Consider the following 144,179-nt stretch of genomic DNA (forward strand, 5'->3'; position numbering starts at 1 on the left):
TTTGTTTTGGGAAGGAGCCATATGAGCCGAACTATTGACAAATATGATTTCTATAGAAAATGACGAGTTTTGATCCCGGAAGCTCAGAGTTACAGATCCGTGGCATAAGTTTCCGACATCAGGACTCACCAGCAGGACTCTAAGGACGAATCCTGTATGATGGTCATGTCCTGAATTTGTTTTGGGAAGGAGCCATATGAGCCGAAATTACAACAAATATGATTTCTATAGAAAATGACGAGTTTTGATCCCGGAAGCTCAGGGTTACAGATCCGTGGCATAAGTTTCCGACATCAGGACTCACCAGCAGGACTCTAAGGACGAATCCTGTATGATGGTCATGTCCTGAATTCGTTTTGGGAAGGAGCTATATGAGCCGAAATTACGGCAAATATGATTTCTATAGAAAATGTCGAGTTTTGATCCCGGAAGCTCAGAGTTACAGATCCGTGGCATAAGTTTCCGACATCAGGACTCACCAGCAGGACTCTAAGGACGAATCCTGTATGATGGTCATGTCCTGAATTTGTTTTGGGAAGGAGCCATATGAGCCGAACTATTGACAAATATGATTTCTATAGAAAATGACGAGTTTTGATCCCGGAAGCTCAGAGTTACAGATCCGTGGCATAAGTTTCCGACATCAAGACTCACCAGCAGGACTCTAAGGACGAATCCTGTATGATGGTCATGTCCTGAATTTGTTTTGGGAAGGAGCCATATGAGCCGAAATTACAACAAATATGATTTCTGTAGAAAATGACGAGTTTTGATCCCGGAAGCTCAGGGTTACAGATCCGTGGCATAAGTTTCCGACATCAGGACTCACCAGCAGGACTCTAAGGACGAATCCTGTATGATGGTCATGTCCTGAATTTGTTTTGGGAAGGAGCCATATGAGCCGAAATTACAACAAATATGATTTCTGTAGAAAATGACGAGTTTTGATCCCGGAAGCTCAGGGTTACAGATCCGTGGCATAAGTTTCCGACATCAGGACTCACCAGCAGGACTCTAAGGACGAATCCTGTATGATGGTCATGTCCTGAATTTGTTTTGGGAAGGAGCCATATGAGCCGAAATTACAACAAATATGATTTCTGTAGAAAATGACGAGTTTTGATCCCGGAAGCTCAGGGTTACAGATCCGTGGCATAAGTTTCCGACATCAGGACTCACCAGCAGGACTCTAAGGACGAATCCTGTATGATGGTCATGTCCTGAATTTGTTTTGGGAAGGAGCCATATGAGCCGAAATTACAACAAATATGATTTCTATAGAAAATGACGAGTTTTGATCCCGGAAGCTCAGGGTTACAGATCCGTGGCATAAGTTTCCGACATCAGGACTCACCAGCAGGACTCTAAGGACGAATCCTGTATGATGGTCATGTCCTGAATTCGTTTTGGGAAGGAGCTATATGAGCCGAAATTACGGCAAATATGATTTCTATAGAAAATGTCGAGTTTTGATCCCGGAAGCTCAGAGTTACAGATCCGTGGCATAAGTTTCCGACATCAGGACTCACCAGCAGGACTCTAAGGACGAATCCTGTATGATGGTCATGTCCTGAATTTGTTTTGGGAAGGAGCCATATGAGCCGAACTATTGACAAATATGATTTCTATAGAAAATGACGAGTTTTGATCCCGGAAGCTCAGAGTTACAGATCCGTGGCATAAGTTTCCGACATCAAGACTCACCAGCAGGACTCTAAGGACGAATCCTGTATGATGGTCATGTCCTGAATTTGTTTTGGGAAGGAGCCATATGAGCCGAAATTACAACAAATATGATTTCTGTAGAAAATGACGAGTTTTGATCCCGGAAGCTCAGGGTTACAGATCCGTGGCATAAGTTTCCGACATCAGGACTCACCAGCAGGACTCTAAGGACGAATCCTGTATGATGGTCATGTCCTGAATTTGTTTTTGGAAGGAGCCTTATGGCGCGAAATTACGACAAATATTTTTTAAATACAGAATGTTGATTTTTAATGCTGAAAGCTTAGAGTTACAGATCCGTTGTATGAGTTTTTGCTTTCAGGAAACGGGCTTATTGTTTGAATTTTGTATTTAGTATGTCTGTAGGGGAGACTGGGAAGACTTGATCCCTTTTTCTTAATTTGCCTGTAACTTTAAGAAAAAATACAAAACTAGATCCATTTTTCGTACATAACGGCAGGTAACCATCTATTGTAAGTTTATACGCAACAGAAGGACTTTAAATTATTGTTAAAGTTTTCAAAACTGTGTTTTTATGGAGGCATGTCTTCTGATGTATTTTTGAAAAATGGGTCAAAATTGATCCCCTTTTGAGCACATGGTTAATTCAAGGGGAAAATAACTTCAGAAGCTGCCTATTCATTTTCTTTTCAAGTTTTCTTGCATTTTTGATGCATAAGGTGTATTTGAAATTATAAGATTTCCTTAAATTGTTAAGGATATGCCGTATTTCGAAAATGGGGAGACTTGATCCCCCTTTTCATGATTTGTACTAAAATACTAATTATCTGACACGTTTTATCATTGAACATACTAGAATTCCGAGTAAATAGAGGCTTCCAAATAGAATTTTATTTTTCACATGTATAATGTGTGTGTAATCCTCGAGGGATCAAGTCTCCCCATAACACTGTTGTATACACTAAGCTACATTAATTGAAATATTTATATAACAGCCTTTTTTGGATAAATACGTTTGATAGTACTTTATTTATACTATGTGCTGTGAAATTTTGACACGATTTGGTTCAATTTTCACAAAGTTATTGAGATTTTTCGGAATCGCCTAAAAGATTTCTGAAGGACTGAAAACAAACCATCAGCCATTAAAAAATAATGCAATACACAATTAAAATCAATTGTAGCCAAAACATTGTCGTCTGTCCAGATGTCGTTTTGAAAAAAATATACTAGAAGAAAACTGTTTTTGATTCCGAGAAAATATGGGGGGAACAAGTCTCCCCAGGGATCAAGTCTCCTCAGTCTCCCCTACATATCATAAAGTAATCTGCATTGAAATTGCAGTATTGCAAAACAATGCATTGATTGATCTGCCGGATCGTTCAAATCCACGTAATACCCCTAAATGTATACCTACCTGATACATTGCTTGGAGGATAACTAATCGTACTAAAAAATAATTCACTGTTTTCTGCTTATACTCCTGAATATATGCAATCTGAGTATATTCCTGGAGGATGGCTTGGGAAGATAACTAATCGTACTAAAAAAATAGCACAATATTCGTGGAGGATGGAACTTGGAGGATAACAAAACCTCGCTCATCGTTCCTATACTGCATCGAATCCCAGTAGGTAGAATGTTATCCGCGTGAGCCAGGCGTTTGGTGGTCGTCACACTGGACTTCGTTGGGAATAGAGGCGCGTTCGCATATAGCGGAACAATATTATTTTGAAATTCATCCGTTTACTGGTCTAAGTTAAGATGAGAATGCGACGGAACCTATTTTGTGATCATTTGTAATTGTTTATTCAACGCACTGTCACCGTGTTATTTGTGGTTTCTAAAAATACTGATCTCAACTATCTATAAGAGAGTATATGGTTGGAATATAAGTATAGAAATATTAGAGGATTTCGTGAAGTATATAAACGTGTAAGGCAGAAATCGCTTAGAGAAAACCTTCAGCTGCTCTATGTGGAAATTTATAGTTATATAGGATGGATTGTTTGATGGAAACTTGTCTTATACACAGCTTATCGTAAGGTTGGAGGTTTACCACTAAACGATGTTCATAATCATTATTACTTAATGTTTCCCTTATTATTTATTATTATTTTAAGCCCTAGGTTAATTCACCTCGGAGGATGTTTCCCTTAAAAGAGAGAGGAAAAGAAAGGAAAGATTTCGCAAACCGAATTGTGTTATTCATTATTTATTGATATGGTCTGTAAATGAAAATATGTACATTTTAAAACTGTCAAAATGGGTACAAACAGCTGTAAGAACAACAGAGAAAGCATAAAAAAAAAACAAGCCGCAGAATAGCCAGACGACATTTCACAAATGTGAAGAATCTGAAAAAAAATAATATTCAGCGAATACATCAGGAACGTTTAGTCTTCTGCTGTAAACGAACGTGGAAAATAGAGAACCAAATCAAACTTACACTGAAGTCTACACGTGAATGGAATTCGCATAAAATAAGCGTTATTAAAATATTAAAGACATTATCAGCGACTCGACGATGTGCTGCTTAGAACAATAACTCTGGCATAATAAATACTGATGTCAAAATCTATAAGAATCAAAGGTTTATAATAAAAAGAAGGGAGAGAATGTAGTATCTAGTTAGCATAGACTTTAAGCTACAGGAAATAAATGTCATTCCATAATCAACTGTTGTCCTAGTCACTACAATGATGGCATATAGAGGCTCACACCTCCACCGGGCGTCAATAGAGGAAGTGCAGGTGATAGCAGCACACGCGATATGCTTTAGTGAAAGACTGGATAAGGTCGAGGCAGTTGGTACTCGCTCACCACAGAACGGAGGTGGTAGTGGTGAACATCCGCAAGTCTGAACAGTAGGCAGTGGTCACCAGGGGCGGCTGCACGATTAACTCCAAGCGCTCGCTGAAGCAACTGGGGGCTATGATCGATGACAAGCTGAAATCCGGTAGCCAGGTGGTTGCAGAATGGCAAGGTTAGCGATTATGGCATTGTCGAAGATGATGTCAAATAGCCTGTAATAGTGTCGAGCAAGCTTAAGCTGTTCGCGACAGTAGCGGTCTCCATACTACGGTACGGCGCCGCTGCGTGGTCGAGGGTGCTAGTGGTTAACTGAAACGGGAAGCGACTCGAGAGGACCCACAAATTGCGTGCTAGCGGGCATGATGTCCATGGCGCTAGTGGTGGTAGAGTTCTTCGAGCGACGCGGCATAAGAGACATGAGACGGATCACCAGAACATCATCTAGGTATGTTGTAATGGCAGAGAGCACCCTCCAACAAGGGTAGATGTACACAGGCTTGTTGAAAGAAAGGATGTGTACGGGGGTGAACAAGTGGGTTAACAAGGGTTTTCCACAAGAGCTTGAATCCAACGTACTCTTAGTACTAGCCAGGACCCAAGCTTTCAGGGGAGATAGGACAACTTAAGGCGGTAGTTGGTGGAACGCTAACCAATAGAGAGTACTCTTGTACGCCCCCCCCTTTTCGATGACTTAACGGGCGTAACGTGGAAAGAGAGAAAGAGTTTTTAGTGGGTCGATCCCCACATAACCCGAGGACCCACCTCTTGGGTATCTCATCAGCACATTTTATAATTCTATATATAAAAAAAAACATGATATAAACATGCAAAATGGTCATTGGTAGAGGAAGCTCTCAGTTAATAATTGTGGAAGTGCTGAAAGAAAACTAATCTTAGAAACTAGGCTTTGTCCCTGTAGTGGGGACGTCATGCCAAGAATAAGAGGAAAAACTTCGCCTAATATCAGAAACTAACTAATTTAAAACGAAAACTAACTGAAGCGATTTGGAACGTATCACTATGAAACTATTATTAATTCGATCTTCATATGAATACATAGAAGCATAGAGTCGGGATGCATTCTCAAAATCCGCTATGGCGACGGTCCAACTCAACAATTTTTAGTTTATCTAGTTTTATGACCCGGGCAATAAACCGAAGAAGTTTCTACTTTTTATATCGTTTCATTTCTCATTCATCTGCCGTTCATGCTTGGCTGCCTGCCTGTCCTCTCGACGAATCGTAATTCGCTTAGGAGCCCATCCTACCTACAGTCAGGTTTTTTTTACGCGGTTTTTTTTACGCGGTTTTCATTTACGAGGTTTTTTTTACGCGGATTTTTGAATTAACGCGGTTTTTTTTTACGCGGATTTTTGAATTAACGCGGTTTATTTTTACGCGGATTTTTGAATTAACGCGGTTTATTTTTACGCGGTTTTTTGAATTAACGCGGTTTTCATTTACGTGGATTTTTAATTTTAAAACGGAATTTTTCCAAGCATTATTATAGAGTTTTTTCTACATATTTCTGTAGTTTTGGTGCTTAACAGCATTAAAAAGGCAGAATATGATGCAGAGTAATTTTCTGGATATCCAAGGACATCCAAACTGTTCTGAGATTAGATCATAAAGTCTACGTCTGTAACGGTAACTTCTTGCATTATACGTCAACGATTTGTAATCTATTATGCCCAGTAAGTCTTTTAAAAGTTCAATAGACAGTTTCAGATCAGTCGGGATATCCTAGGTCATCCAAACTGTTCTGGAGTTTAGATCCCATATTCTACGGGTGCAGCGGTAACTTCTTGCATTACACAAAGCAACGATTTGTAATCTATTTAGCCCAGTAAGTCTTTTGAAAGTTCAATAGACAGTTTCAGATCAGTCGGGATATCCTAGGTCATCCAAACTATTCTGGAGTTTAGATCCTAAAGTCTACGGGTGCAGCGGTAGCTTCTTGCATCATACAAATCAACGATTTGTAATCTATTATGTTCAGTTAGTCTTTTGAAAGTTCAATAGACAGTTTCAGATCAGTCGGGATATCCTAAGTCATCCAAACTATTCTGGAGTTTAGATCCTAAAGTCTACGGGTGCAGCGGTAGCTTCTTGCATCATACAAATCAACGATTTGTAATCTATTATGCTCAGTAAGTCTTTTGAAAGTTCAATAGACAGCTTCAGATCAGTCGGGATATCCTAGGTCATCCAAACTGTTCTGGAGTTTAGATCCCATATTCTACGGGTGCAGCGGTAACTTCTTGCATTATACAAAACAACGATTTGTAATCTATTAAGCCCAGTAGGTCTTTTGAAAGTTAAATAGCCAGTTTCAGATCAGTCGGGATATCCTAGGTCATCCAAAATATTCTGGAATTTAGATCCTAAAGTGTACGGGTGTACCGGTAACTTCATTCATAATACAAAGCTACGACTTGTAATCTTTCATGACTTACTGAGCATCTCAAAGTTTAATAGACAGCATCAGATCTGTTGAGATGTCTAAGAACATCCAAACCGTTCTTGAGATTACATGAACTTTTTTCATTGTACAAATCTACGATTTGTAATCTATTATGTCCAGAGATTATTATTATATCTATTATTGTATCTATCTATCAAATAATTATGTCTATTATGTCCATTTCTGGCTGTTAAATTGGCTGATTTGGAATATTTTAAAACTATTTTGGAATAATTATTGATTTAAACCCTGTCTAATTATGTATAGTTACTATTTTTAGCTTGAGAAACTACTGTCATAGCCATAGACTTTCGTGTTCAGTAATTAGCGTGGTGCTGACGGTGGTGGGCAACCGCGCGAGTTACGGAACGTTAAGTGAACATTATTTACTGCCTGTACTTCGACGCTTATGCGACAACTGTGAGATGGAGTCTTAACAACCAGTGTTGCAAAACTTCATCTCATTCATTTGAACATTAACCAACAAATCTTTTCAAACATTTTTCCTACTATTCATGTTCAAAACGATTTCATTCAATCAGGACACCTATCAAATGAGAAGCGAACTTGGAAGCGAATCCTTGTCAATTGAATACATTGTCACTCGAATGAGTAGCTGGGCACGAAACACGAGAAAACCCTGCAAAATTCCGCCAGACTGAAAAAATATCGAATGTCGGGTCAAAGTTGGGTCAATTTTTATCAAATGTTGAGCCACTGTTGGACCAACATCGACCAAGTATTGAGTCCATGTTGGGTTTGGTGGCCAAAATAAAAATAGGTGAATGATAGGTTGATGTCGGGTTTGACGTCATCAATGATGGTAAAAGCTTTAAACCTTTAAACAATAGCTTGGCAGTTTGTGTAACTTGTAGAAATTTTGAGTGACAGGCAAAAATCTTAAAATGTTTTCTTAAAATAATTCGTTGAGTTCATTTTTTAATATAAAATTAAGAAGGAAATTATTGAGTTAAAGATATAAAACATGGTTTTCATTTACGCGGATTTTTGAATTAACGCGGTTTTTTTTTACGCGGATTTTTGAATTAACGCGGTTTATTTTTACGCGGATTTTTGAATTAACGCGGTTTATTTTTACGCGGATTTTTGAATTAACGCGGTTTATTTTTACGCGGTTTTTTTTACGCGGTATGTATCCCCCGCGTAAAAAAAAACCTGACTGTATATATTTTATCCACTTAATCGGATTTCTTCCTTTTAATTGGAACGGCAAGCCAGCAGCAGCGCCAAGATGCACACGGACATTGGAACCTGTTTTTTTTTCTCCTTCAAGCAGCAGTTTAATTTTTCTTCTATCCGGCTCAATGTGAATGGGTCGCCTAAGGTCTAGCAGCAAAGATGATAGCTGTTGAATCCACCTGGATTGAATGTTGCTTTTTCGCTCCTTATTAATGTTCGTCACTTTTTCCTATTCCACCAAGATCAACAATGTATGGTGATTGAATAAAATGGTTCACTTTATTTTATTAGACAAGCTGCATCCTGGTCTGAAATAATCAGCTATCAGTTTTTCTCTGTTAACCGGTCGGTAATGGATATGATTTCCGCTGAAGAAATCCTTGTGTTGATTTCACATTCGACCATAAAAAAACATCTAGAACCTAGTGTACATGCACAATCAATATTATTCCAAAGGATACAAGTGCGTTGTCTATCTGGATGTGGGAAAACGAAATCGAAAAATAACTCAAAAATTGGAGAGAGAGATCTTTGTAATTCTTCTTTTGTGCTCTTGATCTTCATAGTTACGCTGCGCTGGTATTCAGTGGGCGTTGCTAAGGCAACCATCGTTTCTTAATCTGATCGACAATGATTGGTGTTCAGGTATTCACTACTCTGTTCATTTTGAATCAATCGTATAACAATGTAGATACTTGGAAGGATAGGGAATGATCAATCGCAAATACTATCCTAGAAGAAAAACATCGTGGATCCTGCCAGAATTTTACATTATAGGGATCTATGACAAAGGATAGGTAATGAGTAGAATTTGTACTTTTTTTCATTGTCTTCATAGTCAGAGCCAGGGCATGTTTTTATGAAACTCGGTATCGATTTTTTGTTTGTTTTATCATTGAATCAAATTTATTTGTACGCTCACCTAAAAAAGTATATTTCGATGTGAATCCAGCTTTTGACTGCCACAATTTAACAAAAGAATATACGAATCAGAATCAGTTCCTTTTATCTCTTTAACCAGACTGCCAAGCCACTCGGGTAGGATCCAGGTCAATCGTAAAACTAGTCTTCCCATCGAGCTTTAATAAATCATCGTGTCTACGAAAGGGATCCGTTTTTATTTATCCGCTACAGCAGGCATCGGGGTTGCCATGCTAGCCAAAAGCAGTCGGTTTTCTGGTCTTCTGGTTTCTAAATATCGTACATCAAACAAACTAAACTTCTTCCAGTTGAATCGCATTCTGAGCCGCAGCAACACCAAGCAACGAACGAATAGCTTCGCTTTAGTTGAGTAGGGGACATACCTACTTTGTTGGTCGATTCTCGCATGGGACACTCTCACGAGAGGGTTGGCAATTTTATGGTACTTCTGGGACATGACATCGGCTCGAAACTTTCCGAATGTTAATGCTCTGGATTCCCTCAAGTGAGTTGATAACTATCGGGAAAGGAATACATATACGGAATATTAAAGTCTGTCAATATAGACTCCGAGTTACGGAATTTGTCTAATTCGTACGCATCTTGAGCAAAATCACCTCTTTAAAAAATAAATACCGTGTTTGAAAAGCTTATCAATACAGGTAATCTTCGTTGTTATGTATCCTCGATATAACGTACCATCAATATCGAATTCGCTCTAACGTACATCCCAACCTACATGTTTGCTGTACAACAGTGGAACAAACCACTTTTAAGTAAACTCTTGCTTAAGAAACTGTTATTCAGCCAGTTCTTTTTGTTGGTATTTTGCTTCGATATACCGTCGTTGGGGGTGAGAATGGGTCAAAAAAGGATACGTACTTAAAGATTGTTTGTTAAATAACAAATGCTATTGAAGTCGGAATAACTTTTTATTTGGTATGTATACTTTTCTATGTGGTAATGATAGTTTAGCAAGAAAGTATCACATTATATGAATTGTTTACTAAACTACAAATTATTGAAAATTGACCCAATCTCACCATTTAGAGGGGGTGAGAATGGGTCAAAGTATTCGAAGTAGCCTATCTAAGAATATAAGTTAATTCTATTGAACATATCTAGTAAATCCACTTAAAATACAATGCAACCATGACGAATAAAAACTTAAGCACGTTTATATGTTGTATCACCATTTTTAGCCACCATAATTATCCTCATTTAAAGTTTCAACCTCCATGAGAGGAGGGGAGGAATTACAATGAGGGAGAGGCGCATTAAAAGATTGATTAAAAAAAACATGATATTTTTAGTATACTGTATAAGAAATGTTTAACCAAACCCTCCGTTATAAATTCTTATGTACATGATCATTGGTCTCTATATAGCCAAAGAAAATAACTCCACCTGAAGATAAATGAGTCGTTCAAATATTATGTTACACAACATTTCACATTGTTAGACCCTCTCCCGCAATAACATTTAAACGGATTTTTCAATATATTTTGTATGAGTCCTAGCACAACGGTAAACTTATTCTTCTTTCTTTAGTATTTTTATGTATTTTATGAATAATCCTTATATGTCACTCTTAATTCATAAAGTTCAAGTTAAACACTCGCTTTCCGACATTGTGCTATGTTACTGTTTTTATAGTCCCAGTATTTCCTTGTTCCTACTACCGTCTGTTAGTTTCACGATATTTCCATAAAATTTCAAGAATGAGTGGAGAAGAAGAACGCTATTAAATCTATTTTGTGTTACTTACGATATTGCAACACTAAAGATTAGCTGATGATTGGAGGAGCTGTCCAAACGCATGGATTTATTCGTTTAAATGATTTTAAGCACTACACATACACTCCCGATCAAAAGTTTGGGGTCACCCTCTCGAAAACATGTCATTTTTTTATGCCCATACCTTCGCCAATTTCCGTCTGATTTTAAAACCCAAGGTCTCATTCAAAAGATAATAAGTGAAAGAAACTTTGAACATGATTTAAATAAAACTTTTCCAAAAATGTTTGTATGTAAACTTAAGCTAAAGTTGCCAAATTTTCTAAAAAATGAATATAAACTTACGGCAGTGTCGCTGGAAGTTGGGTCGACGAAATTTTAAGATGAGAGCGGTAATATAACCCATTTTCTATTGGCTTTCAACTGCTTTTTACAGAACTTAGCCAAAAAATCTAAAAAAAAGGTAATTAATTAAATTAATCCTTGATGTCATCGGCCAAAAGTTTAGGGTCACTATCATAGAACATGGAAAAGTTATTTATTGATATCTTTGTCATCTTTCATTTAATGCTTCTTGGCCTATTTGAAACATAATGAATGATACTGCATAGACATTGAACCACACATATTTGATGAAATTTACATACTAAAACTACACGTAAATTTGCCTCATTTTTTGAAATGTGGTGAAATGTGTTAACTTGACATAAAAATTTTATATACAAAAATCGTTAAATACGTTAAGTTAAAGACATCAAACGTAAATTTAATTAATTATCTTTGATATGAGCCAAAAAGAATTAAAATTGAACTATAGATGACGAAGATATCATCAAATCACTTTTCCATGCTTTACGAAAGTGACCCCAAACTTTTGGTTGATACATCATATTGAAGGGTGACCCCAAACTTTTGGTCGATGACATGAAGAGTTAATTTACCTAATAACTTTTTTTTTAAATTCTGTAAAAATCAGTTGAAAGCTAATAGAAAATGGGTTATATTACCACTGTTGCTGCCAGCATTGCCACTTAACCGACCGGGTTTGACACTTCAGTTGAGAGGTATTGTCAAATGCGATAGAGTAATGTTAAGGGAGAAGCGAAAGATGATACGAAGAAAGAATCATCACAGTTATCCATGAGTTACATTACATGCAGTTTTCCCTAGTTCAAGAATGTAATAGAATCGAAATAATTGATATTTAACAGTTAAACTTAGAGCTTAAAGAATGTTTGAACTTAAACTAGCTTAATCTAAACATAACTATTATCACAGATTTCTATCGCAGATCAGATCGTAAGTAATTAATTATTATCGATATTCTTAGTTCTAACCTAAATTATTATCACAGGAGCAAAAACGAACACTAAACGAATATGGAATTAGCTAAAAAGTAGCTCAACACCGAAAAAAGTAAGTGAATTCAATCATATGTAAACCTAAATCTAAACAATAATAAATTACAGTTTATAGCTTTCTCGCACCACAACATCGAGTTTGCGATCTGCTCAGAAAATTCGGACAGAGCTGCTTGTTCCCGTAACAATCACTCTCATCTTAAAATTTGGTCGACCCAATTTCCAGCGACACTGCCGTAAGTTTATATTCATTTTTTAGAAACTTTGGCAACTTTGGGTAAAGTTTACACACAATTTTTTTTTGAAAAAGTTTCTTTTAAATCATGTTCAAAGTTTCTTTGACTTATTATCTTTTGAATGAAACCTAGGGTTTTGAAATCGGACGCAAATTAGCGGGCCTAAAAAATGACATGTTTTTGAGGGGGTGACCCCAAACTTTTGATCGGGAGTTTATGAACACACTCGCTTGACACTTCTTCGACATATTTTCGAAAATAAGCGTGCTTTTATGAAGATACGGTAAACATGGCACCACGTCACATGGGGACTGGATAAGAAGTTGAATTTTTAGTTAAGGTTATGTGCACTCGATAACCTGCTTGACTCAATCTTACCCAATTCTTAATATACAGTGGCGTTTCGGTTTTATCACTAGTCGTTTTAATCACTACTCGCCCGAGTTCACGCTTTTCTATTCGATTTTATCACGATTTCCGTTTCGTTTTTATCACAATTGTTCTAAAACATTCCGAAATCAAAATAAAATCAATACTGCATTGCCCAGTCCACCAAAACTGTTAAAAAATGTGAACTACGACTCATATATATTACAGCTGAACGATTTTGAATGAAAAAATTACATTTTTTTCTCGTTTCACCAAATTCACGGTTTCGTTTATATCACGGTAAAATTTTTTTTGATCGTGATAAAACCGAAAAACCACTGTATAGACAAAGGATCGAAAATATTGAATTTTTCAAAAAGAAGTGCATTGACAGCCCGCTTTTTTCGTTGCATCAACCAGGTAATACCTACAGCCGCCGGGGCCCGTGGCGTAGTGGCTACACGTTTGCTTCATAAGCAGATGGTCATGGGTTCAATCTCGTTATAACCTTCGGTATAAAATTCGGTAAAGCTTGAAACTTTTACCGAACTTTGTTAGATTTTGAAAGATAAACGATATGATTTTACCGAAATTTGGTATTTCTTCCAGCATCCCCACCCCCTATGGATGCGCCACTCATTCTAGTCATTCTTGGGCTTGATCAGCTCGTAATATTGAGTCTAGTTTGCTTTTATCTGAAGAATTTCAATTATATAATGAAATAACGTGAGGGCGTTTTGCCCCGGGAGTATTACCCCAGGTAACCCTAAATAAGGGAGCTTACGTATTTTCGGCCGTTTTGTTCTCTTCGTCACGGGGGCTTTCTGAAACTCAAAGGTGGCCTCAAATCTTTCCCAACCAATTTGGCTGACAAAATCCTCTCATGGCGAAGAGAACAAACCTGTCGATAATACCCATTGTCACCCTATTACAGATTTTTTGTATGAAAAATTCACATCAGAGTTTGTAATAAAAGTCGTGGTCAAGCATAAAGAGGACAATTGATTGGAATGACTCTATTGAAGTACCTTCAACACTTTTTGGATTTTTTCGTCTTTATTATCGAGACTTTCAGCCCGAGTCTGGTTCGTCTCTATTTATTTTATTTAACTAGTTATACAATACTTATAGACCGTTCCAAATTTTGAAAATGCACAAAAAGCCCCATGAAGATGAAGTTAGTATTAAATACCGTAATCCGGGGTAATATTGATCTAAATTTTCGATATTTCTTGATTATTTCCCTTGTTTAAGCAAATGATACATGCTGGGTAAGTACGACTGGAGTATACAGGGTGGCCACAGACTCGGGAAATTCGGGAAATGCGGGAAAAAGTCGGGAATCAAAATTCATCGGGAAATATGCGGGAATAAGTCGGGAATTTGGTTTATGATCGGGAATTTTTAAAATGATGTGTAACGCCTCCAGAATGTGAACTCAAACCTAGATTTAGCACTTGACCTGACTTGACTCACTTCAAATCCAGATTCTTACACAGTTTCGGAAACCTCACGCAGGAATTTCAAAATCCAAATGGTGTAGATGAGCAATGGTTTCTGAATTACGAGTGATTTCTCGTTTGATAGAGATTATCCGGGTGAATGGTTTTTATTGTTCGAATGCTCAAGTCAACGATTAGACCTTAAATTTAGGAACAAACATATTTTAAATCACAATTTCTAAAAGTAAAGTTTTAAAACCTAATCCAAGAATCGCAAAAAATATCGCAAAACAAAATTTTGGTTGCCAAATTTTGAATGATTTTATAAGATAATTCTACAACATTTTCTTAAAATTTTTTTGGCTTGTTACATGGTACAAATTTCCTGAATGGAGGAGAACGTGCCTCTGAAGCAGACCTACTGATACATCATAGCTTAATAATGAAGTTAACCAGAAATCATCAAAATAATTCGCAAAAAAAAACTATTTTTTTAATTAGAATAGTATGAACTCCGTAGGACATTCTTTCAATGATTTTCCACAGAATATCTCCCAACGCTATTTGTCGAGAAATCCAGTTCGAGTATATTTAATCGAGGAATCAGATAGTTTGCAGAGTTTCTACCGAGGTTTCGACTGTCTACTGCCAGGAAAAACTAAGGACATTGATTTTAGCTGAAAATCCATGGCATTCTGGTGGTAATCCGAGTATTGTTGTCCATGAGATTTTGTATGTTGACGAGCTTTGAAAAGGATTTTCTGACTGAGACCATGGAGAAATTAGTGTCATAATTTTAGAGATTCTACCCAGATTGTTTCTGCAGTACATAGTTCCTTGTAGTAGTTAGGATTTTTTGCCAAAATATCTGGTTGGGCTTTGGGTCAAGTTTAAATTCAGGCGTTCGATTTGAACAGGTCGTAAGCTTACTGTGATTCCTATTCAAATCGAACGCCAGAATTAAAGTTTTAATTGAAACTTTTTGAAATAATTTCTTAATTCGCTAGTTAAGGACTTCCAGAAATTTTTGCTTTGTGGGAGTTTTTAACGGTATTTCTAGAAATTTCAGGATGAGTTCATAGAAAAGCTCTCTGCAATCACCAAAGCCATCATACTAACAATTTCGTATAGTGACTTCAAGAATTAATTATTGAAAGCATCAATAATTCAGTCATCTCGGAAGAGTTTCTGGTAGATTTTTTATGGAATTATGTTGAAGTGTTTTCTGTGTACCTAAAATTTTGTAGAATTACTGGATAAATTCACTAATAAATACCTAGAATCCTTTACATTAAAACGGAAGCAAAATTGCAAATTGAAAAACAGAAGACAGGATTCTCTAGATTTTTTTTTTATTAAATCTTTCAATGTATGGCTTGCCTCCTGAAGGTATTCCTGATGTAACCAATGGAAAACATGTACAGCTTCTGAATTCCTTAGTACAGACATATGAACATTGTCTTTCATTGTCATGTAAAGGATTTTTTAACCCTAATTTCTAATGCAAATCTGAAGAATTTCTGTATGTCTTTCTGGGGGTTCTCCAAGTTTTGCTTACGACACATTGACCTGAAATGGTGAAAGTCAAAAGAAAGAAGAACACCTCTTATACGGAAATACAGGGGATACTCAAAATAACTGGGACAGGCAAAATTTTCACTTTTCAATAAATGATCAACTCGCTATAACTTTTCGAAAAGGGCATCAAATATTCTCAAATTTTTACTGTAAGCTCATCAACTAGTTGTGTATCAGTGGTCAAAATTTGGGAAGGAACGGGCCATTCTACACAAAGTTATAAAGGTTCTAGAAAAAGGTATAATTATCCGATAGCCAAGTTTGAGCTGCTATATCTCCGGATTCAATGAACCGAATGCAATGAAATTTTGATCATTTGAATTCACCAAGAATTCAGTTAGCCGACTACATTTTTATAGGAAATTCATCAAGCACATCAAGCATTTCTTAAGGAGTTCACAAAGATCTTTTGAGAATTCCGACACAAATATATTCAAGTATAGTTTTACGTTACACGACATCCAGAATAAGAAGGAAATTCTAAGCATATGTTATATGTAAATTTCTTTTGATGTTAGCAGCTCCAAAATATTGTAAAATTGTCACAGTATCACAATGACACTGTATATATTTCAGTAAGTTTTACAAATCCACTTAAAAGTTTGGATTCTTGGATGTTTTACATGCTCTACACTGCCATGAATCGCAAGTCAGTCCCATCTGCATTTTGGGCAAAAATGAGGTAATGGCCGTTTTCGAGCTTTCTTCGGATGATCTTTCAGATGCGTGCAAAAAAATATATTGTTTGTTCAGTAAAATTGAAAAACAACACCAAGTCAGATTGTCCCATAACGAAATGTAATCGCAAGTCAGTCCCATTACGAACTTCTGCACCCTCCAGTACAAAACCTAACACTATTTTAGCCAGTTTTAAATTTTCCCTCTTACGTTTTCACGTTTGAAACACAATGTGAAAGTTTCATGATGATCGCAGAAGTTTTCAATACACGACGATTTTTTAGAGTTTCGCATAGAAATCGAGTTTTAAAACTTCAGAGGCCATTTTCTCAATGCCTCCTTTTTACATATGGGACTGACTTGCGATTCACAGCAGTACAGGTGTATAAAAAAGTCGGGAAAATTTTAAATCTATGCGGGAGAAAGTTGGGAAAAAATGCGGGAATTTCAATTTTGATTTTGTGTGCCACCCTGAATATATTGATTCCGGAATGCTGGCTTTCTCAGTCTTGGGTAAATCAAAACGGCAAGTTTTGCTTTTCCCGACGTTTCGGCTTTTTTTTGTTATTAAGCCTTAATAAGGCTTAATAAAAAGCCGAAACGTCGGGAAAAGCAAAACTTGCCGTTTTGATTTACCCAAGACTGAGAAAGCCAGCATTCCGGAAGCAAATGATACATGTTTTATATTTTTAACCCTCTGAGTATGTGTTAACCCAGGTAACAATTTGACGCTGTACAAACGTTTCTCCAACTATTTCAAATCAGCCTTCATTTGAACAAAAGTTGAGCACAAGAGGTACAATGCTTTATTCAGCTCCTAAACATCTAATTTTGGTGATTTTATTCAACCTTCAGTTGATTTGGGCGCTTAATCAGTAATCAATTAATTTTTTTAATTGTTTAATAAGAGCTGAAAGTCTCTTAAACAAAGACAAATCAATAAATTGTTTAATAATATAATAAAAATACTTTCGTGAGCCTATGTTTACCATTAGCTGCGTCTTTTTTCCAGAACAGATGTTTAGGAATGTATAAATAATTCTGTGGGAAAACTGGGAATTGAACTCGGACCTCCTGATTTATAGTCACTCACCTTAGCACCAATTGTATAAATATCCTCGAAAACAAGAGCATTACGTGTTGTGTATGAATAGTCAAGAACATATGTTAATCTAAGTCTGTATTGAGGCTGAAGAAGCGTTGTGGACTTCACGAAAATCATCCTTGAGTCAGCTGTTAAAAATTATTTGATTAAAGGTTGAACTACAGATGATTAATTCTGCATGCCAGAGTATGTTTTAAAGCTGGTTACCCAGATGAATAATATTTCATTCAGCTTGATATTCAGCAATCTATCAACCTCTTTGAATAATCCATACTTCAGACCAATACTCAGCTGTCATTGTGTTCTGCCATTGACACCATTAACCAGCTATTGTTAAGCTAATACTCTCACTGTTCAGCATTTATTGTTACTTGGGAAGCTACTTTAAAAAGTGTTATGATTCATTAAAACATTTTTTTTTGTTTGTATTAACGAGATTTTTAACCCTAGGCTAGTTCATCTCGGAACCCACGTTGTACTTCCCTTCCGAAGGAAGAACCCACATTTTGTAGGGAGTGGGATTCGATCCCAGGTCCTCGGCGTGATAGTCAGGTGTTCTAACCACCACACCAGGTCCGCTCCACATTCATTAAAACATGTTTAAATAGGCTTTTTACTCTCATTTTTTATTTGGTTGATTTACTTACTTATTTTCAGTCCTGGTCAGAAGAGCAATGTCATCAGTCAGTTCGAAGTCATTTAGGTGCTCCATGGTAATGGGTTGCCACAGCAATACACGATTTGGCTTACGGCCAATCGCACCTACCAGGATCTCGTCGATTACGATGAGGAACAGTATCGGTGATAGTATAAATCCTAGCCTCACTTTAGCAACGACCCGGATGGGATCAGACAAAACACCATTGTGCAGTACTCTGCCCGAAAATGTCCTGTACTGTGCTTCAATGAGGCCGATGATTTTCTCAGGGAGACCCTTGCGCCTGAGGGCTTCCCGCATGTTTCCGTGATTGAGACTGTCGAAAGCTTTTTCGTAATCAATAAACACCAGGTAGAGAGACTCTTGGAATTTTGCTGATTTGGGATAACATTAATCACCTCAGTGAACAATGTTCGTTTGTATTGAAAATACTTACTAAATTTGGGGGCCCTGATTTCGAATATGTTGTCCAAATTTTTACATGTTGTGTACTTTTTGGAGTTATTTAAAGATTAAATTTTTTTAGACCTCGAATAACGCCTAAGGCGGTTTGCAATGCTGTTTTATTTTGTACGGCGAGTTTTAAAAATTTTTAAACTCGCCATACAAAATAAAACAGCATTGCGAACGGTCTTTAAGGGTAGGCAATGGCTTAAGGAAATGTAAGCTTACTTTCAATAAATCGTATATTTTATCGAAAAGGAACACTTCCATAAAAGTTTTGTTTATGAAATTCAACACTGGGATATATTATATTCCCAATTAACCATGCTCTTGAAGCTGTACGTATTGCATATTTAAAGCGCATATATTGGCATGCATTGCCCTACATTAACCTTTAAAGTTGAATTAACCTTCTTCGTGCGTTAGCTTGCGCTCACCTCGCTGACCTAGTGCACGTTTAGGGGTCATAATGACCAAAATGCACGACGAGGGTTAAAGTGGCAAGTGGCGCCACTATTGCTGATTTACGATTATACTGGTATTAGGGATGTAGTACCGGTACCGAAAGACCGGTACATATTACCGACCAATTTTTGGTACCGAAATACCGGTACTGACTGAACCTTGGTACCGGTATACTTTCGGTACCGTGAAATCTCTCTCGAAGTGCTGAAATCCGGTCATGAGTATAGCCAATATGCAATAGAAATAAACGAAAACATTTAAAAGCAAGTACTTTGAAAAACAAACATTTCATAAATGCAACCTTTCTGCAAATCCAGGATATTATAGTAATGATTGGTTTTATGAACCTTGAATTTCGGAAATGGATTAACTAACTTAGACAGGGGTTTTCAGACCTTTCGGCTCGAGATGCACTTTTTAGGAAAGGAATCCTTCGCGGTGCACCTGTTCATCATTGTCAAAGAATGTAATTTGAAGTTTGTCAAAACCTCGGTTATATCTTCTACAGCGACTTTTCTGGTGCATACACAGAGGTTTGCTCAGTTGTTCGACCTGTATTTGCAGCTGGGGGTATTCTTGGAAATATTCGGACAAGAACTTCCGGAGCGCTGAGTGAGGTCTTGAGCAGATTCACTGTGAAAAACCTGCGAAAATAATGGTAAATTATGGGTGGATTCCAAACGGTGAAATCATGCGTTTATCCCTAATTATTTTCTAGTATGTCTCTTTTTGTTGATTTTTTAACAAAGTTTTTTTGGTAGATTACTTCTGAGTTTTCCGGGTTTCCCGGTCAACTTATTAAGAGTACTGAACAAGATTCTTGTGAAAATCGGTGCACTTGTCACAGTTTTGCGGTGCACCAAGTGCACCCCGGTGCACGATCTGAAAACCCCTGGCTTAGAATAAAACTTGTTAGATTAGGGATTTTTGTGATTTCTTTAGTTTTTAGAACCCGTTGGTAGCATCAATTAGTCTATGGTAGCATCATCAAGGAAAAAATAGTTAAATCTTCTTATGTCTTCCTTGCAGCTGTTGTATGTTGCTTTCATAACAAAATGCGCTACCAACTTCCAGTCGGCATTTCTGAATCATCGCAACGAATCAAGCACCACCTGCTGTTTGTGTTAGTGAGATCGGAGAAATGTCAGACTCCCGCCTGCTGATTGGCTGCGACGACTCTGGCGGCGGTTTCATCCGCGACGGATTCAAATCGTCGCGTTCGATAAGAGGGGAAACCGTCAATATCTATCTGATTTGAGTAAATGTAAAGAGGTTCCTGTTTTATTTTGGACTGACCAATATACTGCCTGTGAAACTGCACAGAAGCTAAAGAGTAGCTGCAAAAACAGTTTCATACAGCTAATATATCTTTCTATCCTTTTTGTCTATCTATATATATTTTTTGGTATTTTCTTATTATTATATGACATTCCTGGATAAAATCCCATTACCGGAATTTTCCGGTACTACCGGTACTGTAAGTTCCAGTACCGAAATACCGGTACTCACCAAAAGTGGTCGGTACTGCGACCCGTAACTGGTAAATCGTAATTCAACAATAGTGGCCCACTTCCCACTTTAATTCAGCTTGAATGGTTTATATAGAGTAATGCATGTCAATATATGTGCGTTATTTATGCAATACTTACAGCGTGGATACTTGGGTTGAGCTTATACAGTGATTTTGAAATATTTAGGAGATTCACTAGGCAGCGTGAACTGATTAAACTGATCACAATCACCAAGGCAATTTTTGATTATTTCATTCGCAATTTCATGAAACATTTCAATAATCAGATAATCATGGCTTTACACAATTATTTAATCTGTTTAGTGAATACCTCTAATGTATCTAGTTATCATGCCAAGCATGAATGTTTGAGAATGTATCTCATTGCGTTACGAACCACAGTTAAGGAAAAATCGATTTATTTATATGATTACGAAACTTATTTTTCAGTGGAGCGGACCTGTTGTGATAGTTAAAACACTTGACTATCACGCCGAGGACCTGGGATCGAATCCCACTCTCGACAAACTCGCAAAATGTGAGCTCTTCCTTCGGAAAGGAAGTCCCGAGATAAACTAGCCTAGGCACATTGGTCGGGCTCCATACAAAGGGGCGGCCAAAACTCTCAAAAAACGAAATTGATAATTTTAAACTTTATTTCACCTTATAACAAAGTTAATGTACTGTACTTTTATGATTCTTAATTAAAAGAATACCAGCTTTTGTATTTCAATGACATTTTCACTGCCAAAGTGGCCTAAGTCATAAAATTGAAAAATGAATTTTTCGAAAAATGTAAAATAATAATATTTTGAGAATGGAATATATGTTTTAAGTTATCCAGCATATGAAAGCTTGTTATTGGACTGTTTGAATGCACGTATGGTGCAAAATTAATGTGTCACAAAACTTTTTAAATTTTCATATATTGTACCTTAGAAATTTTGGGAATTTTTAAGTTAAAAAACGGTTCGTGTCGTCACGTGTCGCCGCAATTTCGAATAGTACATCTTAAACATCATGCTTAGAGCTGCCTAAAAACGTTTAAATATTTTGCAGAAATTTGCAGTTTTTCAAATTAGAGCTATTTAAAAAAGTCATGTTTTTTTCATATATTTTACGTTATTTTTCCATTTTTTACTGAAATAAAATTTATCTTTCCACATTTTTCACACGTTTTGAACAAACTTGAATGGATTTGATCGAAAGATGATCATTTATTTAAATCTGAATTGATTTTCTAACGAAAAACGCAAAAAATATGGGGTTTACTGATTTTCACTGTTTTTGAAATTATTGAAATTACGTAATTTTTGAATACCCCTTTTTAAACACTAAAAACACTATATACCATATCTAGGCAACCTATAACTTCGATTAAACACATAAAAAGAGTTTTGGCCGAACTTTATCTTTTTCCGACCATTGTGCTAGGGCTAAAAATCTCGTTAATACGTATAAAAAAATAATTTTCATGAACTTGATGTCATTTAGTAGTTAAACAGTAAGAGCTTACGAAAAACTATTTGTTAGCAGAAACTGATGCAATGACAATTGTTTGTTAGAACATTTCATGAGGTGGCACTTGTTGTCTTCGTCCCAGTGAGGACAAGAAGAAGAAAAAGACAAACAATATTTGAGAAAAAGACTGAGTTTTCGAAATAAGTTACAGTCAGTTATGGAATTACTTACTCTCCTCATGAAGCAATTCGCGAGTGTAAACCCAACACAAGGCTTACTCACGAGTCCGAGAGTAAGCAGTGTGTGAGTTTATTCGCATCCGCCTGTTTCGTGAGTAAGAAGCAAAACAAAAACAGAAACACTCATGAGCTTCTATTCGTGAAGAACTAGTGGAGGTGCGGGAAGTGCATTTTGTTCTGGTTATAATAGCAAATCCAGTGATTATCCAACATAAAATAATACTTTATACACGGAGCAAAATCAATGTAGTTTGAATCAACAAACACGTTTGTTGATTATTCAACTGGGAAAGTAGTTGATTCAAACGATCAATTCGTTGTTTTGAATCCGTTTTTTTTCAGTTTGAAAACAACAAATTAATTGGTTGTTTCTACAAACGCAAGTTGCAGCAAAATAACTGCCAAATTGATTGATTCAAATCAAAAAGTTTGTAATTTCTACCAAAACATTGGTTTGCATTTACTAAAGTTGGAGTTGTTTCCGTTAGCCTACACAAACTAAAACATTAGGTTGTTTTTACCAATGAGGCAGTTAAATTAAACTGATATGTTGGTAGGAGAAATAACAACCAAAATTTTAGTTTGAAAATGATTCGAGCAAACCAAACTTGCAGTTTGTTTCATTTTGCTGCTTCCATTCCATCGCTTGTAGAGATTACCTCGGCATATCTGAGCGAAAAGTTGATAAACCTGCCAAGTGCAAAATGGAGTTTGATAAAAAGTTCCGTTCCAATGGTAAGATTAATATAATTTCGTAGTTTATGTGTACAATTGCATTAATTGCATATTTTTAAAATTATGTATTTTTTCTAGACTAGAGAGGCTAGTGGCACAAACTTCAAACAATAGGTTTAACACTGCCAACGACGGCAAAAAGTGCATCTTGGGTTCTCCCATATGCCCAGAACCAGACACAACGCCCGCAGCAGTCATTCAGGAGGAAATTTGATCTGCGTTGCCAAGTCTACTTCGATCTCCTGATATCCACATCATTCATGTGATTCTATAAGGTAAGGATGGCCTATCAGTTGGAAGGACAAGATCACCGTTTCATCTTAGGCTGGGTGTCGCCAAAAAAATCAACATCCCATAAACCAAAAAGGATATTTCGCTTGAACAACGAAACGACAAAAGTGAAGGTATACTTTTTAATGCTTACATCAAATTAAACCATGTATTAATAAATCAAACTGACTTTGTAAATCGGCAAAATAAAACATCTTCCATCAAGTTAAAAGTTGTAGCACAGACAAACAGACGTAACACTCTGATAGTTCCCATCGTACATTGATTTAACGGTCTTTTTCAAAATTGAATAGGTGGTCAACTGCCCACCCGTGGCGCTCGCATCGTTTTTGTTCGAGTTTGACGTTTGCTCACTACCGCCACCTAGTTGATGGTCGGCCAAACTTAGTCCTTTTAGCATTGGGCGAATATGTTTCCGTGACTATGATTTGAATCGTAAATTGTTCGAAGTGTTACGTCTGTTTGTCTGTGGTTGTAGTAAATTAATAAAATAAAAACAGTAAATTATCCATTCCTGAAAAAAAACACGAAAACAATGCCGGTAATTTCAAACGGAAAGATTTGTTATTTCAACCAATTATTTAGTAAATTTCAAACGGCAAATTGGTTGAAAGAAACCACGACGATTAGTAAAAACAACTAACGAGAACGTTTGTTACCACAGCTGTCAAAATAAAACAACCACCATAATGGTAATTATAAACGGATGTTTGTAGTATTTAACGACCATATGACCGACGGAATAACCACCGATATTAGTTGTTTTCAACTACCATCGGTAGTAAAATCAAACTAATCTTTCGTTTGTGCTAAAATCAACATGAAATTCCGGTTGAATTAAACCAAATTTTGTTTGTATTAACTTATTATTTTTCTCCGTGATGCTTCATTGTTCCTGAAAAGCAGCTCTTTCAGTCGTTAAAATGCGTATTTCGTCAAAATGCAAAAAACTCACGAAGCTTCGCGAATCACATGCGAGTGTTTGCCAGTTTCGTTTACTCACGAATAAAGAAGTGCGAGTATTCTCGGGCCCCTGTTGTTCACGAGTATGTTTGTTTTGGTTTGTGTCTGCTCAGCTGCAATCTTCATCATTTTCCATCCCTGGTTACAGTGAATCAGTGTAGAGATTTCAAAAGAAAATATTGAAAAATCAGTCGAAAATGTTGATCAATAGCGTTAGGGTGGCCCGAGGAATTTGTGGATTTTGTTAGTTAGGTATATAGTAGAGTGGTTCAAAAAATCGTTTTTGGTAAGTGTATATGACACATTTCAGGCGTTACGATTTGCAAGAGAATCAAACGTTTGTAATCAAAAATGGTTATATTGTTGAATACATGCAAACGATCAGATTTGATTAGAACATTCAATTCATGCTCTATAAATGAAAATCCAAAAAAAATCAAGAAAAAAGCATAACGGACACAATTGCACAAAATATAAATTTTGATTTTGACGCCAAGAAATTTGCTACTTTCTCGAATTATCTTCATTTTGGTGCAAAGAATCGAAATCGACTGCAGGAGCACTGAAATATAGTTCAATGAAATACACAAACTAAAACATTAGGTTGTTTTTACCAATGAGGCAGTTAAATTAAACTGATATGTTGGTAGGAGAAATAACAACCAAAATTTTAGTTTGAAAATGATTCGAGCAAACCAAACTTGCAGTTTGTTTCATTTTGCTGCTTCCATTCCATCGCTTGTAGAGATTACCTCGGCATATCTGAGCGAAAAGTTGATAAACCTGCCAAGTGCAAAATGGAGTTTGATAAAAAGTTCCGTTCCAATGGTAAGATTAATATAATTTCGTAGTTTATGTGTACAATTGCATTAATTGCATATTTTTAAAATTATGTATTTTTTCTAGACTGGAGAGGCTAGTGGCACAAACTTCAAACAATAGGTTTAACACTGCCAACGACGGCAAAAAGTGCATCTTGGGTTCTCCCATATGCCCAGAACCAGACACAACGCCCGCAGCAGTCATTCAGGAGGAAATTTGATCTGCGTTGCCAAGTCTACTTCGATCTCCTGATATCCACATCATTCATGTGATTCTATAAGGTAAGGATGGCCTATCAGTTGGAAGGACAAGATCACCGTTTCATCTTAGGCTGGGTGTCGCCAAAAAAATCAACATCCCATAAACCAAAAAGGATATTTCGCTTGAACAACGAAACGACAAAAGTGAAGGTATACTTTTTAATGCTTACATCAAATTAAACCATGTATTATTAAATCAAACTGACTTTGTAAATCGGCAAAATAAAACATCTTCCATCAAGTTAAAAGTTGTAGCGTTGTAGTAAATTAATAAAATAAAAACAGTAAATTATCCATTCCTGAAAAAAAAAACACGAAAACAATGCCGGTAATTTCAAACGGAAAGATTTGTTATTTCAACCAATTATTTAGTAAATTTCAAACGGCAAATTGGTTGAAAGAAACCACGACGATTGGTAAAAACAACTAACGAGAACGTTTGTTACCACAGCTGTCAAAATAAAACAACCACCATAATGGTAATTTCAAACGGATGTTTGTAGTATTTAACGACCATATGACCGACGGAATAACCACCGATATTAGTTGTTTTCAACTACCATCGGTAGTAAAATCAAACTAATCTTTCGTTTGTGCTAAAATCAACATGAAATTCCGGTTGAATTAAACCAAATTTTGTTTGTATTAACTTATTATTTTTCTCCGTGATGCTTCATTGTTCCTGAAAAGCAGCTCTTTCAGTCGTTAAAATGCGTATTTCGTCAAAATGCAAAAAACTCACGAAGCTTCGCGAATCACATGCGAGTGTTTGCCAGTTTCGTTTACTCACGAATAAAGAAGTGCGAGTATTCTCGGGCCCCTGTTGTTCACGAGTATGTTTGTTTTGGTTTGTGTCTGCTCAGCTGCAATCTTCATCATTTTCCATCCCTGGTTACAGTGAATCAGTGTAGAGATTTCAAAAGAAAATATTGAAAAATCAGTCGAAAATGTTGATCAATAGCGTTAGGGTGGCCCGAGGAATTTGTGGATTTTGTTAGTTAGGTATATAGTAGAGTGGTTCAAAAAATCGTTTTTGGTAAGTGTATATGACACATTTCACGCGTTACGATTTGCAAGAGAATCAAACGTTTGTAATCAAAAATGGTTATATTGTTGAATACATGCAAACGATCAGATTTGATTAGAACATTCAATTCATGCTCTATAAATGAAAATCCAAAAAAAAATCAAGAAAAAAGCATAACGGACACAATTGCACAAAATATAAATTTTGATTTTGACGCCAAGAAATTTGCTACTTTCTCGAATTATCTTCATTTTGGTGCAAAGAATCGAAATCGACTGCAGGAGCACTGAAATATAGTTCAATGAAATTCAAAAATCGCGGTGTAGAAGTGCGTGTGGAAGGAACCTAAAACGCGTCCTTCGTGTCATGGAATTTGTCGTTTGTCGGCGCATTGATGTTGAAGCTGTAGCCAAACGGGTTTCCACCTTATTATAAGATCACTTTCACCATTGTTTCCATATCTGCCTTACCACCGCGCATCTACAGTAGATGTTCCAAAAATGAGGAAAAAGTGAATATTTTCAGGATTTCGGAAAAGATAATTCATTACATCTATAAAAATTAAACATCATCATCTGTTAAGCATTATTCCTTTATTTCAGTGTCACTTACAATAATTAAGTGTTCTTTTTTTCTGCTAGATAAACAAAACTTCGAATACAATCTAAATAATATGCTAAGAATTAAATTACCGACAAGTTCGACTGCATGGGTTTCTGAGCACATTTCAAATGATAAAAAAAAAAACATTTCTTATTGTAGCGTAATCTCGATTTAGCACTTTATTGTTTGTTCAAACATATCCTGCACCTGCTAATAATCGTGGGAACCTCCCCGCAGATTGTTACCCAAAATGAAAGCAAAACAACAACAGAAGCACAAAGACGGGTCTGTGTGTAGTAAGGCGTCCTTTCGATCTCGACCTCGCCAGATCCGAGATCAAGCAAAATAATTAGCACCATCTTCTCGGAGGCGCGCACCGCGAAGCATGGGTAACTCCTTTAATGCACTCTCCTCAGGCACGCAGATTCAGCGAAATCGAAAAGTTCAAGGAAAAATAAGATAATACTGATTCAAGGGGGGTGGTGGAACAAGCGAACATTATTTACAGAATAGCTCTGGGTAGAGGTCTTGCGTATGTGATGTCTTTGTTTTCAGTTTATTTTTTTGTCCTTTTTATTAAATCTGTGTTGCTGGTTCTTATAGTTATCATTTGTTGTTCAATGCTTTGCAGGCATTAAATCTAGTTAAGTAGCGCAGTGTAAAGCTAGCATTAGCTGTAGTATTTTTACATAAATTTTACTCTCGTTTCTATGCAAAGATACACACTATCTTCTCATCGTACTTATTAGCTAAACTCGTTGTATTTGTGGGAAAATTAACAATTCTTATTTGCTACAATTAGGTTTATTAAAAGTATATATCATTTTTACATTGCACTTAGTTGATTTCATATTTTGCCCACTCGCATGAGGGCTACCAAAATATTAATACACTGTCCGGTTGCTACAATTTGGTTCGGATTCAATCTCGAAGTTTGACTGACCCTAAAATTCACTACAACGAATGCACGCGGTTTGTTGGTGAGGAGGGGAGGTGTTTAAGGAATTCGAGGCACAGAAACGCAATTTGGAACGGGGCGTGTTTTTGCTCATAAATTATTCATAAAAAGCATTCGGTGCCTCCTTTTCTGTGGGGGTTTGAAATAAAATATTCAGTCTGTTTCGTGACTGGAATTTTCCTACTGTTCAGTGTGACATGACGGTTGTGTGTTTTTGACTCTAATAAGGCATTTTCATCCACTTGCGTGACCCATCAAATTCTGCGACTTTAAAAATGAAAAGTATTTGCATGGTGATACTGTATTTCTGCGCCTTTATTGAATCCATCCGTTGCAAAGAAAATCGTTTTACCCGTCGGTTCTAGCTACAATTTGGCGACCCATTTTATTTCCCACCAAATAACTAATGGTAAAGCCCATGCTACATGATCGATAATTTACGAGACGTTCTAATCGCTAGAATCTACATCATAAACCGTAAAGAAATAAGTTACTCCAAAGAACCACATCACATTATGCTTAACGAACCCGGTGGAACCTGCGGGCCGGGGCCCTGATTCAGATGCTGAGACGAGGGCACCCCGAGATGTGGGTGCAGCGAGTGGTGTGCATGGTGCAGCCCCATCGAGCTCATTCCCATGCTCATGGCGCTCATCTGGTGCAGGTGCGACAGATGCAGCGACGGTTCGAGTTTCGGCTTGGTGTCCACCAGCAGGCTGGACATGGACTGGGCACCGTTGTGTTGCGAGTGGGCCACCACCAGCGATTGGCCGTTCAGCGACACCGGTCCGTTTTCGGCCTTCTTCTTCTGTTTGCGGTCCTTGGCGCGACGGTTTTGGAACCAGATCTTGACCTGCCGCTCGGACAGCTGTAACGATTGGGCCAGTTCGGACTTTCGCCGGATGGTGATGTATCGCGTGTAGTGGAATTCTTTCTCCAGCTCGAGTCGCTGCTGGTCCGTGTACACGACCCGGTACTTGTCCTTGGTGCGGGTTTTCCCTGTTAAAGAAGAGGAGATGGAGTGGACGTTGAGTTATAGGCTTGACTTGTATATGGAAGAAAACGTATTTGATGTTAAATAGGGTATTGGTTCCCTTATTAAGCATGTGGCTCCCATTTTCATCCTACGAAAAACAAAGGATTGAAGCACTGTTTGTTTTGTTTCTTATTTTTGTATTTTTTGTTAGAAGTGAGCACCCATGAAAACACAAAGAACGGAATCAATCGGTGCCGTAATCGCTTGTTTTCGAATAGGATGAATATGGGAGCGTGAGATTACTGATGGCACTTATACATAAGCATTGATACTTAGAAAGCAGGAAATTCAACAAACCACAAGCTTTGTATGTAAATGGAGTTTTTTCAGGGAGAAGCAGTGCTAACATTTGATCGCACAAACGCCGATTCTCATACAAATTTACCAACTTCAACACGATCAACACGATAAGATGCAGCCATGCTTCTTTAACACAACAAGTCTCATTAAAACAGGTGAATGGACATTTTTGTTTAATTTACGTTTTATTTTGTACAAAATAAAACGGCTTCGTAGTTCACAAATACAGAGTCCCATATTTTTTCTCTTATGGTCATAGTTGCTACTAGCAATGGTGAGGACAGGAACCTTATTTGTTTCAATTTAAAACCATTACTAGTTAAAATAAGACGATATGCCCATGGAATGACGTGCGTGCCAGCTGAAGTGTACTTACGAAACATAAGCGATCAGCAGAGAAGGATAAAGGACAGTTAATTCCAAAACATATGCTGTATTTGATCAGTGTTAGTTGGCCTTTCAATAAATAAATTTACTTTGAAAATCCATATTACAGATGTGAAATGAATTCAATTTGATTTTGTATGAGAACTTATTGGACACGGTGTAGTTGCCACTGCCCGTTTAGGCCACCAGCGCTGGTGGCGATATTCTTGCCACTGCCCGTTTATTATTTTTTTCTATTTATTTATTTATTTATTTATTTATTATATAATTAACTCGCACCGTAAGATTTTCATCTTTTAATTGCTACAAAGTATAGAATACTGGAACGCGTCATAGCAAGAATCAGATTAACAATTATTAACTCAAATTTAGGGTTTAGGGTACTTTTTTTTCTTTTGACTTCGACAAAAAGCCGGAAAAGAGATTTTAGAGTGGATTGGGAGTAAACTGTGAATATAAAACTGTGTAGCTCAGCTCATGTCAACCCAGAATTTGATTATTTCTTAAAATCACAGATAAAGAGACGAAATTCTTCAAATATTTTTCAATTCAAATCATAGTAATTGAAATATGTTCCCCCAATGCCAACGGCACTGAGTTTGGTCAACTATGAACTAGATGGCGTTAGGGAACAAGCGTCTAGCTCGAACAAAAACGATTTTTTAATCTGTATTAACGAGATTTTAAGCCCTAGGCTAGTTCATCTCGGGACCCACACTTTACTTCCCTTCCGAAGGAAGAACTCGCATTTTGCGAGTTTATCGAGAGTGGGATTCGATCCTAGGTCCTCGGCGTGATAGTCAAGTGTTCTAACCATCACACCAGGTCCGCTCCACACAAAAACGATGCGAGCGCCACGGAGAGGCAGTTATATAACAATCATTTTATTAAGTGAGCGTTTGGTGAACGGCTACGCGGTCTTATATGCTTTAAAAACGAGTTTTATTGTTCACCCGACGTTTCGACACGGGGATAGTGTCTTCCTCAGGGAGAAATCAATATTAACGTTTGTGATCAGTATTTTGTCTACCTCTAACTGTCACTTTTTGTGTCATTTATTCGGTGTAATCGAAACAGTTCAACAGTTCTGCCAAAAACCGACGGGTGACAATAAAACCTTTTGAAAGCCTATTAGAATTGTCGATTCCGGGTGTCTACTACCTGGTAAACCGGGAATCCTCAGGAAATTTCATGCAACAGGTAAAAAACCTAGAATGCTCAGCGAATAGCTTGAATATTCAGAGAAATTTTTCACCGACAAAAACATATGTCGTATGAATAAAAAGTAGCGAACATTACTTATTGTAGATCAAAACCAAATATTTTTCCCGTAATGCCTGGGGTTATTATGGTCCCGTGAAGACGCTGAAGATTGCACCATGATAATACAAAAAGTAAGTCGAATCAAGAAGGAATATGGATAGCTGAGCTGGAGGCACAAGACGAGGGTTTCTAGATCTAGCAGATGTTTCCGGCAAGCAGACGATTCGTAGAAGATGCAGTAAATTCCATGTGGACACGGATTAAACTGGAAGTAATAGTCCATCTAGACAATCTTTTAAAAGGATTTTTCCAAAAATTCTTTCACAGTTTCTTTCTGCAACTTCTTTAAAAAAATCTCTTGCTATGACTTTCAGAATTTCGCACAAGATTCTTTCCGTATTTTTTCATAACATTCTTCTTGGTATTTCTTTATTTAGATACTCCTGGAATTCTTCCGGATTCCTACCGGCATCTTTAGTTAATTAACTCCGGAATTCTTTCTTGAGAATCTCCCAGGATTCTTTAATTCCGACGGATTTCTCTTAGATTTTTAAGAGAATCCTACAGAATTTCTTTCCAAAATTTCTTCCTTAGTTTTTCCGGTGTTGTTTCCAGAGACCCTCGTAGAATTTACTTTAGGATTTATCCCAAAAACTCCACTCTGTCAGAATTCTCTCAGAAGCTGTTGCGGAAGTTCTCCTAGAGATTCTCTCGAGATTTATCTTGAAAACTTTTCGCGATTCCTTCTGGTGTGCTGCCATTCTACGCCCAATTGTCCCATGTTATATGGGAATCCCAATAGTTCATTACAATATAATACAACATGGGACAATTGGGCGTAGAACGGCGGATTTCTCCCAGAATTTCTGCAGGAGTTATTCCTGAGATTTGCCCTAGAGCCTCTCTAGGGATTTCTCAATGTTTTTTGAGTTTTTTTTGCAGAAATATGTGCTTGGATTTGTTCCAAAATTTCTCCTGTAATTTCTTAAAAAAAAAATAATCTGGAATTTCCGTGAGCGTTTTTCAGAAATTCTTCCCAGCATTTTCAGTCGGTATTTTCCTTATGGTTCTCGCAGGATTTATTTTGAAGTTTCACTTAAGATTTCTCGTGCAGTTTTCCCTGTTCTCTTAGAAGATTGCTGGAGTTTTTGTGGATTTTCTCCTAATATTCTCTCCGAATTGCCTTTTTAGATATTGCTGCTATTTCTCATGGAACTCTTCTCGTGGTTTCTTTCAGAGCTTTTTCCAGGTTTTTCCTCGTAGTTGTATACAGGATTTTTGTAATGATCTTCCTGTGATTAGTTTTTTTAGATTTCTTCGGGATTATATCCAGAACCCTTCCCGGAATCCCTATTGGAAATTGTCCTAAGGTTCTGGGTACTCCTTCTAGGATTTCTTGAAAAGTTGCTCTGAAGTTCTTTTTCTTGGATTTTATTTTTCAAATTATCTCCTGGGATAATTTACGATATATCCTGTAAGAGAAATCGGAGAAATATCGGAAGGAATTCAGGAGAAATCATGCGAGAAACCCCGCAAAACCTGTTGGAGAAACCTAGAAAGGAACTTCGGCAGAAATTCTTGGAAAAGCTGGGATATCTTCGAATAAGTGTAATCAGTTTTGTACCCTTTAATTCCGCCCCGTATTTCGACTACAACAGTGTCAGTTATCCACTGGGATATCTTATGAAAAAGTTTTTTTTTTTTTTTTAAATATTATGGAAATTCAAGAAGGAACTCTGAAAACTGCTGAGTGCAATCTCGGGAGGAACTACGAGTGAAATTCTGTGAGGAACATTGAAAACCTCTCTGGAAGGCCTACAAGAACTTCGGTTACAATCTCTCAAACATCCCGAGAGAAACTGTTGGTAAGCTATTCCAGAAAACCAGTAAGCGAAGCAGCTAAAATAACTTTGAATAAATTTAGGAAGGATCTCTATGAGGAATCCAGCGAAGAAATCCCGGGAGCAACTCTCAGAAAGGTGCCGGGGCCCGTGGCGCAGTGGCTACACGTTCGCTTCATAAGCGGATGGTCATGGGTTCGATCCCAGCCCCGGCACTTCGTCAGTTGCTCTTCCCCCCCGAGAGCGGCTGGCACATGACCCTCTTCTGATAATTGGATATCGGCGAACGGCAACCCATAATGGACGACCCCCAATCGGACTGGAAAAGGAACAACAGCCACTCATCATTTCATCATCGTGCTCATCATTCTACCAAGGACAAGGTAGAAAAGTGAAAGCAGCACAAAGGCAAACCAGTTCGATATAGTAGAATAAGAATATAATAGACTACATTTAGGCGCTGTACAAAGTGTAAGTGCAGCCGCCAATTGGAATCGCTCACGTAGTGCCCTAGTGGACAAAAGAGCTGTAAAATAGGTTAAGTGGCTAGGAAAAAAAACCTAACATCCCTAACCCTGTTAAACCCTAATTAAACCCTAACCAAACCGACCTAACCTAACATCTGTATGCATTCCAGAAGAAACCTTTGGAGTCTCAGAAGAAAGAAACCACTAGGCGAATAATAAAAACGTTTCTCAACGTATTGCAACAGATAACCTAGCAGAATTGGTCAGAATTACCTAAAGAATTCGCAGAAATATTATTGGAGAAATCCCAAAAAGTACTTAATGAGATATCCTTAAAATAGTTCAGGAGAAATTTCAATAGATTACATAGAAGAATCCTATAGAAATACGTTAAAAACTCTAAAAGAAACTGCTTGAGGATACCCCACAACAACACTTTTTAATGAACTCTGAGAAATAATTAAACGGAATCCTACGAAATGTTACTCCCGAAACATACTTGGAGGAATTTCAGAAGGAACTTCTTGAGTAATCCCGAAAGAACTTCTGGAGCAGTCCCTAAAGATTTCCATAAAAGAATCCCACTAGATTGCATGATGGTGTCTCAGAAAAACTCTTACAGGAATTTCAATAGCAATTACCGAATATACTCCTGATGGACTTCCGAGAAGATTCTCTGTGATGAACTGCTGCAGAACCTTTGGAATGAATTTCTGGAGGAATTTCCGAGCAAATGTGGAGCCGTCAGGATTCATTCCCAGTTCAGTCGGGAAATTTACTTGACTTTTTGAACATACAGCGTCTCATTGTGCTTGTCAGACTATGTGTAAATTCATAGCATGTCAAGCAAACAAAGCCCTTCCATCAAAAGCTGTGCAGTAAGTTGAAGAGTTGCAGGTCAAATTTTAAATACCTGGAAGCAAAAAATTAAGAAGTTACTTTGACTGGCGCATGATCGTTTGTCATAGAACTTGTTGAAAAGTACGGTAATGATGTCTCTGTTCTTTATCCAGCAGACACTAACTTATATTTATCGTCAAAGTTCTCGCAGTACCAAAGGAGTGTGATTTCAGCTACTTTGATCGGCTATGCAGTATTGGGGAATCAAAATGACTGTTTTAGATTTCAACCGACGTTTCGACTCTGTTTCAAGTCTTTTTCAAAGTGAAAATTCTGATTATTCGTTTTTTTTTAAGATTGGACAGTCGTTTTGATTCTCCAAGACTGCAGCGTCGATAAAAGTAGCTTATCGACAAATATTTATCAATAAGTGAGTATCCATTTAATGACAATTTGACAGAGAATACTTGAAAATGCTTTATCAGTGTTGTACGACTGAATTCTTATTCAAATAAGAGATCTTCATATTGGTTCTACCGTAATGGTATTTTTATGTGTCAAAAAAGACTCCAACAAAAAACAAAACCAACTTTTTGACGAGTAATACACCGTATCAAAGTTTTTCCAACACCCTTCAAACATCCTTGTGGAATCCGATACCCGAAAAAAAAAACACCGTCGCCCAATCAGCCAAAACGACCCGACCACCTTCCATCGCAAAAGTCATAAATCTTTCGCAACCGCAGATTTCTGGTTATTGTTGTTGTTGTTATGTGGCTACCATGCTGTCCAACAACAATTCACCTTCCTTCACCAGTAGTGACGGGCTGGTTGCGGTATGTTACGTAACTTTTAATAAAGTTTGCAACGTTTATTTGCTCATGGCTTTTGCCCGCACAAGGATGTCGGGTCACGCCTGATCAAATGTCCTTGTAGGATAATCGGTTTAAAGCAACAGGCGTACTTTGTCCACGGACTTTACTTTGTCGGTCGGTGTTAAGCCAGATGGGAATAAGTAACAACATACAATAGGATGAATTGTTGATTTCCATAACACTTAATATCCTCAGAAATTCATATTATTAGAATATATTTTCTGAAGCTAGGGCAATAACACATAGTTCGATCTGATTTAACACCGATCTTATAATCTCAGCAAAGTCAAAGGAAGTCACCCAATTTTGTCTGTTTTGCTGGATTTACCTACCAGAAAGATAACAAGGTCACCGCCACAGGAGCCCGAGGAATGGTTAGCATCGGTTCAATAGAGAAGAGAAAAAGCTCTTCTCAGGACATGCTCAGAGGAGTGGAAAGCCAAATCTCAGAACAATCAACGATGAATATTTATTAAGTGACAAAAAGGAACGCTCCGAGGGGAAGATTGCTCTCTTCCTGCTGTCACCACGGCGGAGCGGCGCGGCGGTGCCATATGATAAACGGACCCTAGGGACACACTGCTGTGTCACCAGTCATCACACCGGAGAGCAACTACGGTGTGGAACGAAATTTGAACTTCATTATGACATGTGGTTGCTACTTACATCAGCAACACGGGAGGTTGTGGTGGTGGCGGTGGTGATAACAAGGGTTGTTGTTAGGTGAAATGGGATAAGATGGATACAAATTGCTACAACCTGTCGAGTTGGTTTGAATAAATGTGACAGTTATTCTTCGGGTTGATGTTTCTATTAAGGTGAAAGTGAAAAAAATGAATGAATGAATGAATGGAGTCGGGTCGTCTGCCGCACATTTGTGTGTTTGTTGAACCTCGCTTGCTCTCTCTTGACAGAAGGTAGAGTAATATGGTCAAAATAAAAATCAATACCTTTATTATATTGATATTATCATAAAAGTATTAATCCCTTTATTGCGGGTAGATTACGGCAAATTATTTATGATGCGCACTTTCGCACGAACAGTCGCGTCATGAATAATGCTTTGGAGGTGGTAGGGTGAAATGCGTCCTGCCATTCCAAAACCAGTTATAGTAAGGTTATTTCAGAACAACATGCCGCATACCTATGAAACCTTATCTGAAGGCTGTATTGCTAGCAACTATTTCCAGGATGGCACTGATGTTTTTAATACATCTCTACGAAGCATTTTAATTACTCTGCCAAGTTTTATTCAAAGATACATTTGTATAAAAATGCCACTTGTTTGGGTGGTATCCGAGCCCACGACTCCGTATCGGTAGTACGGCGCTTTGCCCAACTAATCTACTAAGAACATGATCGGTGACAAACTCTGTGCCAGTCTAGCTTCAATATCAACATTTTGAACAATAATAAAAAATAATTGTGTTTTAACGCTTCTAGCGCCACCTTACGGCGCAAAACTGAAACTATGTAATTTCTACATATATTTCCCCCGTGTTTTTTGTAGATAACAAGCCTTTTCAGTCCTCCATCTATACTAAAAAAATCAATGTTTTGATGTTTAATGCTCTAGTAATGTTGTCTGCATAGAAATGCATTTTCCAAATTTGTGAAATATTTTTCGATTGGCGTTTATGACAATGATGTCGCTGGAGCTCCTTATACAAAACATATTCCAGTTTTATCTAAAATATCACAGTTGTTGGCCAAAACATAAATAGTGACACAAAAACGGACTTGCAGCGGTTCTCAGGATCGTTCAAAAAAGGTTGTCGACATTAGGACAATTTTTCTTCCTAAACCATTTGAGTATTCACAGTTGTTTATGAAAAATACATTAATTACATGTCAATTGTCGCATTACTTTTAAAACACGTTTGATGTGGACCGCATCATTTAGTGCAAAAATATCGCACTCATCCTCTAGATGTCTCATTAAAAAAGTTCAAATTCACACATGAAATGTGAAAACATCGGATATTGCATTTATACTCGCAGATACGGCTGCTCGTTTTCAAAACGCTGCATCTGAATGTTCTGAGTTTTTGCTTAGTCACCATGAATGCATGAGGAGCATCCGAAATGGGGAGGGGGTCATTTGGCATAACGATCATTTGGCGTAATGGACATCTGACGAAATAGAAATGCACCCTTTTTTTTTATGCCAAGTGTCAATTATGCCAGATGACCGTTATGCCAAACGACCTTATGCCAAATGACTCGATGCCAGATGACACAGACTTTCCGGAATGAACTCCAGTGGTCCACTGGCAGTGGACAACTGTCGTCAAATGAACGAGGTCTTCGTTCGAAATATTGCAGTCTTTACTCAATATGGGTTCAATAGTAAATTCGAAAATAAAAACAAAAACGAAAACAGAGTTTTTGAATTACAATACGCAAAGCTGATGTGCAGGGTGATCAATGTGCTGAGTTTTGACATTTCCATGTTAAAAACCCTTTTTACCCCTTAAGGCGAAACTGGAAGCATTTCCTCACTTTTTGGTTTTGGATTTTTAATTAAATAACGAAGCAGTATTTTCAAAATCGGTTTTCGTGCACATGTAGAGTATGGATCAAGGTATCTTCTGATTTTTTATGTAGTGGAAAATGTTTTTCGTTTTTGCAGAAACCATTTTTGAACGAAATTTTACAAAAAAATGGTTTTTGCAAAAATGGAAAACATTTTCCACCTCAAAAAAATTCAGAAGATACCTTGATCCATACTCTACATGTGCACGAAAACCGATTTTGAAAATATTGCTTCGTTATTTAATAAAAAATCAAAAACCGAAAAAATGAGAAAATGCTTCCAGTTTCGCCTTAAGAAGAGTTATAGTTTTTTTCAGTAAATAGACCATTGATTTGATATTCCAAGTGTTTGCAGAATATTTTCCCAAAATGATGTAAACTTCCATTTTATGTGATGCAATTTTCCATGACTTTGAGTGTTTACATGACATATAACACAAATTTACATGATCAATCATGTAAACCATCATAACACTAAATTTACATGGCTAAAATGTAGTTTGCATGACGTGTAAATCTCATTATTTTTATCTGTGTACCATGAGGGCCTTATAAGTTATTTCAAAACTATGTTTTATGGAGGCATCCTGCATGATGCATTTCACAAAAATGGGTGACACTTGATCCCTTTTGGAACCCAAGGTTCATTTTAAGGGGGAAAGATTTCAGATGTTTTCAAGCCACTATCATGCCAAGTTTATTTTTATGAATATAATTTTAAAATTGTAATATTTTTCCTTTTTTTAAGTATAACATATTTTGTAAATGGGGAGACTTGATCTAATGTCTGACTTTTTGGTCATAAGGACGAATGGACATTAGGTCGAATTAGCGTTAGGTTAACTGATCACTGAATTTCTGTTTTTGTTTCTTTTTTTTATTTCAATTTCATTGCTGCTGTTATGTATGGCATCTACATTCTGTCTAATAGAAGGATAATTCTTCATTATACTGTTATATCAATAGTTCAAGTTATATATACTGATATTTTACTGATGATTTATCCTGTTTTCAACATTCTCTCTAGACTCATTGTTGAAATAGTTTTTGGCGCTGAAACTGCTAATACTCAAATGATGAGTTTCTCTTATTTTAAACATAGGCTACTTTTCCTATTTTCACTGTTTCGCTAATTGTTGAAAATGGTAAAAACCATTAAACAATATTAGTATTGTAAAAGTTGAAGCTAATTATTGGCATGTCTAACCGTTCCGTTTTCACCCAAGAAACATTTTTTTGGCCGGGGAGCGGACCTGGTGTAATCACCTGACTATCAGGCCGAGGACCTGGGCTCGAACCAAGGATCGGTGTATTCGCCTCACTCCATTCATATTCACTCCTCTTTGCTGAAGCGAATCGAGAAAGATGCAGCAAACGGATAATCATGATCAAACATGCAATCCCATCACCAGCACAGTAAAACCGCTCAGCACTAAAATGTGTAAGCCCTACTCATAAGTGCATAATTTCCAGACCACACAAAAATGTGTTACAGTTACACATTCTCAAAAACAGCACTCGTCAAGATGCGAAATGTCGATATTTTTTTGTTTTTCAAGGTCACTAGTTATCCTCATGGTGAATATCATTTGGCACTTTTCAAAGGTAGTCCGTGACATTTACCTTAAATATTCAAAAAATGGCGGTTTCTCTGTGACTTTCTTGCACAGCTGATCTAGCCGCACAAGTTTTTCATATACCATATCCTCAGGTTCAGCTTCTGAAATGAGCTGTAGGTGGTTGAATTTAGGTATGACGAAATGAAATTTTCAGCACTGCCCACGACTCCGTATCGCTAGTCCGGCGCTTTAACCAACTGAGCCACAGAACAAGTTATGATTCTGCGGTTAAGGCGAAACTGGAAGCATTTCCTCACTCTTTAGGGTTTTGATTTTTTATTAAATAACGAAGCAATATTTTCAAAATCGGGTTTCGTACACATGTAGAGAATGGATCAAGGTATCTTTTGATTTTTTTGTGGTGGAAAATGTTTTCCATTTTTGCAGAAACCATTTTTTTGTGAAATTTTGTTCAAAAATGGTTTTTGAAAAAACGAAAAACATTTTCCACCACAAAAAAAAAATCAGAAGATAGGTACCTTGATCTATACTCTACATGTGTACGAAAACCGATTTTGAAAATATTGCATTGTTATTTAATAAAAAATCAAAAACCAAAAAGTGAGGAAATGCTTCCAGTTTCGCCTTAAAGCACCGGACTAGCGATATGGAGTCATGGGTTCGAATCCCACCAAAAAAAGTGGGAATTTTTCCACAAATTTATCTCTCTATTTGCCCATTAAACGTACTTTGCCTAAATAAAGTTTCAGAAGGGCGAACGACTAGGAGATTTAAAAGGGAGCCATGCGAAATTTCAGAGGGTTTTAGGGGGCTTCACAGGCTCTTAGATGAGCTTCACGAAGGTTTCAAGTGGCTTTCAGAGGCGTTTCAATGCGTTTCAGAACGTTTTAGAGCATTTCTGGAGGTGCGAAGTTCCAGAGACGTTTCAAGGCGTTTCAGGGTATTTCAGGAAGTTTCAGTTTGTGGGGCGGATTTGTTGTGATGGTTAAAGCACGTGACTATAACGCCGATGACCTGGGATTGAATTCCGCTCCCGTGAAACTCATACAATGTGAGTTGTTCGTTCGGAAGAGAAGTGTGAGTCCTAAGATGAGCTAGTCTCGGGTTAAGAAACTGATGACTAAAAAAATGAGGTTTCAATAGCTTTTTGAAACGTTGCAGAAGGTTTAAGAGCATTTCACAAGCCCTCAGGTGGGCCAGATGCGCTTCAAAGCGTTGTAGATCCGATGGCCTATACTCGAGGGAGTTCTTGGAAGTTTTCAAATCGACATTGAACTCACGAATTCACAGCACAAAGTTGCATGAGGTTGTGCAAACATCAATTTCATTCAAACACACAACAACAAACAAAGTTATGCTTATGCGTCCGATGATCCGATGAATTATGCTCAAGAAAGTTCTTAGGGAACCTTAAATAGTCCATATGGAACAGTTTGTCATACATTGAGAGGTTCTAAGTAGGTGTTCCAAACTGTCCTGACATTCAATCCTTTGGATCTGCAGAAGTATTTTTGTTCGTTTTAGCAACAAATGTGAACATTGCATAAACTGTATGAATACGTGAATTTCTTGAACCCTCGACGGTGATTCAGAGACATTATTAAATTTTGGCATGCTTCTAGGTCATCCCAGCTAATTTGGAAGTCAGACCTTTAGGTCCGTACTCGTGACAGTAGTCAGACTCGCTATTCAGAGTAACATTGCATAATCAACCTTGTTTACTGGACCTACTTGAAGGCTAATAAGGCTAATATTATGATATCACCTGAATTGTGTGGGGAGCGCAGACATGGAGGACCAAGGCAGTGGGTGAGATGACTACGTCAGTACAGCAGGGAGCAAAAACAAGCCAACAATGTTGAGGGATGTTAAGGATGCTATCCAGCAGCTCAAGAACAATAAGTCTGCTGGTAAGGATGGTATCGGAGCGGAACTCATCAAGATAGGGCCGCAAAAATTGGTACCGTAATCCGGGGTCAAATTGATCACTTCAAAACAACTTTTACGGATAACATCAGTGCCAATTCAAATATTGCCAAAAGAATTTCTGTAAAACCAGTACCCAGTGGATCTCCATGGCAACATGTTACAGAATTTTGTTCAACAAATTTAAACTTTAAGGTAAATAACTCCAAATATCAAAAAATTGGAAATGCCACTTTGGGACGAAATTGATCAGTGTACAATTAAGCATCGGTTGGAAAGGCAAATATCCTTCTCCGCTTAATTTTGCTCTTCTAAAAACGAATAACGCGTTTAAAATCTCACAACTAGTTAATTTCTGCATTAACATGTCTAAAGGGTGTAACTCGTTTTGTAAACAAACATTGTTGCTGTCGCTGTAGGGCTCATCTCGATCCACCCACGCATCTGGGGGCCGTTATCAGAAAGAGCGAAGATTGATCTTTCTGATAACGGCCCCCAGATGTGTGGGTGGATCGAGATAGACCCTACAGCGACAATAACAATGTTTGTTTACAAAACGAGTTAGACCCTTTAGACAAGTTAATGCAGATTTAATGCTTTAAATGCAAAATTAAATGTTGAAATTTCATCTTAAACGCCTAAAGGTAGGCAATTTCATTTGTAATAAGTGATTTCTATCACAATAATTGACTATTTCATCATAGAAAGAACTTATTTTTAATTTTCGTGCTCTGATTAGCTACAAAACTTCTCAACCAAGGCTCCACAAAAATGTTAAAACATAGAATTTACGGGAAGTCCTAGTAGGAATCGATTGTTTAGTAGCAATGATTTCAGCTAAATGAGAAGTACTTTGCAAATTCCTAAAAAAATAAAGCAAAACTGTTTTTTTTTTTTCTAAAAATCAAAAGTCTACACTCATCTCTAGGCTTCTACGAACCAGATGACGTAAAAAGTTGAAGATCATTACGGCGCTTAAGAGTTCCTAATATGGAATTACAATGCAGTACCCGAATGATCAATTTCACCCCGGTGATCAATTAGACCCCGGTTTACGGTACCTGCCTGCACCAGCTAATAGACCGAGTCTGGGATACCGAACAGCTACCGGAGAAGTGCAAGGGAGAGGTCGTATGCCCTATCTACAAGAAAGGTGTCAAGTTGGAGTGTGGGAACTTCCGAACGATCACTATTCTGAATGCTATGTGCTGAATGCACAGTGCTCTCCCAGATAATCTTCCGTTCGACACTGACATTATCGATTTCGTTTCATCGATCCTCTCTTTATGTTAGTACAGTATGTGTATCGAATTTCTCGAAGATTTTTTGGATGATAAACAAAGGAGACGACTACATCTTCCTAGAAAAACAAGAATAATAATATTTTTGCTTGTTTTGATCATGTTATTAGCGAAAGAAAGCGTTGACGAAGAGGAATCGATCAAGTCAGGTAGGCCCCAATGAAAAATCAGTATCTTCACCGTGCAACAAAACCTGTTCATTGACTTCAAGGCGACGTACGACAGTGTCGACCACACAGAACTATGGACCAGAACGGCTTCTCCGGGAAGCGCACTAGACTGATCAAAGTGGTGGATGGACGGTTAAAAAAACTACGTAAGGACGGCCTGAAAGGTGTTATGTGATAAGTCGGGAAGGTCGCAAAATCTGAAAGAATACGATGGGCAGGGCATGTTGCGAGAATATCGGACAACTACCCGACAAAGTTGGTGTTCGCAAGAGATCCGGATTGTACAAGAAGTTCTGGAGGACAGCGTGCAAAGTCAGCGGACCAGGTACAGAGCGAACTGGCGAATGTGGGACACGGTCGAAGATGGAGGACTGCAGCCACAAACCGAGTGCTGTGGCGAGGGATTGTTGATTCAGTTTAATTGTTATTGTAATGTAACTCTAAATAAATTAAATGCACTAGAGCATTGTATTTAATAATTCCGAGTGAATTTAGATTATTTTACTAAATATCATTGACAATCTAAGTTCTTATTATTGCATTATTTTATCAAAGTATTTTCATCAATACTTCGGCTGATAAATAATTTACAACTAGTACCTACCTATTGTTCTCGCAAGGATTAGTTATAATAAATTGTTTCTTCCAATCGGCGCCTTTAGTACCGAATCTCCCCTACCATAAGTGAATTTGAATGCATTCATCGCATACCACCGGACCCACACGAGGAAGCAAGCTGATACGAAACCCCCGGAGCCCAAGCCAGGTCCGACCATGCAACCAACCACCGCAACGGTATAGATAACGTATGCTCCATAATTAAGCCTATTGGTCTTATTCCGTTGTCAGTCGTGATCTGTCGACCGTCGGCGGTCTTTTTGAACGGCTTCAGCTGTGCGTCGCGTCGTCGTCCGGTAAAAGTAGGTAAACAAATTTTTCGGCTTTTAGGGACCGGCTAATACAGAGCCCCGCGCGCGGATCGTCGATATCTGGGAGAGTTTTGGGAGTTCGTTTGATGTTGGATTTCGATAAGTCGGCGGCTGGATGGAGGATGAAACGACACGTTCGTTGTCGTAGTCGTCGGTGCTTGCTAGCGGAATCTGGCTTGGGGTGGTATTACGTGGATCAGGCCGTTCGTTTGTCGGAAGGTATTTGCAGCGGTAATCCATTTGTCAATTGATACACTCAATCAGCGCAGTTGAAAAACGTTTGGCGGCACCTTTGGGGTGAATATCCCACAAGCATTTGTATCGGTAGCCAAGCCATGCTCAGTTGCACTCGCAGACCGGGTTAATCTTGGGGTAGATTTGTGTGATTCCGCATTCTGTCGGTAACCCGGATGTTTGTGCGTTTTCTGTATATAATGCTTCGTCACATATTTGTTTCCGCTGTGCACTTTTCAAGGAACAAATATTTTCGAATGCACAACCTATTTCAGATACAAATTGAAGAATGCCACCCAACGACCAAATCAGTACAACTTAAGTATGAGTTATGAAGTCATAATCAATATCAAAATTACACCGCAATTAGTAGGTACCAATTAGGATAATCCCTATGGTGCTCAGATTTTAATAACCCCACGAAATATCCACTTCCACACGTAGAAGCAAACGCGCGGTCCCACCCGTTCGCTGACTGACATCGCAAAGATCGTCCGCAGCATGATAATCCGTTATCACTGCGCGTTTCGAGCAAATAGAGGCCCTAATGTCGAAAGATAATGGCCCTGATATTCATGTCTTATCGCCAAGATGTCCGTTGAGCAAGAAAACCACCTCCGAGCCACGTCCCTCGACAATGATAAGATGATGATCATCACCATCATCATCATGAGACGGAACGTAATGGTGTGTTGTTTAGTCGTAAATTTTCGATGAACAATAAAAATCGGTTTCGATTTTATTGGATAATTAGAGGGCAATATTGTTTGTCTGAATGGCCACACAGCGCAATGGCGTAATTCAGTGGTTCCAATATATAGGAGAGGTTATGGGCCTATTGCACCTCATAAAGCGCGCGCGCATCCTCGTTAATTGATTGGCGTCGTAATTTTTCCTTGTCAGTGTCCGTCCACCAACCGACCCGACACAAGCAAGCACAACGCACCGGTTGATTTCGATGGGTGATTGGATATCGGATTTTGGAACGAAATTAATAACACATGAAACCCCCGAAGCTGAACCATGATAGGTGTTATCACGCGTTGTTCGGCGATACAATCGTCACCCAATGTACGTAAGCACATGCAGGGGAGATTGAGGAAAAACGCATCACCATTGGAGAAGGCACGGTTTTCATAATTTTTGTAGTAGTTTCCAGTACATTACTAAAACCAATGTTGAGTCACAGTACAAGCTTGTACATGATTAACCGCCCGTAGTTCCAGTCTCGTCAGATCAGCTACACTCACACAATGATTAGAATTTCAGGCAGGGTTTGAGAGGATTCAGGGCAGAATCCTGAGAGGATTCTGGGAAGAATCCTGAGAGGATTCTGGGAAGAATCCCGGGAGGATTCTGGGAAGAATCCTGGGAGGATTCTGGGAAGAATCCTGGGAGGATTCTGGGAAGAATCCTGAGAGGATTCTGGGAAGAATCCTGAGAGCATTCTGGGAAGAATCCTGAGAGCATTCTGGGAAGAATCCTGAGAGGATTCTGGGAAGAATCCTGAGAGGATACTGAGAAGAATCCTGAGAGAATTCTGAGAAGAATCTTGAGAGGATTCTGAGAAGAATCCTGAGAGGATTCTGAGAAGAATCCTGAGAGGATTCTGAGAAGAATCCTGAGAGGATTCTCAGAATAATCCTGAGAGGATTCTAAGAAAAACCCTGAGAGGATTCTGAGAAGAATCTTGAGAGGATTCTAAGAAGCATCCTGAGAGGATTCTGGGAAGCATCCTAAGAGGGTTCTGTGAAGAATCCTGAGAGGATTCTAAGAAGAATTCTGAGAGGATTCTGGGAAGAATCCTGAGAGGATTCTGGGAAGAATCCTGAGAGGATTCTGGGAAGAATCCTGAGAGGATTCTGGGAAGAATCCTGAGAGGATTCTGGGAAGAATCCTGAGCGGATTCTGGGAAGAATCCTGAGCGGATTCTGGGAAGAATCCTGAGCGGATTCTGGGAAGAATCCTGAGCGGATTCTGGGAAGAATCCTGAGCGGATTCTGGGAAGAATCCTGAGCGGATTCTGGGAAGAATCCTGAGAGGATTCTGGGAAGAATCCTGAGAGGATTCTGGGAAGAATCCTGAGAGGATTCTGGGAAGAATCCTGAGAGGATTCTGGGAAGAATCCTGAGAGGATTCTGGGAAGAATCCTGAGAGGATTCTGGGAAGAATCCTGAGAGGATTCTGGGAAGAATCCTGAGAGGATTCTGGGAAGAATCCTGAGAGGATTCTGGGAAGAATCCTGAGAGGATTCTGGGAAGAATCCTGAGAGGATTCTGGGAAGAATCCTGAGAGGATTCTGGGAAGAATTCTGAGAGGATTCTGGGAAGAATCCTGAGAGGATTCTGGGAAGAATCCTGAGAGGATTCTGGGAAGAATCCTGAGAGGATTCTGGGAAGAATCCTGAGAAGATTCTGGGAAGAATCCTGAGAGGATTCTGGGAAGAATCCTGAGAGGATTCTGGAACGAATCCTGAGAGGATTCTGGGAAGAGTCCTGAGAGAATTCTGGGAAGAATCCTGAGAGAATTCTGGGAAGAATCCTAAGAGAATTCTGGGAAGAATCCTGAGAGAATTCTGGGAAGAATCCTGAGAGGATTCTGGGAAGAATCCTGAGAGGATTTTGGGAAGAATCCTGAGAGGATTCTGGGAAGAATCCTGAGAGGATTCTGGGAAGAATCCTGAGAGGATTCTGGGAAGAATCCTGAGAGGATTCTGGGAAGAATCCTGAGAGGATTCTGGGAAGAATCCTGAGAGGATTCTGGGAAGAATCCTGAGAGGATTCTGGGAAGAATCCTGAGAGGATTCTGGGAAGAATCCTGAGAGGATTCTGGGAAGAATCCTGAGAGGATTCTGGGAAGAATCCTGAGAGGATTCTGGGAAGAATCCTGAGAGGATTCTGGGAAGAATCCTGAGAGGATTCTGGGAAGAATCCTGAGAGGATTCTGGGAAGAATCCTGAGAGGATTCTGGGAAGAATCCTGAGAGGATTCTGGGAAGAATCCTGAGAGGATTCTGGGAAGAATCCTGAGAGGATTCTGGGAAGAATCCTGAGAGAATTCTGGGAAGAATCCTGAGAGGATTCTGGGAAGAATCCTGAGAGGATTCTGGGAAGAATCCTGAGAGGATTCTGGGAAGAATCCTGAGAGGATTCTGGGAAGAATCCTGAGAGGATTCTGGGAAGAATCCTGAGAGGATTCTGGGAAGAATCCTGAGAGGATTCTGGGAAGAATCCTGAGAGGATTCTGGGAAGAATCCTGAGAGGATTCTGGGAAGAATCCTGAGAGGATTCTGGGAAGAATCCTGAGCGGATTCTGGGAAGAATCCTGAGCGGATTCTGGGAAGAATCCTGAGCGGATTCTGGGAAGAATCCTGAGCGGATTCTGGGAAGAATCCTGAGCGGATTCTGGGAAGAATCCTGAGCGGATTCTGGGAAGAATCCTGAGCGGATTCTGGGAAGAATCCTGAGCGGATTCTGGGAAGAATCCTGAGCGGATTCTGGGAAGAATCCTGAGCGGATTCTGGGAAGAATCCTGAGCGCATTCTGGGAAGAATCCTGAGCGGATTCTGGGAAGAATCCTGAGAGGATTCTGGGAAGAATCCTGAGCGGATTCTGGGAAGAATCCTGAGCGGATTCTGGGAAGAATCCTGAGCGGATTCTGGGAAGAATCCTTAGCGGATTCTGGGAAGAATCCTGAGCGGATTCTGGGAAGAATCCTGAGCGGACTCTGGGAAGAATCCTGAGCGGATTCTGGGAAGAATCCTGAGCGGATTCTGGGAAGAATCCTGAGTGGATTCTGGGAAGAGTCCTGAGCGAATTCTGGGAAGAATCCTGAGCGGATTCTGGGAAGAATCCTGAGCGGATTCTGGGAAGAATCCTGAGCGGATTCTGGGAAGAATCCTGCGCGGATTCTGGGAAGAATCCTGCGCGGATTCTGGGAAGAATCCTGACGGGATTGTTAGCAGAATCATCTGAATGTGTTCGTGTCTTTCCAGATCCTGAAAAGAATCCTGTGAGGATTCTGAGAGAAATCTGAGTAGCTTTAGAGCTGTAAGGATTTTGGGCATAACTCTGAGACAATGACAATGACTATGTACAAGGTGTATCACGAAAAAGAAATGTTCCCGAATTCATAACTCAAAGTCATTCAATGAAAAGTGTGCCTCTTCATGATATCATGATCTATTGACGATTATCATAAATATTGGCGTCATGACAAACATAAATAGGTAATTTTCAAACATCGTGACACTACTAAGTCATGAAACCATGACGCTGAGTCATAAAATCTAATTGATTGATTTGTCTTTATTAGAGAGACTTTCAGCCCTTGGCTGGTTCGTCTCTCATAAAATCTAAAAGAAGGGCCATGAAATTTATCATTAAAACTAACGAGTGGGAGCTATCTTCTTGCGACGGCATTCTGACCGGCGTTGTTTCATGGTGTAAGTATTTCTCTAAACTTCGAAAAGTACAATTAATTCAGAATTATAAACTAATGTTTTACGAGACATGTGTTAAGTTTTCAAAACCGTGGTGTGAAGGAAGAACCCAGTTGTGTAACTTCTGCAGTAGGAGGTAGGTGGTAGGTATGTTGGTTTGTATACAAAATTGATACTTCTTAGAAAAGTTTTTAGTTCTTCATCCACCTTGACCACGCCTGATTCTCGTCACTAAGAATTAGTATCTGGAAACGAAATCTGATACGGCCGCTCCGGAACACCTGGAATAGGTTCCGCGGGGGCCTCTCAAACACAATAGCTCACGAAATAATTACTTCAAGCCAATTTCGATATACAATGGCACATATTTTGTAACCTGTTTAAGAAGAGTGAGTCGCTCTGAGGTTTTAAGCTGATGCCATGTGCAGTTTCAGAAGGAATTAAGAGGGCTTTCAGAAGAGATTAAGAGAGGTTTCAGAGGGATTTCAAGACGTTATATAGCACTTCTGAAGGTATCGAAGGTTTCAGGGAATTTCAGGGACTACGATGAGAACTTAAGAGGGTCTCCTCAAGGCGTTTCATTGGATTACAGAAGGGGTTCCTGGGGATTAAAGGAGGATTGCCATGGGATGGAGGAGGTTTACGGGAACTTTCTGCGAATCTCAGGGAGGATTTCTCTAGATTTGCATGTATTTCAAGGCGTGTCAGGGGGGTTCAGGGGGCTTCAATGGGGCTCCCATTCAAGGGCTCAAGGGGCTTCAAGAGAGCTTCAGAGAGGTTTGAAGGTGTCTCAAAACGTTGCAGTGAATTTCAGAAGTCTACATGCAGCTATCGAAAGTTTTTGAAGGGGGTTCAGAAGTGGGAACGGTTTAAGAATAGTTTTTGAGAGTCCCATAGAGTTTGAGCGGGGGTTTCGGGAGTTTCCAGAGGGTTCCCTTGGAATTCAGACGGGCTTCATGAGAGCTCCGTGGGCTTCATGAGAGCTCCGTGGGAGGTTCTCAGGGTTTCATGAGGAGTTCCGTGGGTACGAGAAGTTTTTGGACGGCTTAGGCGGGTCTTTAAAGGCGTTTCATGGGGTTTGGAGAGTGTCAGCGATGTAATCGGTAGGGAATTTCAGCGAAGTTCCTGGGAATATCAGGGAGTTTTAAGAGCTTTAAAACGGTTTGGAGGTCGTAGGGGGGGGGGGTGGTGTCTTAGTGCTTCAAAACAGAAGAGTTTTAGATACATTTAGAGGTTAACTTCAGGGGGTTTACAAAAATATCAAGGTGTTCTTGTATGTTATAGGGAGCTTTGAGGGGAGAAGGTTTCTTGGGGTTCCACCTGGAGTTCTTAGGGTATGAGTGAAGTTTCGGAGGTCTTAGTCGGTTCTAGAGGGATTTCACAGCGTTTCAAGACGTTTCAGAGGTGCTTTCAGCGGACTTCAAGAGAGTTTAAGAGAAGTTTACGGGGATTTCAAATTGCTGTCAAGATCCCATGAGATATTTTTAGGGATTTTTGAGGCTTTCAGAAATCTTTAAGAGGTGCTTCCGGTGGTCTCAACAGGTCAATGTAGAGAAAGAGAAGCAATGGAGATTGATGATACAATCAATTTATGTAACGCATTTTATACCAACTCCCCCTACCAACCCATCCTATCGTTGCATACGACGACCATCTCTACCAACTGATAAAGGTTATCTACACACTAACGCGCACTGGCAACGGTATGCATAGCTACATGTACTGGTGCGAGAGTATGCGCGGGAACCAAGTGCTGTGTGCGGTGAAGTGAAATAAAAATTAAATATAAAAAGGGTTATAGCACACGTATCTGGATTAACGGTCCTCGAGGCGGCACTTTTGATGGTTTGTTGTTATGCCCCTATCGAGAACCTAGGTACATAGACGACGACGTTCCATGTAGGCAGGCGTAGACGTGCAAGTATGTAGCTAGCAAATCTAGAGCACGCTATCAACAATTGCTCCAACTGATTGATGAACGAGTTTTTGAGCAGCAGTGTGTTCAAGCAGGATGACGATATGTATTACTGTAGCGGTTGGTACGACTGTTCTGAGCAAAATATGTTTTATTTCGGTGAACTGTTTTCTCATCTACGATCTTGAATGCGCAAAACGCTTATCTTTGACCAAGTGCCAAGTCCTGAATCTAGATTGAGTTGTCATGTCACCGATTCCAGTGTACGTCAGTCACGAAAAAGGTTTGCTTCCACATCACTGTGACGGAAGACAAGACGGCTCTGAAATGTAAATATCTTTTCTTTCCGTACTTGTTTTCATCTCGTGATGATGACTTACATTTTTTCAGTAGTTTTCAACGACATAAAGAGAAAATGTATTTTGCGCATTGTCTTGATCTTCTAGAAACCACATGGAGTTTCTTTTAATACTTCTTCCTCCATGTGCTGCCATCTTTAAAAAAAGAATCATTAAAGTAAAGCGCTCTTTATAATCTAGGCACTTTTGAGTCCCTTGAGCACATGTGACATAGAAAAAAAATTCTCCTGAGCAAAACGATATTAGAAAAGAACACACAGAAAAGTTCGCGCTACACTCGCTGTATGACATGTTACGCAGCAACTCAGAATCTTCACAAACTTGATTCGAAGCTGAAGAAAGGGAGGTCAAATTTCAGTGGCAACGTAGAGTCGAAAAGAGAAAAAATAAGAAGATTATCACATCACGTTTCGAAGATTTCTGGGTACAAAATATGGATTCACAGTGAAGTAAATTGTAGCGTACTATCATTCAGATATACAACATTTTTGTTTCAGCTCCAAGTTGAACACCACTGTACCTACTACCAAGTATCCGCATTTTAAAAGTCAAACCACTGAAGTATCATGTACCGTCTGTTTGTTTACATCGTGTTTTCGTGTATTTCACTGTTCCTAAACTCCAGAGCACCTCGTCGAGCAAGGGGAACGAACACGATGCACAAACACGAAATAACACCGGTGCAAATATTTATCTGATAATACAGAACGCCTAGTCTGTCTGTGCTCTGCTCTGTAGCCAGAGAGTTCAGCCGGGCGACACAGTGTAGATAACCCCGTGTATGTTATCCACAGACAGCAAGAGCAAGAAGTGAGTTTACCGATTCCTGAACCCTGGCCCCGGAGGATCAACCCCGGTTGCTTAAGATTATAGCTAGGTACTCGGCTTTAGCAAGCCGTTCTGCCGTCGGCTTCGGCCGTTTGACGTGCTCCGTCAATATTTGAACGAAAGTTTGATCCACGTTTTTAAAAGCTTTCGAAGATGTCCCTCACCTGTTTCGGACGGTCTACTACGCCTATGAATGGGTGATGATGTTGGATGTAGGTTGAATGCTGTCTGCCCTGCCTACAGATGTGCTGTGATCGCGTGTAATCAGCTCAGCGTTCGGCGTTGTTTAAACAAATGAAAAAGGCGAATCACTACGCTTATCAACGAGGTGTTACGTTGCTCTTGTTTGGATTTTGTACCTTTTTGAATTCCTGGAACGTTTGACTGATGGAAGTTTGGCAAATATTTAGAGTTCCAGTTTTTTACGTAGCCACCATGGGCGATGTGTTGAAATTTTCTTGGATTACCAGTTGCTTCATGAGTGACTTGTTGTGGAAAGAGGCGGTTTTAACGACAATAAAATTTATGCCGTATAGATCAGTTATGGTTAGTTATTATTGTCAGTTACAAAGTGATAGACACTTGTTTAGCCGTGGCTCAAAATGTGTCAAACCCATACATAAGTTTTTATAATAAAATTTTTATACCGTAGTGACGAATAAGAAGACGAGCTTGGTGGTCTAGTGTCTACCGCTTCTGATTCGTATGCAGAAGGTCCTGGGTTCAATGCCTGGCCCGTCCTTTAACTTCTACTTAGTATCTTTCTATATACTTTCTCCCTTCTCTCTATATATACAACTCATGTATAATCACATGCTCATAGCCATCGCTAGAGCAGGAACGGGTTGAAAAAGCCGTTTCCCTGCCTTCCAATTTTAACAGCACAGTTCAATTTACCGCCTATGAGCAATCAAGCGAACTGTGCCGCATTATCTTCAGAGTAATAGATACGTCGGCATCCACGCACCAATGTGTGAACCCACTGCCAATCATGTTCCACCAATATTCCGATATCCGCATGAATTTGTGCAGACGCAGAGGTATATTCGGTCTGCTGTGGATATAAACGACTAAGTGACTGTACAAAGTTTGAGCACGATCAGTAATGCCTACACTTTGCGCAACGCAAATATTTTTTTTATGGGATTTTATGTGGGAAAACATACTTTTTTGCATTTTCTTTATAAAAGAATAAAATCATTCTGAAAGTATGTAACGAATTATGTAAAAGTATAGCCTCAGATGTCCTGAAAAACTACCGAAAACCGCAAAGCAACCCGAGTCTTGTGATTTGTGAAAAAGCGTAAGAGTGAGCTTAACATTTAACTTGTAAAGGAATAACATCAATAATAAAATCCTTGTTTTTGGCCAGAATTTCCAAGAGTATATCTTTTTCCACATGCATCGTATCGCTTTGCGGTCTTCGACAAAGTTTTCGACAATTGACATCAGCGGTTATATGGTTATAGGACAATTTTGAGCAACTTTCATGAAATATATAAAAAAGTACGTTTTTTCATGTAAAATCCAGGGTGGCCACACGAAATCAAAATTGAAATTCCCGCATTTTTCCCGACTTTTTCCCGCATTGATTTTGAATTTTCCCGACTTTTATTTTTAGAGCTGTGGAGCTTGAAAAACATCCAAGAATACAAACTTTTGTGTGATCTGTAAAATGCTTGAGGTTGTTTGTGCAGGATTTCCCAAAAAAAAATTTTGTGAACACTTTAAGAAAAGCTTGATAAAGTTCCAACAGCAAATCTAGTAGTAACTGAAGTAATGTTTGATGAATTCCTTATAGGAATTTTTTTATGCTATCCCGAAAATTCTGAAGTTGTGAATGATTAAGTAGTTCTAGTCTGTGCAGCCTGTAACACTCCAGAAATTAACGGTAAACTTCATTTATAAATTAACGATTTACATAACAATCTAACTATCAATCATACAATATCACTTATCGTTCTTCATTCCCATCTGGATCGTCTCGTTCGCTCTCAGTCTCCTTCGATCTCATCTCATCGTGAGAGAGTAAAAATCTGTCTTGATGCCAATTGAAGACCAGGGTTGAAGTTTAACGTTGTCGTTACAAGCTTCTGGCTAAATACGATGTTATAGATATGGCAATCCAAAAGGTATTTTTGGCACAAATTTCCCAAACAGAAGAAAACGTGCCTCTGGAGCTGAACTGAATAAACTTCGTTCAGTGTATGAGGCGTTCTTCTGTGTTTTGACTTTCAAGGTGCCAATATCAATTCACACACGAGAATCCTACTGGAATGCTTCTATGATTTTTTGTATTGTTTTTATTAACGTGTGTTTAAACATGAGCTAATTCTACACTTTAAGCTTCTATGAATAGATCCAAGGACATGAAGCAATTCTTCAGATTCGCATTAGGAAATAGGTCAAAAATTCCCCTACAATGTTCGTATTTCTGTCTTCAAGAATTCAGTAAAGAAGCTTTTCATGTTTTCCATTGGTTACGTCAAGAAATATTTCAGGAGATTTTCCTGTTCCCTGGTCTTGAACTTGCAATTTCGCCAATTTCGCCTTATGAAAGTAAGTATAATCTCTATGAATTAGTTTATGAATTTATCCAGTAATTTTACCAAAAGTTCCATAGAAAACACTTCAAAAGAGTATCACCCAGTTTTTCGTCATACATTCTAAGAGCTGTTCCAATAATTATTATAACAAACAAATCCGCCAGAAACTTTTACAAAACGACTAAATTCTTAATGCGTTCAGTATTTTTTCCAAGATATTGAAAATGCTGCTTTCGAAAATTAATACTATGATGGCTTTGGTGATTGCAGGAAGCTTTTCTAATGAACTAATTCTATAAATATAGAATCTCTGAAATTATTACTAATTTTTCCAGTCGGAAAATCCTCGATAAAGTTCGTTAAAATACAGAATCAGTAATTCAAGAATATGCAATAATCCATAATATTAAAGCCATTTGTGCAAAATTATTATGTTTCATTTTTGTTGTTGTAATTAGTAGTTATGTATGTTAAATTTGAAAAAAACGGAATAAAATACAGACACTGTAGAAATATGATTTTAAATTTCAAGAAATTAAGTACAAACTATCAATTAAAAAAAAACTTAGATATACAAACCATATCTATAAATGAAAATCTCATCGACAAAGTTTCCCTGTTTACCACAAGAATTCCGAGATTTCCAACAGAATTTCTCGATAAATTGCGTTGTAAAATATGTATTCTGTGGGAAATCATTGAATTTATTTCTAGCGAAATTCCGTGTTTCTGCAAATTTATAGTTAAAATAATACGGAAAATGGTAAAGAAGTATTTTTTCGTATTTCTTCTAAAATCACTCAAAAAGTTTACTAGCATTTATTAAATGTTTTGTGGGCTTCGTGGCCGTGCGATTAGCGGCGTCAGCCGTTTAAGCGTATTGTAAGCCACAGAGTGTGGGTTCGATTCCCACTCTAGTCGGAGAAAACTTTTCGTCGAACGAAAAATTATCATTGGCCCCTGGTTGTCGTATTTTTTTTTTGTTTAGAGAGACTTTACCTCTAGGGCATTCGTCTCTGAGGTTGTCGTATTCGTAAGCATTTTCTAGTCAGTTCAAATCGTACTTTTTCAAAATTATGATTTATAATATATTTGTTCATAAATATAAGTTTTTTTTTTATCTGTAATAACGAGATTTTCAGTCCTAGACTAGTTCTTCTCGGGACCCATGCTTCACTTCCCTTCCGAATGAAGAACTCACATTTTTTTGTGAATTTGTCGGGAGCGGGATTCGTTCTCAGGTCCTAGGCGTGATAGTGACGTGCTTTAACCATCACACAAGGTCCGCTTCACCTAAATTTAAGATCTAATTTTTGAATTTGGCATTTTGACAATCAGGAAAATTTATTAAAAAAAAAAAAACAATTCAATCCCAATTCAGAAACCAATGCTTTACATCAAATATTTGAAATTTCTGCGTGAGGCTTTGAAGGAGAGGATTGGAAATGGAGAAAAGTACAACACAGTTACTTACACAAAGTTTTGCACAATCTATATTTAATTAGGAAAGGAATCATAATACCTACGCTTTTCGCGCTATTTCATTGAAGAATTGAAGAATTAGCCTTCTTACCATACAAACATTCAGCAGATTACTATAAATCTATCTAGTACTTCATCGATCGTGACCTATTAAAAATTTCCCGATCATAAACAAAATTCCCGACTTATTCCCGCATTTTTCCCGATGAATTTCAATTCCCGACTTTTTCCCGCATTTCCCGAATTTCCCGAGTCTGTGGCCACCCTGAAAATCTCATACAAACTTCAATCGCGATGTGCAAAATGAAGGCTAAACCAATAATGCCCAAATTTTGCGCAGTTGGTTTGGAGTTGGACGTAGAGTTGCAGAGTTGTAACTTGTTCTGTAGCTTAGTTGGTTAAAGCGCCGGACTAGCGATAACGGAGTCGTGGGTTCGAATCCCACCAAAACAAGTGGTAATTTTTTCACAAATTTATCTCTCAATTTGCCAATTAAACGTACTTTGCCTAAAAATACTTCAAGTTTTACGTCTATTTCAGGCATACTAGCCGACTGGTATTGCCGGAAAAGGGCAATAAAATCATTGTCATGGTTTGGAGTTGTTTGTCAAAGAGCATCTAAAAAACTTTGATCTAACTGAATCTTATCAATTTTAAATTTTCCCATACCCTAATGTACAATGATCGATTCTTGTTCAACGTTTTTATCGTTCATTGTAGAAACGTGCGAATTGTACACACCAATTTTTTTTGAAATGCTTCCGGCACAAAAAAGAAATCAGCAAAAGAAATTGCTGAATTTTAGCAACATTTTTGCTGAATTTCAACACAACGTTGCTGATCAACTGTCAAAATTGCTGGATGGTTCAGCAAGTTGAAAAATTATTGCTGATAAATACTCAGTATACTCGTATTGCTGACTGCAATCAGCACAAAAAAAATATCAGCAAACAAAATAATACCTGAAACAAAATTTGCAATGTACATTAGATTAACACGAGTGACACCAAACGAAAATTCTGAAACTTTTACAACTGATAGCTCACTGCAATACTTTCCAGAGCTTGTTCCAGATTTTAATTGCTTCTTCTTGCATCGCGAGATCGATCCTGAATCGAGAAAAAAATATACATTTGTAACGAACAACATTCATCGTTGTATTGAATTGAAAAACTAATAGGTTGTTCTATAATTCGGTACAACTTACTTCAGTAACGATTGGTTTCCATTAGTTCATAGTTTGTGTTCACGTTAACGGCCTTCTCCAGTCATCATCGCTCAGAATACGTCTTCAGTGTGTAATTCAATAAACTTTAATCACTCTTGGTCAAACTATCTCCATTTCCGCGGCATAGATAATAAAATTAACATTTTATAATGAAATGTCTGCAACGACAACGCTCGGTGGACGCACTCTGACTACGCCAACAGTTGTTTCCTATCGATTCGTCCGGGGAGAAAATAAACTGACTTCAACTATGGCCGATAACGACTTACCAGCTGCATGCATATGAAGTTGTTTATGATTGATCCCTCGCTCTCCAACTCAGGCAAAACCATTACGATTCACGCTGATTGTTATTAAAAATCAATTTCAACTTCAAACATAAATCTTGCTCCAAGTCTTGGCAGGTTGCTCTTTGAACCCACGCCCTTAAGTACCATTCCAAGACGTCCATCGTACCGAAGCCATACAACGGTGATGGCCTGTGTGAGTGGGTAGTTTATATACGATATATTTAGTTGTTTTATTTACTATAAAACAAACTATAAAACGCCGATAAACTAAACCCCGAGAAGCCACGACCGGCATAGCATGGACGGCCCTCGCATTAGTATGTACAACAAACGGTTCTTCGGGTTCTTCTTGATCATTGTTGTCATCATCGGGCCCTCCGTATACGTAGGTGCTCATCCCGCCCGGCCGATGTCCGGGGGAAAATGAGTCACGAAACACTCGTAAAGGGGAAATTGTTTATATGTTTTATTTTCCTATTATCTCGTGTGTGAGATCCCACTGGGCTCTTCTGCAGTGTCTACACCACCAACATTGTCCATTTTTCGGGAACGAATCATGCTGGGTATGCTGTCGTTCCGTGTACCGCACTGCGTATACTAGGAGTGGAGAACAGTGTCCTTTTCAACAAACATGGACGCCGCCGGCTCCTAGAATAGGAGAAGTATTGAAGACGAAACGAAAAAAAAGGCAGAGCGGTTAGCTCTACGTTAAGGACCTCTTTATTTATATTCGGCTTGTTCCTTAATGTTTACGACCATCGGGTAACGAAATGGCTGCGAACGTTCTGATGTGTTGGATGGTGTTGTAAAAGAATAAAAACTAAAGTCGCCAAATCTATTAGACGGCAAGCTCTTTGGGTATATAGCCGTAGTTATGGTAACCAGTGATCAGAGAGTTGGCGTTTGAATGGGCAGAATGTGCCGTTGCTATCGCAATGCAGATAGGCGGTGTGCAGTCGCCTTATGGGTTGATACTACATATTTACATCGCGTAAGAATCTAATGATTCTCAGATGTTGATGCAGAACGCGCCTGGTTTGAATTTTCGGCTTCCAGTGTATACTTGAATAAATTTCAAACAGGATTGAATCAACCCACTTGCAACAGGCAGTGAATGATGAAAACGATTCGACTAAACGAAATGCATTATCGCCGTTCCAAAACACACCCTTCATGCTGGTTTCGATGCGGTTCGCTCGTAAGGCTCGTTTCCACAAAGCGTTGCACATTTATCTTGTCGCTCCCTTGATAAAACATAATAATAATAATAATCATAACCGCATGTTGTGCGTTATTTTTCACGTCCACTTTGTCGTGGAAAAAGGCAACAGTTCAAAGCAAGTGCTAATTTTTAAAATTTTTCCCTAGAGACAACTTTTGTAAATTAGATTACATTTCTCTTTTCTCTTTGCCTGACAGTTCTTTTTTCGGTTGTCCAGCTGATCGAAACAGAAATCTACACTGAATACTGAATGTAGCGAATTTTTACTTCGGGATTAATAAGGTCTTGTACCCTCTTGATTGAACACACCTATCAAAACAGATTCAACACATTGAACTTTTAACCTTGTTATTTCGTACTCCTTTTGCTTAGATAATGAACTCAAACTCACGAGTTTTCATGTTTCTTCCAACATTATGGGGCGATAAACCGTGTGTTCGGACAGAACCATACTACCGGTGCAGATCTCTACCCCTACCAACACCACTAGAACAAACATCATCTACTTGACAGTCATTACAGAAACACAACGTAGAATAGTCCACATTTGTTGTACGTCCGATATGTGTAATAAAATGTGAAGTGTTTAATTATTGTTTCACTGCTAAGAAAGATTTGTATCCATCACCTACCACTTGCACGATCATAATGGTGCCGTGACCAGTCGTGCGATGTACAAATCTTCAGTGCATAGTGGAGCAAAAAGCACCTTCACCACACATCGCATAGTTTGGCTGTTTATTCTCCAACGGCGAACAATGGCTACAGTACGACAACCAAGACCTCATCACATCGATTATCTCGTTTGATTTGCACGTTTCGTATGGAGTGTACAACGACGGAAGGGATTGCTGCATTGTTCTGATGTCTGTAAGGCAATTAGAGGTGAATGTATCCAGTGCTTACAACAGCGTTTTCCAGGGTAAATCGTTACTCTGGCGGGACACAATGTCCCCCGTAGCCTCTAATCTGCACAGCTTTCGGAGAAAAGACCGCAGTGCTGCTCAAATATTTCGTTTGTTTATGTGCCCCTGGCGGCAAAGTAGACCATCGGAACTATTCTCACGGGCGTCTTATATCATCCGAATACATCCCTACAACAATGCAGCAGTGATCATCAGTTGAAGTTATCACTTCAAGGGGGGGAGTATGTTCGGACAGAACCATACTACCGGTGCAGATCTCTACCCCTACCAACACCACTAGAACAAACATCATCTACTTGACAGTCATTACAGAAACACAACGTAGAATAGTCCACATTTGTTGTACGTCCGATATGTGTAATAAAATGTGAAGTGTTTAATTATTGTTTCACTGCTAAGAAAGATTTGTATCCATCACCTACCACTTGCACGATCACCGTGTTATTGTCAAATTAAAATGCAGCAGGCAAAGTTTTTTCACATATAATCTGGTAAACTATGGATATAATGTCAACGTGAGTTTAAAGAAAAAGTTCCACGTCGTCCCGATGAGCTGAGAATTCATTTTAAAAGTTTCTCTCCTTGTGCTATCTAGGAACTTGGCCAGCTTCTGACGGGCTTGGTGGTCTAGTGGCTACCGCTTCTGATTCGTATGCAGAAGGTCATGGGTTCAATCCCTGGCCCGTTCTTTTCATCCTACTTTGTATCTTTCTATCCACTTTCTCTCGCTCTCTCTTCTCTACATATACAACTCATGTATATTCATATGTTCATAGCCATCGCTAGAACCAGAAACGAATTGAAAAAAAAAGTCGTATCCCTCCCTTCCAACTTCTACTCACAGCACAGTGTATATATAACGCCTATAAGTTATGCAACCAAAGCGTGCTGTGCCGCTTGACCTTATTCACCTTATTCACCACACAATCTATCACGAACACTATAAATATCCCCTATCCATGGATCGTATTACCGACCCAACGGTGACTCCCAGATCTTCCATCCTTTCCGTCTAAAAATACCCCAGTCCGTGCGGGTTGTGGGGACGCAGAGTGCTCTCGGTCTCTAGTAGCAACAACCAGTACACTCTAACATTCCTTTCCCTTCCCAGCTGACTATAAGGACTTAGCCGGCGCCGTTATTGATCAAATATGCATGAGCTGCTAAAATTGCACTTTGAGAATAAGTGGAATGTCCCAGCCTCTTATTCAGTTGGATCTCAGTGCAATTGGTACCAGTTCAGATCAATCACGGAGGAGCAACCATTGACATGTATAGTCAGAATTGATCGTTTTGATCGATTGTTTTGTGCTATCTAGGAACTTGGCCAGCTTCTTTACATTTTTATAGACTAGGTTTCTCTGTATGTACGATGCGACTTTATTTGACCAACTAAGTATGTAATGTATCACTATCACTAGGAATTCATCTCATATATGAAGAAAATGTTCTAGGTTCTTCGAATCAGCTGAGATTTGACATTAAATAAAGTACCGTGATTTCGGGTGAACTTGATCAGTGGGGTGAAATTGATCGACGTGAGGGACATTTTTATATGTTAAAAATAACGCTCTCAACTTAAAACGATTTGTAGAAAATGACCATCATCTGGCTCAAAGGTTATTGAATGATGAGTTTACATGTTTTACAGCTAATTAGTCACATATTTTTGTATTAAATTCAATATTTTCCAAAACTGCGTGTTAGGCGAACTTCAAAGACATTTTCAAACTTTTGTTACCGCACATGAAATAAATAATCGAATGAATGTTTATAGCTGCCAAGTATTCGCTAAACCCGATTTCGTCATCAAAATTTCTATATTCCTTCGAAATTTATGCATAAAATTGTACTTTTCCTAAAGTTTAGTATGAAAATTGTATACTTTCAGGCAATTTCTTTGAATTTATTCAACTTTAAATTGAATAATTAAAAATTTACTAACCTTGTAAAAGTTTTGCATAGCTTTTCGCATTCTGGGGTGGTTAATTCAGGTGGAAAATTTATTTTCAGCATTCACAAAGACATTTCACTGACTGATCAATTTCACCCCGACACTAAAATTTCTGATTTGTTTATTTTAAATTACATTTATTACAATAAAATGATTCGCAGTAATAGTTTAAACCTCGTTGACTGATGAACAGCGTGGTCGTTCTTGTTTTAAAGCATGGAGTTTGACCATATCGATAACTATTCAAAAATTGGAAGTGAAAACTGTGAAAAGTGATCAATTTCACCCGAAATCACGGTACTCAAATCAATAAGGCTTTCTTGGTCTTCTCAACAATGAAATATATCTTATAAACTTCTATGAGATATGACGAAACTCAAATAAAAATCAAATCGAATGAAAAAATAAGCGTGTTAGGGATATTCTCATTCTACTTTTACATTACATGCACAAATTTAATTTTTGAAATTTTACCTTCACACTGAAAACGTTATTCAACGTCAACAAAAAAAAACCAGCTTGCGATGACCGGTCGATGGAATCGTACAACTAGATTTTGTTAAATTGAAATGTGGACGTAATCATTGTGTGTAATTTTCAACAATGTACAGTGTTTTATTTTGCCGATTTCGTGCACATCTGTGTAATGTCTGGTTTAGACAGCGCAAGTGACTTGAATCCAGTCAGTTGAAAATGCTCAATGCGAATGCGAATTGAACGTGTAAACACCATCATTCATCTCACTTGAGCAACTCACTTGACTTGAACGAAAGTTGAACATATTGAACTTTTTCATGCAAGTCAAACGACATTATCTCACTTGCCCCGTCTAATCCTGCGATTCATGTGAGTTGAATTCAAATCATCTGTCAAAGGAGATGAATTCAATTCAGTTTGTTTGCACGACTTGAACAATGTAAACACTTGCTTCAACTGAAATGCATTCAAGAGCATGCGAGTGGACACCTAAGTCATTTGCTTATAGTCTAAACACGTCATTCCATTGAATTGAACATGTTTGAGAAGTTTGCAACTCAGATGCTCGTTTCAATTGAACAGTCTAAACCAGGCATAAGACAAAGCGCATCTTTTGACATGAAGAGTTGGATGATCAATCCACCTATACATGAGATGAAAAAATATATATATTTATTTTTGAATGTGCTGATAGACGTTTGTTGTCATCCGCCAATTTGTGCCAAATGCAATTTTCAACAACTTCGTCAAAGACGTCATAATGCTTTATCTCATACTTTACACTGTCCTGATGCATTTTGGAAAAGAGTTCTAATGACAAAGGAAACCATAAAACTACCAAAACATCTCTGATTCATTCTAAACTTTTATTAGCTGCCGTTTCAATCGAAGATTCATTATGATATCAGCTACCCTATTAATGTTGTTTTTACAGGTTTCGTAAATATTCTAGCTAGAAATCATTAGATACTTCAGTAATGTAAGTGATGTGTTTAGATCAACTAAAAATCTTACGGCAACATTGTTCTCCATGAATTGACAACGAATTATACACTCATGTTTTTTTTTAATTCTCTAGAACTAAATAAAGTGAAGCAGGCTTCCCAAACTGTGCGCTGTGAATTGTGAACCAATCCCAGGTGCACCGTAGGTTTCTAGGCCTAAAAACAAACTCAACAAGTTCAAAACGCAGAATACCGCTGTCTTTTCAATATTAGGGGGAATCACTAAAGAAGCGCTGATTAAATATTATCCTGTTTAAACGACGTGATCACCAAAGAAGGCTTTGAACTCAGTCAGGTTTTTTTCTACGCGGGGAATACGTACTGCGTGAAAAAAACTCAGTTCAAAATTCGAAAAATCGCGTCAAAAAGGTCTCACCATTTCTCGACGAATCATGCAAAAATAAGACGATGAAAAAAGGTTTGGAATGGAGTTTTCATTTACGCGGCCGCGTAAAAAAAGACCTGACTGTATATCATTCGCGACCGTATGAAACATTTCAATATTCTTAATTGACCATGGCTTGCGCAGTTATTTACGCTGTTTAGTAAATCCCCTTATTGTCTTTTTGCTTAGTAAAACTAGTGTCGCTTATCGGTATTTTTGTATTTTATTAAGAGTATCACTATGGTATAGGTGAAATCCACATTTGTTTTCTAAAATTTTAGAAAGCTTTCTTGAAGTTACTTCATTTTATAAACATCTCGGTTTTACCGTATTTTTGAATGTTCAGGTTTCGAAAAATTTTAGTTAGGTTTCTGAACTTGTTTTTCGGACTTTATTTGCTTCAGTCTAGTTGTCGATTTTACCAATAGTTTATAATTCAAAATTAAGATCCCTAGTGCCTTTGGTCTTCATTTCAGTGATATGCGAAGGATGTGGCTTTCATTTCTTTTAAGAAAGGTTCAAAACATGTATGCCACAAAAGATCAATAAGGACGCAGTGGCTTAATTTCCCCAATAGTTTTTTTGAGTTTTAACCTTGCAATCATGGCGCATTTTGTATTCTGCAATTCTCGCGGAAATTCTAAACTTCTTGTGCAACTTTTTTGATTCAACAGGAAAGTTTTATGCCATTTTAGAAATTGTCTTCCAAAACATAATATTTAGAAGAGATTGGTTCATCTAGGACTGAAAATCTGTATTATAAAGTAATAGTAATAATAATATAAGTAACATTTTGGAACGCTTATTTTTTTATTTTGAATAAAAAAATAGTACTGAAAGTTTTTATAACGATTTGGTGTATGAAATATTAGATGTTGAAATGGGATTTGTTGTAAAAAGTTCTGATGTGCCGCGCTATTTTTTTTTAACTTCAAAAGGCACCGCGACAAAATGGTTGGGAACCGCTGGAGTAAAGTGAAGTGAGAGTACAGTTTGGCAGTTCATTTTTTTTTTTTTTTTTTTTTTTTTTTTTTTTTTTTTTTTTTTTTTTGAAAGGTTCCTAGCGGCACGCCGACGGACGTAGAAACCTTGTACGCACAAGCGTCTCGCGTTTGCGCGGACAACGACAGTTCACTAGGCCTTTGGATAGGATAGAGTACGTAATCCTTCAGAAGCAGTTCACCAGCCGTGCACGGAACATGTCGTCCAGTAAGACACTGTTGCGTACTGACTCAGAAGGTTACGGTAGAAGGTGTGAAAGTTTCGGTTTTGTCATATGGTCAATTTTGTATTTGTTTTTTTTTTGTCATGTCAAGCTTTAAAGAATGTTATTGTTCATATTTAAGCTGTGCCCTATAATTCAGTAATCTTTGGTGTGCCTATGATCTGTTAGATAGTCGATGTGTTTGTTATGTAGATTTTCGTTGATCCTCATTTTAGTATTGTTTTTATTATCTTTGAAAGTTGTCTTTCGTCCACATCCCTATCAGCACTATCAGCATCGGTCCAAATAAGTCCATATTAAAGAAAACCTTTCATACACTCAGTCGAAAAATCTAATTTGTCATAAATAGTCTACGTTAGTCAAAGTCGAAGTAGTCAGTTTTTGTCGATTTCGTCTTGATCACACGTTAGCTTCGAATCTATAAGCAAGCACTGTTAAATGCTGCACTTCCCACTATTAGTTACTTAGTTATTTTAAATTGATATTGAAAATTATAGAGAAAATTGAATCACGAAAGCACATCAACTGTTGAGAACTATGTATTAGCAAATTGAATACGCGAGATACTACTAATTATTTCATATTTGAATTAAATTTGTATTTGTATAGTGTATTTGTTAAAATTAACCGAATAGTGGGAAGCCCAGGAAACAGTTCAAAGTCTGCTGACTCAAAAAAGATTCCGAGACTCGTCACAAAACACAAAAAAAATGCATTATGATTCACAACGACTCTCGAAACCTTCCCAGACTCAATAGACCAGAACTGTTTTCTGGGTATAGAAACTACTAGGCCCCAGCAGGTCCCTCCTGTTTATCGAGCATTTCTGATAAATCAGCCATACTCCATCTGTAGCAGCCGGTTCGCAATGAACCGTTGGAGGCGCATTAAAGTGTTAAAGGTGATATTTTCATTACAAGAATTACAATTAACATCCTTCACTTTAATACCGTCGAACCCTGTGATCTTGGCCAGGGAGTACAGTTTGGCAGTTCATCAAATCAAAATGTTTCTTTAGAGAGTCAGAGTTGCTGTTCAGAACGTTATGAACGCTCCAAAATTTATCAAAATTGTTGTCGAAAAGTTATAACAGAATGTAAACTTTATCTCTTTAAAGGTAGAGTAATGCGGGACAGATGTTCGAAATGGTTCTCCTTACCCGAGATTAAAGCCTAAGCAAAACTCCAGCGGGGCTGAGGAGACTTGGGAGACTTGCTTCCCTCGTGTTTTCTCAGAATCAAAAACAGTTTTCTTCTTGCATATAGATGGGGTATCGACTGTATTCTGTGCAAATCGGATTCAACGCCTACGCTGCCTTAATGAATCAAAACGAGTTGTTATCTAACCCTACGTTTCGACACTTTGGTTGATGTCTTTTTCAGGGGAAACTAAAAGGGTATATTTTCACTCATAAAATGTGAATGTTGTTACTTGTTTCCTACTTACGATACGTTTTTCGTTTTTTGTTCTGTGTAGTTTTTTCTAACTTTAACTGTCTGGCGGTGAAAGTTTTGGTACATACTGTGGGTAACATAATTTGTGTTAATATTAGTTAAAACATTATTTGCCTTTATTTTGATGTCTTACACTTTGGTTTTTGTAACACTGGTTGATTTTTTTTTTACGAAGACACTTTGGTGCAATTTTGTTCGGTGAATTAAGAATCCCTTTCTAAATTTGGTAGCTGTACACACTTCAAAATTCTGAAATATGCACGAGATAGAACTATTCAAAGACAGTGAAGAGGGAGCGGACCTGGTGTGGTGGTTAGAACACAAGACTATCACGCCGAGGACCTGGGATCGAATCCCACTCCCCACATACTTACAAAAAGTGGGTTCTTCCTTCGGAAAGGGAAGTAAAGCGTGGGTCGCGAGATGAACTAGCCTAGGGTTAAAAATCTCGTTAATACAGACAAAAAAAAAAAGACAGTGAACATTTTCAAGACTGAATCACAAATTAGTCTCAACTTTACGCGCATCATGTAAGTACTGGTTGGTTGCGTTAGATATCAACAAAACCATTTCACCAGAAACGTAGAATCAGTATCATATTCATCAGCCACCTTCTAACTCGGTGAAATAGCCGAGAGGTACAAGATATGCCTCACATGCTTCAATAAAAACCCAGTTTTAAAAACATAAACAATAGTTGGAAGTCCTACTGTTATGTATAAACTTAAAATAGATATTTACTTGCCATTCTGTGCAAAAAAACGGATCTAATTTAAAGTTTTTCTCAATGTTGAAGGCAAATTAAGAAAAAGGTATTAAATCTACCCAGTCTCCCCTACAGTGATAGACATTCGTTTAGCCGAGACCAAAAAAAGTGTCAGGAAACTAATACAAAAGATTTTGTGATAAAACTTTTTTATCGTAGTGATAGTATATCTAGTACTGTTTTATAAAAATGTGATACATCACACTTACATATACACTGAAACAAAAACGAGGGTAAAAACCCTTCAATTGTCATGTTTTGCCTAGACATTCGTTTAGCCGAGGTAAATGAAAAATTGGTTTCCAATAGATTTTTTGCAATTTCGTGAGTATATTTCGAGCATATACTCCAAGGCATTTAGTTTATGACGTGTTAGCAAGATAATTGACCTTAAAAGTTTATTTATTTGTGAAATTCAGAGAAATATTATAAAAAAAATGTCCTTATAAGGACAAGCGACGATAAACAAATTTATTTAAGAAAAATAATTTCTGTAAACACTCAAACGTAAGCTAGATTAGCAGTTTTGAAAACATGGCACAGAATTATTGTTAGAAATGTTCAAAATATTGCATAAAATGTTATGAAAAAAAAATAAATATATTGGTTTTGGGTTGTTTAAACTTAAAAATGGGATTGATAAAAGCTAAAATATATAGTTCTGCATTGAAATAAAGACGTGCCCTGGTGCCTGTGGAGTATACCTGTTTGATACTAGCATTACCAAATGAGTTAGAAGACTGCTAAGTGAAATAACTGCAAGAAGTGTCAGAATTTGTGTACCCTGTTTATTTAAAAGCTGATGCTCATACAAAAATGCAAGATATGGTCAAACACTTTGCTTTTTTCATTCAATCTGAAGAAATATATTATAAATGAGTCTTAGTTGTGAACCACATTCAATTTTAACATGATTTATTTGAAAAGAATGTCTAAATTATGAAACAAGTAGTTCATGCTAGAAATTTGAATACTTTCGGTGCCATTCCTCGAAATGTGAGCCGTTCAATGTATGTTATTTCAGCCAGAATACAGTCTAGAAGATATTGGGAGCTATTAGTAGACGTAATAGTAGTAAACGCTGTGATTTATGCAAGTGAAACCATCATATTCCATCAAAACAATACTTAAATACGTGATTTTTTGATGGTTTGCGTTATTTTTATCTGTTAGAAACATTGTTTTTCGTAATTTTTCAACCTGCTTTGGCCATGAAACTTTCATTTGATTCTTTTGAAACACTTCCGATAAAAATAACTACATCAAATATCAATTTGGAAACATTTACAATATAATGATATATTTATATGAGATGCATGTAAAATTAATATGGCAACACTTCCAAAAACGATCTAATTCATGATTTACAAGTCGATATATAATGCAGGTCACCATACAAAATGATTTTGTTGGATATTTTTCGAAATTTGTTAGTTTTTTATTATGGAATTCTAAAAATTGTACAATTCGGCTAAACGAATGTCTAGGCAAAAAATGACATTTGAAGGGTTTTTACCCTCGTTTTTGTTTCAGTGTATATGTAAGTGTGATGTATCACATTTTTATAAAACAGTACTAGATATACTATCACTACGATAAAAAAGTTTTATCATAAAATCTTTTGTATGAGTTTCCTGACACTTTTTTGAAAATTTTTTGGCCTCGGCTAAACGAATGTCTATCACTGTATAGGTTCGACACACCAGTTCACGCCAATAAAAATGAAAAGATGGTGTGGCAACGTTATAAAATCAAATAGGGAATCGCGCTACTTGGGCGGTGGCTTCTATATTCGTCTGTTTTCCATTATAACTCAGTCAAATTTGAACCAATTGACACAACTTTTGGAATGTGGTGAGATAGGTATAGTATCTACCCGTGTACAACATTTCAAGTGAATTGATTCAAAATTGACTGAGTTATAGTGGAAAACAGACGAATATAGAAGCCACCGCCCAAGTGGCGCGATACCCTATGAAATGTCTAATTTTGAGACTCGATAGTGGGACAAAAGCTCGCACTAAATTTCTTATTCTTGAACAGCATTTTTTTAAATATTCTTTGAATCAATGATTGTTCCGTATAAATAACTGCTAGAAAGGTACCGTAAACCGGGATCAAATTGATCTTCATGTCGAAATTGATCAGACGTTTTTTCGCTATATAAGGCATACTTTAAATAATTTCCTTGAAATATCGTATAGTATCAGATTCTAACAGCACAAAACTTGTAAGGAGCATACCTAAAGTATGCTTAATCTAACGAAAAAAAAAACGTATGATAAATTTCGACCCGAAGATTAATTTGACCCCAATTTATGAGCAAAACAAATCGTTCCGGACGAAGGTTTGGACTAATTATTTCTAACTACACCCGATTCTTTTTTGCACGGGGGATGCGTACCGTGCAAAAAAAAGTTTTTGGTTCAAAATTCGAAAAACCGTGGAAAAAAAGTAATATGATTTCTCGACGAATCATGCAAAAATAAGAGTTTGACCATTTTTTTATGTGCAAATTAAGAATCGGGTGTATATACATTTTTGGCAATCTGAGTAACGTTTGTCATTTGGCATAAGGCATAAGGTTACTTGACAAAAATACATTTGACATAACGTTAATTTGGTATAACGCACACTTGGCATAATAAAGAAGGGTGCATTTCGATTATGCCAAATGTCTTTATGCCAAGTGACCTTATGCCAAATGTCCTGCTTCCGTGGGGCATAAGTTCGAATCGTGAAGCAAGGCACTCTATAAAGGGAACACCCACTTTTTTGTACATATAAAGTCTGAACATTAAAACATAAGAAAGATCGGGTGATTTGAAAAAAATACATCAATTAACGTGATTTTTACCAAAACCTGCTTATTTTTGATCTGTCGTACAGTGTATTCTACATCGAACATTAAAATTTTAAATTATTTCAAGTATTTCTGTTTTACTGAAGTGTTAAAATGTTGTTCAGATCAGTGTTGAGAATACTCATTTGCAAAAGTAATACTCACTTGCTTCTATCTCAGTCCAGAAGCATGCTATCAAAAAATGATGTTTGAAGGGCTTTTAGATTGTAGTTTAATCTAAAAGTTTGCCAAACAAAGTAAAGATCACAGACGCATACCAAAGTTGTGAGAGAGCTGTGAGTACGAGGTGAGTAAAATCCGTGTAGTTCATACTCACCTTGTGCTCACAGCTCTCTCACGGATTTTGTATTCGTCTGTGAATTCGTCGGCAAACTTTTAGATTAAACTACAATTTAATAGTCCTTCAAACTTAATTTTTTGATAGCATGCTTCTGGATTGGGATAGAAGCAAGTGAGTATAACTTTTCGCAAGTGAGTATTCCCAACACTGGTTCAGATTCCTCCAGTTTCAAATTTGACGCACACTTATGTTATCGTTACTTGTTATACCTGAGTTTTATATCAACAATAAGGTTTTTAATAAGTTTCAATATTTCTTTACATGTTTCTATTTACTGAAACCAAAAAAAAAAAAAAAAACTCTGGAATTATAATGCCTTGTGCATACGGCAGAATGCATAAAGATATTCAACCCTAAACAAACAACTCCCCCCCCCATTTTTTACCATAAAACTGTTTTATACAGTCTTAATTGTTTGTGTGTCTCAAATTATGACATTAAATCCAGTTTCTTTTCCTAAATCATAATTATTCAATAACAGTGCAGTGGCTTTATGCATTTTTCAAAACGTGCAAATTGTTTTTTTTTTCGGCACCATAAAACTTGCCAAGACCCTATCGGTATACCATCGCATCGGTGGTAAGGTCAAATGCAACATCGCGTTGCTTTGCATGGACCCTTTTCTACCACACCGCGCCGACCGGGCGATTCCTGGTTCGATGGGTTTCAACTTTCACGTCGTCGACGACGACGACGACGGAAGCACGGCACTCGGAGATGGTCCAATTAAGTTGTAAAATATTGATTTTTCTGTAAAATATCCATTTTGCGCTGTTTGTTGTTTGCCGATCGTTGTTTTGTCCCTACTACCTTGCCAGTGCAATAAATGCCGCATATTTGCATGGTTTTCTCCTTGAGCTCTGCCTACGGCCTAGCCTTCGGCGGAGACGGAAAAGGATCTGCAGGTCAGGTTCGGGAAAGGATGGTGAACGCAGGTATACCCTGTGCACAAACAATTCCGCTACCCGGAAAGGGCAGAAATTTGAGTTCGACACAAAAACAAAAAGCGAAGCTTCCTATACGAGTGATTAACGATTGTTATGGGAATGTCAGGAGCAACGTAATCAATCATACCGAAGTTGACAGTTCGTTGGAATTAGTTGATAAAGCTTGGAGTTTGGTTAGGTGCGATTAAACTATTTATGTATGGACGTGATTGGAATCTCACTGAGAATCGAAACCACCAAAAACAGTCGCATGGAATCAGATACTATGTGGTTCCATTTTGTGGTCATAGGCAATAGTGTGGAGACGATATGATTCATCACCATGCTGATTTTATTTATTCTTAGTACAGTTGTATAGAATGATATCACGGCTTTTTTACGTTAAAGAAACCCTGAATTAATCTTTCATTTGTAGCGACTACAATGATAATAGAGTGATCAGAACTTAATAATCGATGAAATATCTAATTGTAGAATTTAAAAAGGAGAACTCCTTGCTCTACATGTATTGAAGCAAATAAATAAATAAATAAATAAATATAACATAAAAAATAAATCAAATATGAAGAAATGCTTAGTTAGAATTTTGAGTGAAATTGTTCATATTTCTTGTCCATATTTGAACCATTCTTATGCAGATAAAAGCACTATTGATTGTATATAGGCCATTGCATTCGACTCTTGGAAGTTTTAATGGCTATTTTTATCATGTTGAATACGATTTTCAAGTTAGTCTAGTGGATAAAGCTTTGGATCGCCAGTTCAGAGACGGATTGGACGGATTGGAAGCGGATTGGATTCCTATTACAGTCCGGAAATATTCTAAACTTCCTGGAAATGATACTTGCCACACAATACATGAAATCATGCATAAATGGCAGGCGAAGAAAGTCCTTTAATGGATAACTTGGAAGTGCTCAAAAAACAATATCCTGGCGAGAGGTAGGCCAAGGTCCAGTGGTAACGCAGAGGCAGAAAGAAGAAGAGTGCATTCCTTGCATCCCTCAACAATGTTCAAATGTCGTTAAACAATGGCCTACGTCAGGTTACAGTTTAATGTGAGGATGGGGAGGGAAATTGCAATTGCTTGTTTCCAATAGGTCATTTATTTTTGGTATAAGGGTTCACGCATTGATGCGTAGATGCTAAGCGTAACGTGATAAACTGTGTGAAAACCAATGTGAAGTGGAACAGTTCGCTTGGTTGCATAACTTGTAGGCATTATTTGAAAGATTTACACTGAGCTTTGTGAAAGTTGTAATGATAGGAAACTGCTTTTTTTTCAATCCGTTTCTAGTTCTAGCGATGGCTATGAACATAGAGAAAGTAGATAGAAAAATACAAAATAATAGGAAAGGGACGAGCCATGGATTAAACCCAAAACCTTCTGCATATGAATCAAAAGCGGTAGTCATTAGACCACCAAGCTCGTCTAACACAGTAGTCACTTTTGTAGCATCTTCAAAGTAAAAAGTGAACTTATTTCCTGCTCGAATTGCAATTATTCTGTAATCCCGCTCCCAGGGTACGAATAAATGTTACAACGATATTCACCTCGTATCATGCCGCCTTGCATTGGACCTCCCGTCGTCGTCGTCGACGTCATCATCCCATCGACGGAGCCTGCCATTTTCCGGCTGCTGTAATGGGCCGCCATATTGAGCGGGGGCGAATGAGCGCCATCCCGCTCAAGTTCTTCGTCGCCACAGTTTCGCCCACTCATCGCCATCAATGACGAGGGGTATCGAAAATGGTCGTAACCGCCTTCGGCGGACGACATCAGCGATCGATTGTTGAATATCGTTGTAACATGTTGCAGATAGTGGCCACCTTTTGGGGAAAATGGTAGAGAAACAAATGGGGGGTGTTTAAAAATTTTGATTAATTTTGTGATTGTTTTGAGGTGGATGTTGCAAAATTGTGGAAGTGGCAAGTTGCGATAACGTGGACGTGTTTGTGTCCGTGTAGATTCAACTAAGGCATGTAACATGAGCAGGACTTGTAAATATCACGACTCTCATAGAACAACGACTATTGTCATGAGATGAAAGTGCCTCATTTAGCTACGACCATAGCAAAGAGCAATATACATCAGGGCTTCAAAATCAACATTCATTTCAAGTTTGATGAAAGTTAGACAGCTGAGTAAGTGTGTTTTATAGGACCCAGGCAATAAACAACAAGCAAGGTTTAAACTGATTTTCATTGTGAAACGAAATAGTAGCATTCATGAAAATTACCTGCAAGATATTGATATTGAACACGCACTCGGTTCACTGCCGGTTTCAATACATACTTACATTTTCCTGCAAGAAAAATGCAATCGATCGAAAAGAAGCAGATTAGCATATTTTCAATCAACACTTAAATAAACTGTTTAAGGATCAATCTCATGGCAGCTTAAAACCGGCGTAACAAAACATAATCCAAAACCATTCCCACAAATTCCCCGGAAAGCGTGCTCCCGTTCTGAAAGCTTCACACGGTTAAACCGCTGGATAGTTGACTGAAGCGGCACCTTTGGTCCCAAATTGATCCATCAAATGTGCTAACTACCCGTTGTTGCACCCGTCAATGCCCATTGTCCATCGTCACTGCAATGCGCACTGATGAACGAGGCAGGCAATCCATTAACGCGTTCCCGCGAGAACCCTTTTCACACCACAAGGCCGAGCGGGCGGGTTCGGTTCATCAAATGCTAAACACCGGTGGCTTGTTTTGATATTTGAGGCTGAGTCAAATAGATGGGTCACGGTAGTTATCACGTACATTCTTTCCTGTGTACCGAATTCTTGCGTCGGATTTTAGTTAAATTTTACGGAACGTTTCATGTTTGGCAGGAAGTTTGCTAGATTTCAAACTAAAAAACAAGTCGAAAAACAGAAGCTAGAAAATAAAATATGTTTAACCCTAGTAGGGTGTTGGGGTCAATCCAGCATTTTATGAGCGCTAATGGCCGCCAGAATTTTACTCAATTTCTAGCAGGGATCAGCCTATAAAAAAGGAGGCCAATAAGCTTTAGATACTTTTTTGTGGCCCAGTTTTTGGACAAGTTAAAAATGCCTTTGAGGCAACAAAACTCACGAACGAATGAACCGATCAGCATGACTGTTGCACGGTTCGATTCGTATACATGATGTTTATAAGTGGAAAAGGTTACGAAAATCTACTAAAATGTAAGAAAATTGATATACTGATTTTTTATGAGCTGGAAGAAAACCAACACGATCGAAATTATAGAGTGCGGTGGCAGGACAAAGTTTGCCGGGACAGCTAGTTTTGCATAAAAACGCGTCATGATGATCAAGAAATTGCATTGTGGCCCCGGAAGTTATGATCCGCCCCTTCAAAACCCCACAATTTACAGTATCAGTAGACTGGCACAAATACAAAAATGAAAAAAAAAACACGAGCACCTTCTAGAATCGTGCCTTTAGATGAGAAGAACAATCTGTGAAAGTTTCAGCTCAAATCGTTAAAAACTAAGCTGACGCAAATGGGTTGCAGGTTTATATGGGATTTCAGTCCAAATATTTATTTAGTTTTACTTCGCAGGCACTTTAACAAGTTTCAGAGGAATTTTGGCGGGTTTTCAAGACGTCACAGAGGCATTACATAGGCGGTTACGGGGGTTTCAAATGCGTTACATGGGGTCCTAGAGGGTTAAAGGGTGATTTCTGGGCGCTTTAGAGACGTCATAGAGGCGAGGGATCCTTTGAAGCGTCTTGGAATTCCTTCGAAATGAAAAGCATTGAAACCCCCTAAAAGCCCTCCTGTAACTCCCTAAAACGCCTCTGAAACATCCCTGAAACGTATCCCTGTAATCCCTTGAAACGCCCCTAAAAGCTTTCCTGAAACAACCTGGAACTCTCTGAAACCTCGAGTATTTTTTCACCGTTACCGTGCCTTATTTGAAGTAACGCGTTTGTTTACGTGGACCGCGTAAAACAACCTCGTCAAAAAGTTCGGTGTAGAGTTGGATCCCTTATTAAGCTCGTAGCTCCCATTTTCATCCGACCTAAAACAAAGGATTTAAGGCGAAACTGGAAGCATTTCCTCACTTTTTGGTTTTGGATTTTTTATTAAATAACGAAGCAATATTTTCAAAATCGGTTTTCGTGCACATGTAGAGTATGGATCAAGGTATCTTCAAAAATTTTTATGTAGTGGAAAATGTTTTTCGTTTTTGCAGAAACCATTTTTGAATGAAATTTCACAAAAAAATGGTTTTTGCAAAAATGGAAAACATTTTCCACCTCAAAAAAATTCAGAAGATACCTTGATCCATACTCTACATGTGCACGAAAACCAATTTTGAAAATATTGCTTCGTTATTTAATAAAAAATCAAAAACCAAAAAAATGAGAAAATGCTTCCAGTTTCGCCTTAAGCGCTGTTTTTTTTGTTTCTTATTTTTGTATTTTTTGTTAAAAGTAAGCACGCAAGAAACCAAAAAGAATGGAATCAATCGGTGACGTAATTGCTTGTTTTCGAGTTGGATGAGTTTGGGAACATGAGATGATGGCACTCGTACCCAGCACCAAACACTTATTAAGTACAATTATGCTACAGGGTGTCCCAGAGAGTATGGGCACAACTTTTTTTTAACGTAAATACAATCATTTTCTTAACAAACAACAATTTTTATATTTTTGTATTTTTATTCAAAGTATTTTCATTGATTCCTGTAAAGAGTTTATACATTAAAAGGGTTGTTGTATGCAGAATATTTTTTTTTTTTTTTTTTTTTTTTTAAAAAACACGGACACGTTTAGTGCTTCCAGTGAGCTGTTTGCTCTTTGAAGGAAGCACGACACTAGACAACGGACTAGCATGCAACGCCCAGTGGCACAGCCGAAAACTTTTCCTGCCAGCTGCGGCGGGAATCGAACCCGCGCTTCTTAGCACGATGCGACTAAATGCTTGGTGACACTAGCCGCACGACCACGAAGCCACACGTTTAAAATGAAAAAAAAAACAACTTCTAAAACTTCTGCACAAACTACTTTTTTACGGTTTTGCCGAAAACCCTAATTCGAAACATTTTTTTTCGATTATGTTTAGCATGCTATATTCGAAAACATGATTCCTTAGATGGTCGATTGAAATTTTTTATAAAAAAATGTTCTGCCTGTGCGTACGGGTACTCAAAATTTTGAGAAAACTGAAAAAATCGCCTTTTCTATTTCTGGATAAGACATGCCCACAGACATTCGAGTTTTAAAGGATGTTTGAACGAGAATTAAAATAATTTAATCTACACTTTATAAAGCTGGAGAATTTATTTAACTTATAGTGAAATTTATTTGTAGTTTTCTGCATGCTGTGATATTAATTCAGAAGCTTGTTTTCAACTATGTATTCGAAAATCGGGTTTTCAAAAATATCGATTTTGGTGTTTGAATTCATTTTTCAGGTTCAAAAGTATATGTTTTCAATTCAAATTAAGGGTTGTATAATAGATACGCTTGTAGAAATACACGGATATATTTATTGAAATTTTTATTGAGCTTAATTTAATGCGTAGAAAAAATTGTTAAACGATGCCATTGAAAAATATAGCAATTTGTGCAGAAACTTTGAAAGGTCTTTTAGGGAATGTTCTGCCACATTCAAACAAAGTGTAAAATGCAAATTCCAATGATTGGCATTTGATGTTAATATATTGAAGTAGAATATGTGTGAAAATAAAGTTTGTTTGTGCATCCATTCCCAAATGGCAGAGCTGCAAAGTTGTGCCCATACTTTCTGGGACACCCTATACAATGATCAAACTTGAACCTAGGATTTTTTACGACTGCGTAAAAAAGTCAAGTATTAAAAAACTTCAGTGTACACTGAAAACCTTTTAAGTACAATTCATTATCATATTTGTACCTAAGATACAAACAAAAATGCTACTACAGGTATACCTCGATATAGTGGACCCTTGATTAAAGACTGGACTAGAAAAAAGTGAGACACACAAAATAATGTATAACTTTCGATTGCGTGCACCAACATCGTTGATTTTTTACCAATAATAGAGCATTACATGTAGTTAATACCATAAAAAAAATTTAAAAATCGATTGAGTGTTGGGTGAGAGAATTACCATTTGAAAATCTTGGTCAAACAAACATTTTTAAAAATATCTCTTTTTTTCTTAAACTGTAGAGCCAAACATACTGGACCGACCTCAATGAAAAAAAAAATCGATGTGGTAAGTATGTATGTAGAAGCGTTGTTTCAAAATTTCATTCAATTTGATCAACCCGTTTAAATGGCCTAGCCATATATGTAGCACTATGGCACAATAAACAGATGTGGTTTTTGGTATAATTAAATTGAAACTGCTCTAACTATGAAATTATTTAACCAAAATGGCTGAAATTTTCACTGAAAACGGTTTACTACAACAATATTACACTGTCAAAGTTTTATAAAAATCGGTACAGTGTTGCCAGTTCTACATTCAAAATAACGCACACTTATTTTAAAATGTTAAAAAATGACAAAATGTTGAAAAAAAAACGCTGAAATAAAAGTACTGAACCAATTATGATGACATTTTCACCACTTATTATGCCTTAAGTTCTCCAAAACTTACAGTCAAATTTTCATACGTTTTGATGATCTAATAACAAAGTTATAGCCTAAACAATTTTTAAAATGGATGCCCAAAGTTTCCAAAATCACATTTTATTGTATCGACTAATACTAATACTAAACCGATTTTGATGAATTTTTTATGGTATGAACTACACACAGTATGCTATTCCTGGTTAAAAATCATCCATTTTTGTGCTCATAATCAAAAGTTTTATATTATTTTGAGTGTCTCACTTTTTTCGAGTCAAGTCTTCATATAGACCCTCGATTTTATATACATTCTTTAATAGTAAAATTTTTAATATCCAATTAGTTTAAAACTTGCCGTTTGTATTATGATTACTTATATTTAATGCAGGGGTTTTCATTCTTTCAACACTTTATATCAATAAATTGTTTTATGGAGCACAAATACTTGGGCACTACATGCTATGATAAATTTTAAGTTATAAGTTTTTCGTGGCCTTGTGGTTTACGATTCTGATTTCGTCAGCTTCCGGACTTCCGGATTCCGGATTTTATCAGATTTTCATGGGTAGTTTCATTTGATTCCAGAAATTCCTTTTAGGATTACCTCAGCCTTTTTTCCTGAGACAACTTCGGCAATTCCTTCCGTAGTTTCTCCACAAATTCTAGGATTAAATACCCTTAAGATTTCCTTCTGTGATTCCACAGGAGCTGTATCTGAGATTATTTTTGGAATTCCTTCAGAAAATCCCTCTAGGAACCTGGGATTCCTAAAAGTTTATTCCAGGCACTCCTTTCAGGATTGCTTCTGGGACTTCCAGGGATTTCTTCCGAGATCGCTGCGTCTCTACGTTTGTTTCAGGAAGGAATTTTTGTTAGTAGAGTAGAGTACATTGTCAGTGTGGGAGTCACCTATGGTTGGTGATGTAATTTAACAAAGGATTAATAAACACTAACTTTCGCGCACAATCGACCACTTTTCTATACCAAAGTATATTTAATAAAAGTAATCCTGTCGCGCGTCTCCACCCCATCAGGAATCAGAAACATTAAGCCCATTCCCTGCAGGAACAAGCTTAACACAACAAACCAAACCATATGCATGCACATCATGGAACAACACAATACTAAACACTCGCGCATTTATTGTTTTCGTTGCCGCGCGAGAACAATGACGATGCGATCAATTATGCTGCAATGCTCAGAAGTGATCCAGATTTTTAGAACTTTATTTTGGTATCTAAAATTAATTTCAAGGAAATTTTTATAAATCACCTTTTGACAGCTGGGCAACTGGCTGACAGAGCTCAACTCAGTACAAAATGCGACGAGGGGTGATTCGACAAATCTCTCCTAGAGGAGTCCTAAAACAAATTTGACGAAAAACAGACCGCTTGAACAATTCCTGTAACAACTTCTGAAAGAATCCGTGGACCAACTTGTGAAGAAATCCCTGCTAAAATTTCTGAAACAATTCTAGGAATATTGTAGAAGTCTCTAAAGATATTTCTGAAAGTGTCGCTGAGGAAATTTCAGAAGGAATTAAAAATAAAATGGAAGAAAATTCTAAATGAATTTTGGAAAGAATGTGAAAAACAGGAATATTTTAAGAATCCATAGATGGATTTTTTAAAGAAATTCCAGGAGGGATACCTGAATAAACACCTGGAAACCCCTGGTGGAATAGCTAATAAAAGCTCTTGATATTAAAAAAAAATAAAAATAAAATCCTTCACATTTTTTTAATGGTACGCTTGGAGGAAAACCTCCAGGAATTTCTGAGAAAATATATAGACGAATACCTGGCGGAATTTTTGATGAAATCTCTGTATAAATTTCTGCAGGAATCTCTTTAAGATTGTCTTCTAGCCGTTCTGTATGAATTCTTAGAAGAATCTCTAAAATACTCAGTAGGAAAAAATCTTGGAGGAATCCTTGATGGATTTATGAAACTTTTTTAAGAAATCCTTGCATCAATTTCTGGAAGAGAAATGTCTTGAAGGAATATCTGAAGGAATGTGAAGAAATCTTGGGAATTTCCTTAATAATCTCGGGTAGAATTTCAAAAACAATCCATGGGGAACGTTCTTTACAAAGCGTCTGAGAAAAATTTGAGGGAGTTCTGAATTTCTGATTCTTAATATATACGTGAACAGTTTTCTAAAAAAAAATCATAGAGTATTTTTGAGAAAGTTCATGGAAGATTTTCTAGATGAATACTTTGAAGAAAAAAAACTTTTTAAAAAGACTATTTCGAGATAATCGCGTTCAAAGTTTCGTGCTTTACATTGTCCTCAATATTTATGAAATTTGTAATGTGTATTGTCCAGCTAGTTTGCTTTCAGATTGTGCAATAAAAAAAGTTTAATTTTTTTATCCTCGCACGGTATGTAACCCCTTGAAGGAATTCGAGAAATATTTAAGAAAATATTTAGAAATATTAGAAGTATTTAAGCAACTTTTTCGGAAGCTATCCGTTGAAGACTTTCTTAAGTCTAAAGGAATCCCTAGAAGATTTTGTGAAATAATTTCTAGCTGAATTTCTTTAGCATTTCCTGGATGATTTTTTTAAGTAAATGTATGAGGAGTTTCCAAAGGAGTCCCTGAAAGAATTTCTTTGATAATCTGGAGACATTTTGTCAGGTACTCGTGGAAAATGAATCCTAAGATGGATTTCAGCAAAGGTCCTTGAAAGAATTATCAAAAAATTTGTGGAAGTTCTTTGAAAGTAATCTATGGAGAAATTTGCAAAAAAATCTCTGGAGGAAAATCTGGAAATATTTTTAAAGAAATTCTAAGGAAAAGCCTAAAAGAAAATTTTCTGAAAGAATCCCTCGAAAATTTTGCGAAAGAACCCTTGCGAAAAATTCCCGAATGGATTTTACATTTTTTTTATCTTAAGAAATCGCAGAAAGATTTTCTGACAGAAATTGTGAAACTTTTGAAGGAATCCGCAGTGGAATTTCTTGAGAAATTGGGAATTTTTTATCAAGTCGTTGAACCACAGTACAATTTTTAGGGAACATTTTTTGAAAAACTCTGGAATAGCTACTAAAGGCATCGCTGAAAGATTTATTAAAGGGATCTCTGTTGAAATTTTTAAATAAATTTCTGAAGAAATCTCTGAATGAATCTCTGAACAAATTTTTGAAAGAAGCCCTGGACGAATTTCTGCTTAAATCCATGCATATTTTTTTTAAAGGAGGAATTTTAGAAGTAAATCTTGCAAAATCCTGTGACAGAATTTCTATGTTCCAGGAATTTCTTAACAAATCCCTGAAGAGAATTTCCGAATGAAGCTATGGAAGATTTTTTGGAACAATACGTGAGGAAAGTTTTAGTCGAACACTTGAACAAATTTCCGAAAGATTTTTTTTAGAAAAAAAAATCTGAAGAAATTTTTGGTAAGGAATCTCTAATACAATCTCCAAACGATAGCTAAGAGAAATTTCTGAATAAATATCCGGAGAAATTTCTAAACTAATCCGCCCAGAGGAATTCTTCAAACAATCTCTGAAATGATTTGTGAAAAATCATGGAGAAATTGGTGAAGCAATTTATGCCAGATTTCAAAAAAGAATTCTTTGTGACACTTCTGTAGGAACACATGGATGATTTTCTGATATGATCGTTTAGCATGATGGTTTGAATTGAGAAGTTTTCTTCAGAGACCGTAAAATAAAAGTTGAAAATTCTGGGATCACTTACTTTTATTTAACACCGCAGAATTTCAACAAAAGGTGACAGACAGCGGTACAAACGTATTTACACTACTCGTACAGAATAATCGTTTAGCAAATAAAGCACAACCAGTAACCACGCTCTATCAAGTGCTTGTCACGAATCTCTAAATTTACGAAGGAAACCCTTGAGGATTTTCAGAAGCAATTCGAAAAGCATTTTTTTAAGCATTTCGTAAAGGAATTCCAGGGTATAAATCCCCGGAGACATTTTCAAAGAAATTCCTGCATGAATTTCTAAACTTTTTTGATTTTTTTTGGACATTTTTGCAAACAATGTCACTGTGTATGTCCGTTGTTCAAAATATTGGCTTTTGAATCAACCATACATATTTTTGGAGACAAAAGATTTCAATCGTAACAGGCTAGCGAGATAGCGGTTTATTCGTTATTTAATGAGAATTACCTATATATGCGGAAAACTTCGAGCCATTTCAGTTTTTATGCAGTTTTTATATGTTTTGGTACATTTTGGTATACAATTTGAATATACATAAAATTAAAATCTGCTTCGATTTTATGTAAAATTTGATTTTTTAAACATTTCAAAACTAGAAATGTCCACTAAATCGAGGCACAGACAAACAGACGTAACACTTAGAACAAATTCCTTAAAAACTGATCGCTTAGTTACACTAGCACCTTCTGGTGACGAAGCACTGAGCTTTAGAATATCGTCAATCACAGGCGCTAGTGTGAAACGTCAAACGCGAACAAAAACGATGCTCGCGCCTCTGGTTGTGAAAGTAGCAACTGCGGAGATTTAAAACGATCGTTAAAAGCATGGGTGATGGAAATTTCGTCAGTGTTACGTCTGTTTGTCTGTGATCCAGGTATACCTGTACATATAGATAGACGCTAGAATATCAAATATAAAAAACAACAACAAATCACCTCACCATGCAAACAAACAAATTTTCTAGAATCAAATTTAGCGGAATTATAAGAGATTTCTGTTACTAAATACCTAATTGGTAAAATTGCTGACAGGGTACATATTGCTAGAAAAATATGTTTGACACTATTTGTATTTTTAGGTCATTTTAGCAAGAATGACTGAAAAGATTAAGTTCAGTGTACAGGGATCTTCTAATGGTTTTTACGTAATTCTGATTAATTTCGTAAACACATCTCTAGGTAAAATGTTGGCTTTATATTCTGTTTTTTTTTATGTCAAGGTTTTACAAATTTGAATTCTCTAGAAATTCCGCCAAATCAAGATAAACAGCAAAGGAAGATCTCTACCGAGGATTTCTGATTACATATTTAGTTTTTGAATGATGGATGTAAATTTTAAGGTAAAATTTCAAAAACTTTTGTAGTTTCAGTCAATCCTATAAAAAAAATCTCTGAATTTGAAAGTAGACCAAACAAAAGGTCGCTTTCTCAAACTTAGCTACCTAACGGATAAACATCATGGCTACCGTTCAAACAACTCTAACGAGCTGCGGCAACCAATCCGATCAAATTTGTTTTCATCGTTGAGTTTTTTTTCTCCAAAACTTTATTTTACAATCGATCACTCTTTTGTGCGTCCTCCTCTTCAGCTCGACCATTCGTTCGGGCAACCGAGAAACCCCCGTCCGTCATAAATTCCGTAGGCCATAAAACTTTGACTCGCATAAATTAACCGTCTCACATTTCGAAAGAAGCCGGGGTTTTCTTGATTTGAAGCATTACACACAAACACAGACAGACAAGCCGCACCAAAAAAAAACTCCAGTTTTGTGTATAAAATTAAGGCAACAACGGTGCGGTGCGGCAGCTTGGAACAATGCCATTGGTTCACAGCCATCACAACTCGACTCGAAGGAACCAACAAAAGTTGAGCGGGAGAATGGCATCCGTCACCGGGGCAACGAATCGTAGCAACCGCATCGACTTCGAGTGAAGTGAAACGCATAACATTTCAACAAACCATAGCTATACTCTTGAGAAGTTGAGGGATGATGGGAACAGGAATTGAAACGAAGACACACCAAAAGACAGAACCGAAAGAAGCTTATTAAAAAGGAGTGGGAATAAAAATGAAACCTAGCATGCTTTGCTACTCAGACTCACACTAAAAAAATTTCGATTTTAATTAGGCTTGAAGAAAATCTAAACAATTTTATACAAATTTGTAAAATACAATGAAGATTAATAAGATTTTACCGAGCATAGAATTCTCCAAATGTTGGAGTTGTTAACCAGAAAGCTGAAATTTTTAGTTGTGTATAGAAGAACTGAGGCGCGGAAAAGTTTCATGCATCGCACGGAAGCAACCGAACCGTGAGTCACAAACATAACGACATGCGAACCAAATCGGTTAAAAACGTGGCTATAGGTTAGGTCACATATTTACCACCGGATTCAACGGGGGTGAAGTCTTGTAGCGATGGCGCCGAGCAGATGTTGATCAGGCCTACGTGGAGGAAACGTTAGCTTCGTTAATATGGTGTTCCAGAGAGCGGAAGTAAAACGGAAACGATGCGTCATGCAGAATACAGATAGTGAAAAAAAAAAACAAATCAGAGTCAGATATCAGTTCACATAACGAACGTACGATCGTGCAAAATGGGCATTCCTCGTCGTCTGCGGAACCGCGCGCGTCGGCGACCCATTACCACTTTTTTTATGAGCCGGAGGAGAAGTCGCACGCGTTTATGTGTGTATACTCACGTCGTTAATTTACACCTACCGCGAGAGACACTAAAATTGCAGTAAAAAGCGATTCAAAACAAAACCAAAGCATATAAACCAACAGAACACACATAAACGACGCGTCGTCGTCGTTTGTTGACGCTGGCAATTAAAACCTATAATTTGAATAATAAAAACAATCACACGACAGTGCACAAATTTAGTCAATGCACATAAACGATTGGGGTATTTTTATAGATGTAATACTCGAAATAGTATTTTTTTTTTAATATAATTGTTGGCTCCGTAATGCTGTGCATGTTTTATGAGCCCTTGAAACAAACGTTCAATGGCGAATTACAAATAAATTCATAATAATTTAGATTTTCCTAATCATTTTTATCCTGCACTTCAATATGGAATTCTTATATTCGAAACATATTTTTATACGCAAGTATAAATTAGAAATTGTCTTCATTCTTGAAATTGATGTCGCACCCTATCTCATACCATTCTAAGTTGCTGTGAACCTTAATCGAGTATCCCAAAAGGCGTGTCGCCATGGCAGCAAAGATCCCTGCCACGGCATCCTTCGGACAATCAAAATACTTTATAAATATAAAAACTTTTTTACATCCTCTTTCAAGTTGCCTTCTTCGCGAGTAATCAAAGACCCAACAGCAGGTACAGTAGCCATGGCGACCTACAAAATGGCGCGCGTATCACTTGAATGTCAGTCAGATGCATTTGATTGTTGGGAAGCGATTGTGCAACACATGTGTAGATAAATCACTCGTTGTTGGGAACTTGGGAACCGGTTTGAAGCTTAGGGAAAACCCGTCCTCATCACACTCACGGCAAGCTCTTCGAAACGGAAACGAAAATCTTGTTTTCTTCAAATGTTTCAAACAGTTGCCAACCTGGCACGGCAAGGATCAGCCGGGTGATTTGATGTTGTTGGGATGGGTGTAAAAAACTATAACAACGAGTTGATTTATGTTGGAAGTTGAGTTTTTTTTGGGTTGTTTGTTGTCGTTTTGGTATTTATACTGAGAAAAAGTCGAATTCACGTGTGCACCGACGGGGTGGTTTAGTCATTTTGATACTTGTGAGACTGATAAGTTTCTCATAGTCGCGGTTAGAGTTATGCTATCCCCGCAGCGTAGTAAGTCCGAGATCGTAGATAAAACTGGGATTTCGAATCGATTCGTGTTGGAGTCTTCTGCACACTTATTCATGACAAGATGTTGAATAAGTGCGCAAGAAACTTCCGTAATCGGAATTTCATCTACGATTCTGTATTTATACTACAGTAAGCTTACGATAAGGTGCACATGCTTTAACTGCAATGCTTTTTAACTGCCAGTCCAACAATTTTGCAGTTATCGCATCGCTATCTGTCAAATTTTTGTAAGAGCAGACGACAGCTGCATAGCGATACACTTTATAATGCATTCACATCACATTCAGACAAACTGACAAGTTTTTGACGGCTGTCAGTCGTTGCAGTTAACGAATTTCATTCGGTAGCTGAAACGTAAACAAGTTGTAGTTATCGAACGATTACTGTAACTGTGTAAGGGGTCTAATGGAGGGGAAAATGCACAATAATAGACGCAATAAACAAAAATCCATGGAAGCAATATTGTTTTGCAATGGATCGCTGAAATAAAAAAAAAAATGGCCGCTATGGAATGAACAGATAGCGCCACCGTAGCCTTGTATGTTTGACATAACGTCACTGCTGTCACAATGTAAAAGTCCATCAAGGATCGGTATATTCGCCTCACTCCATTCATATTCACTCCTCTTTGCTGAAGCGAATCGAGAAAGATGCAGCAAACGGATTGTCGTGATCAAGACGCAACCCCATCACCAATGCGAAGCGATGCGCCAGCTGCTTGACATGGATATTCGTTGCCGTTCGTCGCAGTTTGGATCGCAAGCAAATGTATGAATGGCGAATGGTGAAGAATGATAGTGAGCGATCGAAGCGACTATTATCATAAGTAGAAGAGAATTTCTCCATGTAATGCATACATTTTTACTGTATTGTTGTTGAAATGTTAGATTAGCAAAGAAAACAATTCGAAAACTTCAAAAATTCGCATGTACAATATCATTCGTATCACTCACGAATCGCATCACCGCTCGATCGCTTGCGATGCGAATGTGGACGAATGAGTAATTTCCAAGTGTGGCTTCCCACAGTTCGCCGGAGTTTGCTGTCATCGCTGGCAAGCATACGCACAAATCAAAGCGACAACCGTTCGCTGCTGACTGTCTTCGAATGTGGAAGAAGATGAAAAATGGAAATCAGGAACCCTGAAGTCCATATACGTTTGCGCCTTTGTTTTCATGCGGCGAACGCTAGAAAAGTTTGCTTACTTGATCCATTATAATCCATCATAATATAATTATAAATCGTCTACACAATGTGATACTGCAGCATAATATGCTACATTGCCGCATATGCAAAAGTGTTGTATAATGTAGCACAGTGAGAAAAATGTTGTATAATGACGCTTATTATGCAACACTCTTCAATGTCCATATATAATTTGCGGTTGAGAACTACTCATATTCTATACGCTTTTCTCGTTGCTTTTGCTACTACCACTACATCACTTTTGCAGCTTTAATTTGAATAAGAAAAGATTGAAGTCTGAGTTTGACTGGAAAGTATTTGAAGCAGTAACATGAGCTACAGCATAAGTTTGACGACGAGACGAAAGCCCGAATATTCATGACGGTATCCAGGAAACCATTAAGCACTGATATAAGCGTTATAAAAGCCATTCGACAGCTTTTCCGTGCCAACAAGCTTTTTAAGAGTTTCACAAATGCTTTTAGGCCTGTTTACAAGCACTGAAATAGGCCGTATAGGGGTATATAATGCTTTTTATTAGTGTTTGTTAACCCTGTGCCTTAAGGCCGAATAAGACAATTGCCACTGCTATTAAACGGCTTATATGTAGAACATGGTTAAAAGAGCTAATTCTACAATAGAGCTGCTCGAAAGTCATTTACGTGACTGGCCAAAAATAAAAACATGTAGCAACCAAAGTAAGAATATGGCCATAACTGGACAGCATCACATTTTTTACATTTTTTTGCAAAGTTTTAGCTTGATTTCTGTATTTTTCTATAGAATAGGTATAGCAATCCATTACGTTTTATTTCACATAGTGGTCAATGATAGTTTTCATAGGTTTACTGGATATTAAAAAAAAGGTTTCCCATAGATTGGCCAAAACCGGTGCACCGTGCATTTAGCAAAGAAATGTGGGACAGGTAGTTCGGGTAGTTCTGGCGGTTCAGTCTTGTCGGAAATCAAAAACAAGTCTGTGTTTACTATTTATAACGTTCCAATCCTTATTGGATTTTCTTCAGAGAATCGAAAAAATGTTGGTTTTTCGTCAGAAACCCGAATAGGGTCCTCAAATTAATGACAAAATTCCGTTTTTATTGAACGATACAATCAAGCATGGTATACTGATCGCGACAGTACTTTTCCCAAACTCGAAAAATAAAAGAATAATGAGAAAACTCTAAATCTGCAAAAAGGTAAACAACTCAGTAACAAAAGTTAATGGGTATAAACGCGAGTGTGCTGTGGGGTGGCGTCTAAGCCGACATAGACGTGTACTTGTAAAAAACAGAGTGTTCATGGTGTGGCGTGTGGGTTCGGTTTCAGTATGGCTTTCTATTCCGCAGAATTGTTACCTGTTTCGTTACTTAGTTGATTCAGGACAATAAACGTCTTGAAATCCCGTTTCAATAGTGCATCAGAACTTCAGACGCACAAATCTCAAGAAACAAGCTTCAAACAACAGTGCATTTTATTATTCTGTGCTTGCTCACTTGTAATAAGTTTCAAATAAGAATATCAGGTCCGTTGGTTTTGTTTGCGAAGAGATTTGTGCGCTCGAAATCGTTAGTAGGTGACAAAGTCGGCCATTGTGGCGGCCATTCTGGGATTTGAACAAGTCTGCATTTAAAGTGCCAGTCTAGCGAATACGGAGTCGTGGGTTGGAATCCCAACAAAACACGATATTTTTACAAATTCATATCTCAATTTGTCAATTAGCAAAATTTTGCGCCATTGTGCCATTGCAAGTTTTTCCAGATCCTAGTTTGATATTTGTGATTGATCTTGACGTGATGAAATTCGACATTTTTCACACTAGGGATTTGAAAATGTTTCTATCTGACATGCTCCTCCTCTCCTCTTCCTCTTCTTGGCGTAACGTCCTCGCTGGGACAAAGCCTGCTTCTCAGCTTAGTGTTCTATGAGCACTTCCACAGTTATTAACTGAGAGCTTCCTCTGCCAATGACCATTTTGCATGTGTATATCGTGTGGCAGGCACGAAGATACTCTATGCCCAAGGAAGTCAAGGAAATTTTCTTTACGAAAAGATCCTGGACCGACCGGGAATCGAACCCGTCACCCTCAGCATGGTCATGCTGAATACCCGTGCGTTTACCGCCTCGGCTATATGGGCCTGACATGCATGGTAACAAAAATTTACTCAAATCAAAAGTTTTAATCTAGGGGCGGGACACAAGATCAAAAAATTTAAAAAATACACTAAACCTCTTTTTATGCAAGTTATTTTTATGCACTTTGCATTTTTGCACCCTTTGATGCCCTGTATAAAAAGAAGGAGAACTAATCAGAACCAATATTGTGCAAAAGAAATTAATAGTGATGAAAGTAAATATGGCATCGGCGGCCAAGGGGCGTTTATAGTGGAGAGCAGTGAGATTTCCCAATGGATTTCAGGTACCTAGTGGAGATCTTAAGGGCGTTTCAGGGGTTTTCAGAGGCCTTCAAGGGGGTGCGATAATGGAGTTTCAGGAACGTTTCAGGTGGCCTCCGGGACGCTTCAAGGGGTCTCAGAGGGGTTTCAGAGAGTTTTAAAGGAGTACCAGGAGATCTCAGAGGTGTTTCGAGCGGTCTTCAGAGGGTTACCTGGAGGTATCAGGGGCGTTTCAAGGGGTTTTCCGAAGCCTTCGTGGGAGTTCGATGGGGTTTCAGTTGGGGTGCCAGGGTTTCATGGATGTCAGGACCAACTGATACTCCCTGTAACCCCCTGAAACGCTCATGAGATCTTCTAGAACTCCCTTGGAACCCCCTGAAATACTTTGAAGCGTCCCAAAGGCCCCATAGAAATCCCCTGAGACCCTCCTCTGGAACACCCTTGAGGCCCTCTGGGACTTCCCTCCATCCCTCTGAGGGCACCGTTATAGTTACGCGTGAGAGTGGGAGGGTGGGAGTGTGCGTGTGCGAAACCGCAAAGAAGAATATCAATAATAGCAAATCCTTTGAATGCGCACTCCCACTCTCACTTTGACGCGGTACTATGGCAGCACACTGTGACCTTTAGAAGTGTCCCTGAGGCCCCCTGGAACCATCCTGAGATTCCCTTAAATACACCTGAAACCTCCTGATACACCCATAAAAACTTCCCTAGAATCCCCTGAAGTGCGTCCTTGAGGTCACCTGGAAGCCTCCTGAAACGGGTGTCCGGCCATTTGGCCGAATGCCGTTTGGCCGAATGCCATCTGGCCGAATGTCATTTGGCCGAATGCCATTTGGCCGAATCGTGATCAAAATAATTCAGAAGAAGTTTTTGACATTCTAACTGCCAATATGATCATCAGAAATATTTCCTATTTGGAATGCGACCAGGGTTTTTATAAATTGTCCCTCTGTTATTGGCTATTTCCGGTCAAAATTGGTTTTAGGCGGAATCACTTAATAGCTTCCAACGTTTCGGCCCTTGGTTTGGGCCTTCCTCAGGGAGGTTATAGGCGTACCGCTAGCGTTTCATCCACAGCCCAGCAAAGGGAGATGAAACGCTAGCGGTACACCTATAACCTCCCTGAGGAAGGCCCAAACCAAGGGCCGAAACGTTGGAAGCTATTAAGTAATTCCGCCTAAAACCAATTTTGACCGGAAATAGCCAATAACAGAGGGACAATTTAGAAATATTTCCTTCTTTTAATCATAGGCTATTCTTTATAGTTTTGATATTCGGGGATTAGTTGGCGTTGAACCTTCCTATATTTTATCAAAGATTTTTTCTTCTTTTACTCATAGGCTGTTCTTTCAAGTTATACTGAGGCTGCGAACAGTGGTATGGTCACTTAAGGCTCAAATAACCATCATTCAGTCATCAGCAATCGTCAATTATTGAAAACTAGTTTTCTTGCTCGAAATCCAAAAACCGTCAATGAAAATTATTTCACTGCTACCCGGATGCTGGGTAGAGTTCAGTGATAAATTTTCATTACCATTGGTTGTGATTCCAGCGAAAAAACTGCTTTTGATTTTCTGGTAAAGGATGAGGGTTTGTTTCTTCTTAACTTAATCATTCATTTTTCGGCCAAACGGCATTCGGCCAAATGACCCTTTCGGCCAAACGGCATTGAGCCAAATGACCCGGAACCCCTGAAACGCTCCTAAAAAGCACTGAAGCACCATTGAGACCCCCTCCCCCCGGAGCCTCCTTGAAACGCCCTTGAGATCTCCTGCACACTTAAAAAAAATCATGTAAATTTCCGTCACTCTGGATGCACATATTCAAACAACACATATGATGTGAATTTAAACGTCCAAGTGATGTAATTTTCTGTCACATTTAACTGAATATTTAGTCATATGAAACGTAATTATGTACGATTCACAACTTGTTTACGTCACATCGAACTCTATTTTACAAGAATGACGTATTATTAAGTCAGAAGACCTATACATTTACGTCATTAAATTGTTTACGTTCTGTGCAATAAATTTACGTCACGAGTAATTTTGATTTTTTCGTAGTGTGTGGTACTCCCTTTAACTCCCTGAAACGCACCTGAACCTTTTAACTCTTTGGAGCCGAAGGGGACCCCGGCGATGAAACCGAGCGTAACAATGTGTTCGAGGCGAGCGAAGTTGTGGCAGCTGTGGCGAAACAATCCGTCTCCAAAGGGTTAAAGCAGCCCTCTGCCGATGGACGCATAAATATCCCATGTGCAAAAACAGACAATCGAGAAAATCGTGTCCAAAGTTCGAAAAAGTAAATTGTCTCAACTATGAAGTATAGGGTAGAAGCTTCAGTTTTGGCCAGTCCGGAGTTTTGGCCATAGTGCGGTATTGAGCCTGTTGCGATCTAAATCGGCGTAAATTTAATTTTTACTAGTAGATCCTAATACAATATGATGATTACAGCTGTGAAAACCACACAATTTGATTAAAAACTGGAAGAAAAAAATATTTTTCCTTAAAAAATCTGCTCCAATATATCTATTTTGGCCAGGGTGCTTCTAATTTGGCCACTCCCATAAGAAATACATGTGATTGGCCAAAATAGAAACCAAACTTAAGAATATGGCCAAAACTGCGGCAGAGCTTCTATTTTGGCCAGTGCCACTTTTAATACAAAACTCAAGTATTGGCTTGATTTCTGCATTTTTCCTTCAAAATATTTTCAATCTATCAATCAATCAATCAATCTATCTAGCTTTCATTTGACGCATTGATTGTTTTCATAGGATTATTGATTATTTTTATAAAAATGATTTCGCTTAGACTGGCCAAAATCGGTGCCCGCACCCTATGTGTCGAATCGTGTTCTAATATCAATTATTTTTGAATTTGAGCACTAATGTTTGTTTTAGAGCGATTTTTAAGTTCCATAGAATCTTCAATGAAACGTGACGCTTATGCGTCCACTTTTCAGAATGTGACAAATCGGCGTTGCATTTTTTCAACAATTTTCGGAACAAACTACCAATTTTTATTTTCCTATATGATAGTACACCATCATACATGGTCATGGGCTGCAAAATCTCAATATTGCCAAAAATGCCCATGGGACAATTATGCTTCCACCGGCAGCCCTGAAACCACATAGAACTCCCTGATACGCACTGTAACGCCCCTGAAGCCCCATCGGATCCCCTTGAAGGCCTCTGAAAACTCCTTGAAATTGAAACGACCCTTAGGCCTCCAGCTAATCCTCTGAATCCCGTTGGGACTGTCTGATCGTCTGTGATCTCCTGGTACCCACCTGAAACCCCTTGACACGCCCCTGAGATCTTCTGGTACCCCCTGAAACGCTCCTGCAACCGCCCTTTTCTCTCCCCTATAAACGTTCACTGGCCGCTGATGCCATAGTTACTATATCATTACACCGTAACCCAACTAAAGCGCCAACGAAACCTGCAAAACGCCCTTTAAAGGCTCCTAAAATCCCATGAAGCAACCCCCTGACACGCCCCTGAATCCCCTTGGAGCGTTCTTCTTTTGAGCTCTTTGAGAACTTCCTGGAAACCCCCTTGTCCTCATATCAAAAGCGCAGAAGCAAAACCTGTTCTCGCGAACTACGTTTCCTCAATATAGCCTTAACGTTTATGCACAAAATTCCCTCTTTTTGTTTTTTTTTTAAATTTATGCACATTTGTTACGAAAGAGCACCATTTTCTAAGCCAGTTGTTTTTTTTTTTTTTTCAGACGACCGATATGACCATGCAAATTTCCAACCATCATGAGGTGTCCTAACCACGCCATTGCGACAGCTGATGAATGGGAAAGGAAGATTAGTTGGACCTCTTCTCAGGTCTATGTGCCATTTTGATTTTTTCTAATCAATGTTGTTATTTTTACGATTCAAATGTTGAATAATTGCGTGTACCGACATAACGTATGAATTCGAAAACACTTGACTTTTGTATTGTTGAATGTGAAATCCTCTGGACCAACATTACCATATTTCGTCGATTCCATGAAATGGTTTATAGTTCACTCTGGTTGGATGCAATTTTACTTTTCGTATGTTGTTTCAAACAGATATTTTGAAATTGACTGCACAAAGAGTGGTCCGATTTACTAAATTTATACATGGTAGGAGGATCAGGGATGCCATATATACAGATTTATCTGTATTATACAGGTTTTTGAGCATCTGTACAGATTGCGTTTATATGAAATAAAGATTTTTCATTTGTATGGAATACAGATTTTTTACCCAAATTTTATATGGGATACAGATTTTTGAACGAGTGATACAGAAAACCATCTGGCATCGCTGAGGAGGATTGTCATTTTTTACATCCAATTACTGGGAGAAACTCAACTGTTCAAAAAATGGCGTTTGGTACGGTTTGGCAGAACTCCGATCAAATGATTCTTGACTGAGCTTATCGCTCTTAAACTACTCCCTACACGAACATGTATATAGTACCGCACAAATGTTAACGGAATTAATTGCAAATTGGGCCATATCATTGTGACATTACGTAAAATGGAATGAAAAGTGAGCCCACTAAATGTTCGGCATGTAGTATTTTGAGCCACCCTACTGCGCACAGGTTACATAACATATTTATATTGTACTGAAAGATTAATGAAAAATGTTTTATTTGCAATTGATTGCACGAGTTATAAGTAACCAAAAAATCGAGCGATATGTTTTCCTCGATTGGAACATGTAACTTACTTCATTCTTGATTCATTTAGAAAACCATTTCAACGTTGAACAATTCGTCATTGAAATCAACAACGTCTACTCATTCATCATTCCAAAGAGTAAAATTCACACCAAGTATGATTACATCCGTATGTATGAATGATTTACTGCTCGTTCTACGGATAACTCAAAACACTAATCAATCATTGTCAGCTCAAATGGTTGCGACTAGAATTTTTAAAATGGCAAGTGGTCCAATCAGTATTTCCATTCAAATGATAATCATATGTTTTTATGATTAAAATATGAAGTCATCAAAAACTGGCTTTTTTGTTTTATTATTATTTGAATATTTTCTTCTTTACTTTAAACTTTCTTTAAACTCATTCTTGAATACTTAAATAAAGATTTGAAATGAGTGTAGAATTAGCTTAAGTTAAAATACATGTGAAGATAAACATAAGAAAAATTAAAATTGAGATGATTATATTAACTGATAGTTTCTACAATATCAGTGTGAATTGCGTTTAATTATTATGCACTGCTCAAAAAGCAATACAATCGATGTTTATCAAATCAAAACAACAACACATTGAAATTGCTTACAAAATTCAAAATTATGCATACAATTTATCAAAGCATAATCCACAGCTAGAAATTTGCATGCAGTACACGAAAACTATCGAAATAAATATCATAACATTTACCTGGATTGGGCTGTGACTGGTACGATTGCTTCTTCATCCACTCAAAAGGACTTTTCACCGGCGTCGGTCGGGAGGCAATCTGCGGCGAGGACGACCCATTCGGGGCCCCCGGGCTGGACATATCGCTACCGGAAACGGTAATCGGTGGCGACGGTATACTGTGCAGAGCATCCGGGCAGTGTTCTCCATTGTTGTTGTTGTTGCTGCTGCCATTGGCGGCTCCCGGTGTCGTTTGTCCCAGATGGAGCCCTCCGGGACTCGCTCCGTGCGGTAGCAGGGTTGTTTGAGGTGGCGTGAAGTTCTCGTGTCCGCTCCAGTCCGGACTGGACTGGTGGAATACGTGCGGATGTGGATAGTACATCGGCTGGGGTGAGGATTCTCCGTCGCCGATGAACTGCGGATGCGGCGGCTGGTGCTGGTAGTTACCCGGATACCATCCAGCAGAAGCCGAATACGGCAGATTGCCGCTATGGTTCTTCGGGTACATTGCAAAATGATTGTAGTAGGACACCATTTTTATTTAATCAGATTTTCACACGGTTATCACTAGTAATTCGTCACTTCAGGGTTAATCCTATTCGCTATAACGTTTTATTATGATACTATAATTCACTTTCCATCTTCGTCTTCATTGTTCTTCCAGCACAATTTGTTTTCCAGTTTACAGGATCACCATAAATCACAACATATCGGCTTGTAATCTCCCAGCGACACCTTGGCCTGTGCAACTCCCGCAAGTACACTTTATTGTCAATCAAATTATTAAACGTAACAATTGGGCAATAAATAAGCTTTCACTGTCTTAATCCGTCCGTGGTACAGTCGCCTGGTGCGCTCAATGCCTTGAGCTGTGCGGCACCAACCTTCAGCATAGGTAGATAGAAGTAGTCACTACGGGTCAGGAACACTCGGTCTCCGGAGCACAAAACGAAACACAACTTTACCCAACGAACCACGGCCTCAGACTGACGGGTAAGATTATTGCCCATGTTTACTTTGCACTCGACTGGGGGGCGTTGCCCCGGCCATTGTTGGACCAATCGGCTGGCCCCTGGCAGACATTTCTGTACCTGGCAGCCAATCGCATGCGCGCTTCCAGCCCGTTCCACATGCTACGTCAATGCACAGAGTGCGAATGGAGTGTGAGCAAGACGGTACGATCTTGTTGTGTTGCGAGAGCGCGGGATTGCGGTCGTCTCTTGCTCGCTGCCGTAATCGTATCCCCTCACGTACGCCATTTGTGATGATAACACGCAAACTGCGACCATGGAAAACACAGTCGTGGCGGCGCGGCGTTTCACCATCCACCAAAAAGGCTGAATGATGATAGGCCACGGACACGGGCCATAGTGGCTCAGAGTAGGAGGAAAGCGGAAGAGAAATATTTTTGATTATTTTGGATTGGTCGAAATGCGTATTAGTCAAAGGATGCAAATTTTTAGTGGAATTAAAAGGAACAGTACTTAACCCGATTTTCTTTTTGGATTTGTTTCGTCGACTCAAGATTTTGATACAACAGCGCTCTGACTCCCGTCATATCGTACGGATAATAGTCTATTTTACGAAACGACAGTGTTGATATTGATATTAACACTCACGGGCTTGGGCGCAACCTCCTGTCAAATTTTCATTCATGAAATGAGCGATCAGCTGATCCGAAACGTCTCGTAAAATGGCTCATAATCAATAATCACGAATATTTCAACTTACTTTGATGATGATACAATGATGAAATTATAAAGATGTAGGTAGACTGTCAAAAACCAGCTCTATGGCACTCTGAATTTCAATCCACTTACAAGTTGACGTTATCCTTCCGATATGCAGAGTGGTAATCACGTTCAAATGTATGCGTGCCTTTTTTTGTAGATGTAGTTGTGAAACTGTGAGGAAAACATTTGCACTCTTGCCCCGGACGTTAGTTTTATCATTATTTACCGGTTTTACCCAATTCGATTGGGTAATATTTGCATATGCAATCTGAATAGCCTTTGAATTGGCGTGCAATTTTGTGTGAGGAAAAACTCGCGCTAGTGTTCGTGTGTTGAAATGCCACTTATCTCTATAGGTCGAAGAAAACCGCACCAAAGCAGCAATAGTCTATTTTACGAAACGACAACAGTGTTGATATTGATATTAACACTCACGGGCTTGGGCGCAACCTCCTGTCAAATTTTCATTCATGAAATGAGCGATCAGCTGATCCGAAACGTCTCGTAAAATGGCTCATTAGCGAAATGGTTTTTCATCGCCGTTCAATTTATTTTTTTTCACAACTACAGGTAAAGAATTTTTCTGTGCACTATTGAGTCTATGCTATGATGGCATAGACATTGTCTAATATGATTTGGCACAACTATTTTCACTTCGAAGATTTTTGCTTAGTAGTACGTAGAAACACTAATTTACTTGGGTTCCAAATGATTTGACCGACTTTTTAAATACAAAATTAGGGTTGTTATATAATTTTTGATCATCCTATATAGCATAAGGCCTTCTTGAAGGAATATGACGGAAAATTAGTTCATGTTGCGCCGAAAATAGAATTGGAACATGAGCATGAGCATTGATGACCGTATACTTCGTAGTTGCTACTCCGTGATGGACCTGAGTTAGCGAAATTGCACAGAGAAAAAGTAGGCTTGGGGCTTGGGATTTGCCACCATCCACACGTTTCGAAAGCTCAAACTTTATTGGGTCAATAACGGCACTGGCCACGTCCTTACGGTCTACAGGGGAAGGGAAGGAATGTTAGTTCGACAACCGTTGCTACTAGAGGTTGTATGTACTACTGGACCCTCCACAGTTGTCACGGGAAGCAGTTTTGTTAGTAGGAAGGGATTGATAGTTGCATAAATCAAGGATACACTTTGGTAAGCGATGCAATCCATGCAACCGTACAGTATACACACAAATGTGTCACCTTACAATTTATAAGAATCTTGCGCCGAGAATAAAATTGGAGTAGACGAAAATAGATTTCGAGGAATGATTATTTACTCTTATTATGTTGAAAAGAAAATTGTGGTTTGATAACAAACTATTACATTAGTTGAAAGTTAATTTATGAATTAGCGTTTAGCAGGGCCGCAAACTGGGACAGGACTGAAAATACAAGAAAAAAACCTCTAGCTCGTCGAGATGTCGAGATCCACATTTGGTGTCTTCAGAGAAAATATTTCTATGAATAAGGTCGATATTCTGAACGGTAGCCGAATTTTCTTACGTTATTTTTTTTTTTTATAAAAGTTTTATTTGGTCGATTGCTTATTTAAAATTATATACATAATTAGTTAAACTTCGACATCTAGATGAAATTTTAAAGCGTCTACGTCTATTCTACCATTAGAGCTTTCAATGAATGTAAAATAATTCACAAGTGTTTTTAATATCATTATTTTATCTGCTGCCGAAGTCCATTCAAGAGATGGTCGCAGCAGTTCGGTGCAAACAAAAGGACGTCGTCGACCAGTCATCTCCAATAGCCGTCGTTGTAACAGCCTCCACGCACCTTGCACTCTGCTACAGTTGAAAAATTTGTGTTCCATAGTCTCGCTAGGAGCAGCGCAGTGCAAACAGTGTTCTCCATCCGTTCGTCGCATTCGGAACAAAAGCCGTCGACATGGCACTTTCTGGTTAACCCACATGTAAAGGGCAGATTTTTGTGGAGATAGCAGCTCACGCGTCGAAATATTCAACCACACACGAGACCAGTTACAGTTAGGATGATCGCTTTCAACTTTGGGTCTATCCGTTTGATTTACGAAGAGACGATGGATGAGATCAGCGGAGGGGTGTACACGGATTTGGAAGGGCAGGTTTGGGAGGTGGCTTATGATAAGTTTGAGGCATAAAAGTCGTATAAGTCTGTTTGGCCAAATTTCATTTTAGCGATATGGTGTCTTCGGCAAAGTTGTTCGGCTCTTTATGCTGAATAACTTCATCGATTCTTGCCGGGTTTCCTTTGGAGATTTCTTCCAGATTTTCGTCAACACATCAAGGACTGCTCCAGGATTATTCTTGGGTTTTCTCCCGCGGTTCATTTCTGGCGGACTTCGTCCAAGGATTACTTCCAGGATTTACTTCTTAAATTCTTCCCAAAAGTTTCCTCAGGAGATTCCTTCTAAGATTCTTTCCGGGATTATTCCTGATATTCATTTAGTGATATCTTTTGTATTTCTTCCTGAGATTCCGTTATTATGGTATTCATTCAATAGTTCTTCCAGGATTCTTTCAGAGATTCTTCCAGGATATTCTAAAGGACTCCTTTTGAGATTCTTCAAGGGGTTTCTCGCTGATTTTACAGAGAATCCTTCCGAGATTCCTTCCGGGATTTCTCCCAGGTATTCTTCATTGAGTCCGATGCTTTCGTTGATTCTATTTGGGGTTACTTTAGGGACTTGTTCCAAGATTTTGTCAAGGATTTTTTTTTCTTGTGATTCATTCATGCATTTTTTCTCAGGACTCCTTCCTTTATTTTTTCATTAATTTCCCCCGGCATACCTTTACGGATTACGCATAGTATTCCTTCTTGATATTCTAGATATTCGTCCCGATATTCATTTAGGGATTCCTTCAGAGATTTCTCTCGTGATTTCTTCATTAGTTTTTCTTTCTAATTCAGAGATTATTTCTGGGAATTCTACTGTGATGTTTTAAATAAATTCTCCAGGAATCCTTTTGGAATTAAATCATAGATTCCTACCTAGATGTTTCCTGATTCCTTCCGTGATTATTTTATGGAATTCTCTATGAAATTCTCAGAGATTCCCCTTGAGATTCTTTGAGGGATTTCTCCACTATTATTTGCTTTGATTGATTGCTTCGGGGACTGCTTCAGAGACTTTTGTTAGGATTCCTCCTGAATTCTTTCAGGAATTTCTATAGGGCATCTCTCCGGGATTCATCCCAAGATTCATCCCGAAGTGCCTTCCATGATTCTTCTTGAATTTTGTAAGTGTTGTATAATTCGTGTCGTATGTACTACCGAGAATTCTGTGTGATTTTGTGAAAACCGTGAATGTTTAAAAAAGCAGGTAGTATTCGTCATGAATGTAGGTTTTTCCCAGCTTAACTCCCGACAGCGATAGGGTTAGCTAGGATCAGGCTCCACCACCCTACGAGATGATCGCCATCATCCACCCACCGAAGTACCAAAACCCACCGCCAGATGGACGGTTACCATCCTTGGGTGGCCATGAGGGGTGGCGTAACGGGGCCATTAAGAAATAGAAAATGGGATTAGGGGCGATGACCGAGGTACGAGGTCATGAACCTCGAAGCGGTCGATGACTCCATGTTTCAGGCTCACTTATCTGAAGTCCGTTGATCAGGATAGTTCAAAAGTTGAGAACGTTTGGAATTGTAAAAGTTGGTGATATTAGAAGCGATAGCTTGAAAAGTGAAAAGTTACAGAAGGAGTGTGAAGAGGTGGAAAGGAGGCGAAGAGAACATCAGGTAACAGCAATATCCTTCGATATAGGCCTGAATAGTAATAAATTCCCCCATCCCAGAACCCCTCCGTTTTTTGGTTCAAGAACCCCGTGAAGTGCCCTACGAAATCCGAGTGTCCCAAGTCATTCCGGCAAAAACCGAAGACCGATCCACTACGACATCGGTAAGGACTCGGACGAGTAGCAGGCCGGAATACGGAGCAGCGCGAGTCCCAAGCCACCCCCGGAAACCGTGGAGAGCGAGCCGAGGATCCACGCCCGCACGCGAGTCACCATTGGAGACGAGGAAGGAGAAGTGGTGGAGCAGAAGGAGGAGGGGCCCCGCAAAGAACAGGTCAGATAGTTAGTAAGAAAGTGGGAGTGAAAGTGCCAGGAAGAAGCCAAGAAAGAAGTGTAGCTAAGCAATAAACTATTGTCAACAGTAAATTAGAGCTGTGGTTTTCCTCCATTTTATGTGAGAACTACAGTGACCCCACACCGATGAATCACCTTAATTTGTGTACACTATTTATGAATCACCATGTTGATCAAATGGAGTGATCCATAAACTGTGGTCATTTTTGCCGATTCATAAATTGTGGGGTCACTGTACCTGCCCGCGAGTAACGTGTAGTGAACGTGCCGACTCTGAGGCCATTGAGTCGGGGAGTCTCTGTAGTACTCCCGACTGACTACCCAATACTTACAATTTTCTTCTTTAAATTCCTCTCTGACCTTTGCCTGAGGTTTTACCTGATACTGGATTCCCCAAGCTAATATGGGGTAGTTGATGTTTTGAAAGTGCAATGAGGCTTATTGTATCTAGTATGGAAAAATATTAGGGAAAATTTTGAAAAAATGATAAAAAAAGAGCACGGTCATTTATTGATTCTCTTTGACGAAAATATTTTGGAACACTGGGAATCGATCCCTGGTCTTACTGGATAAACAAGTTTTTTTTTTAATTAAAGTGGTAGCGTAAGAGAAAAATAAAATAAATTTTGCAGTAAGACGTGATGTAATCTAATAATCCTTTTTCTATTATATGAATTTCTTTCATTCGTTTCGAGTTATCTTGTATCTATACTGCCGTCCAACGCATAAGCGTAAGGTAGGCCGAGGTTCGACGGCACACTAATCGTCATACCGATAAGTCATCGGATATACATTTTATCATATTTGAAGCCAAGTTTGAACCACTGTGAACAACCGAAACGCTAGACCTTGCTCGATTGGTCTCGTTGCTGAACTCGAAGGACTGCAAAAAACAGCGCACTTGCTCCAGTCCTGCACCAAACGAAATCGACCTAATGTAAGAAAAAAAAGCCAGCTACGCGTGATAATGATGTTTGATTAATGCCATAAACCAGACCTGCTTGCTATACACCAAAACCCAGCCCGCGTCGTCGTGGTGCAGCCCATTCGCTGCCTAGGCGTGTTCTGCGGTTCTGGGGTTGATTAGCGTTCCAGCGCCCATTCTTAATGCGATGTGGAATGGGGCGAACATTCATTGCTGGCGGCGGCGGCATAAGGGCTGCTGTCTTTTGGTGACTACTAATGAACGTGCCAGCCTATCCAACCCACATAAAACATGCTCCAGTTCGAAGGCGGTTGCTACGGAGCGGGGGCTGGCCCGCGCGGTTTAGTGATGATGATTATGAGGGTGGTGCTGGTGTGTTTGGAACTAATCAGTCATAAAAACGTGTCCCGGCGATGTTGTTCGCCCATTCAATTATTCTTGCAGTGCCTATTATTAGGAACGGATTATATGGAAGGGATTTCGTACGCTCTTATACATTTCTTAATTTACTAATTATATGTATCATTCCTTCAAATCACTTAAGAATATACAATACTATAACGCAAACTATAACTGTTCCTTTGAATTATCGTTGAAAAAAAAAATATTCTGGACGTTTTTGTGTTTGTATGACTGATCAGCATTACTAATGGGCATTTTTTTATTACCGTGCGGGATTGGGCCGAAGGGTCTCAGATTTTCATAAAACTTTTTCCACAGGCAGGGCTCATGGGTATATGAACAAAAAAAAATGAAAAAAGTTCAGGTTCGCCTATTGACCCGAAAAACTCAGGTGGATTTTTTTTTGTTTTCCGCTGACACTACCTACTTTGAAAAATCATAACTCAAGAACGAAGCATCATAGAAACATTTTTTTTAGAAAATGAAAACAAATTTTCTCAGAAATAAAAAAAAATATGAACTGGAAATAGTTTTCCACAAATTTTTCCACAGTTAAGAAAATTTGTAAAGAAAATCCGGAAAAACAATGCCCGAACTCGTAGAAAATTTAAAAAAAGTATTTTTGAGAAGGTTATTTCATAGGCTTCAACCGCTGAAATTTTTGGACTGCTTTTTTTTCGTTTTTACAAAATTTTCCACCGTTGAGTAAATTTATAAAGAAAAGCCGGAAAAACCGAACTTGCGGAAAATTTTCAAAAAAAATATTTTTGAGAAGGTTATTTAAAAAAAACTTTGTTTCTAAGACGCTTCGTGCTTGAGTTATGATTTTTCAAAGTAGGTAGTGTCAGCGGAAAACAAAAAATTCCACCTGAGTTTTCCGGGTCAATAGGCGACCCTGATTTTTTTCATTTTTTTTTTGATCATATATCCATGAGCCCTGCCTGTGGAAAAAGTTTCATGAAAATCTGAGACCCTTCGGCCCAAGCGCGTACGGTAATAAAAAAAAATGCCCATTAGTAATACTGATACCAGTTATACAAAACAAATCTTGTCAAAAATGTTAATATCTGACATACACGGTGAAAAAAGATCGCTCAAAGTATGTGTTATAAGCTAGGAGCTGGACAAAAGATTTAAAAATTAAAAACTATGTATTTTAAACCACGGACAATAAAAACGTCAAAAATGAGTAAATATGCACTCTTGGATTATATTTTGTGGTAAAACTAAGAATTTAGATAGGGCTTTAGGAGCCAGAAGAATCTCCGAGGGAATTTCAGGAGAAACCGCCGAAGTAATTCTAGGAGGAATCCCCAAAGGCATTTCAGGAGGAATCTCCGAAGGAATTCCAGGAGAGCTCCCCAAAGGATCTCCAGGGTAAACTTTTGAAGGATTTCTAGGCGAAATCCCCATAGGAATTCCAGCAGGTATCCTCGAAGGAATTCCTGTAAGAACCCTCAAAAGATTTCCAGGAGGAATTTCCGAAGGATTTTCAGGAGGAATCTCCGACGGATTTGCAAGTGGAATCTTCGAAAGAATTTCAGGAGAAATCCCTGAAGGAATTCCAAGAAGAACCCCCGAAGGAATTCCTGGTCGAATCCTTGACGGATTTTTAAGAGAAATTTCCGAAAGATTGTCAGAAGGATCTCCAGAAGGAATGCTCAAAGAAATTTCAGGAGAAAACCCTGATATATTTTCAGGGGAATCTTCAAGACGAATCCTCGAAGGATTTCCAGGAGGAATCTCCGAAGGATTTTAAGGAGGAATCTCCGAAGCATTCCCAGGAGGAATCCTCGAAAGATTTTCAAGAGGAATCCAAGGAAAAATCCTCAAATGAATTTCCGGAGGAATCTCCAAAGATTTTTATTTATTTCAATGCTAATCTAATCCCCCGAAGGAATTCCTGGAAGAATATCCAGGACGAATCCCCGAATGATATTCAGGAGGAATGTCCTAAGGATTCTTCTTTGACCTGGAGGAATCCCTTCTAAAGAAATTCTTGAAGGTACTTCTGGACGAATCCCTGGAGGTACTCATTAGACTAATCTCTAAAAGACCTCTGTAGGGATGCTCGAAGAAACTGCCGGAGAAATACTTACGGAACTCCTGTTGAAATAGCTGGAAGAATATCTGATAGAATCCCTGACGAAACACCTGGAAAAATCCCTGAATCCTCCTGGAACTATCGAGGATATCTCTAACGGAACTTCTGGTGAAATTCCTGAAGGAATTCCTAGAGAAATCCCCAAAAGAACTCCTGAAAGAATCTCTGAAAAATCTCCGTGAGGCATCCTGAAGGAATTCCAAGAGGAATCCCTGAAGGGTTTTCAGAAGGCATTCTTGCCCAGGCAACAGTTAGATGCCTTATCTGCAAAACCTCTCGAAAAGTTTGGAGAACTATCGTAAAACCAAGTTGATCTTATTTTGACTTTATGATGGTACATATAACCTCTTAGAATCTACTCGACTTAAAAATATTACTTGGACGAAGAAATTCCAGGAGGGATTCCAAAAGGCACTGCTGTAGGAACTCTTGCTGGAACTTCTTGAGATATTCCTGAAGGAACTTCTTAAGTGGCACCCTATAGTTTCACACACCCAATATTTAAAAACAATAAAACTTACTAGCAATTCTAGCGAGTTCCTAATTAATGAAAAAATCGTTGAAAAACAATTTTTAAAACCTAAATTTCTCAGATTTTGCAAGATGCTGCTTGTGAAATGAGGAAAAACAAGAAGGAAAATGCGATCCAGTAATTTGGTTTGAATCAAACTAAATTGTGTGTTATATTTTCGTTAACTGGAATATTGGTTTGTTTTAACCTCCGGAACAGCAAAATCAAACCAATATTTTAGTTTGTTTTGAGCAGTTGAATCAACCTGAGATTTTGTAAAAACGAACGGTTGCATTTCAGTAAAAATGACAAAACAGTAGTTTGAAGTAACTGACGTAAGTTATTATTATGGAAACATTGCTGGTGGTAGAAACAACAAATTGGCAGAGTTATATCAAACCGAAGTCGTGGTTGAAATAACAAATTTGCGAAATTGCAAACTACTATTTCATTGGATTGTTAACAACAAACGCGTTTGTTGATTCAAACTGTACTGTTGTTGCTCCGTGTAGGTAAGAAGAAAAATAATTAGTAAAAACAATCAAATGTTGGTTAAATTCAACTGGAGTTCGATGTTGATTTTGGCAATGGAACAATAATTCAGTTCAATTCAACTACCAAGGGCAGTTGAAACCTGTTGAAACAAACCAAAGTGTTAGGTTGATAACTTTTCTGATAACTTTTCTTATTTACAAGTAATTTTAACAAAAATGCTTTTGAAACAACAAAAATGTTTGTTGTTCCGAATGACAGCTCAAAAAACAATCGCCAAAATTAGTAGTTTCAAACCAAAATATGCCGTTCGAAACTATTGAAATACAGTTTACTTCAAACGAGTTGGTTGTTTGAATTTACCAAGGATTTGTTGTCTTTGCTTTCTTTATTGATCCCTTTTCTTTTTGTTCTTATTATAGTTTCTAAATGAATTGTTCATATTATATAATCTATTATACTATATTATTATTTTTATTTATTGTGATAATTAAACACATCACGGAGAAAAAATAATAGTGAACACAATCAATATTTAGTTTGATTCAACCGGAATACCGCATTGAATTTGGCACAAACAAAATATTAGTTGAATTCAACTACCGCCGTTTGTTAAAACAAACTGTATTGTTAGTAATTACTCAGTCATCAAATTCAACAAACGTTCAGTTTGATTTAATAATTCTATCGGTTATTCGCTCTTGACAGTTATCAAAACAAACCAAAATGGTAGTTAAGTCTACCAACCTTTGTTGTTTAAATCGACTAATATTTAATTTGAAACAAACCATATCTATAGTTCAAATCAACCAACGTGTTTGTTGAAATCACATGCAGCTCACCCCCCCTTACCATTCACCCATTTCTCTTACAATTCCCAATCATTTTAGCGCATCAAATAAAATAATTGAATTTGTTTTGAACATTTTTATTTTTTCACGACCTTTTCCTCCAGGATCCTTAGATGTTTCTTCCATTCAGACTTACTGGTTTCGAGAATCAGGCAATCCAAGAATCGGGCTCTCCTCCATGTACAAGATGCAATAACACTTTTATAACGTGAGAGGTGGCATTTTGTAATGCTGAAAAATGTGCTTATTACAATTAGAATGCAGACAAATTTAAAGTAAAAATCAACTTACTTGGTTATTTCTCTTCTCTGATGCAGTCAGGATTTGGATTCAAATCAAATTTTGATCAATCACGCAGAAGAAGAGTCAAGCACACAATTCTGGAACATGGCTGCAGACCGAGCTTATCAAACCATTAGTGTAAAATGAATCTAATATCAGAGCCACATCAGACAAAGAGAATCAGGTGGCACGGTGGCAGAAACAAACTAAAGTTTAGTTTGTTCTGGTCAGTTTCAAAACAAAAAGTTGGTTGTTTCCTCTCCAAACAAAATATCGGTTTAATTTTACTGCCCGATTTGTTGAACTTACCTAATATTTTACTCTGCTTATCTGGATCAAAAACAAACCGTATATTGGTAATTGCAAACCAAACTGTTTGTAGAAATAACAAAGTTTTCGATTTTAAATAACTAATTTGGCAGTTGTTTTTTATCACTATATGGCAGTAGACCAATTTCCAATTTTCCAAGTAACAATTTTCCGTTTGTTCCAAATTGTAAACGTGGATCAAAAACAACAAAACTACATTTCAAAACAACTATTTGTTCAGTTTGTAATACAACAAACGTGTTAGTTGATACAAACTACATGGTTTTTTCTTCGTGCATCTTTGATGGTAAAAGCTTTACAAATGGTAATATGTATCATTTTTGTACGTCCGTTCTTCCCTCGATGAAGTGATCAATCAGCTACGGTGAACTGATTATTTCCATGCATCCTTGGCAGCGGAAATGTTGATGATTACAACCATAACGTCGGCAACATCCAGCCGTCCGTTTTGCCTCTGCCGGGACCAGGAAGGTTCCTTTGTATTGCTCACTGTTGCGGTCGGAGTGGCTGTGAAAAAGATCCTCCGGAGTTATGAGTTTCAATCACATTGGAGTCTGAAGTCGGGAATGTTCTACAAATTGGTAAACTCGCTATAAGCTGTGAAAATAGAAATTTATTGAATAACCTGCAACAAGCTATTTCCATCGTCAGATTTTTTTTATCTCAAAGCGCACCAAGTAAATGATTCCGTAATCCACACGTTTTATGCGTCGCAGTTGTAACTAACAATCCTAGACTCGATTTCCACATGTGACGACCTTAAAGCGCAAAACGAAAAAAATGGGGGATGGCAAATGAGAGGCAGCAACAGGAAAATTGAACAAACTGAGAATTTGGTTTGTTTTGAACTAATGTTCCAGTTGTTATTTCTACAAACAAAATACCTCGCAAAATACTAGTTTGAATCGACTGGCTCGTCGACTGGTTCCGTTAGATTTATCTACCAATTATTTAGTTTGTTTTATGGAGATGATTCCCAAAATAAACAATTCAAATTTTAGCAGCAATAACAACAAACGAAATTGTTTGAAATAACAGTAACATTTGTTGTTTCGGGAAAAGCATTCAATGGTAGAAACCAACCATCTTGCGTGTTTATTTCAAACCGAACTAATTAGTTTGAAGCTACAAATTTTAAGATTAAAACTCCTATTTTATCAGGTTGGATTTCAACAAACTTGTTTGTTGTTTCAAACTACTTTGTTTTTTCTCCGTGAGGGATCGGATATAATCATTAATTAGAAAATCGCTCTTGAGGAATCAAATAGTGCAGTCAAACGCTTATGATGGTGATCGTGAGAGTTTTTTTTATCTCAAATTTATGTAAACTTAATTTTGTTCGTACACTGATCATCGGTGAGAAAAATGAAAATCGGCGGCGTGAGCTGCGTATTGCGCGTTGCCGATATCTCGTTTGGCATCGACGTGAGGCAAAAAGTGTCGACGGCCGTGGTGTGGCGCGGCGGCGCACAGTTCTAAAACCACTCTCCACATGGACAATCTAAAACGTAAACTATCTCTCTCTCCTCTACTGTGTCCACGTGGATTTAGTGTAGACGGCTTCAACATAGTTTACACTTTGGCTTAAACATGACTAATAACGCTCCTAACTATAACTTAACATTATTAATATGAGTGGGTGGGTACCCTAAGTGGGAATACGACGGTGTGACAATTTGAAATTTCTTCGCATCTAATTCCATTGGCAACCACATTCAAACTTATGTCCAACACCTTCACCTTAGTCGTAACGGAAACATTGGCTCGGATACTAATCACGTCAAACTACCCGCTCGATTGGAAGCCAAATTACTGGCAATTCATTAATTGCCCGTCAAAATGGGGAGTTCTGTTTCAGGTCCTCTTTTACCACCAGAACGACGGCGGCGGGAGCCTACCCGGCAAGTGCGACTGGGATATAACCATGATTAACCATTCAGAAAATCGTTGATGATACTCATATAGTTTGTTGTTGTTTCCAATATGCCTGCGGATAGAAGCTAATCATGTGATATGTGCCTATGAAATAGCCAAACCTTACGGTTTATTTTGGATGTTCTTGGAATACTGACTAAAGTGCTATAATAAGGCGTAGCGATTGTAATGGATTTGGCCACCTGATCGTGCGAAATGACTCACTCTTCAATTTTTTGCGAATGATTCACCTGACACCTCGAATGCAGCGTATGCTATCTCTTATTTCGTGGAATGAAAATAAAAGTTATCCAACTATTCAAACGGCGATGTAGAAATGTTTTCGTGTGGCTTTTTTATTTATGGCTGGTTCAATATTTATTCTGTAAGGATCGCGTCCAGCACCACGAGGTTCGAGGTTTTGATTGTTGTTTTATTTATTCTACTTTTTATCTCACCCTCAAGCAAGAACTTTGACTTGTCATAATGCGCATTTAATGCAAAGGCAAAGCTATGCTACGTGGCATTTTTGTTTTACTTTCAAGCGTTCCAGATAGGACCAGGTGAGTTTGATAAGCCGATGTGTCAGACAAAAAAAAATCGTGAAGAACGAGAACCCACGCGATCCGACTCAGCGTTGGAAAAGTTGAACTTTCCACGCTTTGATTGCGAGCAAATATGTACACAGCGCAAGCTCTAAAACCATAAAATGGCTTTTTATAGTGTTTGCATGTTTGTACTCTAATTTTCAAACACCTTCATCTGCATGCAGAGAAGTGTTACGATACGAATGGATGACGGTCTTAACGTAACCTATGACTGTTCCGAAAAACCGACCCCTGAATCGCTCGCTACAATCCGATTAGTTACACTTATTACAGTAAAATGGTAAAATATTCATCAGCCCCTCCAGGTAGCTCACAAAACCGAAATAAAAATCTTTGCGAAATTCCTTTCACTAGGACCCTCTGCGACAACAGTGGTGCTATTAAACAGAAAAACAAATAAGATCATCCAAGTTTGCAAATACTGCGAGCTGAGGACGTTTCTTGAAGCCACGCCCTGCTCAGAAGAGCCGGGCGAAAGGTTTCCTCAAACGGCCAAACGGTCCAAAAAGGTTCCTCGGTGCGGGTTTGGGGATTTTTCGGCTGCCTGTGACAATTTATTCTATTGTTCGGACGAAACGGGTAAGCAAAACAAAAGTGAATTGCAGCTCCTAATGCATTGTCTCTCAATTAAAATTTTATTACCGAGCAATTTGGAAACGAAACGATGCCGACCGGGGTGGTGTGGGCGGAGTAGATTAACAACGTTTTGCCTGAAATAATGAAGCGTAGAATGGTGTGATCCCTAAATGGGATCAACTGTAAAATGTTGTTATGTGCAGGTTTGTGATGCTGATGGAACTTTTTTTTTTGAATTCAGGGTGTTACTGTCATTCTGCACAAAACTGTCCCAAGTAAATGTGGAAACCCATGCAAAGTGGAACAATTGTGCGAAAAATGTAGTGAAAAATAAACTGCAATAGCATTGGGTTCATTGAAAAAGTTTGAAAATACATTTTAGAGAGAAGTGAAACCCTCTGCAATCCTTAGACGTTTTCACGAAAACAATGAGGAGAACTTTTCCAAAACGTGTCTACTATTCACACCATGATTTTTTTTTAACGGGCACTGAGAGAATGGAGCTTAAAGTTCTCAGCTATTGCCAGTATGGAATATTTTAAGCACAGACAAACAGAAGTCTCTCTCTACTCACTTCCCATCGTTTCCCTTTTTAACGGATTATTCAAATATTCCGCAGTTCGCAAATCACTCGCTCATGGCGCTCGCATCGTTTTTGATTTTGTTTGACGTTTGCTCACTACCGCCATCTACTCAGTGGGTTTGCGAACCACAGCTTAATTAGCATTGGGCGATTATGTTTTTTGTGACGATATTTTTTATAGCATTTTGTTTCAAGTGATGCGTCTGTTTGTCTGTGTTTTAAGGTAATAACCATATTTATGCTTTTGAACATTTAAGCTGTGGTTTGGTTGTAAACTCACCTTAAAAATTTCACAATCGGAGTGGAAACAGAAGAATGCCACCTAGAACATCTTTAATTGCAACACCATCGTTTTTGTTAAGGTGTCATGATGCATCACTGTGCTTTCAAACGAATCATTAACTTTTTGCTTTTCAATGATTGTTTGCCTCACGATTTTGAAGTGATAAAAAACTGATAATTCTGCAGTAACGCAGCTGAAAAAGTATCATCGCAATCACTGTGTAGTTGCCGGCTTAGAATAGCACTACGGACCCCCTGTTCCGGGGGTAAAAGTCCACCAAACAGGGAACCCCAATCCAAGGTGTCAGGCGACCCGTGCTGAGGGATGAATGGTTGAGGGGGTTTCAAACATGCTCGATCTTTAACGGAGCCCGTAACGTGGGTAGATCTCCCTTTTGGGTTGCGTTACGGAGTAAGATCTACCAAACTGAACCCTGGTGACATCCACCTTGTTAAGCTAGGGTAATGCGTTCTGGTAATAAGGATTCATGGTACAAAGCCCTTGTTACTAGTGACAGTTTCTAAAATTGCATTTATTTTGCCTGACGGATAGTTAAAGACTCGGTTTGTCCTCGCCGAGACTACACTTGATGTAAGAAAAACAAACATGCTTTGCGTATCTAATTGCGTAATAACTTACTAAGGACTGATAAGTACTGGTGATACAAGGACTCACGTGAATTCTTACTACCGAACGCATTCTCTAATTTAACAGCGTTTTGCAACTAGCCTAAAGCTCCGGGTTTTTCAATGTTGTCCTGGGACTAAACTAGAAGCGAGACACGGATGAAGCCAGAGTTCCGATGCATGGACAAATATCAGTTCTACCGTTTTGTTTTTCTCAGAAATAGAATCGATTATGTGTGAATAAGGGCGCACTTTCGCTGGGATTTATTTCCCTGTGAAAACGGTACTTTTTCATCACATTCGATTTCTCGAACCTCTGAGGTAACAAAACAAGATCTGTACAGAAATCGATGCTCCATTGCCTCTCAATGACAATGGAGTAGTACGACATGCACTAAATACTAAGGATACGGGTATTGCTACAAAAGATCTAAATACTGGTCGCAGCAGAACAAAAAAAAAACCGTGAGTGAGCATATGCGATGATACTTTTTCATACCAATATTCGCTTTCGTTGCTGAGAATGATCACTTTTAAATTTCGAGCCACATATCCAATATGGCTACCGATGCCGTAAAAAGCCTTCAGCTTAATAGTTATGTTGCTTATATGATTTTTCATATTCAAACGAAAAAAATATAGGTATGTGATGATTGATTTAAAAATGCGGTTTTCCTACTCGTATTATTTAACGTCAGCATTACCAAGTTTGATATATACCTATTTATTAACAGCTGCCATGTTCAGGTTAAGGCTAGGTATCCGACATCAAATGGTCCTTCGAGCCGGATTCGAAGACCCTCCGGAAGGACAGGATTGGAACCACGCCGTATTTGAAGAGCCAGGACAATAGCCATTGTCGAGTTGCCGCACATTGGGCAAAATCAAGCCCAAAGGTGGAAAAAATAATAACTTTCTTAATACAAGACACTATGTGACCACCAATAATGGCTTATTCGAAAGCAAATTTTCTCAAGAATTGGTTGGTGGATGATTCATGTACGGGCAACTATTCTGAAGCGAGTTATAGAGCCCGTTTTACCCCAGTTCTCCCTAAAATTTGTGAATTTCTGTTATTTTTCGGCACTTGTTATGATTTAAATGATTATTTCGCTGGGATACCATCGCCCCAATCCCATTGAGTAACGTTACATACAAAAAGTTATAGGGCACTGCATTGTTTTGATTTTGTATGGGATTTTGACGTTTCTTGGCCTTGTTGTTTACTTAATTTCTGTAAGAGTAAAAGAGAAGGAGAGAATTTCATGCAGTGCCCTATTAAAATGTTGGAATTTTAGGGTGTTGTGGGGTCAATTAGGTGATGGTATATTTTCAAAGTAGAAATTCATTTTTAACGTTTATTTATGATTTTTTACGTGACATAACTAAATAAATGATCGAATACACATATTTGAGTTTTCCTGCATACAGTGGTTTTTCGGTTTTATCATGGTCAAAAAAAATTTACCGTGAAATAAACGAAACCGTGAATCAGGGTTCCTGATTTCCACTTTTCATCTTCTTCCACATGCGAAAACAGTCGGCAGCGAACGGTTGTCACTTTAGTTTGTGTGCTTGCTTGTCAGCGACGACAGCTAACTCCGGCGAACGGTGGGAAGCCACACGTGGAAATTACTCATTCGTCCACATTCGCATCGCAAGCGATCGAGCGGTGATGCGATTCGTGAGTTATATTGTGCATACGATTTTTTGATGTTTCCAAAATATGTTTATTATTTTCTTTGCTAATCTAGAATTTCATCAACAATACACTAAAAATGTATGCATTACATGCAAAAATTCTCTTCTAGTTATGATAATAGCCGCTTCGATCGCTCACCAGCATTCTTCACCATTCGCCATTCATTCATTCGCGTGCGATCCAAACTGCGACGAACGGCAACGAATATCCATGCCAAACAATTTGCTCATCGCTTCCCACTGGTGATGGGGTTGCATGTTTGATCACGACTATCCGTTTGCTGCATCTTTCTCGATTCGCTTCAGCCAGCAAAGAGGAGTGACTATGAATGGAGTGAGGCGAATATACCGATCCTTGCCGTGAATTTGACGAAACCAGAAATAAAGGTATTTTTTTTATTCTAAATCGTCCAGCTGCAAAATATATGAGTCGTAGTTCACATTTTTACCAGTTTTAATGGACTGGGCAATGCTAAATTGATTTAATATTATTTCGGAATCTTTTCGAACAAGTGTGATAAAAACGAAATGAAAAGCGTGATAAAATCGAATAGAAAACCGTGAATTTGATCGAGTACACACTAAGATCAGCTCGGTATTTTTCCCATCTTTTTACTGAGTTCTCAACAGCAGATTTAACTCGGTACGCTCGGTTGTTTCTTTTGCGGATATTCTGTAAATGAGTTACCGAGCTCAGATAATAAACTGTCAAAAGTTACTGATATACGGTAAATATCGTTACTGGTGAACGGTAAATACGATTACCGAGTGCACCGAGATAAATCTGCTGTTGAAAACTCAGTAAAAAGATGGAAAAAATACTGAACTCAGTGAAAAAATACTGAGCTGGAACATCTGAATCTTAGTGTGTAGTGATTAAAACGACTAGTGATAAAACCGAAACGCCACTGTAGTTCCCATCCTTATACCACCGATTCCAAACATTTCCAAACGATAAGCCATTGCTTATATACTCCAAAAATATCCTAAATTCCCTTGACATAATGTCAAACGAACGACAGCATTTCCTCAGAATTGTTGTGTGTATCTACATATTGACTTGATTTTTCGTATACGGATATTATGCAAAGAAAGAATTAAGTGCATGTAATATAGGGTGCAAGACTTTTTGGACAGGGTGTCCGATTTTGCACAGTACGTACAGCAAAATATCTAGCCGAATACAAAAAATCAAGTCAATACCAACATCTTGAGGAGTTTATATCTAACCTGAAGAGTTTTGTTTTTATGCAATTGAACTTGATTAATTACTAAACTTTTCTTTTGCATTGACCATATCCACCACTGATCTTCGTTAGCGAACAAGCAGACGAAAGACTGCATATACGACATAAGTTTGTTCGAGAACATCTGGCAAGGAAATCATCTCCAGAGCAAAATTCGTCAAATATAATGGCAGAAGGTAAGTCTTTATAAAAACGATGAAATTGTACTACCGCTACAATCGGGAAGATTCTGCTTTAATGAACGCAACGCCAGATGAAGGTGACCTCGATTATGATCAGATGTGCAAAGAGATATACTTAGGAAATCTAGTAACTATTACTAAAAGACATAACGGGCTCTATAACTCGCTTCAAAATAGTTGCCCGTACATGAATCATCCACCAACCAATTCTTGAGAAAATTTGTTTTCGAATAAGCCATTGATGGTCACATAGTGTCTTGTATTAAGAAAGTTATTATTTTTTCCACCTTTGGGCTTGATTTTGCCCAATGTGTGCCGGTACAAAGGAACCCCAATTCAATTCGACGAACAATTGAAGATACAGCCGAATCTCCTATTAGGCACTGCCACCCATTTTACGCCCACCGCAATTTTTCAGCTGCTTTGCTCCAGTTGCTTTTTTCAGCGCAGTTAGTATTTACTATAGACTCATCACATACAAAAAATCAGCTAAACCGGTTTGAAGACAGCCTGGAAAACGCGGTGGGCGTAAATGGGGGAAAGCGCCATTTAGGAATTGAGTGTGGCACAAATAAAGTGAGCGTAAATTGGGGCTTCAGTGTATACGTATTTCGACCTCAACGGTGAGGTCGTCTCTAGGGCCTCGTACTTGGGTCGAGACACATTGAAAATAAATGGAACAGTACTCAATTCGATTTTCTTTATACTTACTGGTGTTCCACTAACACGCCCAGGTTTATCATGTTACACAATGTGCAATCTCAAATTTTAATATTGAATTTATTTACACGTATAAAACACCGCATGCACTTGTATTCCATATTACACATGGATCGTTTTATAGATCGAATCGATGTGAAAACATCAATTCCAAGCATTTGATTAAATCGGTGAATCGATTCTGTTGATCCAATAGGAATCGATTCACAAAAATAGATTTCCCAGTCAAATTTCCCAATCTAAGATCACACTTCTGAGCGCTGAGCGCAAGAGAGTTCGTGGGGCAATATCAGGCTGGATTCATGGGTGAACGCGCTACAACGGACCAGATGTTCGCCATCCGCCAGGTGTTGCAGAAATGCCACGAATACAACGTGCCCACACATCACTTGTTCATAGATTTCAAATCGGCGTATGATACAATCGATCGAGAATAGCTATGGAAGATTATGCACGAATACGGATTCCCGGATAAACTGATACGAATGATCAGGGCGACGATGGATCGAGTGATGTGCGTAGTTCAAGTATCAGGGACACTCTCGATCGGATTAGTCATTAATGTGTCGAAGACAAAGTACATGATGGCAAAGGGCTCCAGGGATGAATCAACGCGACCGCCACCCCGAATTGCTACCGACGGGGTTGAAGAATTCGTGTACTTAAGCTCACTGGTGACCGCCGACAACGACACCAGCAGAGAAATTCAGAGGCGCATTGTGGCAGGAAATCGTGCTTACTTTGGACTCCGCAGAACTCTACGATCGAATAAAGTTCGCCGTAACACGAAGTTAACCATCTAAAAAACGCTGATTAGACCGGTCGTCCTCTATGGGCACGAAGCATGGACCCTACGTGCAGAGGACCAACGCGCCCTTGGAGTTTTCGAACGGAAGGTGTTGCGTACCATCTACGGCGGAGTGCAGATGGAAGACGGGACTTGGAGAAGGCAAATTAACCACGAGCTGCATCAGCTGCAGAGAGAACCAACCATAGTCCACACCGCGAAAATTGGGAGGCTACGGTTGGAGGGTCATGGGTCACGTCATCAGGATGTCGAATAACAACCTGACTAAAATGGTTCTCGAGAATCATCCGATCGGTACAAGAAGTCGTGGTGCGCAGCGAGCTAGGTGGGTCGACCTAGTGGAGGAAGATCTGCCGACCCTACGCAGAGTGCGGAACTGGAGACACACAGCCATGGACCGATCGGATTGGAGAGGGCTACTATGTGCGGCAGAGGCCACCTAGGCCTTAGTCTGATCGGTAAAGTAAGTAAGCCTTTCTGAATTTCTAGAAAAATAATTTTGAGATGACGAATTATATTATTGAAATTGTGTGAAGGTGTGATGATGGTTCGTAAAACGGAAGTAGTGAAAAAAAGCCATCTGCCATGGGGTAAGATGAAAACATTCAAAGAATACGTCCATCATTTTTCGGGTATTTCCGACTACCGTTCCCCCCTCTGTCCCGCTTTTTCGTATATTCAATACATGGAGTGTTACCCCCTCTCTGCTCAACGATGGTCTTCATATTTGAATGACCCCTAATATGGATGGCGTAGATATCAACAACCATGCGTCTCCATGTGTGTCTCAATCTCATTGGAAACACAAAGCTGGTACAAAGCTTCTACCGGAGCAGCACGAGAAACAGGAATTTGCCTATTTTCATTGGGATATTAAAAGATTTTTCGTGGGTTTGGCAGCCTAGTTCCAAGATGAACATTTTATGCAAACATATATTGACACCATTGACTTATAGTAATGATCAAACTACATTCAGGAATGATTTTATGAATTGGGCCATTTAAGCCCATGCCAGAGCCGTAGCGTGCGGTTGACCAGGTTGGCCCCGCCAAGGGCGCAAGCCTCAGAGGAGCGCCAAAACAACTGAAGGCTAGGAGAAAACAGTATGATATATTTTCTTGAAGGCTTATCAAGATTTTACAATTTTCAGTATTTGAGATTGATAATCTGTTTCTACGTTTTCTCGTATTCTCAAAAAAAATCAGATTTCTCTGTCCCATGGGGTAACCTGGGAATTTATCTACTATATATTTTATTTTGAGAAACTATTTTAGTTTTTTTAATGAGCAAAGCAAAAACAATGTGCTTTCCACATTCTAGTGAAAGTTTCTTTCTAAAAATTTCCAACCATCTTCCATAGTTTTGTCAGGAATTACGGCAGATAATCTTTCAAAAAAATATTTCAGTGATAAATTTGTAAATTTATTTCAAAGGTGCCTTCCTAATTTGTTCCCCAGATTCCTTCAAAAACTCTTCATGCTTGTTTCTCAATACCTCTATTTTATTTTTTTTTTCTGGGCTCTTTTGTGTAGCAGTCAATCAGGTTAGCACAGGCAAATCTAGTTAGCATAGGTTAGAATGACAGAAGTTGTATCATTACCCTACAAGATACGAAATACAGCAGACGTGTATCAACTACCTGAGTCTGACTTCAATTTCAGAAGTGGGATACCCGAAAAAAAAAGTTCTTTGTCATCATGGATATTCGAAGCAATGAGTCAACGGTATTCAGCGAAATTAATCAAAATTTTAACGGACCAATTGGAAAGAAAATCAGCGATGGAGGATCAAGTCTCTCTGGCGGATTTTTCTCTGGCGTTACAATGCATCCTGAGTTCGTTAGGGCGATGATTCCGGAGTTCGATCCAGAAGTTATCGAAGCAAGACGATGGATACGGAAAGTTGAGAGATTTGGTGAAGTTAGTGGATGCTCGAAAGGTTTACTTTGGCAGTTTGCAGTTATGCGGCTAGGAGTCACAGCAAAACTTTGGTACGAGAGTGTGGACGAAACCGTTGCGAACTGGGAAAACTTTAAGCTTAAATTGGACGAGTCGTTTCCAGCTAGAATTGATGAAGCCGACGTTCATGCAGAATTGATGAAGAGAACGAAACTTCGTGATGAAACGTACGAGAACCTCGCATATGAAATAATTTCTAAAGCAAGAAGAGTATCATTTGGTGAGGCGGCGATTATCAAGTACATTATTCGAGGAATTCCGCACCTGCATATACGTTCCATGTTGAGTGGTATGTTGTTCCAGTCTACAGATGAGTTAGTTTCGGCTTTGCGGAGAATGGAGAGACACGAAGAATTCAAATCGAAAATAGCAGACACGTCGTGTTACTTCGAAGACAGCAGTTTCAGAAGGTTCAATAGCAGCAATCTAACCGGATGTGGAAAACGCGGACATGAAGCAAAATCTTGTAACCAAACATCAAGACAAGACCATTTTGAAACATCCATTGGAAAACATCAACATCAATTGAACGAGTGTTTTGATGGACAACTACGCAACAATATACTGACGGTTGGACGAGAAGCTGATCTCAATCAAAAGTGTTCATATTCTTCAAGAAAAACACAGAAAAATCATGGTAGGGTTAGCATAGAACAGGTATATTTTGATATGTTTATTAGGTTAGAAAATCATTTAGTTGAATCCCAAGCTCTTTTTGACACAGGTAGTTCTATATGTTTAATCAAAAATAGTATTGTTTCAGGTAAAGTTCAGTTCGAAAAATCTTTTCAAAACTCATACGTAGGTTTAAATGATTCAAAACTCGATATTTTAGGAATTTTTAACACAGAAATTGTAATTAATAATTATATTTACACTTTACAGTTCAAGATTGTGCCAGATTCCACGATGCGCCCGATGTGTATTTTGGGATCGGATTTCATTAAGGGCAACAACCTGCTAGTTGAGTACGACGGTCGATTTATACAGTTTGCAATCAAAAGCCAATTGATTACAGAAGAATCTTCGAGTTTGGTAGCAGCAGCGGATGTTCCACTGTTTGATGATATCAATAGTATTGAGGTAAGCACCGACACATTTTTGAAGACTGATGTAGACATTTTGGATATTGGTGACAGTGGTACTGCATTGAAAGATATAAATAGAGTCAAATCTCTTTTCGTTGAAATGTATGACAATAAAAACTTGAGACCAAACCAGCCTGATATTCAGTATACAATGAGTATAGAATTGACAGACAATAAGCCTTTTAGTTTCTCTCCTCGCCGATTATCGCACAGCCAGAAAATAGAAGTTGAATCACAGATAGATAAATTACTTAAAGAAGGTGTAATTGAAGAAAGTAATTCCCCTTATGCCAGTCGAATAGTATTAGTAAAGAATAAAGACAAATCATGGAGAATGTGTGTTGACTACAGGGAACTTAATAAAATTACAGTTAAGGACAGGTATCCGTTACCAGTAATCGAAGAGCAATTAGACAGTTTGAAGAACAAAAAATATTTTTCAACATTAGATCTAAGAAATGGCTATCATCATTTGAATATCGATAAAAAATCTCAAAAATTCACGGCGTTTGTTACACATTTAGGGCAATTTGAATATAAACGAGTTCCTTTCGGATTATGTAATGCGCCTTCTGCGTTTATGCGTTTTATAAATAAAAATTTTCAGCCTCTTCTTAAGAAAGGAAAAATAAAAGTCTACATGGATGATATATTAATTGCTACGGAAACAATTGAAGAGCATTTGGAAATATTAAGTGAAGTGTTCAAAATATTAAACAAAAATCATTTGCAACTTCAATTAGCGAAGTGTTCAATACTTAAAACAAATATTGAATACCTTGGGTACAAAATAAGTGAGCATGGAATCCAACCAAGTGAGAAGCATATTGAATGTATAAAAAGTTTTCCGATTCCAAAAAACATTCATGATGTGAATAAGTTTATTGGACTAGCAAGTTATTTCAGAAAGTTTATTGCTAATTTTTCAACTATAGCAAAACCCCTCTATGACTTACTTAAAAAAGATACAAAATTCCGCTTTAAAGGATCCGAATTGAACGCGTTTGAAACACTACGAGATAAGTTGATATCACATCCAATTTTAAAAATATATTCTCCTTACGCAAGAACAGAGCTTCATACTGATGCCAGTTCACATGGATTCGGTGGTGTTTTAATGCAACAGCAATCGGATGGAAACCTACATCCTATTATGTACTATAGTCAAAGAACAAATAGTCATGAAGCAAAATTGCATTCATTTGAGCTGGAAACACTTGCAGTTGTCAATAGCATTAAAAGGTTTCATATTTATTTACAAGGAATAAAATTCACTATAGTAACAGATTGCATTGCTTTGAAAGAAACTTTGAATAAGAAAGATATCAATGTCAAAATAGCAAGATGGGAGATTTTCTTGTCAGAATATGATTTTGATATAATACACAGAAGTTCAATTAGCATGAAACACGCAGATGCCTTGTCCAGAATTCCTGAAATTTGTTTAATTGAAAATGAAACGAATTCTTTCGAAAGAGCAATTATTGCAAGTCAAATACAAGATCAAGAAATAGAAAGGATTAGGCAACAATTAGAATCTCGAGAGGATAAGAATTTTGAATTGAGAAATGGAATTGTCTATAGAAAAACTAAAAGAAATCAATTACTATTTTATGTTCCCAAAAATATGATTAATCAGATATTGAAAATGCATCATGATGATTTTGGCCATTTTTCTACGGAGAAAGTATACGAAAATATTAATAAGTCATATTGGTTCCCTAAAATGAAGGAAATAATTTCGCAATATATAAAAAACTGTTTAAAATGTATAGTATTTTCAAAGAAAAATTTCAGTAAAGATGGACCATTAAATATAGTAGAAAAAGGAAACGTACCATTCAATACTGTGCATATTGATCATTATGGCCCATTAACGTTGTCAAACTGTAAATTCAAGTATGTATTTGTTGTTGTAGACGCTTTTTCAAAATTTCTGAAATTACCCCTGTAAAACAACGAATACGAGTGAAGTATTGAAACATTTAAGAGGATATTTTACCAGTTATTCAGTTCCAGTTCAAATAGTTTCAGATCGTGGAAGTTGTTATACATCAAACAGTTTTAAAGAGTTTTTGATGCAATTCAATGTGAAGCATATTTTAACTGCTACTGCGTGTCCCCAAGCTAATGGTCAGGTTGAAAGGTTTAATAGAGTGCTTACTCCTGTATTAGCAAAATTAGTGGATTCTAATCCAAGACGTGGATTCACTTTCGTATTACAAGACGCTGAACATTTTATTAATAATTCTTATTGTAGATCAATTGCCAATACACCTTCACAAGTATTATTTGGTATAAATCAACGATTTTCTGGTAATGAAGATGTAGCAACTTTATTAAATGCAAATAGTGAAATGAAAAGAGATTTGGCTGAAATTCGAGAAAAAGCTATAGCAGTTAACCGAGCACTTCAAATTTACAATAAAAAACAATATGATGCAAAATGCAAAACTATATCAGTCTATCAAGAAGGTGATTTGGTGTATATACCACATCATTCTAATTCCGGTGGATCATCTAAACTGAAACCACATTTCAAAGGTCCTTATGTAGTTAAAAAAGTATTCGCGAATAACCGATATGTGATTTGTGATATTGAGGGACATCAACTAGCTCGTTCACCTTTCACTGGTATTTTTGATCCGACTAATATGAAATTATGGAAAACGGAAGTTGATCCAACATAGTACACATCGGGGGCGATGTGTTTGATCAGGATGGCCGAGCTGTAGCAGTCAATCAGGTTAGCACAGGCAAATCTAGTTAGCATAGGTTAGAATGACAGAAGTTGTATCATTACCCTACAAGATACGAAATACAGCAGACGTGTATCAACTACCTGAGTCTGACTTCACTTGAAAAATCGTCAATGAATTTCTTATTTTCTTTAGAAATTTTCGAGATTTTTCTTCAGAAATTCTTATAAAGATTCCTGAAAAAAACAGCTTAAAGGAATATTTTAAAAACCTTCAATACATTCATGGATTCCTATAGAAAATCCGGCAGAGATTCCTTTAGAAATCCTTCCAGGGATTCCTGCAGAAAGGCCTCAAAGAATTTCTTCAGAAATTTATCCAGCAAATCGTTTATAGATTTTTTGGTAATTTGACCAAAGTTTTTTTTTAGAAAGACTTAGGGTAGAAGCTTCAGTTTTGGCCAACCCGGAGTTTTGTTCATAGTGCGGTATTCAGCCTGTAACGATTCAAATTTATTTTTTAATAGTAGATTCTAATATAATATGATTATTACAGCTGTGAAAATGAAAATGTATGGTTTTGATTAAAAACTGTAAGAAAAAAATAATTTTCCTTAAAAAATCAGCTCTCATACATCTATTTTGGCTAGGGTGCTTCTAATTTGGCCACTCCCATAAGAAATACACGTGATTGGCCAAAATAGAAACCATAGCTGAGATTATGGCCAAAACTGCGGCAATGCTAATATTATACAAAAATCAAGTATTAGCTTGGTTTCTGCATTTTTCTAATAAAGTATAGATCGAAACTTTTCATTGACCCATTGGTAGTTTTGTTGGATTATTGGCTATATTTATAAAAATGATTTCCCTTAGACTGGCCAAAACCGGTGCACGTACTCTACATGGATTTCTTTGGAAAAAAGAAAGCTCTAATATTGCTCTGAAAACCTTCCACTAATTCCTTTCGAAATTGTTCCATGATCACTAGAGATTGCTTCATAAATTTCTGCTAAAAATTCACTAGAACCCCTTTTCTGAATTTCCTCATAAATTCCTCCAAAAAACCATACATTTGAAATTCCTACAGACATTTCTCTAGGTAAACCTACTATAGAGTTGGAAAACCTACTATAGAGTTTATACGAAATTTTTGCAAAGGATTTTTTTGAAAACCTTCCATTTCCAGATTCTTTTTTTTCAGAAATTTCTCAGGGATTTTTTTTTAGAAATTTCTCAAGATGTCCCTTAAAAAACTTTTGCAGGGGTAGCTTCAAAAATTCTTCTAATGGTTATCCACAAATTCTTTCAGGCATTCCTTCAAACATTTCTTCACGAACTACTTTAAGAATTCCTGCAAGAGTTACTATATGCATTTCATTGGATATTCTTGTTGATACATCTGCCGGGTTTTCATATGGACCGAATACTGCTGCAGAATTTCATTCATAATTTCATAATTTCATTCAGTAATTCCAGCAGGAAAAAATCTAGAGATTCTAACACAAACTCGTATAGAAATTTCTTAAGGAATTCCTCTTGGTCCATGGTTTGTCTAATTGTTAGTAAAAGATTTCTTACAGATCTTTGGTGAAATATTTTAATGAAACTTCAGAAGAAATCTTTGGTAAAGTCATCAGAACATTGTGGTACAATCTATTGAACTAACCGCCGAAAATTGGTAAAATAGATCGTTTGAGGTTTCTTTAAAACCATTGAAATCTTTTTAAGTATTTTCTAAAACAAAATTCAGTTGACCAAAAAATCTAGATAACAATAAATAATCTGTAAGATGTCTTGAAGAAATTTATGAAACATTTATGTAACGAATCCGAAATGTCATTTCTAATCATTGTGCTGGTCTTAGTGAGATTTTTAAAATGCAAATAGGCGACTCCCATTGAAATTTCTAAAGAAAACGCAAATCAAAAATACTACATATAAAAAAATTAAAATGAAATGGGGGAATTTGTTTCTTCGAAACACCAAAATCCGACTTTTAAGTAAACTTTAAAAAACATGAATAATTACAAGCTTTTGCAAATTAACAATGTATAAATGATGTGGGGCGCTAATCTGGACGCTTGCCAAGGGCGCCATGGAACCACGCTACGGCTCTGAGCCCATCTTGGCATTTTGGACTTTGTTCCCCTTTTTGATGTGATGCAAGCATCAATATTGACAAGAAAAACGATTGGCCATAATGCTGCTGATTTTCCAGGATGCTTTCCCCAGATTAGACTAGAATCAATAGATGTTGTAATCAATCAATTCTGAACTATTGAAAATGCCCTATTCACATTGGTAAACAATAACTTCGCACATTACTGCTGGCTAGGTCGGAACTCCCATCAACTTTTCCAGACAAACTCATATTACCATTCTTAGAAATAGCAAACAGCATTCTTTCGGATAATGGTGTTTCCAACAAGATTTGTTTGACCCATTTCAAATGTTGGTCTAGAATTCATCAAGCCGCTGGAAGTGACCCATAATTGTGTAATTAATTTGTGTACACTTAAATGATAAATTCGCCATTCAAGCAAGCAAACTGTAGAACATGACAAACCAAAACTAATCCCTAGCTTTGAACAGATTGACAATTCGCTGTGTATACTTCGAAAATTTATGGGACGTGTGCACTTGCGACAGAACGTGTCGAATACGAATTCAGAGATACACACGCTCCTAATCTAGAAGCAAACAACGGCAATTTCTCGGGCAATGCCACTATCAGAGCCGCGACAAACATTTCGATGCGCCTTGCTGGTAAGGCGTTAGTTGTTTGCACGTCGACGGCGGCGAGGAATCGGAGTTTCGACTCAGTCACATGGTGACACAGGGATTCTGATAACACCACTTGGCGAGGACATCAAATCACAAATTCTGTTTGAAATCCATTCCGAAGGCCATATTCTTGTTTTGATTTGATTTTCTTTGACGTCCGACCCAATGCGCGCCGGAGCGAACGGCGTTGTTTGCAATCGTCCAATAAAATAAGCCCGCCATGTACCGCCAAATACAATATGGCGGCTGAGCGTCGAGTGGCGAAAAATGGCCGCCGCCGCCAACGTCGCCAAATATGGCATTCATGAGCCCTGAGTCAGCTGCAGCTCACGGCACTCGTTGTTCCCATCGTCATTCATTATCAGCGAAGCGAGCATCGCACTGGCTTTTCAGTCTTATTTTTCTCCCAATTTGGCTTTTTAACCCCCGTAGGCTGTAAATTATTATTAAAGGCTAAAAAAAAAAGAAACTAACCTCTCCGGTTCGTTAATTGGGGGCCTTGTTTGGCTATGTCTCGTTTTCGAACAGAAAATCCGCCACCGTCTCGTCCGTTTGTCCTCTCTGGTTCGAGACTTTCAATTATCGTTCATTTTCCACTCTTTCCCACTTCTCAATTTATCTGGTGAGGCTCTTTCGGAATCGTAGATTGAAATAATAAAATTCCATAAAAAAAGCATCCAACCGGCTGCCGGGGCCTCGGGCGATGGGAGATCGTGAAAAAAAGGCGATGTCGGATAAAAGAAGAACCGTTGGAAGCGAGCTGTAAATTATTATCCATCCGTGGATTTATCGGCCTTTTTCCATCTCTTTCCAACGAAAACCCGTGGGCCGTTTTCAGTTTCAGGCTTCGGTTGGATCCAATCGACCATCATCGGGCCCGCGGCGGAGTAATCGGCACATTTCCCAGCCAGATCCAAGCGCGCAGCGCAGAAGGCTTCGCCACTTATATTGTGGCTGGAGCCATCCAACTGATCGCGCTGCGTTCCTATCCAACGTTCGCTGGTTGGCTCTTATCCGTCCCTGCTGCTGATGCAAGAGCGCTGATGCTGAAGCAAATGGTTTCGAAAAGAGGTGTCATAAATTTTGAGCGAACGAACGAATAAAGACAGAAAAAAAAACTGTTCAGCTTTTTATGTCTTCATTTTCTCGAAGAGATGGTGTTCAATCTACGGTTCCAACTCGACATCTCCGCCAGACAGGTTGCGGATCATGGCTTCTGCTTTGTTATCTGTTGCTTGAAAGGTGGGTCTTGTAAATTGGTGAGAACCGAAAGTTGAGCCTATCACACAAAATATGGATGGAAAGCTTTCAACTATCATTTTCGTTCAAATGTGAAGCATATAGTTCCTTGATGGCATAGGTGAGAAAATTACGATGATTTTGAACAAGACATGCTTGGAATTTCTCACTCATCTATCGCAACAATGTCGGCGTTAAGCCTTTGACGGGATTACTAGCTCTTTCTTCCATGCGTATGGTACAAATATAAGAAAAAAAAAATAAACTGACTCTTATCGTTTGCGCCCTAAAATCGATGGTTCAAAATTACCAAAATAGTCATAAGTGTCAACAAAGTCGATTTTTTTGGAACAAATCTTTTTCGACTCCATTATGCTTCCAAAACAACTGTACAAAATTTGGGAGCGATTGATTGTGTCCCCCTATTCCGCATTGCGATTGAAATTTGTATGGGATTTAGTATGGGAAAACGTACTTTTTTGCATTTTTCTCAAAAGTTGTAATGTTTTGTCTTAGACCGTGTAACTGATGACGTTTAGAGTGTCCATTTCCCGGGCATTTACCTTGTCCCGGGATTCGGGATAAAAATTGTAGCATATCCCGGGAAATCCCGGGATCCCGGGATTTTTATGAAATACAGTTTTCAGTGGAAATTGAGATGAATTTCAAATAAAACACCATTTGTCAGCTATTGTCTATCCATTTTGATGAATATGGAGGGGGATTATTGTTACAGTAGTCACTCATAAAAACAGCTTTTTTAGTTTCAGAAATCCGATAAATAATAGGGACCCTAAACTAAATTGCAATATGCTGCTGGAGAGCTAGCAGTACTTTTTTGATTAGTTGCAAAATATGAATGCAATTTGCCCAAAATGCTTTTAGCATATGTAGGGTATTGTAACATTTAGGCAGGTGTATCTATTTTGGGAACATGCCGCTATAACTAAGTCATTTTCAAACCGATTCATTTGAATTTTTGTACAGAGTTAGATGCTGTACGTACCTAATTCTATACAAAATTTCAAATCAATCAGTTTGAAATTGACTTAGTTATAGCGGCAAGTGCCCAAAATAGGTGCACCTGCCCAAATGGTACAAGACCCTAGATATTGTTTTATATAACTCTTGACTGAGCTTCTAAAGGGGCGAACATGTTTCTGTAAACTAGGTATTGTCTCGATTATATGGATAACCAAAAAATACATGCCCACACAAAGTTTAATAATTATCGAGTGAGTAAAATTTTTGTTTTGATTGTTACTGAGGATTTCGTGATTTTGTGGTGCAATTATAGAAGTCGTCAAGAGAATGTGTTGTTAAACAAAACTGAATCGTCCTCTTGCAGGCTCCATCAAGAATTTTTTGAAATTTAACGCAATTGACAATTTTTTTAAAAAATGAATATAAACTTACGGCAGTGTCGCTGGAAATTGGGCCGACCAAATTTTAAGATGAGAGCGGAAATATAACCTATTTTCTATTACCTTTCAACTGCTTTTAACGAACTTGGCTAAAAATCTAGGAAAAAAGTTATTAAGGAATTTAACTTTTAATGTCATCGACCAAAAGTTTGGGGTCACCCCTCCTCAATATGATGTATCATCGGTCAAAAGTTTGGGGTCACTGTCGTAAAACATGTAAAACTGATTTGGTGATATCTTCGCCATCTATAGTTCAATTTTAATCCTTTTTGGCTCAATTCAATTATAATTACCTAAATATACGTTAGATGTCTTTAATTTAACGCATTCAACGATTTATGCATAAAAATGTTATGTAAAGTAAACACATTTCAACGCATTTTAAAAATTGAGGAAATTTTACGTTAAGTTTTAGTATGTAAATTTTAACAAATATATGTGGTTCAATGGCTTTACAGTAAGTACCACTCATTACGTTTCAAATAAGCCAAGAAGAATTAAAATTGAATGAAAGATGACAAAGATATCAACAAATCACTTTTCCATGTTTTACGATAGTGACCCCAAACTTTTGGTCGATGACATCAAGGGTTAAGGACTAACGTCTTGAAATCCCGCTTCAACAGTGCATCAGAACTTCAGATGCATAAATCTCAAAAAGCAAGCTTTAAACGACAGTGCATTTTTTATTCTGTTCTTGCTCACTTGTAAAAAGCTTAAAATAAGAAACACAGGTGCGTTGGTTTTGTTTACGAAGAGATTTGTGCTCTCGAAATCGTGAGTAGGTGCCAAAGTCAGTCATTGTGGCAGCAATTTTGGGATTCTAATAAGTCTGTCCTAAAGTTACTTAATAACTTTTTTTTCTAGATTTTTTAGCCAAGTTCGGTAAAAAGGAGTTGAAAGCCAATAGAAAATAGGTTATATTGCTGCTCTCATCTTAAAATTTGGTCGACCCAATTTCCAGCGACACTGCCGTAAGTTTATATTCATTTTTTAGAAAATGTGGCAACTTTGGATTAAGTTTACATGCAAATATTTTTTGAAAAACTTTCACCAAATTCATGTTCAAAGTTACTTCAACTTATTATCTTTCGAATGATACCTAGGATTTTGAAATCGAACGCAAATTGGCGGAGATATGGGCCTAAAAAAATTACATGTTTTTGAGGAGGTGACTCCAAACTTTTAATCGGGAGTGTATCATCAGGTATCAGAAGGCCGGCTCCAGAGGCACGTTATCCTCTATTTGGGACATTTGTGCCATCGCCAAAATAATAGCCTATTTCATCATCTACCTGAGGGAAAAGGAAGGAAATAAGGATAAGGATGGGGATAAGGGCAGGTAGGGAAATAGGATAAGTACCCTGGAAGAGGATACTAACGCATAAGCGTCTTTACCACAATGGGTTCAAACAGCGCCCTGAAAAGGGCACTGTAATAACGCATGAAGCGAAAGAGAGCCTATAGCTCTTTACCACAGCGGGTTAAGAACAACAGAATATCCTGAATATTCAGGTCTCTGAAGTCAGTTTCACTTAATAAGTGTTTACCGAATACTCGGAAACGCAGTTGCGCAAAAACTGGACAGTTACATATCAAATGATACGAAGTTCCATAATCGGATTCACAGCTATCACATGCAAATGAATCAGCTTGCTGAATATTCGCCATGTGATAGCTAAGTCGGCAGTGGCCAGTCAATGCTCTGACCAGAATGCTGCAATTCTGCTTTGACAGATTTGTAAGATACTTCGCCACCCTTGGTGATGGCTCAGTACAGTACAATTTGGTTTGACGACATGACTCCAAACTATTCCAGTATTGTCTGTGTTGAGTAGCAGCCCAGGTGTGAATCTGAAGCTTTACCCAACACTTCGATATCGGAATAGCTGGCTCAGGGCCAATCAAGTCATGTGATGCTCCAGTGCGAGCTAACTCATCAGCCAATTCATTTCCAGCGATGGAAGAATGGCCAGGCACCCATAAAAGGTGAACAGCGTTTGCTGAATTCTGCTCCTCGATTTGAGTTCGACAAGCGATAACTATCTTCGACCTGGAGTTGGACGAAGCAAGTGCTTTAATAGCAGCCTGGCTATCTGAACAGAAGTATATTACTTTGCACATTACGTGCTGCTGAAGTGCTGATTGCACTCCGCACATAAGAGCAAAGATTTCGGCCTGAAAAACGGTGCAGTGTCTACCAAGTGAATAAAACTGATATAGCCTTAGCTCACGAGAATAAACACCAGCACCTGCTCGACCTTCGAGAAGGGAGCCATCAGTGTAACATACGATGCCGTCTGAAATACTTCTTTCCAGATATCCAGATGTCCACTCTTCCCGGGAAGGGAATTTCGTGGAAAATGTCCTATATGGAAAATTACAAGCAATTGTAAGATCACTTGGAGCAAGGACAATTTTGTCCCAATCCACCAAAAGTGGAAACAACGAGGTGTGTGTTGATGTGCGGTTCACAGGAGTTTCCTCTAGTAGACCGAGTACCCGTAGACGGTAAGTGTAAGAAAGTGCTTCTTGTTTGAGATGAATGTGTAGTGGAGCAACGTCAAAGAAAACTTGAAGAGAACGCTCCAGACATCGCCATTAAGGACATCCTTTGGGGATGACCTAACTTTGAATGGACCATTCTCATTTCGCCCTTTTGCCACCACACTAGACATCCATAGGCCAATATTGGCCGAACAACAGTTGTGTAGATCCATTTGATATACTTGGGTTTTAGACCCCAAGTTGTACCAAAGGTTCACCGGCATTGTCCGAAAGCCATACAATAAGCTTCCCTGATTCTGAACTCAATGTGAGGTGTCCAGGAAAGCTTGGAATCAAGAATGACTCCAACGTAACGTACTTTACTTGTTCAGTCACATCGATTTCAGAATCAAAGAGACGCAAAGGTCGAACGCCATTACGGTATCGCCTTTCCGTAAAAAGAATAATAGATGTTTTATTCGGATTAACCGAGAGGCCATATTGGCGACACCAACTTTCAACTACCTGAAGGGCGCTTTGCATCAGGTCGAAAAGGGTGGTGAGACACATACCAACTAACAATGCTAGGTAGTCGTCGGCAAAACCATAAGTAGGAAAACCGCTATTATTGAGTTGCCTCAATAGCGTATCTGCTACGAGATTCCACAAAAGCGGGGATAAGACTCCCCCTTGGGGGCATCCATAAACACTCAATTTCCTAATCCCTGCTAGACGCAATGTCGGGAAGAGATATCGGTTTTTGAGCATTTGATGAATCCAATTGGAAATCATTGGAGATATACCATGACTCCGTGCGGCTTCCAATATGGCATCGAAAGGCACGTTGTCAAAGGCACCCTCGATATCTAAGAAAACACCCAAACAAGATTGCTTTTGAGCGAATGCTTTCTCGATATCGTAAACAAGCCTGTGTAAAAGAGTCACAGTGGACTTACCAGATTGGTAGGCATGGCCAGATGAACATCACGGATGTGATGATCCACATGCGTTCTTGTGCTTGATTCTTGTTAGCTCTCTGCAAGTGAATTCATTTCCCCAGAACAATTAATTTTTTTGTTCATCAATTCCTTAAAATATTTTTAGCGAAATTGATGTAGCAACTGTAATTACCGACTAGCCCAGTCGCTTTACTCTCTCAGGGTAGGCAAAAGCTTGCCGGAGGTTACTCACACCTTTTAATCAAACGAAGTGAAAAACGTCACAGTGAAAAAACAATACAGGACAGGGCTTAGCATGAATGAAATAAACGTATACAAACAATTCAACTTTACATAACATTACTGTTTATTTAGCCTAACACTCAGAAAAAAACTATGTTAAAATCAGACATATTTGAGGTAAATTCAAATAAATTGTCAATTTGTTCAGGCCACAAATACAAAACTGTTTTGAGGAAATACAACGTCACATTTGAAGCAAATGCAATCCATGTTTGAAACAAAAATGCATCTTCTGACAGATTATGTTAGAAATAAATGTAAATATTTTTTGTTTTTTTTTGTGGCAGGTCGGCCCTACGGAAGTATTTGTTTTCCCATTAAACTTATAAAGTCATTTCCTCCGCTGGAAAAACCTACCTCCCGTATTGTACTTTCAACGCCAACATCATGTATACAGTGTATCAAACAATTGTCCGTACACACTAAGATCAGCTCGGTATTTCTCCTATCTTTTTACTGAGTTCTCAACAGCAGATTTAACTCGGTACGCTCGGTTGTTTCTTTTGCGGATATTCTGTAAATGAGTTACCGAGCTCAGATAATAAACTGTCAAAAGATACTGATACACGGTAAATATCGTTACTGTTGAACGGTAAATACGATAACCGAGTGTACCGAGATAAATCTGCTGTTGAAAACTCAGTAAAAAGGTGAAAAAAATACTGAACTCAGTGAAAAAATTACTGAGCTGGAACATCTGAATCTTAGTGTGTACAGCAATTTTTACATCAAAATATTTGTTCATTCAAATGTTCATGACTTTCTTATACGTCAATAAAAATCGCTGAAATTTTGACTAATCATAAAACATATATTGAAGCTCCATTGGAAAAAATTGAGCGAGATTGAATAAGTTTTCTGAAAGTTATAGAACTTTTAGTAAAGCTTGATGGCATTTTAATCAAAATTGCAAGACTTTATATCTCAAAGAATATTGAATGAAATATTTTCAAAATTTTCTGAAGGAACACCAACACATGAACATTTAAAACACAATCTTGTTTTGGTTAATTTGCTCACTACAAAAAAATATGAAAAATCTGCTTATGAAGTTGACGATGTTTATAAATTTACCATATTTTACACATATAACCTGCCAAACGTTTTCCACTTATAAGAGTGCATTAATTGAATAGACAAAAACGCATAGAATCTACTTTGCATATGTAATTTAGTAGGTCCTGTATAACAATATTACATTAACAAAGTTTTAGGAAGTTGAAAACACTTGGCATTTTTTTTTTTATTCTTAATCACTTAACCTAATTTACAGCTCTATTGTCCACTAGGGCACTACGTGAGCGTTTTTCAATTGACAGCTATACCTATTGTACAGAGCCTAGATGTATTCTATTATACTTTATCGAACTGGTTGCCTTTCTGCTGCTTTCACATTTTCTACTCTACATGTAGAATGATGAGCACAAGGATGGATGATAGGTGGCCGTTGTTCCTTTCCAGTCCGATTGGGGGTCCATTATGAGTAGCAGTTCGCCGATGTCCAGGTATCCGGGTCCGTTTGAGCCATGGGGCTCAGAAGAGGGTCAGTGTCAGCCACTCTCGGTGAAGAGCAACTGACGAAAAATTGCAAGTGCCGGGGCTGGGAATCAAACCCATGACCATCCGCATATGAAGCGAACGTGTGACCAACTACGCCACAGGCCCCGGCTCACTTGGCATTTTTATTGATCAAAATATGATAAATCTCCAAATAATACTCTAAACATACACATATTTTTTATATTTTTTGTAGTGAATATAAAACCTCAAACAAAGCAACATATGAAAGCCTTAGGTATATGCTGAACATAACAAAAAAAAATGGAAAAATTTCAAAAGTATATATTAAGATATAATGTTTTTAAAAATTGTTCTAAAATCTCATAAATTTTACTAAAAGTTCTAAAACTTTCAGAAAACATATTCGATCTCGTTCTCGCTTCTCTTAGAGAACAGACGCTCAGGTCTGCAGGTTTGCTGAAAACTATAACTGCTCATAACTGCACATTTGTAGTATTTGCACATTTTGCTGGTGTTGAGGTCATATCGGGGATCATCATCAAATCACAAGTACTTTCCACTACCTGCAAAAAATACAAGTTAGTTCTAGGATTTATGACAAAAAAATATCAAGTCATTTTGTCTCATTGGCCAATGTAACCGCATAACAGTCACCCTGGGAAAATAGACTGGTTTTTTAAAGCATGTCATCAATCATTCTTAGGTCATATTTATTTTCTGACAATTGGTCCAGCAAATAAGAAGTGCTGTAGAAGATTTTATTGCTAAATTATTGATAACGAATTTATTGATTTTTTTTTGCAATTTCGCTACATTCTCATAAAAAAAGTTTCGCTATGTTACTAATACGCGCCGTCAAGATTATTGCAGATACATTTTTTTCAGGCGATAAATAAACGTTAATTTTTAATGAGCCTATGCTTACGACACGAATAATGATCTTTCAATAATTGCATGTTATACTAAGTTTTGATTTAGTTCTATTTAGTTTTTCAAATTTAGTGTTGCTTCTTCTTATGTACTTTTTTAATCATATGTTTTCGATCCGGTTCTTTATAAAATGTAATCCATGAAATTTATTTTCAACATCTGCAGTTTTGATTGCATTTATTCAATTTAAAATTGCATTGTATTGAAGCCCAACGCACTAAGGTTGACTGCGCATAAATATTGTACATCCCGTCATCGACTTCCTGCACACAAAACTTCCGACAATTGACGAAACGAGTTTTCAATTGGACGTCTTATGTGTAGGTATGGCGAACGCCTCGCGCGTATTCATAGAGAACTGCTCTTTGCTTGCAGTGTCGCGATTTCTTTGATGGCACTAATAGCGCTTTTACGATCATACAATAACAATACTCATTATTTCAAATGACGATTGCGGTCGCATTTTATTGGTGGCAGGTCTTTGGGGAGAAGATTTTCTTCAATCATAGCCAACGAATCCCACCATGCAGGGGTTGGTGCTTCCTTTTACTCAGCTTCGACAAGGAGAGCGCATGGCAGGGTTTATGGACTCTTGGCGAAACTGAAGTATCAATTTTCATTTTTTTTTTCGTGTTTGCCGTGATCCATACATATGGAAGTACTTGTTTTAACCTGAGGCTAAGCATATGGCTATAGCGCCAATCGAAATGATAATGGTTGACGTTGAACACTTTTAGATCTGACATGTTATCACTACAACGCATCAGCTCGTGAATGTCGGCTCGTCGTTCAAAGGCTTATCAATTCTCCAGCAAACTTGGATTCTTCTTTTTAAGCTGGCGTAATCGCTTATTCACTACCGATATCAATACGATTTTGTACGTACATATGTCTGACGATGTTTCCGAAAAATTAAGCAAATCTATTGACAATTTTTCAAATGAAGCGCCGCTGTCTGCATCCGTCGCGTAGTCGGTTTGACTCATGTGCGGCACTTGGCGGTATACTGTCTACGGTAGAAGTTTTTGGAGCCTTTGATGTTTGTTCTTTATCGCCGAGGGTCGCCTAACCCGGGTGGTCGTAAAATTTACAATTGGCAAGATAAAGATTGTCTGCGAAATTGGTTCGTTGCAAAAATTTGGTCACTGGAATTCTATTACCTATATGGAGAAAACCATAACAAGGGGCAGTGCTTCAACTCACTATTTTAAATGGGACCATTTGAACACTAAGGATTGCATTATTAATCAATCCCAAGTAGTTAAATTTAATTACAGTAATAGGAGATAATCAGTGAAGTACTAGATTGAAAGTAGTGAGCTGGATTTTTGTATGGTGAGATGATCGATTCTTCATTTCTGCAATGAAATGGTGCAAACAGCGTGGGTTATATGATTTCTTGTCTAATTTGATGCTGATTGAGCAAAAGTTTGGATAACTGTGTTGTTGTATTTCTTGCAACTTCAACAACACAGTTACCCAAGTTTTTGCTCAAACAGCATCAAATTAGACAAGAAATCATATAACCCACGCTGTTTGCACCATTTCATTGCAGAAATGGAGAATCGATCATCTCACCATACAAAAATCCAGCTCACTACTTTCAATCTAGTACTTCACTGATTGCCTCCTATTGTTCTCGAAGCTTTTGAAAACTACCCAAAATGCTTCAATGTGTGAATATTTGCATCTTTGGGTCTTCAAATCATTGTATTACATACAAATTTTGAAATTTATCCAGCTGAATTTCTGAAATATTATCAGTATTTTGAATTACATAGTATTCTTAATCAAAAAGAATTCTGGAGTACCCTTGGGAGTACCGAAATAGAGCGTACCATAACAATGTGGGAGGTTCTATCAGGATTTTAATGGATCTTTCGAGGTTTCATTTCAATGTTTGTGAGTTTTTGCGTGCCATATCATGATTGCCTCCGAAAAGCTAGATTTTGGGATGCATTTGACTTTCCCGAATTTTACTAATTTTTGCTCACTTCCAACAGCATTATTATCAATGAAGCAAATAAGCACAATACTTTAGAGAATATGATGCAGTGTTGGATATTTAAACGTATATTAGGTTGATCCAGAACGAATTCTATCAAAATATCAACTTTTGAAATTATTTCGGATTATAAATATTTTTTTTTTATAAATATTTCTTTAAATTTTATTGGTATGCGTTGCTCGAAAAACTTGAAACAATTCGTGCTAAAAGAATTAAGTTTCGTCAAGTTTTTGTATACTTATGATTTTTTAGAGTTCTAAATAGCCGAAAACACAAAAAGATTCGGGAATGACATTCTACACATAGTGAGGCAACAATTTGAATTGTGGGATTTGAATTATGGGATTCGAGTCATGTGACAATTTCAGATAAAAACTCAAAATTCTGCGAAATGTGTACCTATATCATCAAGAATTATGGAAATAGTGAGATCATGCGATTCAAGTTGTAGTGTTATCCGAATTTGACGAAAAACGACCTTTTTTGGTGTAGTAAATATAACCCAGATTTAAATAAAATCTAGATCGAACTTTAAAGTGTATTCCACATCCAACATCAAATCTTAATTGATTTCAGATATTCCTACTACCAAAACGTGGAGACGAACCAGCCTCGGACTGAAAGTCTCGATAATAAAGATAAATAAAAAAAATACCGGATTTGTCAAAATATTTTGTTATGCTTAGCGAAATTCGACAAAATAATAGATTCGAACCTTTTCCCCAGTGGTGGGACAGGAGTTCGAATTAGATGCACACATATCTAGACACAAAACATGCTGTAACTCAAAATTGACATTTGGCAAACAAAGACATTTGGCGTAACTTTGTCCAGCGAAGTTTTAGCTCATGGAGGGCAGAACCACTTCATACATACATTTATTTGTTCAACATCACATTTAAGACAAGACATAATCAATAATAGTACGCCACAATACTCGGTTTGTGGCTGCCGCTCTCTATCCTCGTTCGCGCCTAATGCTCGCCAGGTCACGCTCCACCTGGTCCGCCCATCGTGCTCTCTGCGCTCCACGCCTTTTTGTGCCAACCGGATCAGTTGCAAACACCAGCTTTGCAGGGTTGTTGTCCGGCATTCTTGCAACATGCCCTGCCCACCGTATCCTTCCGGCTTTGGCCACCTTCTGGATGCTGGATTCGCCGTAAAGTGCAGCGAGCTCGTGGTTCATCCTTCTCCGCCACACACCGTTCTCCTGCACACCACCGAAGATCATCCTTAGCACGCGTCGCTCGAAAACTCCGAGTGCTTGCAGGACCTCCTCGAGCATGGTCCATGTCTCGTGTCCGTAGAGGACCACCAGTCTTATTGGTGCGTGGGTGAATCTTTTTCGAATTTCACGGCTCACGTTGTTGTCAGCCGTTAGTAAGGATCCGAGGTCGACGAATTCCTCCACCACCTAGAAAGTATCCCCGTCTATCGTAACACTACTACCCAGACGGATCCGGTCGTGATCGGTTCCGCCTACCAGCATGTGCTTTGTTTTCGAGGCATTCACCACCAGTCCGACCTTTGCTGCTTCGCGTTTCAGGCGGCTGTACAGCTCTGCCACCATTCCAAATGTTCTGGCGATAATGTCCATGTCGTTCGCAAAGCACACAAATTGATCGGATTTTGTGAAATCGTTCCCCAGCTGTTGAGCCCGGCTCGTCGCATCACACCTTCCATAGCGATGTTGAAGAGTAGGCATGAGAGTTCGTCACCTTAGTCGCAGTCCCCGACGAGATCCGAATGAACTGAATAGTTCACCCTTAATCTTGCACAGTTTTGCACACCATCCATCGTTGCTTTAATCAGACTAGTTAGCTTCCCAGAAAAGCCGTTTTCGTCCATAATTATCCATAGCTCTGCGCGGTCGGTACTGTCGTATGCCGCTTTGAAGTCGATGAACAGGTGATGCGTTGGGACCTGGTATTCACAGCATTTCTGGAGTATTTGCCGTACGGTGAAGATCTGGTCCGTTGTCGACCGGCCGTCGATGAAGCCGGCTTGATAACTCTCCACGAACTCATTCGTTTTAGGTGACAGACGACAGAGGATGATCTGGGATAGCACTTTGTAGGCAGCATTCAAAATAGTGATCGCCATGAAGTTCGCACATTCCAAATGGTCGCCTTTCTTGTGAATGGGACAGACTATCCCTTCCTTCCACTCCTCCGGTAGTTGATCGGTTTCCCAGATTCTCCCAGACTATCAGCCGATGCAGACAGGTGGCCAACGTTTCTGGGCCCATCTTGATGAGTTCAGCTGCGATACCATCCTTACCAGCTGCTTTGTTGGTTTTGAGCTGGTGAATGGCTTCCTTAACTTCCCTCAGCGTGGGAGTTGGTTCATTTCCGTCCTCCGCTGCACTGGCGTCGTCGTTTCCTCCGTTGCCGTGGTCTCCCTTGCCTACATTCTCCACGCCATTCAGGTGCTGATCGAAGTGCTGCTTCCACCTTTCGATCAGCTCACTGAAAGTGTTGGTGAATTTGTGTCGGGAGTGTTACCGAGAATTTCGTGATTTGTGTTACGTGAAATGTTGAATTGTTTATGGCAGGTAATACTCGTGGTTAGTGTAGGTGTCACCCAGCTAAAAAGCTCCCGATAGGCTAGACAGGACAAGGCCAGGCTTCACCACCCTAAAAGCAACCATCAGCACGCTACACATCGTAGTTGGAAAACCCACCACGAGAGGGACTGGTTACCACCAATTGGCGGCCATGAGGGGTGGCGAAGCGGGGCCATTGAGAAATGGGATGGCTGGAGAGGGCAATGGCCGAGGCACGAGGTCATGGACCTCGAGGCGATCGGAGACTCAGAGATCGTTCACTTGCCCAGAGTTCGTCGACCAAGATAGATTGAAGGCTAAAAGTTGAAACGAAAGAATTGATAAAAAAAAAGCTTGAAAAGTGGAAAGAAGTTGAAGTTCAAGAAGTTTGTGAAAGTGGACAGAGAGAGTGCGCAGTGGACTACAGGTAATTCTACCACCACTTCCTGTATGTTAGCCCATTTGTAATGCCCTCTCCGTGTAACAGAACCCCTCCGTTTTTGGTGAAAAAGTGCTCGACCGATTTCCCTACTGTGTCTTCGTAACCATCTGGGAAAATTCCGGCACAGAACCCGTCGAAGGCCGATCCGTTACCATATCGGCAGGACGGAACACGTAGGAGGTTCAGGAGCCCGTGCGGTACAACCCCAAGCCACCCCAAACCGAGGACGTCGCCATCGCTGATAGCGGTGTGAAGTACCGTGCGCCGCCATCGCGTACGCCAGCACCAGGAAGCTGTACGGAGACCTGCGCACCGCCATCGCGCGCAATACCCAGGACGCAGAGGTAGAAGGTGACCAGGAGTGGTGGAGTGCTGCAGAAGAGGGGCCCCCAACGTGAAAGGTCAGGTTAGATTAAGAAAGTGGGAGATAAAGGGAGTAAGAAAGAAAGTGCCAGAAATACAGGGGAGTAAAAACCGTAATAAAGTGTAGTTGTCCGTGAAGTGCTGTGGTGATTATCTGTTTCAAATTGCGAGAGTTCCCTGCCCGCGAGTTACGGGACGCGAGCGTGCCGACCCTGAGGCTATTGAGTCGGGGAGTCTCAGTACAGCTCCCGACCGACTTGTCCGATAATTACATCACGTCCGTTCGTCAAGAGGCCTCCGTCTTTATCCCTGCAAATTTCGGCTCGCGGCAAGAAGCCGTTGCGGGATGCGTTGAGCTTCGATAGAACTTTCGTGTTTCTTGGGAACGGCACAGCAGTTCCATTTCTTCGCGCTCCGCTTCTTCCAGGCGGCGCTTTTTCTCCCGGAAGAGGCGGGTCCTGCTGTTTCCGCTTCTGTTTGTAACGTTCCACGTTCTGTCGGGTCCCTTGCTGCAGCATTACCGCCCTCGCTGCGTTCTTCTCCTCCAAAACCGTTGTGCAGTGCAATGTGCACTCTTCGTCAAACTATTTTTTCCGTCGATTCCGTTCCACGTACCCGATGGTGCTCTCGGCTGCGTCGTTGATGTCTGCTTTCACTGTACTCCAGCAGTCCTCTAGAGGGGCCTCATCGAGCTCGCCCTCACCTGGCAACGCGGCCTCGAGATTCTGCGCGGGTGCTGAGGCGACATCCGGTTGTTTCAGTCGCTCTAGGTTGTACCGTGGCGGTCGCCGGTTCCGTACATTGTTGATGACGGTGAGTTTTGAGCGCAGTTTGACCATCACCAGATAGTGGTCGGAGTCGATGTTGGCGCCACGATAGGTCCTGAGGTCGATAATGTCGGAGAAGTGCCATCCGTCAATCAGAACGTGGTCGATTTGAGATTCCGTCTGCTGTGGGAATCTCCAGTTGAAACGATAAGGGAGGCTGTGTTGGGAAAAGGTGCTACGTATGGCCATATTTTTGGAGGCGGCAAAATCAATGAGTCGTACACGCTAAAACTGCTCAGCACTAAAATGTGTAAGACCTACTCATAAGTGCATAATTTCCAGACCACACAAAAATGTGTAGCAGTTACACATTCTCAAAAAACAGCTCGTACACTCTTCTAGATGCGAAATGTTGATTTTTTTTGTTTTCCAAGGTCACTAGTAATCCTACCTAGTGTAACAGTTGGGAAAATCCAACTGTTAGAGCGAGATACACAAAAACATCGATGCCAAGTTTACTTGCGCATCCCTAGGTAGCCAACCGTGTCCAAACTCTCACTCTCTCTGAATCGAGCCGAATCTAAAAACCTTATATACCTGCAGCTAGCGATCGTGTCGCCGGCTGCGTACATACATAAGCGATGAGTAGAGTAGGTAGCAGATAAACAAATCAGCTGTTTGTAAATCAGTCCAAATAAATCGCCACGGAGGAAACATCTCCTCTTGTTTTTGTAATCGCAATAAATCAGTGTTCGCGTTAATAAAGTGTTTCCCTATAGTGCAATTAAACGAGTTTTATCCAAGTGTCCGAAATAGAAACCGCGGCGGGCGCGAACAGATCAAAATGTTCGCGCCCGCCGCGGTTTCCTTTCGGACACTTATTTAAAACTTCGCAATTTGTCGATGGAAACACTTTATTCGCGAACACTAGAGAAAACTACTTTATTGCGGTTCGAACTAACAAAACAAGAGGAGATGTTTCCTCCGCGGCGGTTTATTCTAACTGATTTACAAACAGCTGATTTGTTTATCTGCTACCTACTCTACTCATCGCTTATGTATGTATTACGCAGCCGGCGACACGATCGCCAGCTGCAGGTATATAAGGTTTTTAGATTCGGCTCGATTCAGAGAGAGTGAGAGTTTGGACACGGTTGGCTACCTAGGGATGCGCAAGTAAACTTGGCATCGATGTTTTTGTGTATCTCGCTCTAACATTAGCCGGCCGCCTTGAAATCTGTGATTTCAATTGCTCTCTTACTTTCTCTCTCTAACTTACACAATAATTACTGCTATTGTAACACAAATTTTGTCGTTTGTTTTGATCACAACATTCTACTACTGGTTTCACTTCTTCTGCTCTTATATACTCTACGGCCTATATACTGTCGACCTCGCTGACCGTTGCTGGTGCTACTACTGACCTAGTTTTCTGATATACTGTTTGTTGTTGGCTGCACAACTGATCTACTGTTTGTAATTTGGCTGCACTCGACCGGAGTGCATAGCTGTTGATCGTAGTGCATCGAATTTCATCATTTTCACCGCTAAAAGATGTGCTGAATCGGGACGAATGAACACGTATGTACCGGTACTGATGCTGCTGATCTTACGGACACGAAGGACGTACTGGAATTTGGTGATGACAATGACCTTGGAAGGAATCAGAGCGTTAATGATTAATCATAAATTTAATCATGATTAATGATTAATGATTAAGATTAATCAAAAATCAGTAATCATAATCACCAAAATTTCTCATTTAATCATTAATCATTAATCTTAATCACACTGATTTCGCAATTTAATCATTAATCAGTAATCATAATCATAACAAAAAAAAATTAATCAATCATTAATCATTAATCACCAAAAATTTTTCACCATATAAAATATATGATCCAATTTGAATTGGTTCAAATGCTGTTCTTCTTGATTATTTTTTCAATAATCTCCCAGACAGAGTTACCTTTTACTTTTGGAACTTCAAAAATATTTTAAACAATAATTATATTTTAATCATTTCCTGTTTTTTGTGATTGATTAATCATGATTAATCATGATTTTTAATCAATGAGCCATTTTTAATCATTAATCATAATCAATAATCACAGATAAAATCAATTATAATCATTAATCATAATCATTAATCATCCCAAAAATAAAATTAATCATTAATCATAATCAATAATCACCGAAATTTGAATTTTAATCACCAATGATTAATCATGATTAAAATATTTGTTAATCATGAACGCTCTGGAAGGAATCAGGTGAGTGGGAGTGCCGTATGCTTACTACGCCGATCGGGTTGTCTGCTGCTCGCCGCAGGTCAAGTCGCTGAAAAAGATGAAAGGGTGCTTTTTTACCTTTATAATCAAAAATTAAAGCGACTTGCCTGGAACGGAGGCCAACCTGGCCTCCGTGCGTGCCGGGTGGCACTGGTGACAGATCTTTTCCGCATCGGGATGATTGGTTCTACTGGACTAGTTGATCGATGATTGTTCTTTCAGGTTCTGTATCTATTTGCTCTCTGATGGTCGTTTGGCGATTTGCCGGCGGTGGCCGTGGGAATACGTTGACGGAGTTTCTAAAAGATCCTGGCTGGACTGACGACGGAATTTCGCTCTGGACGGTGGCATATCGATGGTACGAATGGCTGCTGAACCACGGCGACGGATTGTCGCGGGCTCTGGACCCATTATGCATTGTGCTTTGGAGATTGGGTTGAATATAGTTGCTGGAAGAGATGAGAGTTTGCTTTTTAATCTTGTTAATCGAACTACAAAACGACTTCCCTGGAACGGAGGCCAACGGGCCTCCGCGGGTACCGGACGGTACCGATGCCCTTCTCACTCTCCTACTGGATGAACGCTTCGTTGGATCTGGATTGGTGGTGCGGTGTTGGACGAAATTTTAATGGGCAAACTGGGCTGCAAACTGCCGCGACGGATAGTCGCGCTTGGACGGTACTGTGCCGCCGGAACTGATGATTGGTGATCAGACCCGTCGAAACGTGTGGCTGTGGATCTGCGACGACGGATTGTCGTGCTGGGACGGGACTGCCGTCGGAACTGCTGACTGGAACTGCGACAACGGACTGTCGTGCTGGGATGGCGGGTTGCCATCGGAACTTCGGCTGATCAATTTCGGTGGTGATGCTGCATGAAGATCGCTATCGCTGGAACAGATGAGAGGGTGCTTCTTTACCTTTATAATCAAATGAAAAAAAGACTTGCCTGGAACGGAGGCCATCGTGGCCTCCGCGGACGCCGGCTGGCATCGGAATCCCTCTCACTGTTCGCTGCGTTGACTATCTGAGTATTACCTACGAGCTGCTACTGGTTCGACGAAGCTACGTACTGCGAACGTCGATCTCACTGGCCAAGCTAGATGACGACCACTTGTAGCGCGCCAAGGGCAGAATGCGCACTTCTGTCCTCTACCAGATACGGTTGCAGGTTACCTCAAAGAGTCAAATTTGGTACCAAATATAGTACGAGACTAACGGGGCGCCGGAGCGCTGGCGTTGGACGCCGCTGGAGCATTCATGCTGAACGAACTTCATTTCATGCAACATCTAACCACCACCGAAACTATACAGACCTCGAATGACAGGGGTACGTTTGACGGGCTCGATTGGAATCTGCTCCAGATGACCGGAGCCAGGGGCGATCGTGACTGGGAAAAATGAGCGGGTTACTTTTTTCGAAAAATACAATATACAAACTACTTAACTGGTATGCGGAGGCCGATGGATTCGACCTCCGCCGATGGAGGAGAATTAGTTCTCCCCGTTCGACGATGCAAAATTGTCACGGATGGGCAGAATGCAGATTTTAGACACTGCTCTGCGGTAGCTGCCGTCCTTGGTCTTGACTGTTACGACCCGCACATTCCCGTCTTCGCCAGCGTGAACCTCTGTCACCCGGCCGAGCTGCCATCTCAGAGGCGGTCGTTCTTCATCCTTCAGAACCACCATGGTCCCTACTTCAACGTTGATCCGACGTACGGTCCATTTCGTCCGGTTGTGGAGGTCCGACAGGTACAGCTTGGACCAATTTTTCCACAACTGCTGGGTGTACCGTTGAGCCTTCTGGAAGGCTGACAGCCGATTCTCGGGAATTCCATCCAGATCTGGTTCCGGAATGGCCGTGAGGGGACGCTGGATCAGGAAATGCCCGGGAGTTAACGCTTCGAAATCGTCCGGGTCATTACTAAGCGGCGTCAGCGGCCTGGAATTCAAAACTGCTTCCGCCTGGGCTAATACCGTTGCCATCTCGTCGTACAGGAGCGTGTGCGTGCCGATCGTCCGTTTGAACAGCATCTTGAACGATTTGACTGCTGACTCCCACAGTCCGCCGAAGTTTGGCGACCGTGCTGGGATAAAGCGGAATTCTATCTGCTCCTCGTTCGCTTCCCTGACTATGTCCGACTGGAATTGCTGGTTGATGAACAGCCGACGAAGTTCGTCTAGTTGACGTCTCGCTCCAACGAAGTTTCTGCCATTGTCGCACATGATTAACTCCGGCTTGCCACGCCGGGAGGAAAAGCGCTTCAAGGTCGCGATGAAACCTTGAGCGGACAAGTCTGCCGCTAGCTCCAAGTGTACAGCCTTGGTAACGAGGCAGATGTAGACGGCGATGAAGATCTTCACTGGCCGAGAACGTCGGTGCGGGTAAGCGACTTGAAACGGGCCGCAGTAATCGACTCCTACGCGCTGAAACGGTGGACAAGGAGTAACTCTCTCCGGTGGGAGATCTGCCATGAGCTGATCCTGGATCTTTGGCCTGACCCTAAAGCAGGGCACGCACTCGTGAAGCACCTTTCGCACGAGATTCCGGACGCTTGTCGGCCAGAAACGCTCTCGGACGGTCGAAATGATCAGCTGTTGTCCGCCATGCAGCAGCTTCAGATGGTAGTGCGCGACGACGATGTAAGCGAACGGATGTCGATGATCGAGGATGTACGGATGCTTGCGGCGGTTCGTGATTGACGCGTGACGAAGCCGGCCGCCGACGCACAGTATTCCGTCTTCGAGTTGCGGGTTTAGAGCTAGGATCTTCGACGATTCTCTAACTTCTCTGCCGCTCGTCAGGTCTGCCAACTCCTGCGGAAAGCTTTCTTGCTGGCAGAGGCGAACCAACGCCTTGGTCGCTTCCTCGAGCTCAAGTTTCGTGAGGGGTCCTTGTCGTCGCGTACTTCGGTTGGCCGATTGCGTATTGTAGCGGAATCGTAACATCCAGGCAGTGATGCGCTGGAGGTCGCTGAACGATGAGCGGAGGCTGAAAATGTCGCTTGGTTGGATTACCGGAAGTGCTGCAGAGACGCTCTTGACTTCGAGATCCACCGGATCGAAATCGTCTTCGCTGATCGGTGGGGCTGATGGCCAGTTGCGCTCGTCCAACCTCAGCCAATACGGCCCACTGAACCAGAGCGATTCGTACTGCAACTGTGAGGGAGCCATTCCGCGGGAAATAATATCCGCCGGATTCTGCAGTCCAGCAACGTGATTCCAGACACCGTCCTTCGTTATGTGCTGAATCTCCGAAACCCTATTTGCGACGAACTGCTTCCATCTTGACGGCGACGACGATAACCAACACTTGACGATGGTTGAGTCCGTCCAGAAGAAACACCTTGCACGCATGCCAAGGCTGCTCACGACCTTTTCGAAGAGGTGGGCTAGCAGCAACGCAGACGATAACTCCAACCGTGGGGTCGAGAGACGCTTGTTCCCCTTTTTCAGGTTGTCGAGTGGGGCGACTCGTGATTTCGCCGTCAGTAACCTCACACACACCTCCCCCGTTTCGGAGATGGTTCGCACGTAGAAGCAAGCACCGTACGCCTTGTTTGACGCATCACAGAAGCCATGTAGCTCGATGGTAGTAGCATGACCGCCGGTTCCTACCCAGCGGGGAACGGTTAGGTTTTCCAATCCAGCTAGATTGCGTCTGTACTCCTGCCATTGCTCCTGTAACTCGGGACTCAGAGGGTCATCCCAGCCGCAACTCTGCTTCCACAGCTCCTGGATGAAAATCTTGGCCTGAATGATGACAGGTCCGACCAGACCTAGCGGATCGAACAGGCGCGAAACGTCGGAGACTACAATGCGCTTCGTGATCATCGCAGTCCAGTTGAACGAGGGGAAGGTAAAACGGAAGACATCTGTAGCTGGTTCCCACGCTAAACCGAGGTTTTTTATCGCTGTTTCGGCGGAATCTAGTGCGAGGATGGAACGTTCATCTCGCAAGTTCTCCGGGACGACTTCGAGAAG

At 38.8% G+C, this 144,179-nt stretch overlaps 2 protein-coding genes across 3 annotated transcripts; one reads left to right on the forward strand and one right to left on the reverse strand.

The window, feature by feature from the left end:
• Positions 1–27,040: 27,040 nt before the first annotated feature.
• LOC109412650 (homeotic protein caudal) lies at positions 27,041–94,655 on the reverse strand. Of its 2 annotated transcripts, XM_062850619.1 has the most exons (3): positions 93,452–94,655; positions 71,917–72,192; positions 27,041–29,026 (listed from the first exon to the last, which is right to left on the reverse strand). In XM_062850619.1, the coding sequence occupies exons 1-3, from the start codon at positions 93,963–93,965 to the stop codon at positions 28,536–28,538; spliced, it is 1,281 nt and encodes a 426-aa protein (XP_062706603.1). In that variant the 5' UTR covers positions 93,966–94,655; the 3' UTR covers positions 27,041–28,535. The 2 variants fall into 2 exon arrangements, with proteins under 2 accessions (XP_062706603.1, XP_062706604.1); XM_062850620.1 differs by lacking the exon at positions 71,917–72,192 and having other exon boundaries at positions 93,452–94,547.
• A 21,303-nt stretch (positions 94,656–115,958) lies between these two features.
• LOC134288774 (uncharacterized) lies at positions 115,959–140,633 on the forward strand. The gene is made up of 2 exons (XM_062854646.1): positions 115,959–117,866; positions 140,416–140,633. Exons 1-2 carry the CDS (start codon positions 116,102–116,104, stop codon positions 140,631–140,633), a joined length of 1,983 nt encoding a protein of 660 aa, XP_062710630.1. The 5' UTR covers positions 115,959–116,101.
• The last annotated feature ends 3,546 nt before the right edge of the window (positions 140,634–144,179 follow it).

The sequence above is a fragment of the Aedes albopictus genome, chromosome 2, assembly GCF_035046485.1.
Source record: "Aedes albopictus strain Foshan chromosome 2, AalbF5, whole genome shotgun sequence".
In the NCBI taxonomy this organism is placed as follows: Eukaryota; Metazoa; Arthropoda; class Insecta; order Diptera; family Culicidae; genus Aedes; species Aedes albopictus.

Excerpts from the sequence above, each read along its gene's own strand:
- LOC109412650 (XM_062850619.1), bottom strand. The coding sequence starts at position 93,965 with ATGGTGTCCTACTACAATCATTTTGCAATGTACCCGAAGAACCATAGC. Across the intron at positions 72,193-93,451 it reads CCAGTCACAGCCCAATCCAG|GTGGCCACTATCTGCAACAT; the intron begins GTAAATGTTATG and ends TTTCCCCAAAAG. Across the intron at positions 29,027-71,916 it reads GCAAGGCGGCATGATACGAG|GGAAAACCCGCACCAAGGAC; the intron begins GTGAATATCGTT and ends CTTCTTTAACAG.
- LOC134288774 (XM_062854646.1), top strand. The coding sequence starts at position 116,102 with ATGGATATTCGAAGCAATGAGTCAACGGTATTCAGCGAAATTAATCAA. Across the intron at positions 117,867-140,415 it reads AATCGAAGAGCAATTAGACA|GTTCTGTATCTATTTGCTCT; the intron begins GTTTGAAGAACA and ends TTGTTCTTTCAG.